Source organism: Pipistrellus kuhlii, unplaced genomic scaffold (genome assembly GCF_014108245.1).
Source record: "Pipistrellus kuhlii isolate mPipKuh1 unplaced genomic scaffold, mPipKuh1.p scaffold_m20_p_1, whole genome shotgun sequence".
NCBI classification, from domain to species: Eukaryota; Metazoa; Chordata; class Mammalia; order Chiroptera; family Vespertilionidae; genus Pipistrellus; species Pipistrellus kuhlii.
The window spans coordinates 149234046-149378224 of record NW_023425404.1 but is presented as its reverse complement, the minus strand read 5'-3'; the positions used below and the strand labels follow the sequence as shown (position 1 = coordinate 149378224).

The window sequence follows — 144179 nt, the reverse complement described above, 5'->3', positions numbered from 1 at the left end:
AAGTCCAGGAAGCGCATAGAACTCCAAACAAAAGGAATCCAAAGAGGACCACACCGAGACACATCATTATTAAAATTCCAAGAGCAAAAGACAAAGAGAGAATATTAAAAGAAGCAAGAGAAAAGCAGGTAGTTACCTATAAGGGAGCACCCATACGAATGTCAGCTGATTTCTCAACAGAAACCATGCAGGCCAGAAGGGAATGGCAAGAAATATTCAAGGTGATGAATAGTAAGAACCTACAGCCAAAGATAATCTACCCAGCAAAGCTATCACTCAGAATCGAAGGCCAGATAAAGAGCTTCACTAATAAAAAAAAAAAAGCTAAAGGAGTTCATCAACACCAAACCAGAATTTTATGAATTGCTGAAGGGGGTTCTTTCAGAAGAGAAAGTAAATAAAGATAAAAATTATGAACAACAAATACATGACTATCAACAAGCAAATCTAAAAACCAAGGAAATTAAAAAAAAATCTGATGAACAATATTAACTGTTGAATATAATAGAATCAGAGGTATGGAAGGGGAGTGAACTTACAAGTCTTGGGGAAAGGGGGAAAGGGAGATATGGGAAGAGACTGAACATAAACTGCACCTATGGATGAGGACAATGCGGGGTGGGGAAAGGGCAGAGGGTGGGGTGGGAACCTGGTGGAGGAGAGCAATGGGGGGGGGGGAAAGGAACATTTGTAATAATATGAACAATAAAAATTTATTTTAAAAAATTAAAAAAAATAAAGGTGGAGTGAAACTCATAAAGTTGCATGACTTCCTGGGCAGCTCAAAATTGCTGCTTTCCAGAGAGCAGCTACTGAATAAAAAAAAAAAAAAACCCAAAGAAGTCTTAGCAAATGCTTCTTCATTGCTGCTGTGTACTGTCTTGAATTTTATACACAAAGTAGTATCTGAAAGAGGACTGTTGCCCCTTCCTACTCCATTAGGGTGGACTATGAAGCTGAAAAGTGAGCATGTGGCCAAATCAAGGAAGGCTGTGCTAAGAAATTTGGGATTTGTATAGAAATAAAGAAAAGTTATGGAGGACTGTAAATAGTAAAATAAACTAATGGGATTTGCATTTGGGAAATATCATTCTTTTTTTAAAAATATATTTTATTTATTTTATACAGAGAGGAAGGGAGAGAGATAGAGAGTTAGAAACATCAATGAGAGAGAGTCATTGATCAGCTGCCTCTTGCACACCCCCCACTGGGAATATGCCCGCAACCAAGGTACATGCCCTTGACCGGAATCGAACCCGGGACCTTTTAGTCCCCAAGCCGATGCTCTATCCATTGAGCCAAACCGGTCCCGGCTGGGAAATACCATTCTAACTGCACTAGAGAAAATGGATTTGGTGCAGGGGATGGCAATGATCAAGACTAAAGGCAGATGAGAAAGCTTTCTGTGGTAATCTAAATAAGAATGAGGCACTAAGCTAAAGATTTAGTAGTAAAGAAGGAAAGGAGGGAGAGAACTTAAAAATATTTATGAGATGGACCTGATAGGATTTGGTTGCTGACAGAATGTATAAGAGTGAAGATTCTATCAACCGAAGGACTTGTATACATGCATATAAGTACAACCAATGGACACAAAACTCTGGGGAGGGAGGGCATGTAATAGAGGGGGGGAGGCAATGGTATATATATACACAGATAATAATTTAATAAAAAAAAAAGTATATATGCAGAAAAAAAAAAAAAAAAAGAAAGACAGCCAAACTTTGGAAAAAAAAAAAAAAAGAGTGAAGACTCAAGATTCTGGCTTGGCTGGCTGACAAATAGTGGCAGGAAATTCATACTGAAGAATGGGTGTGAAAGAAATGAGTTAGACTTGGACATGGTGAATCTGAGCTGCTCACAGGATATTCAAGTATCATCACCAGCTGGCAGATGATGATATTACTCAGAAGAGAGCCATCAGCTGGAAATACAGAGGGGGAGCTATCACCACACAGGAAGCACTTGAAGTCATGGGTGTTGGAGTGCACTCCAACAGCCAACCTCCCACAGCCGGCCAACCTCCTGCAGCCCAGATTGGCCCAATCACAGGTCAGGCCGAGGGACCCCACCCGTGCACTGGGCCTCTAGTTGATATTTGTCTTTCTATCACCAGTGCCTTATACTTAATATTTAAATATAATGAACCTCTTTAGTTTTTCCTTCTTATGGCATCTCATTCTAAGCATGTCCATTATATTCATTGATGTTACCATAGATTCATCTTAGGCTCTTCTCTAATTCCCTCTTCATACAGTTTCTGCTAATTCTCATCCACACCAGGGGAAGCTCCTGCATTGAGTGACTGCCCCCTGGTGGTCAATGAACATTATAGCAACTGGTTGATCGGTCCTTACAGTCGTTTGGTTGCTTAGGCATATATATACTGGAATATACTGCATTATTGGTAAGAGGATGATACTGAAGGTAGAGGCATCAACAGTTCTTGAGTGCTATGTGCTAAGCATTGCTGAATGCTTTACATGTGCTAACTCATAATCCTCACAACAATCCCATCAGGTCAGTACCATTACTATTCCCATTTTACAATGAAGAAACAGAGAGGTTGAGTCATCTGCTTATGCACACATAGCTAGTAAATGAAAGATAGTGACAGGGATGTCCTCATATATTACTTTCATTTATCTTAACAATTATCTTCATTCATCCATTCTTCCAACAAAAATGTATTCGCTTACCTTAGAAATCACAATCTAAGGCAGAAAGCTTACATATATTACTCTAAGCTACATCGTTTAGCTAGTAATAGAAATAAGTCTTTTATAGACCTCTGGGCAACAAATCAATTAGTAATCCATTTGAAAAAATACTTACTACTAGTGTAGAGGATTTTTGCTAGGGTCATTTCCAATACAGCCCCTCGGCTTCCTTCAGCAATCATGTGCAACTTGAGATTTTTTAAAAAAAGGGAGAAAAGTAAATCTGGATATAATGCCTATATAAAATATGCACATATTATATGAAATAAAGTAATCTTTGCTTTATAACTCTTAAGCATTTTAGATATAGCAACTAGAGTACATATGCATTAATTCACTGATATTTCAAGTTGATGAAGTTTGGGGGCAACATTTTGACACATCTGGAGTTCAAGAACTATTACAAAATTGAGTACACACATACGCCTACACATTCACTCTTCAAGAAACACTTGAAACAAAACTGAGTTTATCAAGCATGAAATGTTTTCATCTGTACTGTCTATATATTAAAACAAATTATTTATTCTAATACAGGTGCTAAGTGAATCCATATAATAACTGTTAGTATAATAAAAATGCTGATAAATTACAAAAGTAGTAACCCACCTCATCTACAACAACCAGACCCAGACTGCTAATTCTTCCAGTTTCAATCAAGGAGTTGACTAGACCATGTCCTTTTTCAATAGTGGCAATGTATAGTGATTTCTTTTCCCTTCTTTTAATTGGAGGAAATCTTCCTTTGCTTCCTGCATATTCTTCAACAAAGAAACCCAGTTCTATGCCAAAGTTTGACAAACCTGAAATCTAGAATATTAGTTAAAATAAACAAATGAAACAGATAAATAAGGACTTTAATTAGTAAGTGCTCATGGGGATTTAAAAAAATCTAAAATTGTGTTTGATACCAATCAATGGGAACAAGGTCACAGATAAGACATAAACACCTAAGAGAAATGTCACAATGAGTGCTCACTTTGGCAGCACTTGCATGAAAACTGGAACAATACAGAGAAGATTAGCATGGCCCCGTGCAAGGATGACATGCAAATTTGTGCAGTGCTCCATATTAAAAAACAACAACATCCCAATTAATGTTGGTATTTTCAAAATGAAGATAAGTTTTAAACTACATAATAAACGAGAAAATCAATTTCAGTTGTCTCCTCTGATGTTAAAAAATCAGAGTAACTTACTTTGATAAAATAATTGAAAGCAAGCTAAATATCAGAACATTTATAATAAATTTTAATTCACCAGTTTAATTTCAGAAAAGATTTTCAGTTTAGTACTCCATAGTGCTTTTAACATTCTAAAAATATTAATTTCTCATCATTAATAAAAATCTTTTTAGTCAATAAAAAGTTACTTAATGTTAAAATAGCATTAGCAAATACCACTTGTTTTTTAAAAAAATCACACCTTTTCTTGGACAATTGCCACATATGGTAGAATCATTAAAACATCTTTGCGCCGGCAAAGCAGTTCTTGTAGCATTAAAATCTCAGCCACGAGGGTTTTTCCACCACTAGTTGGCAAGGAATATATTAAATTTTTTCTTTCTTGCACAGAATTCAAGGTTAAGCAAGTATGTTGCCATTCTGTGGAATTAAAACAAAAGTATTATTTTCCTTGTCTCAATCTTGGAAAACTTTCTAAGAAAATATCACATCTGACATTTTGTAGCAATTTTCTTACAATAAATGTAACTATACATTAATGTTAAATGTCAAAAATCCCCAATGTGTGATGTGCACAGCCAGTGAGTCTAATTCTAATTCAGGCCTGGTCAGTCGGATGAGCATCTAGCTCTCCTACTCACCGGCTGCAAACTTAAGTCTAAGATCTCAGCATGGCAGGCAGTGTCTGCTGGACAAGAGGTATCATCTGGGACATCAGAGGACAGTACATGATTTGTGTGAATTCTAAGGCTTTCCTCCTTTTCTGCAAGGAGACTGTGTAAGTTTCCCTTTTTCACTCATCCAAACACCATCTTAGAGAAATAGGAGAAGGAAAAAAATGTATGAGGCTTTGTACAAACCAAGGACTATTTAGCTTTCATGGGAAGCTGAACTTGAAATGGCCTGAATGTCAGTTTAAACTGGTAGTTTAAGCTATAAAAGATGGATTAGTAATTGGCACATCTAATGTTTCCACCAAGTTAGCAAGGTAGCATTCATGAAAAGTGTCATGTCAGATTTAAAACATGGTGTGGAAACTAGTATAACTACTTTGTAGGATAATTTAACAATGTGGATCATCAGAAGTTTTCAGATGGTGCACAAGTGTTTTATCGCTAGAAAAATGGGAAAAGATATTCAAAACATTTCACGGTAGGGAGAAATGCAAATGATTAATAAATACATAAAAAGATATTTAACTGTTACCTACTGGATTTCGCAAAAATAAATAAAAGGGCTACTAATATAAAATCCAGCTGAGCAAAGTATATATGGTTTATGAAAGCATAAATTACTACAATATTTTTGGGGAAAGCAATTTAGCAGTATCAAAAATAAAATTGCATGTTGTTTTTGATCTATTGTAGTAGTATTACTAGTAATACTTCTAGAACTCTACACCCATAAAAATAAATAGGTATATAAAGATTATGTGCAGGGTTCTCATCATGGTATTGTTTATATATAACAAAAAAGAAAAGACATTGGGGGGCAAAGGTTGAATGAATTTTGCACAATTATATGATGTAATTCTTTGCATCTTGAAAATGAGGGAATAGATGGTTAAATTTAAAAATGATAAATAGAATATATTACAAAGGTATTAAAATAGTTATATATAAATGGCAATTACAGAAGACTTATTGTGCATTTTTGGTGATACTCAAATATTTGCAAATAACTGTACTTTTTTTAACTTTAAAATATTTCAGGAAAAAAGATTCACAATTTTTAAAAAGTCCTTAAATTGAATACTTAAAAATGGTTTTTTTTAAAGTCAGACTGGAATTACCCATTAGTTACCAATCTGCAGATGTTTGTGTGCGATAATACAACTTGACCATAGCTACATTTTATCCAACTCAGATTTTTAAAGTATAAAATGACCAAAATAACAAATATTTAGGAATATTCTTTATCTTCAAACATTATAAAAGTAAATTATAGCCCTGGCCCAGTGGCTCAGTTGGTTGGAGCTTGTTCCCTACACCAAAAGGTTGTGATCTGATTCCTAGTCAGAACCCAGATTGCAGGTTCCATCCCTGGTCAGGTGTCTTCAGGAGGCAACGGGTAAATATTTCTCTCTCCCCCTCTCTCTCAATTAAAAAATATATCCTCAGATGATATTTAAAATTTTAAAAAGTTTAAAATAAATTATACTTACTTCTCAATATTTATGCAAAAATACAACAAGCAAATAATTCCATAATAAAAAAGCAACCACTACACTATGGGATGTGCAAAAGTAGGTTGTTTTAAATGCACAAAACAGATTATTCTTGCATTATCATTTATAAATTATTGTATTACTAGAGGACTGGAGCACAAAAATGATGCAGTTGGGGGCTGGATGTCCCTCAGCCCGGCCTGTGCCCTCTGTCTGGGAGCCGTCGGGGGATGTCCAAATGGTGGCTTAGGCCCGCTCCCCATGTCAATTAGACATCCTTAGCGCTGCCATGGAGGCAGGAGAGGTTCCTGCCACCAACACCATTGCATTCAATAGCTGTGAGCCCGATTTCTGAGTGGCACGGCCCCTGTGGGAGTGCACTGACCACCAGAGGTCAGCTCCTGCATTGACTGTCTGCCTCCCTGGTGTTCAGTGCGCATCAAAGTGACCTGTCATTCCACTGTTCAGTCGGTTTGTATATTTGCTTTTATTATATAGGATTTGTATTGCAACTGTAAACATATATTTTGCCAGCCCCTGTATAAAGTCGAGGTTCTCTAGCTCAGTGGTTCTCAAACTTTAGGCACATCAGAATACCCAGGAGGGCTTATTAAAGCAGACTGACAGGCTTACCCCCAGAGGTTCTGATTCAGGAGGTCAATCTGGGTCCTGAATGTACATTTCAAGTTTATAGGTAATGCTGATGCTGAGGTCTAAGAACTCCACTTTGAGAATCACTGCTTTAGCACGCATAATTATTTTTTAAATTGGTCATTCATTAAGCTAAGTTTACAAGTAAGAAGATTTAAAAAGTTATTTACCAAAGTTCATACTTTAAAACTACTAATATAATTACTGATTATCATTATTAAAGTCTAATTTGGCATGTCCTTCATACAGAATATAACCTGTAAAACAATTACTTTTATTATCATCATCATCATCATCCCTTTTTAATAGATCAGAAACTAAGGCTCAGCATACTAAACTTGTTTAAGTGACAGGGCCGGAATAAATAGGCCAACAACACCCAGCAGTTAAGAACCTACCAGGATGTACCAGGTATAGTGCTAGTTATATAAGAAAAAGGTGAATTAGCCTAAACTGGTTTGGCTCAGTGGATAGAGCATAAGCCTGTGAACTGAAAGGTCCCGGGTTCGATTCTAGTCGACATGTACCTTGGTTGCGGGGTGTGTAAGAGGCAGCTGATAATTCTCTCATCTATGTTTCTAACTCTCTATCCCTCTCTCTTCCTCTCTATTAAAAAAATCAATAGAATGTGTTTTTTTAAAAAAAAAGAAAAATGTGAATTAGATAGAGCCCTGTGCTCAGGGTATTCATTCTGGTAGGAGATGCAGTTTAAACAAACGACAAGGTGCTAGGAGAAAAACAAAGGAAAGTTAATATACCCTTTAAGAGCAATACACACCATTAGCTCTTAACTACAAATCTCACAATTTAGGATTTATTATATTAGACTTTTTTCCTTGTAGTCCTATTTCTTGAATCTGTCTTCTTCCCGAGAAACCATGTTTTAATATTGTTCTTAAGGCACTAACATAGAAATTTCATAAATACTTATGTAGTGATTGGTTGATAGGCTAATCTTCCAGAATGGCAGCAACTATGCCTTCTTTGTCTAAAATAACACATATCTGAAAGATAGGCAAGAATCTAGGATTTTTTAAAAACATTACATGAGACATTAATATTCTTTGCACTAAAGTCTTTTCAGCCATCTTTAAAGATGTTTAGTTTTGCAGAAACTGGTTTGGCTAAGTGGATAGAGTGTTGGCCTGTGGACTGGAGGGTCCAGAGTTTGATTCTGGTCAAGGGCATGTACCTTGGTTGCAGGCACGTTCTCAGTGGAGGGGTGTGCGAGGGGCAGCTGATTGATGATTCTCTCTCATCAATGTTTCTATCCCTCTCTTCCTCTCTGTAAAAAATCAATAAAATAGATTTTTTAAAAAGATGTTTAGTTTTAATCAGTGGTATTACTACTACTACCTTTCACTCAAGCCATCTCAGTATTCAAAGAAATTCAAGCTTTGGTATAGAAGATTGAGCCAGCCAAGGAAGAACCAGCTAAGAAAAATGAGGAGCAGCTGGACAGTTAGAAAACCAAAACAAAACAGGAGTGGGATGTCAAGAAATCAAGAAAGAAGTATTTCAAAAAGGATCTGGTCAACTATCAGGCAAGCTACTAAGAAGTCAGTATTATTGGGTTTAGACAACTAATCATTATATCTTAAGTGAGCACAAAGAACTCAGAGTTGGATTGGGTTGGGAATTATTTGAGGCGAAGAAAGGGAGACAGCAAGGATAATAAGTTTGAGAAGTGTGACCACAAAGGGAAGGAAAGAAGAAAGAGGATCAGCAGCAGCACAATTGGGATAGGTTGAGAGGATTGACACTTTGATTTGTTTTTAAGATGCAATGTATGACCACGGAAGGATATCCTTTCTATTCATTTGCACTAATACTATGGTAATGGTGGCAAAATTTTTTTCATTCCAGCAAAATGCATTACCATATAATTTTTCAATTCCTTTTAACTGAACATAAAGGTCTCTCACTTTGCTGGGTAATGAATAAAAAGGACCAACATCATCTGATGATGACTCAATTGTTTTCTTAGCAACATTAATTTCTTCAGACAGGTGAGTCTCTTTGAGCTGTTTAGTCCTAGAAAATATTGGTATTTGGGCCTTTGCATTGACAGTCATGGCACTTTTTAGATGATCTTTAAGACTTTTTCTCCTATTCACATCTGAACTAGTTCTGTCTTTAGAAGAGAATTCATCATTTTGCTGGGGTTGCTCTATACTATTTTGGGGCAATTCTTCATTTATAGTTTTGTGAGAGGATGAGTTCCAATCCCGCTCTTTAGTAGACTGATTGCCGAATTCATTTGAAGAGTTCTGCAAATTTTCAAAGTATAAAACCTGTGAAGAAGGCAATTCATACAAAAGATCAGCTCCAGGTTTAATAGAGACATCTTCATGGCCACTCTGTTTTTTTGTGTGCTCATCTGTTTTTAATTCAGTAAAGCTGCCTATAGTAGTGATGCTGAGCTGGTTATTTCTGATGTTTTCTGAACAAAGATCTTCGGTGGCAAGGTCTGTATCATGCTTCCTATTTTCAGGAAGTTGCATATATTTTTGTTCCAGGTCATCAACTTGAGCTATAAGAGAATTTTCAGCAAAGCTATCATAGTCACCAAACATGTCCTCTTCACTATCATTATTCTGGAAAGAAAACAAAAATATTTATGGTCAGTTCTAGCTTTAATAAAAGTTCCAGCCTAGGGCTAAACCAAGTATCTAATGGTCACATACAGGTCACAGACTAAATGTAAATCACCCTGTGAAATATATATTATCATCCCATTTTACAGATTGTGACATGGAGGCCTAGAGGGTAAGCAACTTGCCTAACCTACACTCTTGGTGCATAATGATGCGGGGATCCTAATTCTTAAGCCAACATGAAATCCTTCAAGTAGTAGGTAGCAAGGCTGGTAGACATCTATTGGGATGTCATTTGACTGGAAGTCCTGATACTGCACTACCCTGCCCTCCCAGACTCTAATCAAGAGAGTGGCCTTTAACAAAATCATGCTTGTATTCCTGGACACCCCAAGACTGTCCCTAGAAATCTGGAATTGAGAGGGAGCGTCTGCACACTGACTTACAGTGGCCTACTGAACAGAAGAGGTGTCAATACAGTGTAGTGATTAAAAACAGAGGACTCGGAGCCAGAAGTGTCATTTCTTAACTTCTTGGGGCCTGACTTCAGCTGAAAATGTAACTAGCTTAAGAAAGTACCCAGCATATAATTCGTCTGCTCTTCATAATTGGTAGATTTTATTGGACCAGCAGAAGCAGCAGTAACTTTGAAGTCTAACTCTGCGTCTGTCAAGCCACTTATCTGCTGCGTGAACAACTTTTGTGTGTCCAGGGTCTGCGTTTCACATCTACATAAAAACGGGGATAAGGCAATACCTCACAAGTGAGAATTAACAATAACAGAACTGAGGTAAGCACAGGAAGACTAGTGGACAACTAGTCGATTGCTTGCACCTGACAAGGACGCTGCCAATATTTCAAAGTTCCCAATCCCATGCCTTCTGTAGCCGATCCCCCACTCCTCTCAGGGGGTGTGCGCAGCAGGAGACCTGGGCCCCTAAGGAGGGACACAGGTCGAGGAACTAGGGGGGAATCTGATGGGGCTGTACCTCGGCCGGCGGTACGCCCACAGCTTTCCGTCGAGGGCTTCCAGCTGCCATCTCCTCTTCCTCCTCCTCCTCCTCCTTCTGGTCATCGCTCGGCTTGAGCTCGTCCGCGGTGGGGGCGGCAAAAAGGATTTCTAGGCTCGGCCGGTTCCTTTTGCGGACAGACACCCGCCGGCGGATGCGGGAAGTGCCCTCATCCATGGCAGGGGCCGCGGGCTCCGCCCGAGGGACGTCCCCGGGGACCCAGTCGCCAAGCCCCGGAGGAGGGGTGAACGGAGGACAGAGCGGCAGTAGCGACAGAGGCCGAGGACACTCGCCTCTCCCTCCATCCACCTTTGGTAAAGACCACAGGTGAGTTACTCTCTGTCCGGAAGTGGAGGCACAAGCGTGGCAGCTCAACTTCCGGTTGTCCTATGGTAGGTGTCGCGGGCTGGCGGCGCGGCCCGTTTGGGCGCGTAAAGGTTCTGCGCAGACGCAGTGAACACCGGTCTCCGGCCCGGCGTTAGCTCGCGGAACCTTTGGCGCGAGTCCTCGGGCTACGCCGGGAGCGCCGGAAGGGACTCGTGCGGACTGCTTCGGAGGAGGAGGGGAAGAGAGGACCGCGGGACCATGGCTTCTGTGGTTGCTGTTTGCAGTGGGCCGGGGAGGAGAAAGGTTGTGAGCTTCCTAACGGCGGCTGTCAGCTGTCGAGCGGGTAAAGTCTCTCATCTTCTGCTTCGCGGTAGCGCTGCAGCCGCCGCCCCAGCCCTCGTTGGGTCTGTGCCGTTTTCCGGGCGATGGACGTTTCTCCTAAGTTAAGGTGACCAGACGTCCCGATTTTTAACAAGTTGCCCCGCGTCCCGCGGCGTTTTAAAAAAGTCCCGGTTTTTGAACAAAATCGGTACTTTTTTAAAACGCCGCGGGACACATTGTTAAAAATCGGGACGTCTGGCCACCTTTTCCTAAGTGGGAATCTGTAATGGCCCATGACTAGGATGTTAAAGTTGAAAGGGACGTGAGGTGCCTTCCAGTACACTTTATTTTATTTTTTTAACATACGAGGAGACTAATGGGTGATTATTAAAGAGACAGGGACTGCGATTATGCCTGAGACCTCGGGGTACACTTGGTAAGGAAGGGACATCTCCAGTCACCTGGCAGCAAATTCCAGATGTCTGAAGTCCCAACTCAGGGCGAAATTGTGAGAGGCCCTCGAATCTACAGTTTTTGTACTTGCATCTTTTATGTGCTTCTCTATCAATAAATTATATGTAAGGGGTCTGTTACACATTTTTCCTCTGTTGCTTCTTCCCCAAGTATTTGCATTAAAAATCTGTTTCTAACCGTGGGGTGAAGGGAAAACAAATATTGCAGAGAGCAGATGAGAGATTGTGTGGCTGGAGAAAGGGTATATATACCCTTTTTCCAAAGCCCTGGAAGGCACATCCATATTAAGTCTCACTCTGCTTCAAATCTAAAGGTTTTTGTCCAATCATTGTGAGTATAATGAGTAGAAAACCTACCTTTTAATTCAGGTGTCCCTTGATCTTATGTCCCTTGACTCATCTCGCCCCCATAAAGCAATATAAACTTAGCTCCTCAGCTAACAAAAAGAATTGGTTTGTTGCTGTTTCTGTTTACTTGCAGTGCTGTGGAGAAGTTGTTCACAGTATAAACAGGTAGCCAGCAATGAGGACCTGGTAAGAATTGTTTTCTTCCCTTTTTTAAGGCATTTGCAAATATGACCAAATTCTTATATTTTAGCTTTTCAAATAGAGTTCAACAGGGGGATAATACAATCAATAATCATTAGTCTGAGTTTGAGAATTATAATTCATTGATGAGTAGTCACTTGAGTTTGGAAGAGAATGCCTAGATTTCTAGAAAGAAGCATGGCTTCTGCCCTGGTTGATATGGCTCAGTTGGTTGGAGCATAGTCCTGTACACCAAAAGGTGGTGGGTTCGATTCCCCGCAGGGCACATACCCAGGTTGTGGTTTCTAGCCTCAGTCTGGGCACATGTGGGAGGAAACTGATGATCATCGATCATCTCTTTCTCCCTTCCTCTCTCTAAAAATCAATAAAATTAAAAAAAAAATTATAGCTTCTGTAATACCATATTTTTTCTTCCTAGATCTTAAATTTAAGTATATGTGCTTTGGGAATTTAAAAAGGTTGTTTGGGTGGATGGAATAATTGCATATAATCTAACAAAGGCATTATATACAAAGCTTGCTTACAGGTTGGCTCTCTTCCCCATTTCAAATTCGATTTTACAATTGTCCCATTATCAATTTTGGAGGGCGGTTGTCTTAATAAATGAGAGATCAAAATTAAAGTTTCATACGAGGATATTAAATGTAATTTCTTCTATTCTGTAGATGTATTTTTTATAGGATTTAAGTTCTAGGGTTAGACTTGGCAGTATAGGTTTTCTTCCTACTTGCAAAGATAATTTGATACTAATCAGACCATACAAAGCACATAGTACAGTGTAGGGAAGGAATATAGTCAGTCATTACATGTGAGCTGAATGTAAATTGGTTTAAGAACATTTGAGGACTTGGAAAAAACAAAGAACTCTAGTCCTCCTGAGCATCTATCGGAATCATTCGATTCATAAACTATCTCAAGAGAGTGAAGGAAATTACTAGAGCTCCTTTTTAGGTTATAAACCCCACCTAGACACTAATTAAAGCTATGGGTTTTCTCAGAAAAAGCACGCTTGCCCGGCTGATGTGGGTCAGTGGTTTGAGTGTGGACCTGTGAACCAGGAGATCACGGTTCAGGGCATGATCGGGTGGCAGTCTCCATCCCTAGTAGGGGAAGCAGCTATCAGTGATTCTCTACCATCATTAATGTATCTGTCCCTCCCTCCCTCTCTAAAATCAAGAATTTTAAAAAATCTACATATTTAAAAAACAAACAAAAAGGCACACAGTCCACTCATTTGAAATTTTACATACAACTACAGGAGTTTGGGGACTTTCAAGCCATTTCTAGATTAAGAATCTCTAGACTGGAGTTGCTTATACTCATGTAGGAGGGAGGCATTGTGACAGAAGAATTATAGTTAGTGAAGAAAGGAAATCCAAAGGCGGACACAAATTTATAAAGCAGTCTGGAGCCATAAAATGGTAGTCAAAGGACCTTATATTAGAGTAAGCTATGGGGCATTGTTTTTTTTAAAACAACAATAATGATAAAACATCTGATAAATATGGGGATGGATTTAGACATTACATATGACACCTATTGTGCTATTAGATTTTCTTAATTTAAATCTTAAGAATTTTTAGTCACTTGGGCAGAACATCTGAGGAGAGAATTACTAAGTACAGAATTAATTTTGTTTCTCCCATAAGCCTCTTTTTCTCCAAAGACTGTATTTTATCCTAGAATCCATGACTTAACTCCTCCTTAACCAAACTAAGCCAAAATAAAACATTTGTACAAACTATGGAAAAGCATACTGAAATCTTTATAATGGTGAATCCTTTTCAGAAGTACTTGTTTTTTCTTTTACAAGCCAACATGTTGTATTCCTCTTCACAGTAAGAAAGGCAGAACTAATTCTTTGGAGAGATTTAAATGTGGTAGCCTTAAGGTTTAGTTTTTTAGATTCAAAATTAATGCATTAAATTTCTTAAGATTCTTTTCCCTTTTTCCTAGCCTGTTCCAATAGAAAATCCTTATAAGGAGCCTCTTAAAAAGTGTGTCTTGTGTGGAAAACGTGTAGATTATAAGAATGTACAGGTGAGATGTTTGTACTTCACTATATTTGACTCTAGGGTTTTGCTTTTTTATTACTCCTAACTAAAGGAAATCAACTCAGTTTTATAACAGGCTTTATGGAGGGGCAACTGTTTTAGCAACATCATTATCCCAAATCTGGTTATATTTCTATGTATAAAGCATCTCTATTTTATTCTAATAATAGCTCACAATGGCAGTAATTCTCAGTTGATGGAGGTGAATAGTTTGGAAGAAGTTGATCTCTCTACCTCACCACCAAAATCACTGTTTCAAATACAACTTTATCTGTTTTATAGCTCTGAGCAAGTTAAGTGGCAAATCTGGGGTAGAGATTGATGTTGGAGTTAAGTATACTCACAATAATATAAAGTGATAGCTTCCTTTTATGGAGAAAAACCAAGAAAAATTTTAAATGTACATATTAGGAAAGGGGACATATGTAATACTTTCAACAATAAAGAATTATTAAAAAAAAAACAAAAAAAAAACAACAACTAGAGGTCCGGGGTATGAAATTCATGCAAGGGGGAGAGGGGTGTGGGGAGGTCCCCTCAGTTCAGCCTGGACCCTCTCCAATCCGGGACCCCTGGGGAGATGTCCCTGGGATTGGGCCCAAACTGGCAGTTGGACATCCCACTCACAATCTGGGACTACTGGCTCCTAACTGCTTACCTGCCTACCTGCCTGATTACCCCTAACTCCCCCCCCTTCTCCCCGACTGCCTGATCACCCCTAACCGCCTCTGCCTTCCAGCCGGGTCACCCCCAACTGCCCCCTCTCCTGGCCTGGTCACCCCTCACTGTCCCGCTCTGCTGGCCTGATTGCCCCTCACTGCCCCCCCTGCTGGCCTGATCGCCCCTGCCCCTCACTGCCCCCCCTGCTGGCCTGATCACCTCTCACTGATCCCCCCTGCAGGCCTGGTCGCCCCATGCAACTGCTGTTCAGTTGTTACTGTGAGGGTGTTGTGATCAATTTGCATATTACCCCTTTATTAGTATAGATAACAGTCATAACAATAAAAAAATAAAAATAAATACAACATGAGGATTATGCCCAAAACACTGCCTGGCACTTGGAAAGTGCTAAAGAATTTAAATTTATGAAACAAAATTATACAAATGGCCTGATGTACCTATATCTCTTAAAGACCTCAACATAGCCGAAACTGGTTTGGCTCAGTGGTACAGCATCGGTCTGCGGACTGAAAGGTCCCGGGTTCGATTCCGGTCAAGGGCATGTACGTTGGTTGCGGGCACATCCCTGGTGGGGGGTGTGCAGGAGGTGGCTATTCGATGTTTCTCTCTTTTTTTTTTTTTAATATATTTTATTGATTTTGTACAGAGAGGAAGGGAGAGAGATAGTTAGAAACATCGATGAGAGAGAGTCATCGATCAGCTGCCTCTTGCACACCCCCTACTGGGGATATGCCCGCAACCAAGGTACATGCCCTTGACCGGAATCGAACCCGGGACCCTTCAGTCCCCAAGCCGACGCTCTATCTATCCATTGAGCCAAACCGGTTTCGGCTCGATGTTTCTCTTATTGACGTTTCTGGCTCTCTATCTCTTTCCCTTCCTCTCTGTAAAAAATCAATAAAATATATTAAACACACACACACACACACAAAACCCAACAAACCTCAATATAGTCTGGTATTATGTTACAGTCTATCATGATAGGTGAAATATTTAGTATTTCATTGTACACAGGAGTAGTTTAGAAAAGGATCTGTATAAACAAGAAAACACCTTTAGCCCTAGCTGATGTGGTTCACTTGGTTGAGCATTATTCCATGCACCAAAGAGTACTGGTTTAATTCCCAGCTAGGGCACATGTTTGCTTGTATTCTTGATACCCAGTAGGAGGCATGCAGGAGCCATTCATGGGTGTTTCTCTCTCACATTGATATTTCTCTCTTCCTTTAAAATTAATAAAAAACATTTAAAAAAGAAAACAGGTTTAGCGATGAAACAATATGCTCATTAATTTGTTGTATAGACATTTTGAACAGACTCGGTAAGAGATGTTAACTTTAGTTATTTAAAAAGATTATCTGTCAATAGGAGACATAGTATTTTTCATATTTTATGAAGTTTGAGATTTATTAATAAACCTTTACATTACTTGAAGGTAACATGAGGTATGCTTTTTGAAATTTACACAATCAAGAATGAATAATACATGTACTAATATAAATTTTTTCTTCCTCTCCAAATAAAACTCTAACAGCTTTTGTCCCAGTTTATTTCTCCATTTACTGGATGCATTCATGGAAGGCACATAACAGGTATTTTGTTTTTTCTTATAGCAACTTACAAATCTTCTTTTGTTATTTAAGAGAACTGGCAAATGTTTATTTTCAAATAGTATATAAATCACTATTAGAAAGCTTAGTATTTAAGAAAGCTTTGTCCAAAAAGTACTATTTTATATGTCTTATACTAGAGGTAGCCATAACCTGACATGGAGAAAATTTGGGTTTAAAAAATTGGGTTGGTATTTTGGAGTATTCTATAATCGCTCCTAGATTATTATTTAAACAAAGGCCTATTTCTCATAGGCCAAATTGGATCTGTCATTTATTTTTGTAAATAGCTTAATTTACGTAATGTCTATGGCTGGCTGCTTTGTGTACTAAGAGTAGAGTTGAGGAGTTACAACAGAGACTGTACAGCCTGCAAAGTTTAAGATATTTACTGTCGGGTTCTTTACAGGTTTTCCCATCCTCCCTTGACTTAATTGTTATGCATTTTGAATATTGGTATTTTTTTTATGAATAAGCATTTTTTTTTTTTTTTAAACAGGTCTTTGTGGGAAGAAACAAAAAGAAATCACAAAAGCTATTAAGAGAGCACAAATAATGGGTAAGAGAATCTGAAAAATTATTTGGGCTTATCTATTTTGGCTGTTCTCTTTTGTGAAGAACTTAATTGTCTCTTTACAGGATTTATGCCAGTTACATACAAGGATCCTGCATACCTCAAAGACCCTAAAATTTGTAACATCAAATATCGGGAGTAAATTATATAAAGTTATTATCAATAAATTTATTCTAAAATAAATGGTTGTTGACTCAAACTATAAGATTTAATAACCTTTAGAAAATTAGTAGGCTAAAATAAATCTTATCAAACTCTTAAATGGAAATTTTATGAAGAAAAAGTGTTTCAGAAGTGAGGCGTTCCATACCAGTGAGTGTTCACTAAATAAAACCAGATTATTTGAAGTGTTAACACTCATTACATTTCCATACACATGAATAAAAATATTGGTACTATAACACTGTCATTTATATCTGGCCCACAAATAGCTTGTGCAATAAATAGACTGCTGAAAATGGGATATTAAATATAGAAGAGATGACTTGTATTTGGATTTTACTTTAGATTCAGATAATGTCTTGTAGGTGGCATTTTAGAAATATGGGTACAGAAAAGTGGAATGCTTGTATAATGTACAAATCCCTCATGACAGACTGTGGACATGAAATTGCTCAGGAGGGTTATCTAACTAGCAAATATAGGTATACTGGGCTAGGACAGTGGATCTTCTCTTTGTAGATACGTTTCATTGGATGGATAGTGGTGATGTCACAGGACCTAACATTTATTTCTGGGCTAGTCTATCCTGAAATTGGTAGTCTCCTTTAAATAAACTGATCCATAAGTGATATATTGTGTCGTTATTGCCAGAAGTTGGAGAGAAATTGGAATTTTTCCTATATTCTTTTTCCCCCCTTTTCACTAAATACGTTAAAAGTTGGGTCATCAAATTCAATTTTGGAAGTTCAGCTGTGTACTAATTAATGACCTGTGCAAACTTCTCTGGTGACAGTTCAGTAGTGTTGTGCAACAGTATAAGCTAAATACATTTTAGCAAATTGAACTTTCCATGAAGGCACATTTAAACTTTAGTCTGAGTAAATATGTAGGATCTTTGAAAAATCTCAAGCTGTTATCTAAAGAAGATATTTGCATGTATGTTGGCTATTTGTTGCCTCTACCATTCCTACGCTTGCCTGTGCAACCAGTTTTGTTCATATATTGGTTACATTTAGACATTGTCAATGTTCTGTATGCTCTAATGTTTGTGATTATTTTTAAATAGGCTTCAGACTGACAATCTGTTTCCTTCCTGCCCTCCACAACACCAAGGAGTTCTTATGTAACCAGTAAAACAATCCTAAAAGAAACTCATTATTTGCAAAATCATTCCTAGTATTATGTGGGCTTCCTAAGCACCCCATGATAACTCATGCATGTTAACACATGGATGAAAGATGATAATTTTTTATATTGGCTATGAATTTGCTCAATTAGGAAATAACATGGAAAAGCAATGGCCAAAGTGTGTGCTCAGCATTTCATACAGTGAGTGAAACATAAGGCTTCTTGAGATGTGTATACTTCATGGAAAATTCTCACAATTATGAAACAGACAAATATAAAAAAGCATAGCAAAAGCTCTCTTAGCCAGCCTCCACTTAACCAATTCATTAGATTAAATTGGGTTAAACTAAAAATTCTTCCTAAAAATCTTACTGAAGCCCATGACTCTCCTACCTGTTGAGTTCTACATTGCCAAGAGTCAGCTCTTTTGTCTTTATATCTGTAAGTTGATTTGTAATTGTAGTGATGGAAAATGAGCATTAAAAAGAAAGTTACTCCTGCAATAAAAACTAAGTAAATGCTTTGGAAGGTCAATAGAAATAGTTTCAAAAAATAGTTGTCAGCCGAAACCAGTTTGGCTCAGTGGTAGAGCGTTGGTCTGCGGACTGGAAGGTCCCAGGTTCGATTCCGGTCAAGGGCATGTACATTGGTTGCGGGCACATCCCCGGTCGGGGGTGTGCAAGAGGCAGCTGGTCAATGTTTCTCTCTCATGGACGTTTCTAGCTCTCTATCTCCCTCCCTTCCTCTCTGTAAAAAATCAATAAAATGTATTTAAAAAAAAAATAGTTGTCAAATTAGGTGTGGTTAGGTTTTTGGTTTTTTTTTTAATGTATTACTGCAAATAGCCAGGCACAGCTGATCAAAAATCTTTTGGCCTAAAAGGATCAAAATGTAGGAGACCTTGGATAGTCACCAGAATCCTTCATTTTCTCAATCTCCTCATCTGTTTCTAGGCTGCTTGTGGATGATTTTTCTTGGTTATCAGTTTCTGTTTTAGATGGCTGGCTTTGTATCTCCAACAGCCGTAACTTCTTGAATTGCCTTCTGTCATCTGTATCTAACGCTTTTCGCTTCATCTCTTGCCGTGCAATGCTAGCTGGACTAGCTTCAGAAATGTCAGTGTATTCTACCATTAAGGTCAGGTTGTCTACCACACTGACTTGGTGATTGGTATTACAGCTACTTTTAGAGAGATGCCTATTTTTCAAGGAGATAACACATGAGTGAAGAAATTCACAATCTGGAAAAAAGGTCCGTAAAGCTTGACAAAGAATAATGTTCTCCTGAGGGTCTTTTTGGACATTCTTCTCTCCTAAAACAAAATAAAATAACAGTTCAACATACAATAGTTATTCTACAAAACATATAGCTATCTATTTGTTAGTAAAGTTGAGTCAGAAATACTAACAATTTTGTCTAAACTAAGAAAAATGACTTGCATAATCCCAAACTCCAACTCATGCTATAATATTCTAAGAGAATATTATAATTAAATTATTTAATATCAAAAGTAGATTATATTTTTAATAGTACCATGTTCTTTGCTCAGTGGGATTTAAGAGTATTAATAAAACAATTATTTTTAATCTTAAGATGGGCAAAGTCATCAGTGCAGCTGGCTCATCCATAATTCAAATCAGAATTTTTTTTAGGCATAGAAAGAGGTGGTGTGCGAACTTTTTACTCACCGGCTGCTTGAATCTGTGCTTGTTTTCTTTTTTTAATTTCTTGTTTTAATCTGTTTACATCCTTTAGTAGTTTTTCTACTGCTTCCTCACTCTCTTCTACTTGTTTGCATACACTCTGCAAAATAAAATAATGCAAGGGTATGGATAAAATTCCCAGTCTGGTTTCATAAAAACCTTCATGGTACATAATATCAAGTATTATTTGCTTTTATAAAAACTTTAATTTTGCTATTTTTTGGAGGAACTCAACAATAAGCACTTGTATGGTACTTTATAGATAGCAAGTTTTACAGATGTATTAACTTCCCATTTATACACTAGCTTTATCCTAGTTATTTCTTGATAATGCACTGAAATAAAAAACAAAAATATTTAACTCACCTTGAAACGAAATATATTGCACTATTTTGAGAGGTGCATAATTACTGTAAACGTTTAATATTAAAGAAAAGTGATTGCATTTTGCTGTTATAAAAAAGTTTTCATACAGGAACTTCATAATTCCTATAAAAGAAACTACTTTTTTATTCTTAACTGTTGACACTATTACAGATGGCCCCCATTTTCCTCCTCTTTGTCCACCTCCACCCAGTCCTCTACCTCCCCAATAGTACAAAAAAAAAAAAAAAAAAAAGAGACAAGCCCCTGCCTTTCCCTCCCCTCTCTTCTTCCCCCACAGGCATGCATCTCCTAAATTCTAAGGGTTCCCATAAGACTTGCAAGTAGGAGAGCAATGGGCAGTAGCCTTTATTCCAAGCTAATCCCTTGAACCTGTTCCCAAGGTCCCCTTTTCTCAGACTCTCCAGTGAGCTGACAGTAGCCCTGCCTTGGCTCACTTCTTTCCCATAATAAACACACTCTCAAAAAAAAAAAAAAGGAAGAAAGAAAAGCAGACCAGCCTCATGTGTCCATCAGTTTGAAGTACTGATATTTTTTGATTCAGTGATTTTCATTTTGGAGATATATCTTAATAACAAAATATACATAGGATGATGATTCTTAGTATAATATCCAACCAAAAGTTTCTCTATTTTGTAAAATTTCTGTGGCTCAGTGGTTGAGTACTGACCTATGCACCAGGTTGTGGACTCATTTCCCAGTTCAGGGCATGTAAGATGCAGCCAATTAATGTTTCTCATCCATGTTTCTCCCTCAAATCAATATAAAAACCTATTTTAAAAAACTTAACTATTTTCCAATTACAGGGTAAAAGGTTATTATAGCCAGTTTTAGTAAATACTTTTAAAAAATTTAAAGTAACTATTTTCCAATTATAGGGTAAAATGTTGTTATAGTCAGTTTTAGTAGGTAACTTTTTTTTTTTTAAATCCTCACCAGAGGATATTTTTCCCCCATTGATTTTTAGAGAAAGTAGGAAAGAGGGAGGTGAAGGGGGAGAGAGAGAGAGAGAGAGAGAACTATTGATGTGAGAGATTCACATCAATTGGTTGTCTCGGGCTGGGGATTGTACCTGCAACCCTTTGGTCCTCAGGCCTGAGTCTAAGTGGCCAGGACTAGAGGATACTATTTTGTATATACTAAATGTCTGCACAGCCTATTTATAATAAACTTGTTCACCCTGCCATAAGTTCACCAATAGACCCTTTATCTCTTGAATAGAAGAGCTCGAAATGCAACTGTGAATTAGCTGTCTGGCCAGCCAGCCAGTGGATGAATAAACAGAAAGACCTGCAGATCCTATGAAGGAAACCTATGTGCAGACACAGAGGGAGAGAAAGTTGTGATGGCACTCTTAATTCCTGGTTCTAATTTCTTCCTGAAACTCAGCTGCTTTCTGCCTACAGTTCCTTTAATACACCTCTTTACATTCTGTATTTTATCCCAAGTTGGTACTTTTAACATAAGAGTTCCAATGTACTACTCTCTGAAATACTCTGCCATTAAAAAAAAAAGAATATGTAGCAACATGAAAAATGTTTACTATATCGAATAAATAAAAATCGTGATACACATCGATTCACCTCTATCCCTACCAACTATATAAAAGTATGTATACATTAGGGAAAAACTGCAGAATATGGCAGTGAAAACAGTTATTTTTCAGTGGTGGTATTCTAAAAGTATATTTTCTAAAATTTCTATACTATCATTATTCATATTAGTATAAAATGTATTAACGTCATTTCTCATGTGCTCTGTTGATGAGTATAGCAATCACTGAAGTATTATATACTACTATAACCTCATCTGGAGGAGGCATAGTTGACTAGAAGACTAGCTGCCATGCTTTTGGACCCACTACTGTGTGCTTAGGCCAGGCTTTCTGTAGGCTGCTCATAGTGACTGAGCACGTTGTGGGTATTATGTCCCATTCCTATAGGACAGCTTTACCTGGCTGAAACTTTTCTGGTCCTGCAGTCTAAATAAAGTTCTTATCCAATTTCCTTTCTCTGTCTTCTTTTTCAGAAGCACCTTCCCCTTCTCATGCCCAATAAATCTATCTAATCCTATCCTGATGTTTATTTCTCAAAGGATAGAACTAAATACAATGCTATACTGTCTTGTTCTCAAATATTTGCTTTTGTTTTTATCCTATAAAAGGATTATATATCCTTACCTATTGTCATGCGATAAACTCTGACTAATGAAATGTAAGTGGGAGAGACAAGCCATCTCTGAGTAGTTTTAAGAACTGCGTGAATTTCCACTAGCCTTCTTGCTCTTTTCCTTTGTCATGAGAAGAGCATATCCCACGTAAGGGCTGCTCCTTCCATCTGGATCCTAGAATGAAGATACTTAGAACAGGAGCCAAGACATAATGTGAGACTACATTTTTGTGTTTATAGGCTGCTACTAAGATTGAGGTCTTTGTTACTGAAGCTAAATGAAACTAAAATTTAATGTCAATTTTTCCGTAAAAATAATTCAATGATCAGTTAGATATCAACTCTAACGTGGTCTCTAAGTGTTGGACAAATTATGTTACCTTTAATTCCTCTTGTAAAGAAGCATACATTTCATTTATTTTGTGTACTTCCTTTAAAGATCCATCTTCTTTAAAAAATTTAGGGCTGTAAAACATTACCATTTCATCAGGCAAATATATAAAACTCAATGATATGATGAAAACTTATTTGTAGTTGAGCTATGGAAAATCACAATCATATTTTACTGATTTTATAGAATCATTGATTGAAAGAGGCAACATTATTTTACATATCAAGAAGAAAAAAAATGCTAAGGCATGGTTTGTAAAACATCCCAATTTGAGGTAAATTTAAAACTGTATATCTTTGAATCAATGAAATGAGGTATTTATATAAGACAATGGTAAGCACTGTGGGAACACAAAAATAAATAAAATCTAGTGCCTTTTCTCAAAGTCTATTCACTAGGAAGTATCCTGTAATACCATTGCTATTTCTGACAATCATTTCTTTAACAATCACAAAAAAGTTATAACTTAGTAGCTGGTAGTATGCGTGAATCTTGGCTAGAGCCTCATTTTTTGTATTTATTATGCAGTCTAATTTCATGCCTTTAAATGATGCCTTAGAAAATTTATTATTTTAAGGCTAGCTACTTAGTTTTAGAAAATTCATTAAAATATGGAACAACTTCCCTCTATGTAAATGGGCAAGTGCTAGAAGGAAATATGGGAAAAGTAAAAAGTCTAGTTTATTTGAGTGATATGGTTATTAGTCAATTTTCCTTTATTTTTATTCTTCATTTGTATAATAATTAATTTCAGTAAATGAATAGGAATAATTTTAGTGGGGAAGCAATTGAGGAATCTCACCTGTGTGTTTTTACTGCTCGGCTAAATCCAGTGGATGTACAGGAACCTGATACAGTTTTATAACCTAGTTGTTCAGACATGCCCAGGTTGGCCACCACTAAGGGTATCCTATGAAACAGTCTGAGGAAATAAAATTTAAAAATATAAACCTAGAATAAAGTCAAAGATTAGCATCTACTTATTAGTATAGATTACCTTTCCCCTATAAGATAAAAAAAATCCTATTCCTTATTTCTTATCCAAGATAGAACCTACTGATGAGAAAAACGGCTTTTAAAGGTTGTGAATTGCCAAAACCGGTTTGGCTCAGTGGATAGGGTGTCGGCCTGTGGACTAAAAGGTCCCAGGTTCGATTCCAGTCAAGGGCATATACCTTGGTTTGGGCATATCCCCAGTAGGGGGTGTGCAAGAGGCAGCTGATCGATGATTCTCTCTCATTGATGTTTCTAACTCTCTGTCCCTCTCTCTCCTTCTATGTGAAAAAAACAATAAAAATATATTTTAAAAAAACTTGTAAATTGCCCTAATCAGTTTAGGTAAATGGTTAGAGCATTGGCCCATGGACTGAAGTGTACAGGTTTGATTCCAGTCAAGGGCATTTGCCCAGGTTGTGGGATCGATCGCCAGTAGAGGATGTGCAGGAGGCAGCCAATCAATGATTCTCTCTCATCATTGATGTTTCTATCTCCCTTTCCCTCTGTGAAATCAATAAAAATATATATTTTAAAATAATTAGAACATAATAAAAAACAACGCAAAAATATCCTTAGGTGAGTATTTTTAAAAAAGTTGTGATGTATACACAGTATAAGATAATTACATAAAAAAAACTTTTATGGCTATTTTAACTGATTAGCACATCCAATATAATAAAAGGCCAATATGGAAATTGACCAAATGGAGGAACGACCAGCGGCTGCTATGATCACCAGGGGACAGACGCTCAATGCTTGCAGAGGGAGCACCGCTCAGCCAGAAGCCAGGCTCACGGCTGATGAACACAGGGGCGGTGGCAAGAGCCTCCTCCGCCTCCACAGCAGTGCTAAGGATGTCCTACTGCCGGGGAGCAGGCCAAAGCCATCAGTCAGACATCCCCCGAGGGCTCCCGGACTGCGAGAGGGTGCAGGCTGGGCCCTTCCCTCCCCTCCACCCCCCAGTGTACAAATTTCATGCACTGGGCCTCTAGTATAAATATAAGGCTTAATTGTTGAGATTTAGCCTATCTTCCATGAATAATAAAATTAACCTTAGTTGGTACTCTTTAACTTAAAATTCTTATATTCCATGAAAATGTTTATACAACCTTTGGGGATCTGTTAAATCATTTTGGTAGATCATCAAGAACTACCTCGCTTCCTTGCAGAGGTTGAGAAAAGCTGCTCAAGTATCTAGATGTAAGTTCTACATTATATCCTTTAGCAACCAATATCTAAAGTACACATTTTTTCCATCTTACGTTAAATAATAGAAAACCTCACTGACAAGAAATATAAGTCAACGTTCCGTACTGGGCTTCTCATTTCTTTATCTGACATTCATTTTCCCATCTATTAAGAACAGATGGTAAGACAGACTTCAGAGCAATATTATGACAATCTAAAGTAACAATGTATGAAAATACTTGGTAAGCTACAAAAAGTGCTATAAAAATATTGAGTGTATTTTTCTATTAGCTGAAGACAGCCAATGACTGGCCAATATTTACCCTTTCTGTGGTTTATACAAGGCATGCTCCAGCCGATGAGTAGAACAGCTTTCTGTTATTATACTTGGTGTTAATAGCAGAAAAACAAGTTCCTGGCTTGAAAGATGCTGCTGTAAATTTTTGTGAAGTAGTCTTTCTCTGAATGTCATGATCTGGTCTGAATGGCGTCGGAATTTATACCAACCCACCACATCCTGAAAGGAAATACAGAAAAAACACACACCTTAATCATTATAATTATTGTGTCTTATCATAATTAAGCAATACAACTGACAGCCTTAAAAAATGGCTTTCTCGCCCTGGCCGGCTTGGCTCGGGATAAAACATCAGCCTGTAGACTGAAGGGTCCCAGGTTCAGTTCTCCCCAGGAGCACAAGCCTGGGTTGCAGGCTTGATCCCCAGTAGGGGGTGTTCAGGGGGCAGCTGATCAATGATTCTCATCATTGATGTTTTTATCTCTCCTCTCTTCCTCTCTGAAATCAATAAAAGATTTTTTTTAAATGGCTTTCTTAATATTTAGCAAGACTTGGGGCATATGTAAACAAAACATACACTTAAATATAAACTTTTATACTTTGTAAAGTATGTAAACTGTCTTGCAGTTAAATTAGTTTATATTCAGTTTCAGGACAATTTTATTCAATATAGATTAGGGGGAAAAAGATTAACTTCTTTTATGGCATTTGCTCTTCTAAAATCTTAATCTTTAGCTCGGCCGTGCCACTGGTGGGAGACCCAGGCCGGTACCAGGCGCTGCCCATCTCTACCTGGGAAGACTGTCCACTTCCTATTAGTGCTTCACTGCCGGGGAGTGGGGGTGGGGGGTTCTGGTACTGGGGGTGGCCCAGGCATAACTGGCCACCTCCCTGGCTGGCAACCCCAGCAACCAGCCTCCTGAACCCCCAGGGAGCGGGGATCCAGGCAGTAGGAGGTTGTTTCTCACCACCACCCAGACCCTGCAACCTCAGGAAAGCAGCTGTGTGAGGACCTTCAGGCCATGCAGGCTGCCCTTGACTCCACAGTCTGCCACACGCCCCTCAACAACCCTGGCTTTTCCCGAAAGGGCAGTGCTCTCACCAGTGTGGCCTCCAGGCTCTAAGGACAGGGCTCTTTGGGTGGGCTGGGAGGTGCTGAAAGGGGTGGACGGGGTGGTGGTGGTGCAGAATATTGGGATAGAAGGCATGCTAGCTGCTGGAGAGGAAATACAATGGATGGCACTAAAGCCAGGCTGAGGGAAGGTGGAATTTAGATCCAGCATTGGTCTGTCAAAGGGAAAGGTGATTTGAAAGGTCTGGGGCCTGGATGCCAAGTGGGAATGCTGATCTGTCTTTCCACCCCAGCTGAGCCAGCACATGAAACTGAAGCTACAATTCACTGCTAGTGTGTCTCACCCTCCATCAGGCCCAGCCCCTCTCTTGAAAGAACAGTCCCAGGAGCCTACCGTGTTTCCCCGAAAATAAGACATCCTCCGAAAATAAGACCTACTTACAAGTTTCCTTCTGAGTGAAATATAAGGCATCCCCTGAAAATGAGGCCCCTCCCTAGGCTCTGTCTCAGAATGCTATTGCTAAACATGAGAGATTTGGTCCACTGATTCTGAAAGAAATGGAGTCACAAGAAATTCACCAGGAAATTCAAGAATTGGATTATTATGATGATGTTCTAGAATATGATAACATGATTGTCATTGAATAAATGAGTAAATTCTTGATACTGTAGGATTCACAGTTTGTCTGGTTAGTGTTGACAACTACTGTACTACTGTACCGTATGCAGGTAATAAATTTCCTTTATTTTCATTTAACAATAAATGTGTACCATATTCTTCTTAATGGAAAAATAAGACATCCCCTGAAAATAAGACCTAGCACATCTTTGGGAGCAAAAATTAATATAAGACACTGTCTTATTTTCAGGGAAACAGGGTAGCTGTCCGGGACTTGGTGGAGGCACCAGGCTAGGCTGGGCCACTCTCAGTCCTCCCACAACAGCCTTCCCACAGCCACCTCATGAGGAATGGAACCAAGGGAGGGAAGCCACTGGACTCAGTAGAAGCCAGAATTAAGAGAGGGAGCAGGAAATGGTCCTAAGGTCTAACTAGAGCTCATATCCTCTGCCTTCCTTCAGGTCTGGCAGTGTGATGGAGGGTAGGGCCATCACAGCCCCTGTGGCCTCCACAGTTAGGTGCCCACTCTACCAACCCCTGGAAAAGGCTGTGCTCTCTCTGAACAAGATTTCCAAATGCGAGTGCAAAGTTCTGGTGGTGGAGCCCATAAAGTAGCACCTTGCAGGCTCTCTTACACGCCCAGAAATAGAATGCCCCTGGAGGGGGTCCTTATTCCAGGCTGTGCCTCCCTAGGGATGCCTCCCATTGTAGGTGAGGAGGCCATAGCCTGTCTGTGTCTGCAGATGAGGGAAATGCTGTGAAATGGGTGGGTATGACTGCAGCACTAAACCAACAGTATTCCCCTGACTTCCTGTGGGGGAGATGGGCCGTTTCCCTGCCTTGTTCCCTGGTTCTAAGTTTACAAAGTGGTTTCTCATTCCTATTAAGTTGTCTTTCCTGCCTCTGTCATTCCCCTGCCACCACCACCTACCCTCCTCAAGGCTGAGATTAGAGGGTGGGGATGATAGAGACCCAGACAATGACCCTCCTGTCTCAGAGGTGAGGGGCCATAGGTGGTGGCCTCCTCCTGCCCTCATTGTTTACGTTTGTAGCCTGAAGCACTTTAAGTTGTGTGAGTTTTGTTTTTGTTTTTTGTCTGTCTCTAACTTATTCTCCAATTGCTGCTTCCAACTGAAAACTATTAAATGCCTGTTCAGGAGGGAAAAATAAAATCTTAATCTTTAGTCAAAATTTAAACTAAGATAATGTCAATGAAAACAAGTTGATTTCCTATATGGATGCTTGGTTTGTTAAGTAAGTTGAGCCCTGGGTGGTTTGTCTTAGTGGATAGAGCATTGACCTGCAGACTGAAGGGTCCCAGATTCGATCCCAGTCAAGGTCACAGCACGGGTTGCAGGCTTGATTCCCAGTAGGGGGTGTGCAGGAGGCAGCTGATCAATGGTTTTCTCTCAAAATTGATGTTTCTTAACTCTTTTTCCCTCTTCCTCTCTGAAATCAATAAAAATATATATTTAAAATAAATAGGTAAGTTGAACCCAGTAGCTTTTAAAACAAATTTATATGGTAATGATATCACCTATCCCAGAGAATTGGTTTCAAGATTGAATAAGATCATGTAAAAGGGTCTTATGAACTGTAACATGCTAAAGAAATGTTAAGTGTTACTAAACCTTTTTTTCTTAAACTCCAAAATTAATTTAATTTTTGCTGGAAATACAGTAATTGTAAAAAAAGAGAAACAACCACTTCGCTTAGAGATCTGTCTGTGACCATTTCAGCAACTAAGTTTTATATTTGTTCATTTAAGTTGAGGAAATTAAATTACTTATTTTTTAAAAAAAATATTTTTATTGATTTCAGAGAAGAAGGGAGAGAGAAAGAGAGAAACATCAATGATGAGAACCACTAATCGGCTGCCTCCTGTACACACCCCACTGGGGATTAAGCTGGAAACCCAGGCTTGTGCACCCCTCAGGAACTGAACCATGACCTCCTGGTTCATAGGTTGATGCTCAACCTCTGAGCCACTCAACTAAAACATTTTTACAGGAACATTTTAAAAATATAATTGGAAGCCCAAGCATTACAAACAACGGATTTTTTTAAAAGAAACTTCTCTTAGTAAATTTACTTTTATTCTGAACTCAGAGATCAAAAACGTTTTTTTTTTTTTTTAAATATGTATTTCTTTATTTCAAGGAGAAAGGGAGGAGAGAGAGAAACATAAATGATGAGAATCGATGATCAGCTGCCTCCTGCATGTCCCCCACAGGGGATTGAGCCCGCATCCCACTGAACCTGGGATCCTCACTTTGCAGGCCAACGCTCTAGCCACTGAGCCAAACCGGCTAGGGCAGAGATAAAAAAAAAGTTTTAAGAGGAAAATAGTACCCAGAAAAAAAATTTGTATTTTTGAAAAAATATCTATTTTGATCAACAAATTTTAACTGAATACCAGGTATGCTGTGGAGGGAGGAATCAAATTAGGTGCTGTATAGGAAATCATCCCTGCACTGTAGAAACAAGTAACTGCAGTTAGGTAAAAAGAGTAATGGATTAAGTTCCTGAATAAATGATACTGGGAAGGGGTATGGTGGAAAGGCAGAAGAGGAAGAGGTCAATGTTCATTGGACTAGTCAAGGGAAGGATGAAAACAAGATTAATTCTTTTAATGACTAGTTTTGCTGTTAGAGCAGCTCCTTTAAATTTCTGACAAGAACAAGCCTTCCCTCACCTGCTTTAGGACATCATGATGACACATGGTGGTGAAAAGTTCTGTCAAAGTGTTACATGCTTTTAGGAACTGAAAATAATACTTACAATATAAAAGACAAGGTAAGTCAGGGAATACCTTTTTGATACTTGATAGTATTTTCTTTAGTGCTTGCTCATTTAATTCACCAGAAGAATTGTAGAAACTGTGAAAACCAAAATTAAAAGCATTTCAAATAAGCTAAAAATATGAATGATTTTATTAGCACCTTTAATTTTAGTTAGTCCTAAACTACCCAACCCAAATCCACATATAGCTACCTGCTTGTCAGATGAAGTTCTAAAATAAATAGTAGAGAATGTTCTCAAAGTATCAGACTTTGAGTGGTAGAAGTATGAGGTCCATAAGCAATGAAAAAGGAAAAGGGGTGGAGAAACCTCAAGAGATAACTTTGAGCATCATATTTTCTTTCTTTAAAATATATTTTATTGATTTTTTTACAGAAAGAAAGGGAGAGAGCTAGAAACATTGATCAGCTGCCTCCTGCACGCCCCTCACTGGGATGTGCCCGTAACCAAGGTACGTGCCCTTGACCAGAATCGAACCCAGGACCCTTCAGTCCGCAGACCGACACTCTATCCACTGAGTCAAACCAGTTTCGGCCATCATATTTTCTTAAAACAAAACACTCTTCATTAAACACAGGTATTTGTGAATTCATACAGCCAGTTCAAAATTAATTCATAATTTACTTATTAAAACTTAAAAGATAAATATTAATACATACAAAATATGTAAAATGAGTATTAGAGCACAATAATGAAAAGATCATTTAGTATTTAAAAAATTTTATGTATCATTATTGTGTTCCAGTTGTTCATGCCAAAGGCAATATTTGCATTAAATTAAGAAAAGTGTTTCAGGAGGGTTTTTTTTTTTGTGTGTGTGTGTGTGTGTGTGTTTTTTAATGGGGTGTTTGGGAGAGCCCAGAATAGGTACTGCTTTAGTTTAGTGGTCTTTGTTCTGTAGCTGGAAAGCCAAAGATGCAGGGAGAATTAAAAGATAACTCTAAAAGATTCTAAAGCGTTTACTTCCAGCCTTCTTTCCCTTCCAATAACAAGGAATGGCACGTAATATTTTCCTCCTGTTAATATCTGAGATAAATCATATATTTTTTTTATGATGGTGCACTGTTATACAAAGTCCTTTATAAATAATAGTCACTGTAATAAGTTTAATGGTAATTCTAATCTGTATACTAAAAATTAAGTTACATAGAACCAAAATTATATCCTAATGGACAATATATTTTTTTCTTTTTAAATTATAAAAGCTTACATTAAAAGTTTTTAATGGAGCCCTAGCCAGTTTAACTCAGTGGATAGAACATCGGCCTGCAGACTGAAGGGCCCCAGGTTCAATTCCAGACAGGGGCAGGTACCTCAGTAGCAGGCTCCTCCCTGGCCTGGGCCCTGGTGCCTGTGCAGAAGGCAACCAATCAATGTGTTTCTCTCACATGGATATTTCTGTATTTCCCTCTCTCTTCATTCTCTCTAAAAATCAGTGGGGCCCTAGCTGGTTTGGCTCAGTAGATAGAGCGTTGGCCTGTGGACTGAAGGGTCCCGGGTTCAATTCCAGCCAAGAGCACATGCCCGGGTTGTGGGCTCAGTCCCCAGTAGGGGGGTGTACAGGAGGCAGCCAATCAATGATTCTTATCATTGATGTTTCTATTTCTCTCTCATTCTCCCTTCCTCTCTGAGGTCAATGAAAATATATATTTTTAAAATATCAGTAGGAAAATATCCGCAGGTGAGGATTTTAAAAAAAAGCTTTTACTGGAAAAATAGACAGTGTTCCATCTACCAAAGGGCAGGTCCAGAGAAATACTTTTCATGAGTCTCTACCAAGAATCCCTTAGTCATTCAACAAATATTTTTGCAGCTTTATACTAAGCTGCCCTAATCGGTTTGTCTCAGCGGAGAGTGTCGGCCTGTGGACTAAAGGGTCCCAGGTTTGATTCTGGCCAAGGACACATGCCTGGGTTGTGGGCTCAATCCCCAGTAGGGGTGTGCAAGAAGCAGCTGATCAATGATTCTCTCTCATCATTGATGTTTCCATCTCCTCTCCCTTCCTCTCTGAAATCAATAAAGAAATATATTAAAAAAAAATTATACTAAGCCTTTATTTCTATCATCCCTTACCATAAATCTTTATCATCTTACAACCAAAATGCTCCATTGCAACTCATTTTATTTATTTATTTATTTTTATTTTTTAATATATATTTTATTGATTTTTTTATAGAGAGGAAGGGAGAGGGATAGAAACCTAGAAGCATCGATGGGAGAGAATCATCGATCAGCTGTCTCTTGCACCCCCCCTACCGGGGATGTGCCCGCAACCAAGGTACATGCCCTTGACTGGAATCGAACTTGGGACCCTTCAGTCCGCAGGCTGATGTTCTATCCACTGAGCCAAACCAGTTTCAGCTCCACTGCAACTCTTACACAATCACTAAGTGTGACTGTAAGATAATAATGTTGATTACTTATATACAGTTTATATAAATCATAAAGCTATTTCATTAAAACTATACCATGTTATAGTTATAACTGTTTGCTTTATGAACATTTATTTGTGTACTTTTCCATATGTATGTAACAATACCTCAGTAAAAAGTACTTAATAATACCACAGCTTATATTAAGAGCTAACAATACTACTTCTATATATAGGACTAAGAGCACAAGTTTTCACCCTAGAAAAGCAAAAGGAAGCAGGATAAAGAAACTAACTGGTTAACTGACAAAATATAACATTAAAAATATGATACATGAAGAAACTATGATAAACTAGAATAAAAGGGTAGGAAAAAAGGCTGCTGTTGATTTATGAAAATGTATCACTGAGTTTATAATAATGCAATGAGCTGAGTGGATGTGAGAAGGAAAAGCAATCCTCAAAGTAAACTGGTGCCTGGGAGAGGCAGTAGAGATCAGCTAACACAGCATATAAATACAAAGAATGAGATATTAGGGTTGAGCCGAAGCTGGTTTGGCTCAGTGGTAGAGCGTCGGTCTGCGGACTGAAAGGTCCCAGGTTTGATTCCGGTCTAGGGCATGTACATTGGTTGTGGGCACATCCCTGGTAGGGGGTGTGCAAGAGGCAGCTGGTCAATGTTTCTCTCTCATCGATGTTTCTACCTCTCTATGTCTCTCCCTTCCTCTCTGTAAAAAATCAATAAAATACATTTAAAAAAAAGAAAGAAAAAAAAAGAGAGAAATATTAGGGTTGAAATGAACAAGTAAATTTTCATGTATTAAAAAACAAGTCTTGCCGAAGCCGGTTTGGCTCAGTGGATAGAGCCTCAGCCTGCGGACTGAAGGTCCCAGGTTCGATTCCGGTCAAGGGCATGTACGTTGGTTGTGGGCACATCCCCGGCAGGGGGTGTGCAAGAGGCAGCTGGTCAATGTTTCTCTCTCATCGACATTTCTAGCTCTCTATCTCTCTCCCTTCCTCTCTGTAAGAAATCAATAAAATATTATAAATAAATAAATAAATAAATAAATAAAAAACAAGTCTTTTCATTTTAAACAGCAGCATCATATATAACAAAGATACTCTGCTAATTTTAAGAATTACTTCACTTGCAGAGTAATTTTCACAGTGGATCATTTACTTGTTCTTGCTTACTTACCTAAAAAGCTGATAACATGGAATATATTTCTGAATGTCTGGAAAAAAAAGAATTTTTAATTACGATTACATTCATTGTTATTTGAATAACATAATGTTGAATACCTCATGCCAGGAAATACTTTACCATTATTTCATTTAAACCTCAGAACAAACCTATGAGACAGATGTTATTCTTTCCATTTTAAAGCTGAGGGAACAGGCAGAGAGATTAAGTGACTCTCCCAAGCCAGGGCCAACATTCAAAGAGCTTCAAGCCTAACCAGTGTGGTATATTCCTGCTATGTATGTTACTAACAACAACACAAAAGACAAATTCAAAACTGCAATTTTTCCTTTGAATTCTAAAATGGGTTATACTGTAATTTTATGGAATTGATAAAAACAGCTGCTAATGGGATAACCTTGTGTTATTACAAGTAGTTATCTCACAAAGGATTTGTTAATGTTAACTATCAAGAAAAAAAATCCAAACATCTTTTTCTTTATGGGGCATGGGACTATGCTCTAACCAACTGAGCCATCCATACCGGCCAGGACAAAACCTCTTTTAAGAGGCTAGTTTTATTTCTTGTCAATAGAAATCAATCTAAATAGGAAAAGTGATCATCCTCTTTAAACATTTTTCTTCTAGCAAATGTATGCTACCCTCAGATAAATCTCTGCCTGCAAAAACACCGAACAGATAGTCTTTATAAATGGTAACAGCCCAACATTCTCGGGTGCAGGTAACAAAGTATAAAATGAAAACTTCATTAACCAAAGCAATATAGAAATTTGTAGATCTTGGATTTTATCTGTTATCATGTTTTTTAAAGTAATCTAACATTTTAAAATGATTTGAGCAAATACTTAAGCATTTCTGTAGCACTTGCCTGACATCTTAAAGCTGAGTACTATCCCTGGCACAATGGCTCAGTAAATGGTTGCTTATTTAAACTCCTCAAAGTGTGTGATACTTTGGTCAGCATGCCAATTAGAAGAAAAAGGCCCCCCAAAAGGTCAGTACATAAACCCTCAATCTCATTTGTAATTAAGAAATGCAAATTAAAATTATTATTATTATTTTTTACTTATCATATTGGCAAAGATTCAAAGACCTGATAATAGCTAGTGGTGGCAAGATTATGGGGACACAGGTACTTTTACATATTGAGGAGTCTAGAATGACATGACTTTTCCAAAAGGCAATGGTCTACCTCTAGGAATTTTTTTTAATATATATTTTATTGATTTTTTACAGAGAGGAAGAGAGAGGGATAGAGAGTTAGAAACACCGATGAGAGAGAAACATCGATCAGCTGCCTCCTGCACACCCCCTACTGGGGATATGCCCACAACCAAGGTACATGCCCTTGACCGAAATCGAACCTGGGACCTTTCAGTCCAAAGGCCGACGCTCTATCCACTGAGCCAAACCAGTTTTGGCTATCTCTAGAAATTTGACTTTCAGATATATTCAAAGGCACAAAGACATATGCACAATAAAATGTCTACTATTTTATTACAAATAGAAAGTTATCCATAGCTGTTTAAATAAGTTATGGTAGATCCACATAATGGGACTCTGAAGCCACAGAAAGAATGACAAATATACACAATGACATTCTTCTGTACTAATAACATCTTGGAGATATTTATCCATGTATAGATGATCCCATTTGTTTAAATGAAACATATACATATGAAACCAATCGTGGTAGTCACAGAGGAAACTAATGAGAGTGAATTTAAATTGACTTTACGTATTTACATATATACACTATAATTATACACATATGTAAATTTACATATATATACTTCCATTTTAAAAAATATTTTTTAGCCAGCACCGGTTTGGCTCAGTGGATAGAGCGTCGGCCTGCGGACTGAAAGGTCCCGGGTTCGATTCCGGTCAAGGGCATGTACCTTGGTTGCGGGCACATCCTGGTGGGGGGTGTGCAAGAGGCAGCTGGTCGATGATTCTCTCTCATCAACGTTTCTAACTCTCTATCCCTCTCTCTTCCTCTCTGTGAAAAATCAATAAAATAAAAAAACAAAAAAACAAAACAAAACAAAAAACTAGGGAAAAAAAATAAAAAAAAAATAAAAATAAAAAATATTTTTTATTGATTTTTTTTTACAGAGAGGAAGAGAAGAGGGATAGAAAGTTAGAAACAACAATGAGAGAGAAACATTGATCAGCTGCTTCTTATACACCCCCTACTGGGAATGTGCCCGCAACCAAGGTACATGCCCTTGACCGGAATCGAACCTGGGATCCTTGAGTCCGCAGGCCGATGCTCTATCCATTGAGCCAAATCGGTTAGGGCTGTACTTCCATTTTTAACCTTTTAAAGTGGCAAACAAAAAATAACATGAATAATCCTATACAATAATAGAGGAATATGCAAATTGTCCATTACTCTGTAACATCACGACCGATTGCAGGAGGCTGCCTGCGGGTGTGCAGCGGGGCATTGCTCCTCAGATGGTGTGCAGGAGGTGGCTGATAAATGATGTTTCTTTCTCATCAATGTTTCTATCACTCTCCCTTCCCCTCTCTCTCTCAAATCAATGAGAACATATTAAAAAAATATTTATTTTAAAGAGAAATAAAAACAATATGCTCTTTTAAAATCTGCTTTTAAATTTTTTTGTTTCTTTAAATCAATTTAAAAGTAATTTATACTGATCCCTTTTTAGCATAAACCATAAAAAATAGGAGACAAAGAAGTAAGTTACTCACCTATTGTATAAATAACTTCAACATCATCCATTTGGGAATCAGTAATGCTATTCTTGGCTTCTCCTTTCACCTCCCCAAGAAGAAAACCTTCCTATGGATACAAATTAGAAAAAAAAATATACTGACAGTATTACCATTCAGTCACTTAACTAACCAATCTCTCAAGTATTTAACAATGTTATACAGTAGTATGTGCTTCCAGCTTGAGGCGCACAGAAAACAAAGACCAGATGCACTCCAAGTTTAGTTGGGAAACATGAACAGTTAAGTAAAAATGAGTAGAGATTGTAAGTGCCATTATAATTTTAGCATATTTGGGAGAATAAAAGGTTTGAAGCCAGAAATGAGCACACAAAGCATGAGGAATGAGGAGCATAGCAGCCTGCCTGGGAGCTGAAGGCTCCCATTTGTAAGGAAATCATAGATAGGAATTAACCCCAATAAAGGAACATCCTAAATTACTAGCCGAGGACTCTGAACTGATAGCACATACTTCTGGGAGCCAGTGAAGGCTTCTGAGCTTCTGAAATGACACAGTGATCAATGCTTTTAGATTAAAAATCATACAAAACATTAAAGATTTGTAATTCAATATCAGAGTCTGCTTTCTGAAAAAAGAAAAGAAATAGCCCAGCCAGTGTGGCTCAGTGGTTGAGCGTTGACCTATGAATCAGGTCAGGGTTCAATTCCCGGTCAAGGCACATGCCCAGGGTTTGGGCTCAATCCCCAGTGTGGGGTATGCAGGAGGCAGCAGATCAGTGATTCTCTCTCATCATTGATATTTCTATCTCTTTCTCTCCCTTCCTCTCTAAGATCAATAAAAATATATATATTTTTTAAAAAAGAAATAAAAAATATAAGGTGAACTGAAAACCCTGATTCTTTAAGAACTATATACATTCCTGCTAAAACAGTGGTGATTTATTTGAGTTTTGGAGAATTCAGTTATTTTTCTTGGCACATTTAAAGACCCATATGCTTGAGCAACAATGGAGATTTTGTCGTCTTTATAGTTAAAGATACCCCTTCCTCCCCATTTCATTAAAGAAGAGCACAAAAGGAATGTTTCCACAATGTGAGGGTTTACTGGACAAAAAGGGGACCAACCAAACCAGAACTCTACACTACACTCTAGTACTCTAGACAAATCCTGGGAAAGGGAGTTATCTGGAAAATCACCCTTTAGCCCAGTGGTTAGAGGTTGAGTGTATGCCCAGGCACCAAGAGGTCACAGGTTTGATTCTTGGTCAGGGCACATGCCCAGGTTTCCGGCTCCATCCCCAGCAGGGAGCGTGCGGGAGGCAGCCAATCCACGTTTCTCTCCCTCCCTCTCCCTTCCCCTCTCTCTACATATCAATACAAACATATTAAAAAAAGAAAATCACCGTTTAAAGACTGAAGGAAAAATATCTAAGAAACAAGGGCCTACCATTACGATACTTTCCAAGGGCTAAGTATGCTACAGAGGACTTAAGGACCCATTCTGTTTATATTTACACTAAGACATTCCAAAATAACTTCCACAGCTACATACATTCAAAACAGTCACATTTGTCTTTTCTAGGTGTTAATCAAGGTTACTTAAGAAATGACTAGAGTTTGTTCAGTATGGCATTTTCTAAACTAATAGCAAGTTATTAAGCACTTTACTTTCTGTGCTCAAAGTTTTACAGTGCTTAATTTCATAAAAATAAGTTTATTAAAATAGACACTGTATTTTTAAAAAACCGACTTCATTGCTTCACCCAGACGTTTTTAACCTAGGCAGCTGGTATGAAATAAGCATTTAAATATCTAATATTTGAGCATAAATATTTAAATCATAACTGAAAGCATCAGAGAAGGAACTAGTTGAGGCCTTACAACTTTAATAAATTTAATACTAATGCCAAAGTCGGATATCCGATACCCAATTAAGCTTTTTCATCCGCTTAGATTGCCCCCAAAATGGCCACTGGATGAGCCCCTCCATCCCTTCCTTCCCCGCCCGCCCATGTCACAAGCTCGGCGGTCTGAGGAGACGGTGGGCAAAGCGGGGAGAAGGGCGCGGCCCCGGCCACCGGACCGGCTCCTCTCCCGCAGCCGCGGGGCCGGGGAAGGGGCGGTGGAGAGACACGGGGCGTGCGGGTCCCCGGACTCGGGGCTCAGCAGAGGGCGGGCTCCTCCCGGGAAAGACCTCGCGGGCGGAGGCGCCTCCGGGCGGCCCAGCAGCGGGAGGAGGAGGCAGAGCCCGAGGGCTGCGGCCGGCGCTGCGGCCCCGGGAGCTCGCGGGCGGCGGCGGGGAGGGCGCCCGGCCTCTTCCGAGGCTACGCCGGACCCCGCCCCGCCCCGCCCCGCCCCTCAGCTCACCGAGTCCGAGTCCGTGTTGAGGTGCTGGAAGGACAGCGCGCCGAGCACGAAGCCCGACAGCACCGCCGAGGTACTCTCGCCCTCCATGCCTGGGCCGCCACAGCGGTGAACCCTGGGCGGGGCGGGGCGGGGCGGAGCGCGCCGGGCCCGATCCCTCCCTTGGAGGCTGCACAGCCGTAAAGCGGAGCCGGGGGCGGGGCCTTGTCGGGCTAGGGGCGGGGCGGGGCGGGGGGGCGGGGCCATTTTCGGACTAGGGGCGGGGCCTGGCGAGGAGCCCCGCTGGGAGAAGGGGCGGGGCCATGCCGGGATAGGAGCGGGGTCTACCTGGGGGGCGGGGCCCGCACTGTGCTCAAGCCGCGGCGCTCTCCGCTGGGGAGCCTGCTGGGGAGCTGGGGAGCGGGCTGGGGAGGCGCGGGCGCCCTCTGTTGGGGAGGGCGCAGCAAGGCGACTGTGGTTGGTGGGACCTGCCTCTCTCTCTCCCCCCCACCTTCACGCTGGTCCTTCCCTGGCTTTTCTGAGGCCTCTACGTGTCCTGTGGGGCATCTCTGGGGAGGGTACAGGATGTGTTTTGGTGGCCAGTTGCTCCTGAAGAACCCGTGGCATAAAAGTGCAAAACTATCAAAAATGAACACTGCTGACAGAATGGAGGCATGGCTTAGTGGCATTGTAATATCACAATAGATAATGCCGCGTTTATGGCTTTCAAACTGCAGGATGCTGCCCCTTTACCAATGAAACTACTGAATACCAATACAAGATCCAGGGATTGTCTCTTCTATATAGAACTTTCCAGCGATTATTCGTCCGTAAGATGGGATGGGGGGTGGGAGCGGGAGAGGAGTTGGGTTTCTTTGACAGGTATAGAGTCTCAACCAGCAGACTGAAGGGTCCTAGGTTCGATTCAGGTCAAGGGAACGTACCTTGCTTGTGGGCACATCAGTGGCGGGTGTGCAGGAGGCAGCTGATTGATGTTTCTCTCTCATCGATGTTTCTAACTCTCTATCCCTCTCCCTTCCTCTCTGTAAAAAAATCAATAAAATATATATATTTTTAAAAAGACTAACAAAAGTGCCAGGGTTCTGTGGCTGGGAACCTAAAACCTAATGCACAGGAGTGGGAAAAATGGTCAGGGAATGAAGAGAACTTTCTGAGATTCCTTAACAGAGGAGCCTCATGCATTATGGCACCAACATCTCTTGGTAAAAAGCCCTAATATGGGCTACAATTAAAAAATTGAGTGAATATAGAAATGTATAAGATTATCGATTATAATAACAGTAATAATCTTGTTACTGGTCATAAGATTAAGGTGAAAGTTTGAATGACAGGCCTGATGTGAAGAGGCGTGTCTTTATTATCTGAATGCTTTATGGGAATAGATATTATATCTGACTTGGAAACACTTCCCCTACCTAATATCATAAAACCAAAACCAGTCAAAAATTTTAAATTTATATCATCCAATTGTCGTATAGTAAAGCTGTTGTAATATACAATTCCATAAAAATGAATGCCTTGAAAAAATGAAATAGCATTAAGTGGAATCTCTGCCAATGTTATGGGTCACAAATTTTCTCTTAGATAATTTCAATTGATGTCATTGGTACTGCTTTACTCATGAAGCTGAGACATGTTTGTACTCCTATGAATTATCTCAATATATATTTTCCCATTTTTCTATTGCTCTTTATATCTTATTGATTTAACTGTTAAATTAATATGTATTAAAAGAATTATCTTTTGGCCTGTCAAATACTGAAAGTGTTTTTTTTCTTGGATGGTTTTTAACTTTGTGTTTAAGGTAATTATTTTTAATGCAGAAGCTTTAAAACCTTGTGTTTTAACTTTTATTCATGCCCTTAATCTTTCTGTCCAATGTATCATATTTAAGAAGACTTTCCTGTCTTATGACATTATTCTTCAATAGGAAGTAATTACTAATTAAGATCAGTGGACTAGGGGAAGATAGAACAAGGTAAAGAGGGGATAAATTGTGATGGAAGGAAACTTGACTGGGGTGGTAAACACAAAATATAGTATTTAGATGATGCACTATAGAATTGTATATCTGAAATGTATAATTTTATTAACCTAATAAATTCAATAAAAGTGAATAAATAAACAAGAACAAAAAGTTAAAAAAAAGGACCAGTGGACTAATGCCATTGGCTGAATGGAATCATAACCAACAGAGATCAATTATTAAAAGCCTGAACACTAGACCCATACAAACAATAGAATTGTTTTAAGAAGACTTTAAAAATGATAATTTGTTCCTTTCTTCACTAAAAGAAACTAGGTGGGTTCAAAGAATGATGTAAATATAACCTGACATAGGACTAAGGTGGAAAGGGCTGATACTGATTTATTCTGAGGCAATCTATCCTATCTAATAAAAGAGTGATATGCAAATTGACCATACCTCTGCTATACCCGCAAGCCGTGCCCACCACCCAATCAGGAGAGAGTATGCAAATTAAGCCAACCAAGATGGCTACAGCCTGGAGCGAGCAGGAGGCATAGGTTTCCCTGGCAATGGAGGAAGCCAAGCTTTCTGCCCACCCTGGTCTGCCCTGGCCTCTGCTCAAGCTACAAAGTTTCAATTGTAGAAGAAAAATCCCAGATACCAAGGCCTCTGCTTGGATCACTGGGGGGTGTGGTCAGCCTGCAAACCACCACAAGCCCCTTGCCCAGGCCACTCCACACCTTAAGGAAACCCGCACCCTGATCCAGGACACCCTTCACGACAAACCAGCTGGCTCCCACCCATACACCAGGCCTCTATCCTATGTAATGAAAGAGTAATGTGCAAATTGACCATCACTCCAACTCACAAGATGGCTGCCCCCATGTTGTCAAAGATCCTGCCCCTGCCCCCATGTGGACACAAGATGGCTGCCACAAGATGGCCAGCAGGGGAGGGCAGTTGGGGGAGACCAGGCCTGCAGGGAAGGGGAGTTGGGTAGGACCCAGGCCTGCAGGGGAGAGCAGTTGGGGGGGACCAGGCCTGCAGGGGAGGGTAGTTAGGGGAAAGCAGGCTGGCAGGGAAGCAGTTAGGCATCAATCAGTTTGGTAGGGAGGGGTTAGGGGGTGATCAGGCTGGCAGGCAGAAGCTGTTAGGGGCAATCAGGAAGGCAGGCAGGTGAGCAGTTGGGAGCCAGCAGTCCTGGATTGTGAGAGGGATGTCCAACTGCCTGTTTAGGCCCGATCTTTCTTCTTAGAAAATTTCAAGTATATGATACAGTATTATTAACTGTAGGATCCATGTTGTATATTAGATCTCCAGAACCTATTTATCTTGTATAACTCTAAGTTTATAACTTTTGACCAACATCTCCCCATTTTTTCTACTCCCCAACCACTGTCAATCACCATTCTATTCTGCTTCTTTGAGTTCAACTATTTAGATTATGCAGTATTTGTCTTTTTGAGCCTGACTTATTTTACTTACCATAATGTCCTTCAGTTTCATCCATGTTGTCACAAATGGCAGGATTTCCTTCTTTTTAAAGGCTAAATAATATTCCATTGTGTGTGTTTGTGTAGGTCACAATTTTGAAATTTATTTTTCAATTACAGTTTACATTCAATATTATTCTGTACTAGTTTCAGATATACAACAGTGATTAGGAAATCATGTACTTTATGTAGAGTCTCATTTTTTATTGATTTCAGAGGGACAGAAACATCAATGATGAGAGAGAATCATTGATTGGCTGCCTTCCACATGCTCCCTTCCCCCCCCCCCCCCCCCACTGGGGACTGAGCCCACAACCTGGGCATATGCCCTTGACGAGAATCGAACCCGGGACTCCTCAGATGGCAGGCCAACGCTCTATGCACTGAGTCAAACCAGACAGGGCAGAGTCTCAAGTTTTTAAATCCTTTTACCCTTTTATGGGACACTTAGGTTATTTCCATACCTTGACTAATGTGAATGATACAGCAATGAATTGTTAATCCTTCCTGACTCCCAGCACTATACCTTTCCCAGTAAGCCAGAAAGAATGAAGAGGTGATTGAGAGAGAAGCAGCCTTATCCATAGGAAATATATGAAGCCCTGGGAAATCCTCTGAAATGCTAGGAAGGCTGGTCAGAACTTAGGTCCACTAAAGGAGCTAAGACTTCAAGTGCAGCCGAAACCAGTTTGGCTCAGTGGATAGAGCGTTGGCCTGCGGACTGAAAGGTCCTGGGTTCGATTCTGGTCAAGGGCATGTACCTTGGTTGCGGGCACATTCCCAGTGGGGGGTGTGCAAGAGGCAGCTGATCGGTGATTCTCTCTCATCGATGTTTCTAACTCTCTATCTCTCTTTCTTCCTCTCTGTAAAAAAATCAATAGTATATATATATATATATATATATATATATATATATATATATATATATGGACTTAGTGCAATCCCTGGGGAGTGCAAGTGTGGAGGAATCAGGCTTTGTAGGAACCTACACTATTTATTATAAATAGTGTTAAGAACCTACACTAATTAGTTAATGATGTTACTATAATACATTAGTAACATTATTGATTTTAATTCATCATTTACTTTCAGACTTTAACTTATAACTTAAATAGAAGTCAGAATGTATCAGAGATAAACAAAGCCAGACATTAAAGCAGTGAAAACAGTCTCCACCCATCTCCCTCATTTTACTGATGCAGAATCTGAAGTCCAAAGGAATAAGTTAACCCAGCTGTTCCATAGCTGTGCTATATCACAGTTGAGCTGTTTGCACTGATAAGGTTTTGTTCTTCACCATATCCCAAATTGGGGATTCCTGTTGGCATTGAGTTGGCACAATGCCCATCGGTTGACACCTATATCCCTTGAGCACCTTTAAAACGTTGCTTCCTGGGCTTCAGGACAGAGTAATGAACAAGAATCACCAACGATGAAGCCCAGGCATTGCTTTTACTTTCTTTTCTTTCTTTCTTTCTTCCTTCCTTCCTTCCTTCCTTCCTTCCTTCCTTCCTTCCTTCCTTCCTTCCTTCCTTCCTTCCTTCCTTTCTTTCTTTCTTTCTTTCTTTCTTCTTTCTTTCTTTCTTTCTTTCTTTCTTTCTTTCTTTCTTTCTTTCTTTCTTTCTTTCTTTCTTTCTTTCTTCTTCTTTCTTTCTTTCTATCCTCACCTGAAGATATGTTTAGAGAGAGGAAGGAGAAGAGAGAGAAACATGATGTGAGAAAAACATTGATTGGTTGCCTCCCCTATGCTTCCCTACTGGGGCTAGTACCCTCAATCTAGGTATGTTTGCTGATCAGGAATCAAAACCCCAACCTTTTGGTGTATGTAAGGATGCTCCAACCAACTGAGCACACCGGCCAGGGCAGGCATTGCTTTTTTTCATAAAAGTGGTTCCTGATAGTCTTCCGGTTTGTAAACCACTGCTTTACAGGAGATTGTAAGATAAGTGCTCTTATTATCCAAATTTTAGAAATGAGGAAACTGAAGTTACCTCCTAGGGTGGGCTCCTACCCTAGTAGGATTGGTGTTCTTATCAAAGAGTTCCAGGTAAAGAGACATAAGCACACAGAAAGAAGGCTGTGTGAAGGTGAAGGCAGGGATGGGGCGTTCTGTCTGCAAGCCATGGAACGCAGACCGCAGGCAAAGCACCATAAGCTGGGAAAGAGGCCCAGAACAGGTTTTCTCACAGCCCTCAGAAGGATCAGCCCCGCCCTGCTGTATTTGGATTTCCGCTTTCCAGGACTGTGAGGCGATGAATTGGTGTTGCTTGCCAGTGGTCACCAACCGGTGGTCTGTAAGTTCCGAAAGGTTGGCGACCGCTGTTCTAGCAGCCAGTCATTTAATTCTTTTTTACACCTCCAAGATTTATCGTAATATCTACATACATAGTATTCCCTCTTTTGCTTATTGAATGAATAGACTTTTTTAGATTATTTTTTAAAAGTCATTATACAGAGTATAGAGTAAGACCAGAATTTGGAAATAACATCTTTTGAGAATGAAAATAATGTATATATTTATTTCTTTACTCATTTTTTTCTTGATAATTTATTCTCACTCCCCCCCCCCCCCCCCCCAACCTGATTTAAGGGATGAATTAAACTGCATAATGAGTCATTTTTCTGGGGGAAAAAAGATTTTTCTTTTTAAAAGACTAGTAAATGTACCAAAGAAATGTGAGGAACACCCATAAAAGTGACTAGAGTAAGTTTCACAGAAGAATGATCAGAATATGACTAATATGAAAGAAACCTGTGACCTCACTGATGATGGAGAAACCTGTTTAAAGCAGGAAGGCAGGATTCCAGGTGGAATCAAGAAGAGAGAGAAACCAGAGAGGCTGGCTTGGATGGATACCATCTAACACCAGGAGGGGCCAGGTGGTGGTCAGCCACACAGAAGTCACCTGCTCCCGGTTTCTCCTGGCCCTGCATGAAAGAACCCTGGATATTAATACAGCTCTTCCGTCCTTCCTTCCTTCCTTCCTTCCTTCCTTCCTTCCTTCCTTCCTTCCTTCCTTCCTTCCTTCCTTCCTTTCTCTTATTGTCTAAAGTTTTATGTAAGTTTCCTTTTCCCCCAATTGACCCCTCCCCCACCCCAATCATTCCCACCCTGGGCAAGCCCCTACCGCCCCTGTGACTGTGTCCATTGGTTATGCTAATATGCATGCATACAAGTCCTTTGGTTGCTCTCTAACCACCCCCCCCCCCCGCCATTTGTCTCTGGATCTATTATTGTTTATTAAATTATGTTGATCATTATATCCCACATAAGAGAGAGATCATGTGATATTTATATTTCTCCAACTGGCTTATTTCGCTTAGTATAATGCTCTAAATAAGATGTTACAAATGGTAAGAGTTCCTTTTTTTATTTTTTTATTTTTATAGTGGCTTAGTATTCCATTGTGTAGATGTGCCATAGTTTTTCACTCCACTCCTCTGCTGATGGGCACTTAGGCTGTTTCCAAATCTTAGCTATGGTAAATTGTGCTGCTGTGAACATAGGGGTGCATATATCCTTTCTGGTTGGTGTCCTTGGTTTCTTGGGATATATTCCTAGAAGTGGGATCACTGGGTAAAATGGGAGTTCCATTTTTAATTTTTTGAGGAAACTCCATACTGTCTTCCACAGTGACTACACCAGTCTGCATTGCCACCAGCAGTGCTCTAGGGTTCCTTTTTCTCTACATCCTCACCAGCACTTGTTTGTTGATTTGTTGATGATAGCCATTCTGACAGGTATGAGATGGTACCGCATTGTTTTTTTTATTTGCATCTCTTGGATGATTAGTGACTTTTAGCATGTTTTCATATGTCTCTAGACCTTCTGTATGTCCTCTTTTGAAATGTGTCTATTTAGATCCTTTGCCCATTTTTTTTTGATTAGATAGATTATCTTTCTTTTGTTAAGTTGTATGAGTTCTCTGTAAATTTTGGAGATTAAACCCTAATCGGAAATATTATTGGTAAATATGTTCTCGCATGCAGTGGGCTTTCTTGTTGTTTTATTGATGGTGTCTTTTGCTGTGCAGAAGCTTTTTATTGTGATGTAGTACCGTTTGTTTATTTTCTCCCTAGTCTCCATTGCCCCCTAGAAGCTGTGTCTGTAAAGATATTGCAATGACATATTTCTGCTATTTTGCTGCCTATGGAGCCTTGTAGGATTTTTATGGTTTCCCATTTTACATTTAAGTTCTTTAGTCATTTTGAGTTTTTGTACATGGTGTAAGTTGTTGGTCTAGTTTCATTTTTTCTATATATCAGACCAAATTTTCCAGCACCATTTATTGAAGAGATTGGCTTGACTCCATTGTATGTTGTCAAATCTTCATTGAGCATAATGGCTTGGGTTGATTTCTGGATTCTTTGTTCAGTTATATTGATCTATATGTCTGTTCTTGTGCCAGTATCAGACAGTTTTGAGAACAATGGCTTGGTAATGTAGCTTGATATCTGGTATTGTGATATCTCCAACTTTGTTCTTCTTTCTCAGGATTGCTGTGGCTATTTGGGGATATTTTTGTATTCCAGATGAATTTTTGAAGTTTGTTCTAGATCTTTGAAATATGCTGTTGGTATTTTAATGGGGATTGCATTGAATTTGTAGATTGCTTTGGGTAGTATGGACATTTTAATGATATTGATTCTACCAATCTATGAACATAGTATGTTCTTCCATTTGTTTATGTCTTCCTCTATCTCCTTTTTCAATGTCCTATAGTTTTCTGAATACAGGTCTTTTACATCCTTAGTTAAATTAATTCCTAGATATCTTATTTTTTTTGACTTGGGTAAATGGGATTTTTTTTTTTTCCATTTCTCTTTCTGTGAGTTCATTGTGGTGTATACTCTCATTTCTTTTGATTGAGACTTTGGCCTTCCATCCTTTTGACACAGTGAAGGAGGAAGCACTATATTTTGAAGATTTTCTGGCCAATAGCAAATAAAATATATACAGTATTACACAAGGCACTTAGCATTCTGATTTATAGCTCAGTCTCCTGTAAATTTGATTAGTATGAACTGGCAACAAAAGCTTGACCAAGTCAGGTTTTAAAATCTTAATGCCAAGGGCCATTTTAGCTATCTTAAATGGAGATGATCACACTAAGGAAATGGTGGGTTCTGCCCCATTTTAAAATATTATCTCACCCTCTCTAACCCCATAAGAATTTTACAGGAGGGATTTATCTCATCAGGGTAGCTCATTCCTAGACAATCTTGCAGAATCTCTGCATGACTTTGGCTTTGGGAGTGCTGTGGAGACTGGTCACAGTATATTCCAGGAGGGAGTCACAGGGAAAATGTCCCCTCTTCCCCCAAGACACACTTTTGGAAAGGCAGGTCAATAGGAACATCTAAGAGGCTGAGACTTCAGTCAACAGTAAGCAAGTTGATGTTCTCCTTAATTCATTCAATGCACATGTGTCGGTGAACTGTTTGGTTTGTAAGGTCTTTAGTGATAGACTCAGGTTGGATGTTCCTGGTTCCAAAGAACATTTCCTCTAGTATTAAATTCATCATATTCAAAACCACATCACCACCTTCCTGGGATGCTCAACCCAGAGAATTCTCAGATCTTGAAGAAGATGTTTATATACCCTAACTTAAGAAATATTGAATTTAAAGAGTGTATGATCACTACTTACTCACAGAGGACTTAGGGACCCTTGAAATATGTCTGTGTCCCTCATTGTTCCAGGGACTCCACTTTGAGAAGCACTGGGGGGAAGACTCCCTTCACTTGATTGTTTACTCATGGACATGGTTGGTTACCAGTTTTCTTTGCATTTATGTTGAGGTCCTGCCTCAAATGTTAGTCTTCTATTGAGAACAATATCTGGTGGATTTAAATGTTAGTAAAACAAAAAAGTTATCATTTGTTAAAAAAAAATAGTGGAAATAACTGAAGCATAGAAATGACGCTGGGAAGTGCTTGACACCATTATCTACTTTAAGCTTTGCTCAACTAAGCTCTAGTTTGATAAAGGAAGTGTATTTCTCCAGGACTCCAGGGAGGAGATACCAGGAAAGGACAAATAAGAGTAATGGGTGAAGCAACATAAATAATAGAAATGTGTTATAACAGTCATCATGGTATTGAAGAGATTGTATTTTTAACAGAGGCCAGAGTACACTGAAGCTACTGATTAGTCACCAAGTAGTTTTCTTTTTAATTGTTGTTGTCAGCTAGTTGCTCTCTGCTCAAAACGCAGAAGTGAACTTTAGCACCATATATTACAGGGTGGAGACAGCAATCCATTAATAAAAGGCAACACTCATGATTTAAAAAAAGTTTTTAACTTCTGAACATGCAGAAGGAAAGACTCCAAGACTAAACCTGGGATACATTGGACTGTTCTCTCTTTTTATTTTTTTGTTTGTGGTTAATCCTCACTTGAGGATCTGTTTCCATTGCTTTTAGATAGAGTGGAAGGGAGGGAGAGAGGAAGGGAGAGAAAGACACACACACACACACACACACACACACACACAGAAAGAGAGAGAGAGAGAGAGAGAGAGAAAGAGAGAGAGAGAGAGAGAGAGAGAGAGAGAGAGAGAGAGAGAGAGAGAGAAACATCAATGTGAAAGATACACATTGATTGTCCTTGACCAGGAATCTAACCTGAGATCCTTCAGTGGGAAGGCCGCTGCTCTAACCACTGAGAACACTGTCCAGGTGAAAAAGTTTTGATAAGTACTTAAGTACAAAGTACATGTCATTTTCCTCTCAACTCTAGTCTACTATAAGAAATACACCAATGATGACAAAATACCTCGAGAGGAATGGAGAGAATGTAATACTGGAAAGATTATGTCTTATGGGAATGTGAACTCAGTGTTGTCTGATTATAGGAGAACCCAGAAATCCTAATTTTAGTTTGACTTTTTTAATATGTGGGCAACCTATTAAAATTTTCTAAAAAACATTGTATGGATCCTTGTAAAGGTCCTCTCATTTCTGACTACTGATTTACTTATAATCAATGAATAAATAGGTTGGGAAGAGGACAGCCTTTCTGGTTAGAGACTCCCTTTCCCTGCGTATACCTTCTTTGAAGATGCATTTTTGCCCTTTTGGGACAATCTGTTCAATTCAGCAAGTGTGCATTGAATATATCAGCGTTTTTCAACCGCTGTTCCGTGGCACAGATGTTGCCTGGTGTGCCGTAGGTGCAGACAAGACAAGAATTTTATAATTTTTCACTGTTTTGTTTACTTAATATTTCATAATAAAGTAATTATAAAATACTTCTTTTGTGTTTATTTGATTCTTATTCAAGAGAATTACTTTATATATAGTCAATATAGGCACAGAGTTAAATTTTTTAACATTTTCTAATGGTGGTGTGCCTCGTGATTTTTTTCATGAAACAAGTGTGCCTTTGCCCAAAAAAGGTTGAAAAACACTGGAATATATCACTATATTAGGTGAGGTAGAAGAAGGTAAAGGGGAGATAAATGGTGATGAAAGGAGACCTAACTTGAGGTGGTGAACACACAATATAATATACAGATGATGTATTATAGAAGTGTATACCTGAAATCTATATAAATTTATTAACCAACTAGAGGCCTGATGCATGAATTCATGCATGGGTGGGGTCCCTCAGCTTGACCTGCGGAACAGGGCCAATGGGGGCGAGCCAGTTGGGGAGGGACAGCGGGAGGACCCCAGCAGCAAGCTAACCTACCAGTAAAAGCATCTGCCCCCTAGTGGTCAGTGAGCATCATAACGACTGGTCGAGCGATTGATATTTAGCATATTACACTTTTATTACATAGGATGTTATCCCAATAAATTCAATTTTTTAATAAAAGACCATATCACTAGAGCATAACAGTTTTCTCTGAGGTAAAAAATGTTCACCATTAGTTCTCACTACTACTTTTGGACACTTGCTAGTGTAGGTTCACATGTCAGGTCCTTTGACAGATTGCAGGTTCTGTCACATATTGGATCCAAGAATTAGGATCTAAGTCTATCCATAAAGAAAAACTTGGGTGTGTCAAAGTCATTTTTAAAAAGTTCTCTAGGAACTTCCCATCATGGAGACCAATAGGCTACCGCTCACCGTGTCGGTTTTCCCATCAGTGTTGGAATAGATTCATTGCTTTTGGACTGAGCATGGATGATGTAGTTGCTTGACTTGAAAAGGTAAGCAGTTTAAAAATATGCACTCTAGCTTTAAATATATCACACTCAGCAGGGGAAATATTCACACCATAAGAGACCTTCTCCCTTCCCCTAAGAACTGAGATGTCTCAAGGAAATGCTGATTTATGTTTCCCATCTCAAAATTCTACACAAGTAGAATGGCCAGCATTTCATTTATGCTCTTTTAATTTTCTAATCATGTAATTTCATTCACATAAGTCAAATGAGGCATGAGGTATGAGGCAATCTACTATAAATAATGTGCCTCCATTCCCAATTGTTTTTTTGTTGGATACTTTTATGCACACCTTTTTTATATAGGTCAGTAGTTTTCAAAGTATAGCTCAGAGACTCCTGCTGAAACCGGTTTGGCTCAGTGGATAGAGCATCGGCCTGTGGATTGAAAGGTCCTGGGTTCAATTCCAGTCAAGGGCATGTACCTTGGTTGTGGGCACATCCCCAATATGGGTGGTGCAAGAGGCAGCTGATTGATGATTATCTCTCATCAATGTTTCTAACTCTCTATCCCTCTCTCTTCCTCTCTGTAAAAAAAAAATCAATAAAATATACCTAAAAAATAAAAAATAAATATTTCCCATTCTTCTGCTTCTCTTGTGTAACCTTGACTGAGATTTTGCTAGTGGAAGTGGTTATAGGGGACCAGAATCTAAAGCACATGTGTCAAACACAAGGCCCGCGGGCCAAATCCGTCCCGCCAGGCCTTGCAATGTGGCCCGCACCGCGCTGTCATCACTGCACTCCGCTGCGTTTCCATCACAATGACAGTTTATGACTGTTCAGTAAACCATTCGGCCCGCGATTTAGGCTGGATTTTAGATTTTGGCCCCTTCTCTGATTGAGTTCGACACCCCTAATCTAAAGGATGAGTTTTCTGGAGTTGGCGTTCTAATCTGATTAGATTTAAAGGCACTAATGACTATTGTCAGTGGTAAGGAAGGCACTGGTAGTCCATGTCATGATATGGTAAGAGAGGACCATCATGTAGGCCTTCCCTGAGCTTGTGAGGTCAGCATGTGGCCCCTTTCATCCACAGTCTCATCCTGTGATTGGCTGAATTACAACACAAAAGTGAGGGCATGGATTGGGAACAAGATCCTGAACATTGATATGGGAACATTTGGGAAGATCTGGATGATCTGAGAGCCTTGAACCCCTGAATTCTGCTGAACCCTCTTTGTCAGTAGAAGCAGCTTTCTACCTCTGCCTGAAGAATCTGCAGGGACTCACTCTATAAGACACTGCTGATTCTCATCAGGACCTGCCTCTACCACTATTTGCTTTTAAATTAGTAATTAAATTTAAGTCCCAGCAGACTTCGAAGGGTCAGGTACAGAGTGTGACTTATGAGGAGGTGTACTATGCTACAGAGGAACTGCATGATTTTTCCAAGTTCTCCAGGCAGAAATCTGGGGGATTATGCATGGGAATGGATATTAAGGGTGTGACAGCATGGCAGAAAGAATATAAAATTGGACAAGAGTGAGGATCCAAGATGGCTGCGCCCAGGTGAACACCTAGCCGCAGCAGCACACAACAATTTCAATAAAATACAACTAAAATATAAAACGGACATTGCCCAGAACTACAGGAAGGTTGACTGACTGGAAATTCTACAGCGAGAAGCAAGGAGAAAACCAGAAGGAGGCGCGGGGGAGCTGGAAAAGCCCAAGGTACGGAGACGAGGTGTGCGGAGAGGATGGAGCCAGAGAGGAGGGAGAGGCGGAGTGCCTGGTGGGCGTTCCCTAGCGCAGTGTTTTTCAACCTGTTTTGGGCAAAGGCACACTTGTTTCATGAAAAAAATCACGAGGCACACCACCATTAGAAAATGTTAAAAAATTTAACTCTGTGCCTATATTGACTATATATAAAGTAATTCTCTTGAATAGGAATCAAATAAACACAAAGAAAGTATTTTATAATTACTTTATTATGAGATATTAAGTAAACAAAATAGTGAAAAATTATAAAATTCTTGTCTTGTCTGCACCTACGGCACACCAGGCAACATCTCTGCCGCGGAACAGCGGTTGAAAAACACTGCCCTAGCGGAAAGGAGATAAAACTTTGACTGTGCTGGGCCCCCAACTGCTCTGAACCCCAGTTCTAGGCCAGACCCCGGGGACTCAGGCTCAGCCACAGAGAGCCGGGCTGTAAGGCGGAACCCCAGGGAAGTGGCGAAAGGAGGTCCCAGCAGCGTGCACACTGCCCGCAGAGAAGGGACGGTCGGCTGTGCCGTGGGATTGCCCTGATGGGAAGGAGACTGGGGCTCCAGACTGCTCCGAACGCCACCTCCAATTCCACTTCCAACTGAACTGAACCCCAATACCGGGCTCATTGGGGGAGAGCATAGACTGTTTGGCAGCAGGCGAAAATCGAGGGCACCTTTCTCTCAGAGGCGCCGGCAGCAGCCAGCACTGAAGGACCCGCATAGGGCGGGGCTGATGGAAGCCAAAGCTGCAGGCTCCACCCTGAAACCCCGTCCCATCTGTAACTGCGAAATGAGACAACAAAATAGATCACAAACGAAAGAAATGGAGGACAAAAAGCGTCTGGATATAGAGTTCAAATCTACGCTTATAAGGTTTTTCAAGAATTTCCTAGAAAAGATGGATAAGACCTATGAGGATATGAAAAGAGATCAACTAGAATTAATAAGGAGTCATCAAGAAATGATAAGAGATCAACAAGAAATAAAGAACACATTGTCTGAAATCAAAAATATTTTACAGAGTCCTAAAAACAGAAGGGAAGATCGCAAGTATCAAGTCAAAGATTTGGAACATAAAGAGCCAGAAGACACTCCTCCACAGAAGCAAGAAGACAAGAGAATCCAGAAAGTTGAAGATAATGTAAGAAACCTCTGGGACAACTTCAAGCGAACCAACATCAGAATTATGGGGGTCTCAGAAGATGAGAGAGAGCAAAATCCCAAAAACATACTGAAAGAAATAGTGACAGAAAACTTCCCCCACCTGGTGAAAGAATTAGACTTACAAGTCCAGGAAGCACACAGAACTCCAAACAAAAGGAATCCAAAGAAGACCACACCGAGACACATCATTATTAAAATTCCAAGAGCAAAAGACAAAGAGAGAATATTAAAAGAAGCAAGAGCAAAGAAGGTAGTTACCTATAAAGGAGCACCTATACGATTGTCAGCTGATTTCTCAACAGAAACCATGCAGGCCAGAAGGGAATGGCAAGAAATATTCAAAGTGATGAATAGTAAGAACCTACAGCCAAAGATAATCTATCCAGCAAAGCTATCACTCAGAATCGAAGGTCAGATAAAGAGCTTTACTAATAAAAAAAAGCTAAAGGAGTTCATCACCACCAAACCAGAATTATATGAATTGCTGAAGGGGGTTCTTTCAGAAGAGAAAGTAAACAAAGATAAAAATTATGAACAACAAATACGTAACTATCAACAAGTGAATCTAAAAACCAAGGAAATTAAAAAAAAATCTGATGAACAATAGTAACTGTTGAATATAATAGAATCAGAGGTATGGAAGGGGAGTGAACTGACGATTCTTGGGGAAAAGGGGAGAGGGGGGCGTGGGAAGAGACTGAACATAAACTGTGCACTTATGGATGAGGACAATGGGGAGTGGGGAAAGGGCAGAGGGCGGGGTGGGAACCTGGTGGAGGAGAGCAATGGTGGGGGGGAAAAAGGAACATTTGTAATAATATGAACAATAAAAATATTAAAAAAAAAGAATATAAAATTGGATCAGGTAAAACGTACTGAGTGGATCTGTTGTAGGTAATGGGAATGGCACCGTGTATTAGATTGTGGGGCCAGACCAAACCTGGGTTCAGCAACCTCAGTGCTTGGGTTCTGTCTAGGAAAGAATTCAGACTCAAGACCCAAATTGTAGGAGAACATTTATTTTGTAAATTACAGAGATAGAAGAAGTAATTCCAAAACAAGTTATGGAGGTAATGAAAGGGCTTTTGGAGCCTCAGAGTGAGGAGGCTAATGGTAACATGCCTGGGGCAGGTAGGCTGGGGTGAGGGGAGGGAAAGGAAAAGGAAAAGGCGCAGGTATGTTGGGAGTGAGGAGAGGAGAAAGCACACTTGGTTCTCTGTCCTGAGGATTTTCTCAATAGAATCTTCAGCAGGTTTCCAGGGTGTCCTTTCAGGGTTGTGCTCTCCACTGACTGATTGGCAGTACCAGGGCAGGGGGTCATCATTCAATGCAGCGGTCCTGAGGTCAGCTGGTTTTGCTGTTTATCGGCCTGGAGCTGAAATACAACTGAGGTATAGATCTTATCTCTAGACAGGAAAAGTCAGGGGTCCAAACCGCATGACTAGAGAAATGCTAGGGGAGGAAAAGTAACCCTGGGGGTGAGGCCCCACCCTACAGTTGATTGTCCGTTGCTAGGCACCTGGGGCTTTTCCACTCTGGTGACTTTCTGTACTTGGCCAATCATCCTTGCTCCTTTCATGCCTGTCTAACTGCCTATCACAGACCCACTGAAAAGAAATTCTGGATTTAGTGTCTGAAACATGGATCCAACAGTGGTCTACACTAAATTAAGTTGAAATGCTAGAACTACCTTGACGTCCAATAGAGGAAAGTAGACAAAGGTGTAGGGAGATTGAAATGTTACAGTGGAATATATATCATGTAAGACCTGCTCATTCATCCTGGGAAGGTCCAAAGACACATACCTTTTACCTCAATTGTGAGAAATAAATTTGTGAGTTGAGCCCCGGTGTTCCTGAAGAGCTAGCTCTATGGCTGTTCTTTGTAGGTCAGTATTTAAGGTGGCAACTGCTACCAATGAACTGAGATCCCTACTTGCAAAGAAAATCACGGGCCTCACGGAAGGCAGGGGAAAAGTGGCAGCACTTAATTGCCAAAGACAAGGTGAGCATGATGACTGTAATGGGCAGCGGAGCCAAAGTAGTAATCACAATAGCCTGACTCGAGGAAAACCTGGGGCTTTGTCTAGCTCAGTGGTCCGCAAACTCATTAGTAAACAGAGCCAAGTATCAACAGTACAAGAATTGAAATTTCTTTTGAGAGCCAAATTTTTTAATCTAAAACTATACAGGTAGGTACATTGTTATTAATTTAATTAGGGTACTCCTAAGCTGGCCTTTGCTAAAAAACATGGTACTTTGTGGAAGAGCCACACTCAAGGGGCCAAAGAGCTGCATGTAGCTCGAGAGCCACAGTTTGCCGACCATGGGTCTAGGTGATCAAAAGAAATAGGTGGGCAATCTACTAAATTCTCGCTTGTATTCTATAGAAGTGGAAGACGTCTAGGTTTGGTCAACAGAAGTCTAACTTGAATTACAAAAAATGGTCACAGTTTCTCAGTTAATTTCCAAACTCGAGAGCCAGTTTACAGACTAAGAACCACTTGAAAGAAGCGAATACTGGGTCCTCTTTAGGGCTGCAGGACATTTATACTGTTGATCTGTCTCCCAGTGTTTCTCAAAGCGACTGTTCTCATAGGAAAGCAAAGTGGGGTGGGGTGGTGGTGGGAATCATCTCTGGGATTGGATAAAAAGTGAAAGGAATGGAGATACGCTTCTTTTACAAAGGTGAGACTAGAATAGTTAACAGCTAACAATAACAATGAAGGGTTCAGTGGTCTCTTGGTCTGGTGTAGTGACTGTGCCCAGAGGGGTCTATAAAAAGAAATTACTCTGACATTTCAAAGGTTTGCTATAGTACTGGAAAACAGACGATAGATAGGCTCAGTTAAAGTAAAGATTGAGCCCTAGCTAGTTTGGCTCAGTAGTTAGAACCTCAGCCTGAGGACTGAAAGGTCCCGGATTTGATCCCAGTCAAGGGCACATGCCTGGGTTGCAGGCTCAGTTCCCAACAGGGTATATAGGAGGCAATCAATCAATGATTCTCTCTCATCATTGATGTTCCCATCTCTCTCTCCCTCTCTTTTCCTCTCTGAAATAAATAAAATACATATATTAAAAAATAATAAAAAATAAAAATTGACTTTTGTCAAGGAAGACTCCTCACCATGACTTGTTTTTATTTAAAATTTTTATTTTTCCATGTTTTTTTTTAAAATTGATTTTTAGATAGAGAGGAAGGAAGAGGGAGAGGGAGATAGAAACATCAATGAGAGAGACACATCCTTTGGCTGCCTCCTGCATGCCCCCTACTTGGAGGTAAAACCCACAACCAGGGCACGTGCCCTGACCTGGAATTGAACCATGACCTCCTGGTCCTTGGGACGATGCTCAATCCACTGAGCAACACCAGCTGGGCATCATGACTTGGTTTTAGTTAAGAAGTTTTAATTTCAGACCATCCATAAAAATGGTGGGACGGTAATAATGTGGAATTTGGAGTCTTAGATTGACTCCAGCACAGACACACAAATGTGAGCAATTCATTTAGTTATTCTGTGTTTCAGCTTTCTCATCAGTAAATGGATTCTTTTTAGGGTCAAATGTGATTGTGTTTTAAACTGCTTTGTGAATGACAAAGCTCTGTGCTGAGAGCAGATGGCAGCCTGGTACAAGTGCAAAAGCTCTCTGTCTTTTTCTCGGCTGAAACACAGGACAGCCAAGATGAGTTCACTTTTGCAGTGATGAGGGAGGGAGAAGGAAGAGAAGAAATGGTGGAAGCCCCTCTGCTTCCTTTTCAATCATTTCACCTCTCTCCTCTCCTGCTCTCCTTTCACTTACTGTATTGGTTTCCTAGGGTGTCTTACAAATGACCACAAACTTGGTGATTAAAACTACAGACATTTATTCTCTCACTCCTGAAGCCCAGTCTGAAATTGTTACAGGGAAACCCCTAGTTGGGTTCAGGCAGCCTGTCGCTGTGTCCAATAATGAAGGCAGGGTTGAATCATTTTGGGCGTTTATTGAGAAAGCTAGCCTACCAAGAAGACAGTGTGCTTACAAGCATTAAATCCCATCGCAGAGGACAGGAATATATAGGGGAAGGGGCTAAGGTGAGGCTGGGAAGGAATGCAGCTATGTGCAGGCCTTGGGGGTATTGTAATTAGTCATCAGGCAATGAGATAATGTTTTGACTCCTGGTGGGTAGGTCTGGCCAGGCTTTTCAGTTCTGCTTGCTGGACTCACAGCTGAGTCACCTCCTCAATCGCTTCGCACAGGCCTTGAAAAGGAAACTTTAAGAAAAGTCTTATTATTACTTTTCAGATTAATTCAGGTGCTCCATCTATTAGGTTATAGGTCACCCCTATCAAAATCAAGGTGTCTGCTGAGTCATGCTCCCTCCAAGGGCCCCAAGGTTCCTGGGCTTGGGCTTGCATAACTCTACTCACTGCCTCAGTCTTCACATGGCCATCTGTCTATGTCTTTTCCTCCCTTCTCTTTAAAGACACCAACTTAGATTTAAGGCCCTCCCTAATCCAGGATAATGAGTGTTTTAAAAAATATATATTTTATTGATTTTTTTACAGAGAGGAAGAGAGAGGGATAGAGAGTTAAAAACATCAATGAGAGAGAATCATCAATCAGCTGCCTCCTGCACACCCCCTACTGGGGATGTGCCTGCAACCAAGGTACATGCCCTTGACTGGAATCGAACCTGGGACCTTTCAGTCCGCGGAGGCAACGCTCTATCCACTGAGCCAAACCGGTTTTGGCTGAGGTTTTTTATCTTCAATATGTTAGCTAATCGAAGTTTAGAAGCCCAATGCTTCAACAGGCCACAACTCAAAACATCAAGAGTTTGGAGTAAGGAGAGAATTATTGATTGAGAAGGTGCCAACAGAGAGCGTGGGGGATCTAATGGTGCCTCAAATCCACCTTGCTCACTGGACTAGGTAAAGAAACTTGAAGGAGTTGGAGGGAACAGGCACACAGAAGTGCTGGTAGGGCAAGTTTTTAATCGGCGGATCTTGGAACTTGGCCATTTCTGGTAAGGGGCCGGATCTTTCTGGACAATAGACCCTTGGCTTCTGAAAAGGTTCCGATGCATAAGTTATGTGCTGGTCCCTTGGCTCTATACTGTATGTATTTGTGTGTATGTGTGCGTGCGCACTTTGGTTTTGAAAGATTCTGGCAATTGTTTTGTCCTTGTTTTTGTAAACTGGCAGACTACGTTTAATTTTGAGAAACCAAGTGCTTGGAAATCTTCATTCACAACTTGTTTTTTTATGACCAAGTTATCATTTTTCCCCCTTCTCAGTGGGAAAGGAGGTTTATGATGCCTAACTGGCAGGAGGTGCAGAGGACAAACATTTGCATTCTTGGCGATTTGACTTCTCTCCTCCTTGGCCTCCTCCCTTCTGCTTCCCACTTCCTCCACGCCCTGGGCAACTTTCTCTGCAGTGTTTGCTATCCACAGTTTCCATTCAGTGTGCTGGCCTTCCTAGGTTTTCCAGATTGAAATAACACCGGAAAGAGACCTGCATGAGATTTTGGTCCCATTCAGTGATGGTCTGGGAAATCTGGGCAGCCGGATTTTTTTTATCTACTGCATTCCCAACATCCGGATTTTCATGTTCCGTCTTAAAACCAGATCTTGTCTATGAGAAGCACGAACGCCAGTGAAGTAAATACCCATAGGCTTTTGCCAAGTAAATACCCACAGGCTTTTGGCCGTCCTCGTTCTCATCAAGGCAGCAGTGCGGGGATAATATCCAGGCGGCGCTGTCAGCTAGGTGAAGGCCTGCAGCTCCCTGCGCGCTCTGAGTGTTGCGTGAACAGTAAGGGAATCTGTGGTTGGATTCCTACTCCAGGCAGAGAGCAAGCCTCAGCTGAAAAATTTCTGAGCCATGGAGACAGCAGCTGAGTGGTGGAGGCGACTCCCGGAGAGAGTTCTCACCCAACCCTGCAAAGCTCAGCCCGGGAGGGGCCGGAGGGGAAGGTGTGGGAGACCCGGGAGCGGGTTAAACGGCAGCAGCTCGCAGGGCTCGGACCCTTTCGCTCTCCCCGAGAGTCCTCGCAAGAAGGTGCTGTGCGCCCCCACACACAAGACCTTCTCCAGCACCCCGGGCACGTGGTAGTTCGCTTGGGGGTGGTGGAGGAAACGCTAACACTCTGTAGACGAAAATCCTGCTCCTCCAGGGATTCTGGCTGGGAGCGCCGGGGGAGGCGGGGCCCGGGGACGAAACGAGGACTCTCCGGAGGTTGCGCCGCTCCCGGGAGGCTGCCCGTCCAGCCCGGGCGCTCCGGGTTGGGTGGCGCAGGAGGTGGGGCCGGGGCGGCGCGCAGAAATAGGGCTTCGGGCGGCGGAGCGCCGCCAGCCACCAGCGCCGTCCGCTGCCCCGAGCCCGTTCCCACGGAGGCCGGTGTGGTGCAGTGCGGGCGCTCCCGGGATCCCTACCTCCCAAGGGCTTCGGTGAGTCACCCTCGCTGAGTTGTCGCGATCGCAACCCACGGGAAACCAGGCACCGGGTGGGGCGAAAAAGATCTTCCCAACCAGCTCCGCGGGGTCACCCCAGCTCGCCGCTCCCGGCTCCGGCTGCGGCTCTGGCGGCTCCCACGCCGGTCCGGGTCTGCAGCGGAGCAAGAGTTAAGCGGCCGCCGCAGGAGGAGCCCCGGAAAGAAGGAAGGAAATTGCCGAGGTTCTGAAAGTTTTTCCTTCCTCTCTTGTCCCCCCTGCAGAGGTGAGCGCCGGGAGGCGGCCGCGCTGATCCTCCCGGGCCGGGCTGCGCGCCTCTGGAGGCTCCGGGAGCTGCCGCCCGGGGCCGGGGACCGCCGCCGCCGCGCTCCGACCTCCGCCGGGACCCCCTCCCGAGAGGGTGAGAGGAGCCATGGACGGCACCGAGCTGGTTGCGAAGATCTTCTTCACCTGGCTGTCGCTGGTGTTCGGCCTCATCCTCCTGCCCTCGGCCTTCGGGATGTCTCTGGGCATCTCCGAGATGTACATGAAGATCCTGGTGAAAACTTTAGAGGTGAGTGTCCCCGAGCCTCGGGGGGTCTTCAGGGGGAGTCTGAGGATGGGGACCGAGGGTAAAGCCCAGTTTAGGGGGGGGGGGGGTCAGAGCAGTTCTGAAGGTCAGTGGTCAGTCCGCAGGGTGTGCGTTTCGGTTTATCCTCCGCGGTAGCGCCAAGACAGTTTTCTGCAGAGCTGGGGAGATCGGGGCTGGGACCCCTGGACCACTCTTATTGTTCCTCTTATTGGAGGCAGAATGACCCCACTCAGGACTCCGTTATTTTTATTTTTACTGATAGATGAACAGTGCAGCCGCCTTGTATAGCGTTGGCTTTCTTTCTACCCGTCACGCAGTGCCGCTGTCACTTCACTCTCCCAAGTTTTTACAGCCCCGGGTTTCAGAGGTCCTTTGCTATGTAAGGCATCAGGTTTATGCCCAAGATAAGAAACCAATTGCTCCATGGTAGAAAAAAAAATCTGATTATATTGTAATGAAGTCATGGAAATTTTATCTGATTGATGGCACTTGAAATGTCATTAAACATGTGTCTTTGACCTCTGTTCTCCCTACACTCCTCTTTGCAAATTCTGCAAAGAAAGGTATTTGGTGCAGGTGGGCCAAAAAGGTATCTGATGCGGTGGGGAAGGACTGCAGCTACGTCTTATACACGGCTTTGTAAAATTACAAGGGCGCTCCTCCTCCTCACTGTCTCAGCATCTGCTCCCCAAAGCCTTGGAAGAGAGGGGAGACTTATCCCCCTTTTATGCAGATGAGGAATTTGAGACCAGTTCAGTAGTTGGAATGAAGTGGTCATAACTAAGGAGAGGATGTGTCTGCCTAGTGCCGTGGTCGGCAAACTGCAGCTCCCGAGCCACATGCGGCTCTTTGGCCCCTTGAGTGTGGCTCTTCCACAAAATACCATGGCCTGAGCAAGTTTATTTTTGAAGTGGCGTTAGAAGAAGTTTAAGTTTAAAAATTTGGCTATCCAAAGAAATTTCATTTGTTGTACTGTTGATATTTGGCTCTGTTGACTAATGAGTTTGCCGACCATTGGCCTAGTGGTTAGGAGTACAGCCTTTGGGTACAGATTCGCTTAGACATGATACCAAACTCCCAGCTCTGCTTCTTAATGCCAGGCTTTCCGGAAGCCTCATTTTTCTAATCTCTCAACAGGGGAACAATAATGCTGACTTCCATAGGCTTGTTTAAGTATGTTAAAATATGTCAAACATCTCAGAAGGGTGCTGAGACATGTTAGGTGCTATCTAAGTGTTTGCTGTTATTCAAAGAATAATAATATTATTTGGGGTCTAACATCCTCATTTCTCTAACTTCTAATGTGGGTTCTCATTTTTATGCTCATATTTCCTGTCTCAGGATGTCTCATCTATCTGTCTATCTATCTATCTATCTATCTATCTATCTATCTATCATCTATCTAGATCTATCTATCATCTCTATCTATCTATCAATCATATCTATCTATCTATCTATCTATCTATCCATCTATCTATCTATCTATTTAATCTATCTATCTTTCTATCTATCTATTTATCTATCTATCTATCTATCTATCTATCTATCTATCTATCATACATTTAATCTTTTAATTGCCTCTGGCTATCAGTTGCCTTCTACATGGGCCCTGACCCTGATAGAACCAGGGTATGTGCCCTGACCAGGAATCAAAGCCACTACCTTTGGTGTATGGGACGACATTCCAACCAACCACGCCACACCGGCCAAGGCTTTCTTACTGACTTCACACTCTGAACGTGGTCACACCAAACTGTGAATGTCTTCCCTGCCTCCTACTATTTGACTTCTGCAGGATATTCTCCTTATAGCACAGGATGCTCTTCAGCTAGTGTTCATTCTTTCTCAGAACTCTGAAATGATTGAACTGTTCTTCCAAACAGCAATGTCTGTTGGGATTTATACCTAAGTAAGGATGGAGTGAGGGTAAATCGCACAAATGGGTTTCCAGGTGCTGACTCCTGTGCTTCTTGCTTCAGTTATTCAACATACAGCTAAAGATATGTCCTGGAGAGAGAACAGCAATTGCTGTCAGCCTGGCAAATAACTACTATATTTTGAAGAAATATCACCGGTCCAGGATCTGGCCTTCAGTTTGGTAGCACCTTAAGTTTTCATTTTTGTCCGTCTAGAGTTGAAGAGACTTTCAGAAACGTACTCGGTTAATCACACTATCAAGAACAATTTTTGAATTGTTGTGGGAGATACATCACTTGGCTTGGAAACCAGATAGAGGTGGCATAAGGAGCTATCCTCTTTGCCAAGACTAAGTTATTAGGTCAGAGAGATGCTTGGCATATATAAGGATGGGAATTCATTTTGTGAGCCAACTCTAACTTGTTGATTGTAGTTGCCTGGAGTGTCTGTGTTTGGAAGCAGCTGGCCACATCAGGGAAGAGTTGGGATCCCACAGTGGTATCAGCACAGGAGGTGAAAGTGGCAACCCAGGGCTTTCCATCCTTCCACTAGAGCAGCAGTAGTTGTTTCAAAGACATTTCTGTTAGGTGGGGATTAGCATAGGGCAGTGGTTGGCAAACCGCAACTCCAGAGTCACATGCGGCACTTTGGTCCCTTGAGTGTAGCTCTTCCACAAAATACCACAGCCTGGGCGAGTCTATTTTGAAGAAGTAGAGTTAGAAGAAGTTTAAGTTTAAAACATTTGGCTCTCAAAAGAAATTTCAATCATTGTATTGTTGATATTTGGCTCTGTTGACTAACAAGTTTGCCGACCATTGGTAGGGCATTACTTTTTCTGACTAGAGGAATAGTTCCCTTAAAAATTGTACTGGTTGTTTAGTATTAGAACATCCCTGTTTGTGTTCAGTATTAGAATATCTTAAGTTCTGGACAAATACCTTGCTTTTTTGTAGATTCCATTCAAGGTCCAGCCTTTCCTGTTACTCATTATCCTTAGTATTGTTTGCAGCTGGTTTGGTTGTTTCTTTTGAATTCCAGTCCCAAGAACATTCTATGGGCTCTTTGATTGAAAGTTGAAAAATCTCAAGTTTACCAGGTTACAACTTACATACTATTTAAAAGGTCATTTAGTTTTGTACATTCTGTACTTACTTTTCTAAGTTTTATTGACAATGGATGGCTTTTTCATGACCGTAAACTCAAATTCTGGAATTTTAAATGTGTGTGGGGTGCCTTCTGAATAGCTGATTGTAGTAATTGCTATTTGTCAAGTAACTGACCCAGCTCTTCTCTAGCTCCTTCTTAGCTGCTTATCATTTCAGGTGATATTTTTTTTTTTTATTGAGCACCTACTGCATGCTGCCTTGTGCATTGCTGAATATCTCTATACTAGTGGCCCGGGGTATGGATTTGTGCACACTGAAAGGAAATTAATTAGAACTGCAGCTTGGCAGTAAACCAGATTTGGGGCTGACAATGCCCCAGCAACAACATAACCCACTGCTGAAGGTGGAATCGCTCAGGCCCCGGGAGGAATCGGGCTCCCTTCTCTCTGGTTCTAGGGTGCGTCACTGGAGAACTATGGCTGCCAAGTCACAGCAGCTCAGCAGTTCCTGTGTTGAGTGACTGTCCCCTAGTGGTCAGTGAGTGGCATATGTACTAGCCGGTTGGCTGGCTGGATGGTCACTTAGGCTTTTATATAATAGATGTGGGCATAAGCTCCTGATATGGCAAGCCACTTGAGGACAAGGCTTGAATTCTTAGTGATTCTCTAAACTAGTGATTTTCAAGAGCTACATAATAATTTCTCAGGAATGTTACATTATATTGGGAAAATTGTTCTAGGAATGTAAGCTATGAAAAGTAAAATTTTAAGTGAGAGAATGGTGTGTAGAGATCCATCTGGTTGGTGGGATGTATGTACCTGAATCTCTAGAAAGTGTGTGTGAAGTTTTCATGTTTATCAGAGAGGAGCATGGATTAAAGGTTGAAAAATGCTGTCAATCATAAAAGTTAATTGTAAGGTTAATGGTGGAGGTGAAAGGGCTAAACGGTTGCAATTCATTGGCGTAAGATTAGTGCAAAATAAAGAATGGGAAGAGAATAAAGGATTAATGGAGAAGAAGAAGGTAGGGGAATGCTATTAAATTTTCACCTCAACTTTATTTATTTAATTGAGGCCTGATGCATGAAATTTGTGCAAGAGTAGGTCTTCCCCCCAGCTGCCGGCACTGGCTTCCTTCCAGCACCTGGGACCTGGGCTTCCCTCGTAGCCCCAGCTTCATCCAGAAGTTGATCTGGAAGGAGATCTAGTCTGATTAGCATATTATGCTTTTATTATTATAGATTTAAAAAAATTATTTGCTTGATTCTTTACTTTTTTATTCCCCCCCTCAGTTTTTGAGGAATAAAATGGAAGCATGAACAAGTTTTTTCAAATTTCTGGCCTTGCCCAACTGGTTTGGCTCAGTGGATAATGCGTCAGTTTGCGGACTGAAAGATCACAGGCTCCATTCCAGTCAAGGGCATGTACCTTGGTTGCTGGCAAATCCCTAGCAGGATGCAGCTGGTCGATGTTTCTCTCTCATTGATGTTTCTAGCTCTCTATCCCTCTCCCTTTTTCTCTGTAAAAAATCAATAAAATATATTTTTTAAAAAAATTTCTGGCCTTGTAACCTTGGACAGGTTACTTAACCATCTCGACCTTAGTTTCTACTTGTGTGTACAAAAATATGCCTCCAAGAGTTATTGTGCAGATTCAATGAGGAGAAGTGAATAAAAGCACTTGATGCATAGTAGGTGCTCAATTCTTGGAGTCTGAATTAAAAAACTCTTTGGTCTTTTTTTTGTTTTCTTCCATGTGGCTAAAATTTAACCTACCTTCAGATCTTTGATAGGTTAGCATATGTACTCAGAGCAGACAATCCCTGCCTTTTGTTTTAATTTTTATTCTTTCCCTTTACCCTCTTTTCTGTCCACCAATTAAGCTTCCATAATTTTAAAAGGCATGTGGTAATCATTGGATAGATTATCTATTTCTTTATTTTCTTGTTTATTTCTTTATTGTTAATATTACAGATGTTCTCCACCCCCTCCCCCTTCCACACACACACACACACACACACACACACACACACACACACTTTTGCCCCCTTCCATCCAGTCCCTGCCCCACCCAGGCCTACACTATACTATTGTCTTTGTCCATTGGCTATGCATATATACGTATATGTTCTTTGTTTAATCTCTTCCCATCACCCCTTCCCTCTGAGATCTGACAGTCTGTCCCATGCATCAGTGCCTCTGGACCTATTTTGTTTATGTTTATATTGTTCATTAGATTCCACATATAAGTAGTATTTTCCTTTCTCTGTCAGGCTTATTTCACTTAGCATAATAACATCCAGGTCCTTGCTGTCAAAGGGTAAGAGATTCTTCATCTTTAAAAAAAAATATATTTTATTGATTTTTTTTTTACAGAGAGGAAGGGAGAGAAATAGAGTTAGAAACATCGATGATGGAGAAACATTGATCAGCCACCTTCTGCACACCTCCTACTGGGGATGTGCCCACAACCAATGTACATGCATGCCCTTGACAGGAATCGAACCTGGGTCCTTTTAGTCCACAGGCCGACGCTCTATTCGCTGAGCCAAACCAGTTAGGGCGATTCTTCCTTTTTATAGCCATGTAGTATTCCATTGTATGAATGTACCACAGCTTTTTTATGCACTCATCTACTAATGGGCACTTGGGCTGTTTCCAGATCTCAGCTATTGTAAATAATACTGCTATGAACACAGGGATGCATATATTCTTTATGATTGGTGTTTCAGGTAGGGATTCTTAGGCTCTATTTCCAGAAGTGGGATTACTAGTATTGTATCAAATTGCAGCCCCATTTTTAATTTAAAAAAAAAAATATATTTTATTGATTTTGTACAGAGAGGAAGGGAGAGAGATAGAGAGTTAGAAACATCGATGAGAGAGAGTCATCGATCAGCTGCCTCTTGCACACCCCCTACCGGGGATATGCCCGCAACCAAGGTACATGCCCTTGACCAGAATCGAACCCGGACCCTTCAGTCCCCAAGCCGACGCTCTATCCACTGAGCCAAACCGGTCTCGGCGCCAAACCGGTCTCGGCCCATTTTTAATTTTTAAAGAAAACTCTATAATGTTTTCCACAGTGGCTGCACCAATCTATATTCCCACCAGCAGTGTACTAGGGTTCCCTTTTCTCCACTTCTCACCAGCACTTGTCATTTGTTGATGTAGCTATTATGACAAGTATGAGGTGATTGGATTGTTTGTCTTGCTGGTGTTGAGTTGTATACATTCTTTATATATTTTGGAAATTAAACCCCTTAGCAGATGTATCATTGGCTAATATGTTTTCCCTTGCAGTGGGTTACCTTTTCATTGTTTTGATGTGTTTTTTTTTTTTGCTGTGCAGAAACTTTTTAGTTTAATGTAGTCCCACTTGTTTATTTTTTCCTTTGTTTCTGTTGCCGTAGGAGATGTATCTGAAAATTCTGCTACATGAGATGTCTGAGATTTTGTGCTTAGTTTTCTTTTAGGATTTTTTATGGTTTTGCAACTTTAAGTCTTTTATTCATTTTGAGTTTATTCTTGTGTATGGCGTAACTTGGTGGTCTAGTTTCATTTTTTTTTTTTTTTTGCATATACCTGTCCAATTTTCCCAACACCATTTATTGAAGAGACTGTCTTGACTCTATTGTACGCTGTCTCCTTTGTCGATTATTAATTGAGAGTAATGGCTTTGGTTGATTTCTGGGGTCTCTGTTCTGTTCCATTGATCCATATGTCTGTTCCTGAGCCAGTACTAGGCTGTTTTGATTACAGTGTCCATGTAGTATAGTTTGATATCTGGTATTGTGATCCACCAACTTTGTTCTTCTTTTTTTAAGACTTCTGAGGCTACTCAAGGTCTTATTTAGTTACATATAAAGTTTTGGAACATTTGTTCTAGATGTGTGAAATATGCATTTGGTGTTTTAATAGGGATTGCGTTGAATCTGTAGATTGCTTTGGGTTGTATGAACATTTTAATTATATTAATTTTTCCAACCCATAGTTTTTTTTTCAAAGAAAATATTTTATTCGAATTCCTAAAACAAATTTGAGATGTTATATTGGTTTTTAATTGAAGAAAAAGGCCTACTTAAAAAAATGGAAACAAGGTTTTCATTTGATAGAAGCTAAAATAGGTGTATAAGTTCTAATCAAAGATCTAATCAAACTTTCAAGTTTTTAAAAGTCTACCAGGTCAAACCCTTAGGCGCCTTTAGTGCTTTTGCTTTGCTTTTCCCCTTTTCTTTTTCTTACTTTGCCTTCAGCCTTTTTCTTTGCCTCTGGTTCATCCATATGGGGCACTGTCCATGTTGTTCTAGAAAACTTTTAATGTCAGTCTCCATTTTCATGAACATGGAATATTATTCCATTTGTTTATGTCTTCCTCTATTTTTTTAAATTAATATCTTATAGTTTTCTGAATACAGGTCTTTTTCCTCCTTGGTTCAGTTTATTCCTAGGTATTTTTTTTTTATTTTTATTGCAATAGTAAATGGGATTTTTTTAAAAAAATTCTCTTTCGGAGAGTTCTTTATTAGTGTTTAGAAATGCCATCAATTTCTGGATATTAATTTTGTATCCTATTACTTTGTTAAATCTAACAGTGTTTGAGTGGAGTCTTTTTCTTCTTTTTACTACCTGATTGGGAATTGAACCTGCCACCCTTTGGTGTATGGGGTGATGCTCCAACCAACTGAACCACATGGCCAGGGTTTTGGTAGAGTGTTTAGAGTTTTCTATGTACAATATCATGCCATCTTCAAATAATAAGTTTAACCTCTTCCTTTCCAAATCGAATGCCTTTTATTTCTTCTTCTTGTTTGATTGCTGTGACTAGCACTTCCAATACTATATTGAATAAGAGTGTCTTGTTCCTGATCTTAAGGGAAGCACTTTTAGTTTTTGCCCATTGAGTATAATTGGCTCTAGGTTTGTCATATTTGGCCTTTTTTATGTTGAGGTATGATCCCTCTATTCCGATTTTACTGAGAGTTTTTATCAAAAAAGGGTGCTGGATTTTGTCAAATGCTTTTTCTGCATCTATTGATTTGATTATGTGATATTTATCCTTCATTTTGCTTACGTGATGTATCATGTTAATTGATTTGTGAATATTGTACCAGCTTTGCATCCCTGGAAAGGTAGGTTATTTTCTTCAACCTTTATAACAATGCTTGGTAATTGTCCCAGGTTTAGAGAAGATGATAATGAGGCCCCAAGAGGTTAAAGTATTTTGTCTGACATGGTGACAGCCTGGAAGTGGCAGAACTGCGATTCATGTGCTTGTATGTCTGACTGAAGAGCAGGCACATTTTCACATTCACTGGAGAAGAAGCCCAAGGAAGAAAATGGTTTTCCAGTATAAATTACCTGTTACATTAAATAACTTCTCTCACCTTAAAGTTTGCTAGACTTCAACACCATAATTGCATTTGGTATTACCATTGGTGTTACCATTTCAGGAGATGTTATGTGCTCTGAATCTTGTCTGGTGACAGAATATGGAGTTCTTTGTAGCAAATCATCCTATTTAAGCAATGCCTCTGTGTTAGTTTGCTAGGGTTACCATAGCAAAGTACCATAGACTGGGTGACTTAAACAACAGAAATTTATTTCTTCGTAGTTATGAAGGCTGGAAGTCCAAGATCAAGGTATTATTTTCTCCTGAGGTCTGTCGCCTTGTCTTGCAGATGACTGACTTTTGCTGTGTCCTCATAAAGCCCTTCTGTGTGTGTGCATCTCTGGTATCTCCTTGTTTGGCTAAATTTTCTCATCTCATAAGGACAGTTGGCAGGTTGTATTAGTGTCCACCCTAAAGACCTCACTTTAACATAATCACCTTTTAAAGGATCATATCTCTAAATACAGTTACATTATGATGTAACGGGGGTTAGAGCTTTAACATGAATTTTTTTTTGGGGGGGGGAAGACAAGTTAGTCCATAACAACCACAAAATATCAGTATTTTTCCATCAGATGAGCATGAAATAATTGTCCTAGTTGAAGATAATTACTATTTATATAAACTATAAAATCAAATGCCTACCATAAAAGAAAACTGAGCTCCAAGACTAATCATGATTGATTATTTACATTTTATTTTAATCATATTTGTGGTCTACTTACAATGATAATAGGTACAAAGCTTTAAATTGAAAAACTGTAGAGCCCTGGCCAGATAACTCAGTTGGTTAGAGTGTCATTCTGATGTGCTAAGACTGTGGGTTTGATCCCTGGTCAGGGCACATGCAAGAATCAATCAATGGCCCTAACTGGTTTGGCTCTGTGGATAGAGCGTTGGCCTGTGGACTGAAAGATCGCAGGTTCAATTCCCGTCAAGGGCATGTACCTTGGTTGCGGGCACATCCCCAGTAGGAAGTGTGCAGGTGGCAGCTGATCAATGTTACTCTCTCATCGATGTTTCTAACTCTCTATCTCTTTCCTTTCCTCTCTGTAAAAATTCAATTAAATACATTAAAAAAAAAAAAGAATCAACCAATGAATGCATAAATAAGTAGAACAACAAATTGATGTTCTCCCCCCCCCCCAAACTCAATAAGTAAAAAATAAAAAAAATAAAAACAGTAATAAACCTTTACCTCTATTGAGAAAACATGGGAGGTCTAGAGTTTTAAGTTTTCAAGGAAGAGAAAAAGATGTAACCAGATTAAGACTGAGTCTTATTATAATTTGTGATTTGACATTTGAAGCCTGGAAGATTAGCCTCTATTTATAGGATGTTCTCTAAGCACAAATGGCATGTTCCTACTTGGCTCTTTGGAATGTTGTGCAAGGGTCCTGACATAGATCATGCCTTACTCTTCGACCTTCATGTACATATTTTAGGTTATTTATTTTTTATCAGTTATTTTCTTATTTATTTGAAATTTATTTTCATCTCTGAATTATCCCTCTGAGCTTATCAATAATTGAGATATATATCTTGACATATTTAATAATTTATTTTGTTTTTTTTTTGTTCCTCGAGGGTGCTAATTATAATTATTACAATGTATTTTACCTCTCCCTATTCAGCTCCCCCCTTCCCACCCCAAATCAGTCAATTTAGCCAGTGTTAACTACTGGAATTGTAGTAATCTAAATAATATTTTAATGGCACCTTTCTAAACTAGAAAAAAATAACAATTGGAATTTTCTGGAATGCTGTCAACAAGGTTAACTTGTAGTTTATTTTTTTAATAGCACATTAAAAAAAACAATTTTTATTAATTATAGAGAGAGGAGGGGAAAGATAGAAACATCAATCGACTGGGGACTGAACCCGCAGCCTGGCTATGTGTCCTGACCCTGACCAGGAATCGAACTCACCACCTTTTGGTGCACAGGATGCTGCTCCAGTCAACTGAACCACACTGGCCAGGGCCAACTTGTAGTTTTTGAACTATGATGTTAATGGTAGATAATATTGAAAATACATTAAAAATGTGTAAAGTAGAAAATAGCAAGTCACATCTTGCTATGTTTCTTTACACTCCTATGTACATTCAAAGCAAAATGGGAGTTGATTTTTCCCATTCTTAACTTCTTTCAAACCCCTGGTCACTCATAATTATAACATTTTTCCTATGTATCTTAAAACACAAGTGACCATCTGGGCATATGATTTCTTTAGTTACCGACTTCACTGATTGCTTTCCAGCTTCCCAAGTCTCACTCTGTCTTCCTTTTCAAGCTTATCATTGATGCAGGCAATTAGGCTTGAGTGCATCTGAGCCTTGAATGCCTAATTTACTGTGAAAATAATAGCTATAGTTTGGGCCCTGAGTTTTTTATTTTTATTTATTTATTTATTTATTTATTTATTATTTTTTTTAATTTTAATTTTATTTTATTTTCCCCCCTCCCTCCCTCCCACCCATCCCTCCCTCCCCAGAGCTTTATGTCCATTGGTTGTACTTATATGCATGTATACGGGCCCTGAGTTTTTACATTTGTTAATTTCATCTAATTCTCATAGTAAACCCTATGGAATAGGAACTATTATCTTTAACTTTCCATATGAGGAGACTGAGGCCTAGAGGGACTAAGTAACTTGAACACAGGTAGTCTTTTTTAAAAATTAAATATGTTTTTATTTATTTTTTTTTTTAGAGAGAGAGGAAGGGAGAGGGAGAAAGAGAGGGAATGAGAGAGAGAGAGAGAGAGAGAGAGAGAGAGAGAGAGAGAGAGAGAGAAACTTTGATGTGAGAGAGAAACATTGATCAGTTGTCTCCTGTACCCACCCAGGGATCAAACCTGAAACCTGGGCAGGTGCCTTGACTGGGAATTTAACTGGTGACTTTTTGGTTACCAGATGATGCTCAACCAATTGAGCTACACTGGCCAGGGAAAACCCTGGTAGTCTTAAGGACATAACCTTTGCTCTTGCTCAACATGCTTCACCAACTTTTCAAGGAGTAATTTGTTGTGGTACCAGATTGTGTGTGAGTGATTTAAATGGAGTAAACGTGATCTATTCCTCCTATCATTAAGGCATTATCAGAATAGAAGAGTACACCTGGGACTTGGAATAGTGCTACATCAGGTTCCCTGGGGGATCTCTTTAATTCAAGTAACACTAGGGCTTACTGTTTAATTTCACTTCTGAATAAGCATGATTACGTATGCTATACTGTGTCTATGGAACAGTTTAAATTAATGCTTCTTGTTTTTAAACAGTGGGCCACGTTACGAATTGAAAAAGGAATCCAAAAGGAGTCAGTTCTTAAAAACTCAGCTTCTGTTGGTGAGTCTTTTCATTTTCATGTTTAAAATATCCAAAATATGATATAAAATGTCCTATTTACATCTACTCAATTTGAACTTGTAATATGCATAGAGTAGTGCATTCTGTAGGATTGTTCATAATTCTTTTCAAAATAGTAGCTGCTTGAGTGTTGAATGAGTTGTTACTGCAAAGGAGGTAATGTTTGCTAGTTTACCTGTGTATTTGTAAAGGCATGCATTTAAAGGTGGTTGTTCATGGTTTTAAAGATGTAGTCAATGGCTTTAAAAAAAAAAAAGGTAATTGGACTAAACTGGGAATTAAACCTATTTTTGAGGTTTTATTAAAACAACTAGAGGCCCGTTTCAAAAAGATTCGTGCAATAGGCCTTCCTTCCCCTGTCTGCCTGCACTGGTTTTCCTCCAGCACCAGAACCCAAGCCTTCACTCTGGCTTCTACCTTTCGTCTTCCCCCCAGCCAGCCTGAGTCTGCGCTCTGGCCAGAGCCTTCAGTCTTCTCTGTTCCTGCCAGAGTGCTGCTCCTATAGCTCCCTCTGTCTCTGCCTCCCCCCCCCCCCCCCGCCCCCCCCCCCTGCCCCCCATGTTCCACCCTGCCTGGCCGCTCTGAGCCTGAGTATGCAAATTAATCCAACACCTTTGTTGGTTAATTTACATACTTTTGATTGGCTGGTGGGTGTCATGAAGGTATGGCCAATTTGCATATTTCTCTTTTATTAGTGTAGATTCTAATATGTGGCTTTCAAAGTATTCTGTTCCTCAGAATACTCTTTCCTGATAAAAGCCAATTGACGATACATGGAATACAACAACAACTTTCCCGTGAAATCACCACATACCACACCTGCCTTTTGGAGAGTAGTGTTGCACAGTAACAAAGGCTCAGAAAAGGCCTGCAGCAATGAAACTTTAATGTTAGTTAGAAGTGAATTAACAAGTCAACAGATTTAACCAGTCTCTGCTTCTGTTGGTGTGCTTAGCTTTTATCCCCAAGTAAACTTTTTAAAAAAAATTTAAGAATTATTTAAGGCAGCACGTTCATAGGGGAGTAGAATTCTATGGGAGTACGGGCTATAACATTAGTAAGAAATGAATCACTAGAGTTAATACAAGATTAAGTCTTTATGCATTTAAAAAAATAATTGTTGAAAGAATTTTGTGCCCATCCAATTTGGGATTAAAAAAGGTCAAACAGTTAAACACTTTACTAGAAGTTTATCTTCTGGAGGTTTGTCTAAGAGGAGTTGTAGAAATTTTATTAAAAAAATAACTTATTTGAATGAAAACATCTGTCTATTTTTGTATAATTTATTGTTATGTTCAAATGAGTGAAGCGACTAGTAGAGTTTTGTGGTGTCTAGTTAGGTACCAGAGTACTATTACTGAAAATGTTTATACTAAGATTGGATATCCTCTTTGTGGTGCCAGATTTCTTTCTCCCAGATAGAGTAGATCTACTAATCTTTTTGTTTTTCTGGGTTGGGTACATTTTTTCATGTGTGTCTTTATGTTTTAAGGAGAGGATATACTTTATTGCTGGTTTTCTGTTGTGTTTGGTGAGAATTTGGGCTTTCATTGATCTTGGGTGTCCATTTATGGGGCCCTATGTATTGAAGTGGTGGCAGTGGTGGTTCATATCTTGGGTTATGAATTTAAAAGGGCACAAGGTGTTTCAATTTGGCAGGTTAAGAGGCTCAAAAAGTCACTTGGTGAGGGTGGCCAGTAGCCTTGGTTTAGTTTTTTTAGCCTATCTGAAAGTGAATACTTCCACATGTTGGATTTTTTGTTGTTATGCATCTGTCTTTTCTATTTTCATCTTTATCTTTCCCAAGGTACCTTCAGGAAAGAGTGGAAGTGGTAGTGAAAGAGTGGCAGGTGTTCAGTATTTGCTACCCACAAGTGAGATCCTTCTAGGATTATTTGGGGATCCAAAGGTGATTGAGGCATGGTTTCTGTGGGGAGACAGGCATCCAACAGGCCACTGTATAAATGCTAACATAGGTGCATCAGCAAAGGACAATGTGAGGTCTGACTTAGGCTCTGACATGTGCAGCTTTCATCTCTGTTAATCCCACAACTGTTCGTGGTATGCAGCTTTGTTCCCATCCTGACTTACGTCCTGCTTAGGTAGTTCTGTTCCAGGGTGTGTACTCTGTTGATGCATCCTGGTGTTTGGAGTCAGCCTGATTATTTCAATCCTAGATGACTGGCGGAGGGTGATGAAACACACAGCACTGGCTTGGCTGGTGCAATCTTCTGCCTTCCGAGCATCATGTCTCTGTACTGTAGCCAGCAACCGCACAAGCCTGAGAAGAGCTGGTTAAAGTTTAGGCCAGCGTCACAGGCAGGCCAAGGCTCTCTCCCAGGAGGGAGGGAGCAATTTTGAGGTGTCTATCTAAATGATACTGGGCCGATGATAGCTTTGTAGAGCTGAGAAGAAGAGATGAACTAAATAGGGGAATAGTTATATTTATTTTCTGCACCAACAAATTCCTTTGGCTGCTCTTTTACTTGGTGGAACACATTTTTGGAAACACTTAAAGTCTCCCTCCCCTTGCATTATATTTTCTCTGTGCTTTTATTGAATAAACCAACTGAAAAGTGAACCCAAGGAAATGTTATCTGTGTGATTAAATAATTCTCTTCTGTCTTTAGCCATATTCTATTGTGTCTTCTATTACAATGTTATTAAGCTTCAGATATGATGGTAAGTAAGATCCCTTTAAGAAGCTCTATTATTTCACCTTCCTCTTCTAGGTTTAGGACTTTTCCTAATTGTTGATTCAATGATGAAGTTCAATGTTTTTATTCCCTTCAAGTAACATTCAGCTCTAGTAGAAAATATAGTTTTATCCTCTATCCTAATTTTTGTTCTCGGAGAGCTGATGTGCTAGAAGGCTAACATGAGAGAAAGTTCCTTTGCTTCCTTGCATCAGCTGAGCTTTCACAACTTCAGCCAAAACACAAATGCATCTCTTCAGACCCTGAGACATGGACTGACAGAGCTTTTGGCAACTTTTATTCTACTCTGTTGTGAACAGTACCAGGAGCCATTTGACTATGAATAGCCACCAGCCTCACTCTTTGGGTACCTGACTGATTTTCAGGACTTATGCTACCAAACTTGAAACAGTTAGTAATTTTGATTATACTTGTGGTGTAGGTGGTGGGAATGGCACTGGGTGTTAGATCCATGGGGTCAGACCAGCCCTGAATTCAGCAACCTCGGTACTTGGTTTCTGGCCAGGAAAGAATTCAGAGCCAAGATCCAAACTATAAGAGAACATTTATTTATAAATCACAGGTGTAGAAAAAGTAGTTCCTAGAAGTGGGCTTAGGAAACAAGTTATAAGAGGTAAAAGGAAGAGTTCTTGGAGCCTGGGAGGGAGGAAGCTAATGGTAAAGTGCTTGTGGGGAGGGGAAAGGAAAAAGGAAAAGAAAGGGCTTGGATGGGCTCACAAGGAGGGAGAGTACACTGGGTCCTCTGTCCTAAATGTTTTAAGGGTGGAGATTTTCATGGAGGACCCTGGGGGAGATCTTAATATTCACCAGCTTTCCAGGTGTGTCCTTTCTGGGTCTGGGTCTCCACTGATTGTTTGGTGCCAGGGCAGCGGGTCATTATTCAATGTAGCTGGTCCTGAGGTCAGCTGTGGCTGGTTTTGTTGCTCTTTTGGGCATGGGGCTGAAATACAACTGAGGCCTAGATGTTATTTTATTTTATTTTATTTTATTTTATTATTATTATTTTTTTAATGTTATGGGATTTTATTTTATTTTATTTTAAAAAATAAATCTTTAATGTTCAGATTATTACAATTGTTCCTCCCCCCCCCCCCATAGCTTCCCTCTACCCAGTTCCCACCCCACCCTTTGCCCTTTCCCACCCCCCACTGTTCTCATCCATAGGTGTACGATTTTTGTCCAGTCTCTACCCGTACCCCCATAAATCTTCCCCCCTTACAAGACCAGGAAGCACAGTTAGTTACCTACAAGGGAGCACCTATACGATTGTCAGCTGATTTCTCAACAGAAACTATGCAGGCCAGAGGATTGTCAGTCCACTCCCTTTCTATGCCCCTGATTCTATATTCACCAGTTTATTCTGTTCATTAGATTTTTTAGTCACTTGATTTTTAGATTCACTTGTTGATAGATATGTATTTGTTGTTCATAATTTTTACCTTTACTTTTTTCTTCTTCTTCCTCAAAGAATACCTTTCAGCATTTCCTATAATACTGGTTTGGTGGTGATGAACTCCTTTAGCTTTTTCTTATCTGTGAAGCTCTATAACTGACCTTCAATTCTGAATGATAGCTTTGCTGGGCAGAGTCATCTTGGTTGTAGGTCCTTGCTATTCATCACTTTGAATATTTCTTGTTACTCCTATCTGGCCTGTATAGTTTCAATTGAGAAATCAGCTGACATTCCTATGGGTGCTTCCTTGTAGGTAATTAGCTGTTTTTCTCTTGCTGCTTTTAATATTCTCTCTTAGTCTTTGCATTTTGTCTTGGCATTTTAATTATGATATGTCTTGGTGTGGTCCTCTTTGGATTCCTTTTGTTTAGGGTTCTCTGCGCTTCCTGGACTTGTAAATCTATTTCTTTCACCAGGTGGGGGAAATTTTCTGTCATTATTTCTTCAAATAGATTTTCAGTATCTTGCTCTCTCTCTTCATCTGGCACCCCCATATTTCTGATGTTGGTACACATGAAGTTGTTTCACCTGCTGCCAGACAGTCCAGGTTCTCCCCGAATGAGTCTGAGTCTGAGTCCTCAGAGTTTCTCCCGGAACTGGAATTCAGAGCAGTTAGGAGCTTTTGTCTCCCTCCTCATTGAGAAAGCCAGCCGTGTACTCAGTTGCTAGCTCTCTCCCCACGCACGACTCCATACCTCTGCCTTTCGGAGCTCCTGTGAGTCTCAGTGTGCTTTTTTCTTTCCTTCTAGTTGTAGAATTTCCACTCAGCCAGTCTTCCTGTGGTTCTGGATAATGTCCATTTTGTCTTTTAGTTGTAGCTTTGAAATTGTTGTGCAAAGCAGCAGTTTAGGTGTTTACCTATGCCCCCGTCTTGATTTCTCCCATCTACTCCCCTAGATGTTATTTCTAAGGAAAGGTCAGGCCTGGGGTCCAAACCTCATGACCAGCTATATGCTAGGGGAAGAAAAGTCATCCTTGGTTGTCCCACCTTAAAACCCTATAATTGTCCTTTGCTAGGCACCTGGGGCACTTTTCCTTCTTTACCTGGCCCATCATCCTTGCTCTGCTCCTGACTGTCTAGCTGCATACCATACTTGTAATGAATGTAATTAATTATGTCCTTTTCATGATCAAGATTAATTCCACTATAATTACATTATAGTACTAGGACATTTTGAATGCTCACCAATCAAAAGTCAACAGTCAGGAATCAAAGGCCTCTCTTTGCCCTTGCCTAGGGGTGTATGAGTCACAAACAATACAAATAAATGGGAATTGTGGCTTAGTCATTTTGGCAGTGTTCTCTGGAATGTGTTGCTGGTCTGACTCAGTGCTGTGGGCAGTGAGAAATGCATGCCGCCTCCTCAGGTCCTCCACTGTACTGTACTCCAGCAGGCACTGCACTCTAAAGATTTTGGATTATGTGACCTACTATTAATTAAGCCCCTATGCTAAATTTCTGTTCTGTATCTGTTGTCCCCAAGTCCCTGCTTTCCCCACACCCAAACACAAACAAAGGAGAAAATGTTATAGTAAAACTCTTGAAGTTATACCTATTCAGAGAGAAAACAAGGTGCTTAACATTTCCCTCTGCAGTAATTTTATTTTTGGAATTCTTTCTATGAGACTTGACTCACAATATTGATACCTGTATAACATTGGTTACACTGACATTAATCAAATCTTTTGAATTCACACAAAATGTGGGATAATAGTTTGTGACAGACATTTGAGGAATACAATTTTTCTATACTCATTTTAATCTTGGGCAGACCATTTAAAAACTTTTTATTAATTTTAGAGAAGAAGGAAGAGGAATAGAGATAAAAACATTAATGGTGAGAGAGAATCATTGATCAACTGCCCTCTACTGGGGATCAAGCCTTGAAAAAACAGTGTTATCTCCCTTTTACAATATTGAAACTTGTCTAGCTACCTCAGAGAGACAAATAATCTGGTTATGAGATGGAAAGGTTAGAGGCTGAGATTTTCTTTTTCATGGCCAATTGTCTAATCCTGCTTTTACTGGTCTGTCTCTCTTAGTAATTCTTATGCCTAATGACAGCCATGATGATGAAAACAATTTTCAAACATACACCAAAACAGAATAGTATAATGAACTCCAAAGTTGTCAAGATTTTGCCACATTGGATTCATCTATCACTTCTTATTTTATGCTGAAAGATTCAATGCAGACATAAGATTTCTTGTCTTTCAATGGATATTTTTAAAAAGGATTTAAAAAATAACAACAATGCTATTATCCCTTTAACAAACTGAATGGTTTTATAATATAATCTAATACACAGCCCATATATAAATTTTCCTAAAAGTTTCAAAGTGGCTTTGTTTGAATCAAGATTCAGTCACGGTCCACAAATATGTTTGTTTGTTTATTTATTGACACTGTTTTATTGGACATATGGAGTATAGTTTTTGTTCTCAGAATAAAAATTCTTAATAGAAAGTAGATGATTCTGGAAAAATTTATAAGCATACCATACCTTTTTATCCTTACATCTTAATATAACTCTGTAGAAGACAAAGATTTGATTATTTTGCTTGTTTGTTTGAAAGCTACAAGATTAGTCATCTATATTTCTAAGTACAATATCATGAAAACTTAGTTCAGGCACTTTGAAGAACAATTTGGCAATTTGTAGCAAAGTTGAAGACCTATTACATTATAATCCCACAATTCCATTTCTTTTAAGATAGTGATTTTCAGTGATTTTAAAACATGCACTGACTTATTTTTCCCTTAGATTGTCAAATAAAAAACTTACAACAGTCAACACAGTAATAGCTGTCTGGTGTGAATGAATCAAAATTATACCTACGTTTAAAAATTAGATCGGCAAAAACATCTATTTTTTGGTGTGCTGCAGAATTTTAGTAATTAGTGTTTATGTATGCAATGAGATGAAAGAGGATGAGAATTGCTATTCTAAGATATTGAACCTACCTAAATTATTAGCATATAGCAGATATGTTACAAGTGTATCCAGTGTAAGTGTGGGATAACCCAGTTACTCAACTGTAGGAATATTAATATGTAAGCTGGTTTATTTATATTCTACAGCTCTCAAAATTAATTAACTTGGTTCACATGAGAATAGAGTAAACAAATCTTAAACAGTGTTGAGAGAAAAGAAGATATATAGTATAATACATTTATTTAACATCTAGTACCAAAAATAGACACTATATATTTATGTGGATATATATAGATAAGTATAAAATATGTGAAAATGATATATAGTACTATATAGTGGTTATCTTAAAAAAATTTTTTCTTATTGACTTCAGAGAGGAAGGGAGAGGGGGAGAGTTAGAAACAGCAATGATGAGAAAATCATTGGTTGACTGTCTCTTGCATGCCCCACATTGGGGAACGAGCCCACAACCCAAGATTGGAACCATGACACCCTGGTTCATAGGCCAATGCTCAACGATTGAGTCACAGAGGCTGACCATTGTGGTTATCTTTTAGGAGAGAGAAGAAAAGGGTTGGGGGGGGGGGGCGTGTAGAGGGGTCACAGGTAGACTTTAACTGTGTATAATATTTTTTTCTTTAAAAAATATCTGAAGCAAATACAATAATGGGTATCTTTGTTGAGCTCATTTTTTGTTAACCTTCTATTTTAAACATAAAAATTAAAAAAAAAAGGACTGGATAATCATTCAGCTAGAGTCTTTAGTTTGATGAATGAGACTAGTTTTAGTATATGTGCTGCTGAAGCGAGCACTGAATGAGACTAGTTTTATATGAACAGAAAATAGGTTTCTGTCTTGGAGATGTGATTGATGGTTACTTGCTCCAAAACACATCTCTATTCAGCTTGACCAATGCCTAGAATTTAAATTTAAACCTATGGAACAAGGGAGTTGTTAATCGAAATATATTATTACTTCTTCGAGCTGGTTTCTCAACCTCAGCATTACTGACATTTTGCACTGAGTAATTCTTTGTCATGGGGAGCAGTCCTATGCATTGTAAGATGTTTAACAGTATTCCAGTCTCCTACCTATTAGATGACAGTAGCATACCACTAATGTGACAACCATTATCTCTGCAATGCCAAATGTCCTCAATGCCAAAAGTCCCCTGGTTTGGGGGAGGGGGAGAAAAATCCTCCACTCTCCTCTCCCTTTTGTCCTTCAGCCTTTTGTGAATCAGTTCTTTTGGAGAATAATGCATTCATTGGTTGGCATCCATTTCATTAAAACAATTTATTTTAGTTTTCTAACAAATATGCTCTTGAAAGAGTGATTTCTGGGTTGGAGAAATGTGGAATGCAAGATAAGCAAGTGAATAGCAGGGTTAGTGTAGAAGCCTGGATGGTGGGAGAGGAGGTACCTTCTATAAGGCAAGATAGAGGTGAGACAATGGCGTCTTCCTTCAAATTTCACCTCACAATCCAACAAAATATACTGTTCTGGAGGGACATTTACTTTAAAGTGGTTTTAGAGACCTGCATTTACCTATGTGCTCTGACTTCTGAAAGCAGATGACTTAGCATTTAATTCTGGCCAACAACCAGTAAGCAAGATGGAGTGTTTCTGGCAGGAAAGGAGAAGGTAGGTCAGATCAGGCGAATGGTCTTAACTGTTGTGAAGTGATGGGTGGGAAGTGAATGATTTAAGCCCCAAATCACAGAAAAGAAGGTTCCTCCTCTAAGAAGCCCATTAGGAAGTTTAGTTTCTATTATTTTTCAGATTGTTTTTCTTTTATTGTGGGTAGTAACAAAGTGGATGATATGCCCAGTGCCCTATCCCTATTTTCTGTGAAATTAGTTTTTTTTTTTTTAAACATTATTAATATAAGCAGCTCTTTACTTTTTCTATCCCCAGCACTATCTAGCTAATGGAGATCTTGTGGTTTAGGTCTTAGTCCAAAGCACTGAGCAGTTTAGAAGAGTACCTGAATCTCAGAATTGTTGAGGTTTGAAAAAAACTAAGTGAGAACTAAGACTCAAGGATTAGATGACAGGATGGTCAACTCAAGAATACACCCCCCTAATTGTTTAGAATTCTATTTACTGTTGGGAGGATGATGATATCTCATCAGGTACCCATCAAATTAAAAATGTAGCTTGTTTTTTAAAAGAAATTTATATTTATTTATGTATTTATGTATTTATTTTATTTCAGAGAGGGGATGGAAGAGGGAAAGAGAGATAGAAACAACAATGATGAGAGAATCATTGATTAGCTGCTTCTTGTACACCCCTACTGGGAATCGAGCCCTGACCAGAGAATTGAACCATGACCTCCAGGTTCATGGGTCAGCACTCAACTGCTGAGCCACATGGGCTCAACCTGCTTGTTATTTTAGAAGTTTCCTCAAACCAACCTTCCCACCAACACAACCCTCTGGCCACTCTGCTCCCTAGAGAAAATACCAATCAAAGCTCCAAAACTTCTTTATTTTGCTTCTACCTATAAACAAAAACCTATCAATAGTAACAGTCATCCTCACCCATTTGTTAAACACTGGCACCACCATTTTATTGATAGGGAAACTGCAGGTGAAGAAGGTGAAGGTAACTAGCTTCAGGTCATCTTGCTAGTTAAAGGCAGCCTGAAAAGGAATCCCAATTTGCTTTTTTTACTCAAAATTCCATGGCTTCCCTAGTCTCCCCATCTCACCCCTTTAAGACATGCCTTCCTTACAGCTCCTCTGGTCAATGTTTTATAATTCTCTCTTTGAGGGTTGAGGCCCCTCTTCCACAAATGAACTGTCTCTGTTGAGTGTTGGCTTTGTTGCATACTAGGAAACACATAGCATTTCAATCTCAAATCATCAACAAAATATTTGAAGAAATGAATCTAGTAAGATCATTTAACATTATAATAAAATATACAAAAATGTCAAATTATAAGGTTAACATCTTAGTTAAAGTGATGGCTCATTTGATGATGGAGTTAAATGGATGTTTCTGTGCTGTGTGATTTTTGTTTAATCAAGTTGGTTAATGTCCAAATCAACAATATTAATGCAGGCTTTTGGTCAAGACATGGGTCAACAGTATATTGAATGGGGTTTTAAAATGTTACTTATTAAAATGAAACTTTGCCTGTTATTCTAAATGCCTGTTGGTTTCTCTGAAATGTTGACTGACAACTGATTACAGTGTCCACACTTTTACCCTACTTATGGTTCAAAGTAAGTAAATTTTGAACCACAAGTGGTCAATTCCATTATTAGTATTTATATATCTTGGATTAAAACCTTCCCATTTTATAATCAGCATTGATTATTTTATAAGTTTCTGGGGATCTACTTGGAATAGATTTAATAAGGGAGGAGATTTGAAAAAGGAGGTAGATTTTCTTATCTGCTTTCTCAAGAATAAAAGTATATCTCCAGTACTTCTAGCTTAGTATTTTTAGTCTGGATAACTGAAAGAGACATTAATAGAAAATTACTCAGGATAAAAAAAAGGGGCACATATTTATATTATAGATGTATAAACCATATAGAAAATAGGAAACTAGAAGGAATCTTTATTTCAGTAAAGCTTTTGATTTTATTCTAATCTCAAATCCATTCTACATGTTACCCCTTCCATGGCCTTGGCAGACATCACTAGTTGATGAAGTCTTTGTCACTGAACTGATATGTGGCTTTCAAAGTTCTGCTGAACAGTCCTGCAGATAGCTGTTCACTTCAAACTGATTTGGAGTTTGTCCTCCTTGACAAAACCTTGTCGCCACCTCTGACCTGGAGAATAGGGAGGGTTCTCATGCTTTGTACCAGAGGATCACTTACTGAAAGGAAGGGAACCTGTTGAGTAATTGGGTTTTGGCATAGATTTGGTTTTATTGTTTGAGATTGTATTGATGACATTGATGTAATTGAAAGTACAGTATAGTTAATTAAATGCTTTGAAATGAGTCAGGGTTTTAAACAACCTAAGAAATAGGTATAGAATTTAAAGTAATCTTGATGGTTTTGATAAGTGAGCCATGAGAGAGAGAGAGAGAGAGAGAGAGAGAGAGAGAGAGAGAGAGAGAGAGAGAGAGAGAAGACAGTCATGATCTTTTACCCAAGGAAGATGCTCTGAAATGGGATAGAAGAGCCAGGCTTGTGTGCCAATCTCAGACAGTGTGGTGGAAGCTCTGCTCTGTACTCCCTGCACTAACTTTTCTGTCAGGGCTTGGTTTCCCTGCTTCTCTTCCTCAAAGCTCTGTTTTCCCCAAAGCTGAGATGTCCAGAGAAGATCTTACATTCCCTGAAGTCCTATTCAGTTTCCTGAAGGTTCCTCAGGAACAGAACCAGTAGATCCCACATGTCTCCTGTAACTTCTGGGAGACGCCTGGTGAGCAAGGGGAAAGAATGGAATGTGGCCTGCTTTTCTGTCAGAGCCTTTGCCCTGTCTGGCCTCAGCGTTTTTTTTTTTTTTGTTTTTTTTTGGGGGGGTTGATCGGCCCTGCCTCTGTGCTTCTCCGGTGCCAAGTGCTGGGCAGCCGCCCCTGCTCCCTTCACCTGGGAAACAAGATTGGAACCTGTGGCCGGAGGATGCCGGAACACCACAGACAAACTTGGTGGGTGGGATAATTTGACACTTTCCTTTGAATATCTGGGAAAACGTACCCCATGTGGAGAATAGAAACTTAGAGAAAGATTTGCTCCATGTCTTTTAAAAAAGTTGAAGTACTGAGGACAATTATGTGATACCATAATCAATAAAAAAAAAAGTTGAAGTATTTTGGAGACAGTGCATATGCTTAGTGAATAATACCTTTCTTCAAGTTAGAAAACAGCGGTTTCGGGCAGTTGTGTCCCCTTTGCAACGAGTGGCATTCTCTTGGTTTAAGCAGAGGGGAAGCTGATAATTAATTCCAGAGACCATCTCTCTGGCCATGTGTGATAGACAACATCTAACTGCTTGGCAGACTATGTAAAGTACTTAAAGTCATTGCATATGGTCTTTCATTTCCCCAAACACAGTAAGTTTTTTGTTTAAGCTGGATTCTGTTAGTGTATCATGCATACATGTGCCTTCCTCTTCCTGCTTCTGCAATGATGGCACAGCGGTTCTCAAGTAAATGAACATCCTCATTTTCAATGACTCATATGTTCAAACGAAGTTTACCCGCCAGTCAGTGGGTAACCCACATGACGCCTCCGAAACGATATCAAGTGTGTGATGCCTCAGGCATTGTGAAACTCCAGAGTGTGACAGTGTCTAGCCTCTGCTCCTGCATTCAAGACTGCCCATCAATGAAGCATTTGTGTAAGGGTATGTACGCAAAAGAGAGTACAGGCGTTCTGTAATCAACAAAAAGAACTAACATCGCTCTACCCCCTTATTTTCCTTTGAACAAAGGAGGGGGAGGGCATTGCCCCATAGGAGAGCCATCCATTGTGCCCTTTAGTACAAACCTGATCTAATTTTAGCAACTTACAATTTCGTAAGTTTGATGTAACTTGGTCTTTTTTTTTTTTTTTTTTTTGTGTGTGTGTGTGTGTGTGTGTGTGTGTGCTTGTACTCTGTTAAGACAACCCTTTCATCGTATAATACATGGAATTGGTGGTTCATAGTCTCAAGGAAAAAAACAACACCACCAACACTAGGAAACCATGGAGTTCTGCTGATGAGAAAAATTTTGAATGGTTTTTAAGAAAAGGGGTAGCATGTGGAAGAAAACAAAGCAAAAGCAGGAGGGCAGAAGTGCCTAGAAGACATTAGGGACCCAAGAACTGATTTAGGGTGGCTGGAGCCAGAATGAGGGAAGCCAAGTGGAGGTGGAAGGAGTTAAGCTTGGATATTTAGTCTGAAGTCAGATTCTAAAAGGCCTTGAATGCCATGCTAAGACATTACTTCTTAAGATGAAGGGATCTCAGAGTTTTGGGAAGACACATCTGGTAGCTTTGTGGAAGTGGGATTAGACAGACAGGAGCTGGGAGAAGTGGAGTAAGGAGAGATGGTAGATAGGAAGCCATTCTGGAAGGCAGTGGACCTTGAACCAGAGCAGTGGGGTTGGTGGAGAAGTGAAGTGAGTAGGCAGCCACTTAAAAATGTGAATCTTGGAGAAGTCGGGACAATAGATGCACATTTGGGAGTTATTCACAAAGTGTGAAAGTTGAAATGGTGGGTTTAGTGAACTTCCAGAGAGTGAAAGATATTCACTAAGGCTAGAAAAAGACATCATAGAAAGGGGGCAAAAAGAGATAAACCAGACAAAGATCAATAAGAGCAGAGGGAATGGAAACTAAGAAGAGAAAGTTCTAACTTAATATTTACTTTCTCCTTATTTCTCCGCCTACTGACATTCCTTTGTGCTATATTTTATCCCAAGAATAATAGATGTTGACTATCAACTCCTTTTCAGAAATAAAACATAGACTGCCTTATCTGTAAACTGCTTTTCCAATAAACATATGACTAGAGATTATTAGGATCTTCTAAAGCTAATCCAGAAATAAAGTATTTTGGGGTAAGATTTGAAATGTAAGGGAATCACTGGTAATGTGGAATGTGGTCATAATGCAGTTTTACCTTGTTTCATCTTTATAATTCTGAGGACATACTGAGTCATTACATTGTGATTCTGGGAGAACTAGCAAATGAATATACAAAGGAAATGTGTGTGCAATGTTGTGTAAACATATTAATTTTTTAAAGAATAGTTTATTGAATTTTTTAAAGAGAGAGGAAGGATGATCGAGAGAGAGAAACATTGGCTGCTTCCTGCATGCTTCCTGCATGCCCCTACTGTGCACAGGATGTTGCCCAACCAGTTGAGCCACACTGGACAGGACTAAAAAATATATTTATTTTTTGCCAACAAATGCATTTATTTATTTATTTATTTTTTTATTGTTTTATTTTTTAAATGTTTTTATTGATTTTTAGAAAGAGAGGAAAGGAGAGGGATAAAGAGATAGAAACATCGGTGAGAGAGAAGCATCATTGGCTGCCTCCTGCATGTCCCCCCACTGGGGATTGAGCCCTAAACCTGGGAATATGCCCTGACCAGGAATCAAACCACTGACCTCGTGGTTCATGGGTTGCTATTCAACCACTGAGCCATACTAGCTGGAGTAAGTAATGCATTTAAATGATTCAACAGTTATAGCAATTTAAAAACAGGCTTTACTCTACCTGGTTTGGCTCAGTGAACAGAGAGCATTGGCCTGCAGACTGAAGGGTCCTGGGTTAGATTCTGGTCAAGGGCACATAACCAGGTTTCAGGCTCGATCCCCAGTGTGGGGTGTTCAGGAGGCAACTGATCAATGATTCTCTCTCATCATTGATGTTTCTATTTCTTTCTCCCTTCCCCTCTGAAATCAATACAAATATATGAAAAAATATATAAAAACATATGCTTTGAGCCTTACATGGTGAGGCTCAGTAGCTGGAGTGTTGGCCCTCGCACTGAAGGGTCTTGGGTTTGATTCCCAGTCAAAGGCATGTACCTGGGTTATGGGTTGGCTTTCCACTCCTGGTTGGGGAATATGAAGGAGGCAACCAGTCTCTCTCTCTCCCCCCACCACCCTTCTTTCCCCCTCCCTTTCACTCTCTGAAAAAGCAATGAAAAGAATGGTAATGAAAAGAAAGTGAGGGAAGGAAAAAAAAAAAAAAAAAACAAAAAAACACAACAGAACCCTAACCCCCCCCCAAAAGGGCTTGATAGTGTAGTTCCATCCGTGGTCTACCTCTAGCATCAGTACTAGTGGGTCTTTCTTTGTTTCGGCTCGGGCGGTTCTGCTGCTTTCTTTCTTTTTTCTTTGTCTCTTCTTTCTTCTTTCTTCTGGCCTTCTTTTCCGTCCTTCCTCCTTCCTTCCTTCCCTCTTCTTCGTCTTCTGATTTCTTTCTTTCTTCTGGTTCTTTTTTCTTTCGTTCGTTCTTTCTTTCTTTCTTTCTTTCTTTCTCTCTCTCCTCTATATTCTCTCTTTCGCTCTCGTCGCCTCCCCGCTCTCCTCTCTCTCTCTCTCTCTCTCTCTCTCTCTCTCTCTCTCTCTCTCTCTCTCTCTCTCCTCTCTCTCTCTTTCTTTCTTTTTTAAAAAGATTTTTTACAGAGAGGAAAAGAGAGGAATAGAGAGTTAGAAACATCGATGAGAGAAAATCATCGACCAGCTGCCTCCTGCACATCTGCTACCGGGGATGTGCCTGCAACCAATGTACATGGCCTTGACCAGAATCGAATTTGGGACCTTTCAATCTGCTTTATCTACTGAGCAAACCGGATTCGGCCATGCTAGTTTCTTATAGATCTTCCTAGTGTTTCTTTATTACAAACATGCTATTATGATGCAAATATTTTTTATTTTCTAGACTTTCTAACATCAGAGATGATGTATACTAAATATTATTCTAAGCCTTGTGTTTTTCACTTATATCTTATTATCCTTTCCAAATTATTACTTAAAAAGTTTCTTCATTTTTAACAGCTAATAAGCAATTCCATTATATGAATGTGAATGGTTATTTTTACCTGTAGATCTTGACCTTTTGCTCTTAAAAAAAAAGCTGCAATATATATACCTATAACATGAACCTGGGGTTGATTGATATTGCCAAATTGCCCTTCATGGATGGATATACTATTTGCACTTCCATTAGGAGTGTATGTAAGTTCCCACAGCTTCACTAAAGGTGTAAATATATATCAAACTTTTGGATTTGTGCCAGACTGAGGTGAAAAGTTGAAACTCAGTTTAGTCTTAATTTGTGTTTCTCTTAAAAGAAGTGGGATTTTGTACACATTTCATGTTTAAGTGCCATTTGTATTCCCCCCCGGAATGGAATTATCTACTTATGTCTTTTGAGCATTTTTTTCTATATTAAATTAGCTTTTGTTTGTACTGAGATACAAATACTTTTTTTTTCAATTTGTGATTATATTTTTCCTTTTGTTTACCATATTTGTTATTATGCAGATAACTTTCATTTTTTATGTTGTTAAATCAGTCAATACAGTATTTTCTTTTTATAGCTTTTGGGTTTGAATTTTTTTAGTATCAAGATTTCTCCTTTGGCCAAGTTTTAAGAGAATTCTCCAATGTTTTCTTTGATTACTTTTATGGTTTTATTTTATTTTAGTGTATATATCCAGCTATCCAGTTACCGTAACACTCTATTAAAATGTCCATATCCACCACCCTTATTTGTGATGCATCTTTAATAACCTCCTGAATCCCAGTATATGTTTGAATCTATTTCTGAACTTTCTATCCTGTTCTGTGTATTTACTTGTCTTCTCATGCACTGGTTTCTTATTTTAATTATTGATGTTTTAATACATTGTTTTCATTCTGGTAGGGATAGTTGTTCTTGCTGCTTTTCCTTTGCAGACTATTCCTGTTTATTCTTGCTTGATTATTTTTCTATGTGACCTTCAGTTTGTTTATGATCTTGAGGAAATAGAACTATTTATTTTTATTAGAGTTGTATTAAATTTATTAAAATTTATAAATTTATTAAGGAAGGTTTGACATCACCTATGTTGAGTCTTCCTCTCCAAGGACATTCTATCTTTTTGTTTGTTTAAGCATTCTTTCTTATTCTCCAGAGATGTCTCAGAGTTTTTCTTATACAGGTTTTGTACATTTCCTCTTAAGGTTATATTTCTGGTTGTTATTATAAATGGAGTGTCTTCTTCCATCATCTTATCTAACTGATGGTTGTTCATATATTGGAAAGTATTTGATTTGGTAAGGTAGAAGGATATACAAGTAAGAATTCTCATACTGTATGAAGATTTTCAGATAGGCTTAGCTCTTTTTTTTTCCAGGTACACACTTATTTTATTTCACATCGTGATAGTGACTACTTCTGATTCAACTTTGTCTGCATTTTATTTATTTTCTAGTTAGTACTGCATTCCTCTCACTTATCTAATTGTGTTGGCTGCTACATTGTTGAGTGACTGGTGCTAGTTGTTGTTCCTGTTGGGTACAAACTGTAGTGCCTTCAGTATCTTCCCAGTTAGCATCAAGTTTGCTTTGCTCTAGCTCTCCATCTTATGTTAAATAATTGTTGATTCTTGTTTTGTTATTTTAAACTAAGAATGAATATTGATTTTTTTATGCATTTTCAGCATCTTGGGTGGTGAATATATATTTTCCTTTTAGGGATATTATGACAAATAACTTAATATTTGAGTTATCTTTGCATTTATGGACTAAACATTGCCTCATGGTGCTGGAAACCATCTGCCAAAATTGGAATTAGGATTTTTCCAGTTGATCCTTTTACTTGCAATTAGCCTATTACCTAGCTACCTACTTTCCTCCCTCCTTCCATTTCTTCCTTCCTTCTCAGATTTAAAGATTTGGTAGAATTCCTTGTAAAACGGCCTCAATTTGGTGCTATTGGGAGTGGGTAAAATTCTTGTTTACTCCTTACAGCATTATTTCATTTGTGCAAACATATCTTTTCAGAGCATTCATCTCTTGGTATCAGTATTGGTAAAGTTATTTTAGTAGAAGGTGATTTCCCCAAATTTTTATTAAACTTATTTGTGTAGAACTTTGTGCATACTTATTTCTTATAAATTTTATAATTTCTTATTTATGTTATTTCTTTTTTGTAAATTTTTACTATATGTGGGCTTTCTTCCCACCCTTATTTTTTCTTAATTGAATTAAATAATCTCTCAGTATCCCTTTCTAGGAACCCCCTAAGATATCAAAATCCTCAGATGTTTAAGTCCCTTACATAAAATGGTGTAATTTTTGCACATCCTCCTATATACTTTAAATCATTTCTAAATTACTTATAAGACTGAATACAATGTAAATGAAATGTAAGTAGTTGTTGTATTGCTTAGGGAATAATGGCAAGGAAAAAGTCTGGACATGTTCAGTACAAGAACTATTGTAGGACTAACTACATAATACACGTCAATGCAATGTAACATTCCCAACCTCTTTCCCCCCAAAATACTTTTGATTTGAGGTTGGTGAAATCTGTAGATGAGGAACCCACTGATATGGAGGGTTGACTGTTGTGGGGTAGATAGGTGTTTGAAGTAAACTTTACCCCTTTTCTTGTAAAAAAAAAAAAAAAAGTTGAGTGTAACTCTTAAAATGTGCCAACTGGGGAAACGTTGCTGGTGGGGTAGGGAGCAGGAGTAGTTTCGTAACTCCAGTGCTTCTTTAGAAACTAGGCAGATGATTGAGTAGCTCTTAGGGAAACCAGGAGAGATGCTAAGTTAGCATTTACTTTGAGCACATTTTGTATGACAGTTCATGATCATCGTGCTGATTTCGTCCCCTTTTCTTTTTATGGGTCTGTTATACAGTATATAAAAATCTAGTTTTCTAAAGCAGTTTTTGCCACTACAGGGACACTCACGAAATGTTTATGTAGTGAGTTTTAAAATTCTGCTTTGTATTCACATTTTTTTTTTGTTTGTTTTCATCCTCTCCAATTCCTCTACTTCCAAGAATAGAAAAACTTCAAACTTTAAAACAACAAATACTCGACTTAACCATCAGCAACCCCTCTTACTTGTACATTGCTAATTTGGCCATCAAATAGAGTGTTATTAATAATCGGTGAAATTAAGCAGAAAGGCGTTAATGGTGTCTGTGAACTCCCAGTGTTCTAATACTTATTGGTAATAACTTGGTTCTCTCATCCTAAGTATGTAGAGGTGGGGTTTTCTTGGCTCTTGTGCAGTGTGACTACATGCTTCTTCATGGGCCGCATGTCTCATTACTGTGTTTGATTGCCCTCAAGAGTGTGTTTTTTAGCATTTAAGTGAGGGAAAGTCACCAAAAGGGCAGTCTTTCTTGCTAGCACCCATGCATGAGTGAAGGGAAAGACCTTAAGCCCCTTGAAGTAAATCCTTTCACAGCAACATCCTTCAGTCTAGTTGCTGATTGGCTGTTTGTCCTAAGGAGTGGAGAAGGCACTAGGGGTAAACAAGTCTTGACTTCCTGCCAGCTCAGCCCAGGGACCAGCCTGTCTATCTCTGTGGGGCAAATCCAGGTTTTGTGGGAGCCTGAAGCATATACAGTTTGGAGGCACTCTTTAAGTAAAAGAATAATAAAGAAAAAAAAAAAGAATAAACAAAATTGGTGCCGGATTTTGGGAGAAGCTATGCAGTCGAGGAGGACAAAAAGGACACAAAAATTATAATTTCATAGAAACCATATTAGCTTTGTGGTCAGTGTATTTTTGGCTCAGACTCCTTGAACTCAAACCTAGAGCCATGGTGAGGATGTAATATGGTTCCTCAGCTTTTGGGTCCAAAAGAGATAGAGGCAATTTTCTACAAACCTTGGCTGATATAAGGCCAGCTTAATGAAGATAAATTAATGGTGTTAGAATATATCTGAACAGCAATAACAACAAAGCATCAAGGTGATTATCCTTTCTAAACCTTGACTAACCTGCAGATGCATGAAGAAACTGCGTATACTTTGGAGAGGATTTGAAAAGTAAGATCCTGAAGGGACATCTGTGTGCTAAGGTTATAGAGTCATAATTGGACAGAACAGCCTCCTTGGACAACTCAAATTAGGCTGAAATACAGAACTGGGGGAGCAGTAAGTGAACCACTGCCCAGGGGCTGTTTTTTTTGTTGGGTTTATCATGAAAAGTCCCAGAAATCAGATGTGTTCCAGGCTGTAAAAGATTCCTGTCCCACATTATGTGAAGTGGCATTAGTCAGAGAGAGAAAGACAGGTATTATATGATCTCATCATATGTGGAATCTAAAAAATGCTGAGCTCATAGAGACAGAGAACAGATTGGTGGTTGCCAGAGGCAGGGGTGGGAAAATAGGTGAAAGTGATCAAAAGGTACAAACTTCCAGTCAGAAGGTTTAATAAATCCTGGGATGTAATGTACAGCATGGTGATGACAGTTAACATTTGTTTTGTATATTTAGAAGTTGCTGAATGAGTAGATCTTAAAAGTTCTTTTTTTTTAAAAAAAAATTTCTTTATTGATTTCAGAGAGGAAGGGAGAGGGAGAGAGAAATAGAAATATCAATGATGAGACAGAATCATTGTTAGGCTGCCTCCTGCATACCCCCTACTGGGAACCAAGCCCGAAACCCTGGCATGTGCCCTTAGGCCGGAATCGAACCCAGGACCCTTCAGTCTGCAGGCTGACGCTCTATCCACTGAGCCAAGCCAGCTAGGGCTAGAAGTTCCTAACACAAGAAAATATTGTAACTATGTGAGGTGATGGATGTTAACGAAACTTACTGTGGTAATCATTGGGTAATATATATGTATAGCCAATCATGTTGTACACCTAAAGCTAATATAGTGTTATATGGCTGTTATATCTCAATAAAACTGGGGGGAAAAAAGAGATTCCTGCCCCAGTTTAAATATATATATATATATATATATATATATATATATATATATATATATATATATATATAGAAAGTGACTTGAGGTCCTGCAGGGAGTCACTCCAGGCGATGCCGAAGAAGTCCAGTATGAGCTTGAGGGAGCACAGGGGGTGCAGCGCCAGCTGCTCCTTGTACACTGGCAGGCACTTGTCCCTGCCCAGCTCCATGCACCGTGTGTACATCACCTCCATGGCCTTCCTCCGCTTGGTGAGGCAGTCGAGGTAGCTGCTGAGGTTGAAGCCCGCGATGGCGACCTTGTGAGTAATAATGGATGCAAGGAGGCGCTACCGTCCAGCACCATCGGCAGGAACTCGGAGTTGGGGAGGAGGCTCGACAGGTAGACGGAAGACTTGAGTGTGAAGGGGTCCTTGTTGCAGAGCATGCCGGCCGGCTGGCCGTGCTGGGCGATCGCCTCCAGGATGAAGGCCTGCGTGGCGGCGTCCAGCATCTCTTCTGTCACGCCTGCCTCGTCCAGCCGCAGCTTCTCCTGGAGAGACCTGGACCAGGCCTGGTACGTGGCCAGCACGCCGGGGATGATGCTGGTCTCCTCCTCGCAGGAGCGCACCTCGGGTTGGGCGTCCAGCATGGTGCGCATCAGCATGGTGCCACTGTGCTGCTGCCGCCCACGAAGATGAGGGGCCTTGCCCTAGCGGTACTCCACGTGCTCCGTGCCCACCATCACCAGTTCTTCCTGCTTGGGCCAGTGGCTCCGCGGGCCCTTCAGCACCGCCCTGCACGGCAGCACCTGCTGCCTCAGGCGAGGACCAGGGACAGGGTCAGGGTGCAGCCTGCTGCCAGCAGCGCCCTCCGCACCAATGGGCACACGCTGGGCCTGCGGTGCGGGGCCTGCTTTAGCGACAGGTCAGCCAGAGGCCAGCCGGGCTCACATCGGGCAGAGGCACAACCAGTGACCCACTGCTGGGTCAGCTGACCTGGCCTGGGGAGAGCCCCGTTATAACTTCTTGTCTGATTTCTGTCACGATCATTTGGCCTTTTCTATCTTTGAAATTCACACAAATGGACTCATACAATATGTGCTCTTCTGTATTTGTTTCCTCACTCAGTATGTTTGTGAGATTTCTCTGTTGTTGAATAGATCAATAGACTTAAAGCACTTGCTCTGGAGTATTCCTTTTACAGATACATCTTAATTTGTCTATCCATTATTACATTGATTGACATTTGAGCTATTTTCAGTTTTTAGCTGTTATGAGTAAAGCTGCTGTGACCATTGTCGAACAGGTTCTTGTGAACCTATTTACTTGCTTTCCTGGGGTACATCCCTTGAAGTGGAATTGCCAGGTCATAGGCTAAGCAAGTGCATGTTTAACTTTATTAGACACTGCGAAATGGTATTCCAAATTGGTGACATGCTCTCAGAGCAACGCATGTGAGTTCCATCCAGTCTCTCTATAGCCTCTTCAACACTTGGGTGTTTTGGGCCTTTTTATTTTATTAATTTATTTATTTAAAATATTTTAAATCGCCCGAAACCAGTTTGGTTCAGTGAATAGAGCGTTGGCCTGTGGACCGAAAGGTCCTGGCTTCGATTCTGGTCAAGGGCATGTACCTTTGTTGTGGGCACATCCCCAGTAGGAGGTGTGCAGGAGGCAGCTGATCGATGTCTCTCTCTCTCATCGATGTTTCTAAGTCTCTATCCCTCTCTCTTCCTCTCTGTAAAAAAATAATAAAATATATTTTAAAAAATATTTTAAAATTGATTTTTAGAGAGAGAGAGAGAGAAAAAAAAAAACCACATATCACTGTGAAAGAGAAACATCATTGGCTGCTTCATGCATGTTCCCTACTGGGGTAAAGCTTGCAACTTGGGCATGTGCACATATGGGGAATCCAGCCTGCATCCTTTTGGTGCATGGGACCACACACACTGGCCAGGGGCCACTCACATTGGCCAGGGGGCCACGCACATTGGCCACACACATGGCCAGGACTGCATAAAGACCTTTTGACCTTTAATTACATCTAAGTGTTTGCTTAAATATGGGTCTTGTCTCTCTGGAATTTGGCATGGAATGTTTCTATTCTTTAATCTCAGCAGCACTGGTCCACCTCCTGCCCAACCCCTAACCACATAAAGTTAATCTTTTTAACTACTTTACCTTTCTCTTCTTTCATCAGGCCAATCACATTTATGAATCAGAAAGGAAATTAGGGCCTGGGAGGGAAGTATGTAGCTTGGCTTCCTTGCCCAGGACCAGACCCCCTCAGTAGAGCTCCTCATACCAGAAAAAGGACTTCACTGCCAAATAGGAGGTTCTGGGACAGGTAAACTCTTCCCTGACCAATTGCTTAATAATTGGGTAGAGGTATGTGAACTTTTTTTTTAAAGAAGAGGAAATAGTAAATCATTGAACTAGGATTCACAAATAGTGTCTACTTCAATTCTTTTTTTAAAAAAATCTTTTTAAAAAATATATTTTATTGATTTTTTACAGAGAGGAAAGGAGAGAGATAGAGAGCTAGAAACATCGATGAGAGAGAATCATCGACCAGCTGCCTCTTGCACACCCCCCACTGGGGATGTGCCCGCAATCAATGTATTGATACATGCCTTTCACCGGAATTGAACCTGGGACCCTTCAGTCCGCAGACCGATGCTCTATCCACTGAGTCAAACCGGTTTCGGCTACTTCAATTCTTTTTTTAAAAATTGTAGCAAGACCACATAATATGAGATCTACCTTCTTAACAAAATTTTAAGTACTGCAGTACAGTGGGCAATGTTATATAGCAGATCTCAGTAAGTCTTTTTGAAAAATTGAAGCATAACATAAAATAGATCGGCAAGAATGTAAAATTATAAATGTACAGTTGGATGAATTTCACAAGGTACTCATGTACCTCTCATCGAGATCAAGAAATAGAATAGATCAATACCCCAGAAAGTTTCCCCAGTGCTCTCTCTAAATCACTGCAGGATGAGGAAGTTTATATTTGTTCCAAATTAGGTTTAATTTAAGTATTCGTTATTGAAACAGTGATAGAGGAGATTTCTGGTTCATGGTATGACTACTATGTAATTTCCTATGTTTTGGGGTTAGTTAGGCATATGAGTGGATGGACTTCTAGCTCAAAAAGATGAAGTCAAATAATTTCCATGAGAGAGAGTGTTTTGAATTCTGAGCCTCTGACTTTTGGAATATGGCCCATTGGTAAGTTAAGGGTCAACTTCTTTATATAAACCTATCATATACCCTTCAGGTCTGATTTCCCTCCCCCCCAGTTGCTAACCTAGAAAGCATGAATAACTGGAGGTTGGAAAACTAGCATGATTTATAAATGGGCAGTTATTCTAAGAGTACACTCAGCTAATTTAGAGTTAATTATACTTGATGATTTTAACTTCGGCCTCCATCTCTTCTAAAAGGCCTTTCATAGCTGGTATTATTTATGTACCAGTGGCTTGCTAAAGGCACAGGGACACAGGGCAGCTTGTGCAATTAATCTCTTGCATTACATAGAGGTAGTTGTTCTAATTTTATGTCCATCGAAGCATGGACTTCTGCCAAAGCATTTGGTATAAGGACAAAGTTCAAATGTTTATAGCTTTACTTTTTTAAAGCTGACTGTGTAACAAAAAGAAATATTTCCTAGAATCAGGATTTTACCAATTTAAGAACTATGGATTGTTCTGGGTTAATTGAATCAGGGTTAATTTCTTAATAATAATTGAGTTTCCTGCCCTAGCTGATTTGGCTCAGTGGATAGAGCGTGGGCCTGTGGACTAAAGGGTCCTGGGTGCAATTCCAGTCAAGGGCACATGCCTAGGTTATGGGCTCGATCCCCAATAGTGGGTATTCGGGAGGCAGCTGATCAATGATTCTCTCCCATTATTAATGTTTCTCTCTCCCTCTCCTTTCCTCTCTGAAATCAATAGAAATATAAAAATTGTATAGACATAATTACATATCAGATTTAATTATCAGACAAAATTTTGATATTGGCTTTTACTATCATTTAGGAAACTCAATTATTATTTTTTTAAAATGTATTTTTATTTATTTCAGAGAGGAAGGGAGAGGGGAAGAGAGATAGAAACATCAACAATGAGAGAGAATCATTGATTGGTTGCCTCCTGTATGCCCCCACCAGGGATGGAACCCAAAACCTGGGCATGCATACTGACTGGGAATTGAGCTGTGACCTCCTGGTTCATAGGTCAACTATCAACCACTGGCTGGGGCTATGCCTATATTTTGAAGACTGTCAGTTCACTTCTGAATATTTCTTGATGCCAAAAGAAATACTTCCTCTCTTTCTAATCTTTTTTTGATGCCTAATACATGGTGAGTGCCCACTCTATGTTGATTGAATCGAATACTTTTTTTTCCCCTATCATATCAGAATTTTACTTAGCATGAACTGAATCAGTCATTCTGACTTTCAATAGTCAATATATATCAGGAAGGAGGTAAAATATATTCAGTAGTGCTTCTTTTAAAATCTATTTTTATAATTTTCAGATATTTGTGTGCCTTATTAGAGAACTCCTGCCCTAACTGGTTTGGCTCAATGGATAGATCATTGGCCTGGATTTGATTCCAGTCAAGGGCATGCACCTTGGTTGTAGGCTGGATTCCTAGTGAGGGTTGTGCAGGAGGTAGCTGATCAATGTTTCTCTCTCATCAATGTTTTTAATTCTCTATCCTTCTTCCTTCCTCTCTGTAAAACTTAATAAAATATATTAAAAACCACCACCACCACCAACAACAAATACTCCTAAGCTGGTACATGCTCTCTTACAGTAGAGATCTTCATTTAGGAACAACTGTCAGTTCCATGTAACTTTTCCCCCCCAATAATACATGTATCTAACACTTAATTTAATAAATAGAAATAGTCAAATTCTTCTGAGTATCCCTCCCTGATTTAATTACCTCACTAACCTCTAAAACTACTACTCTACTTTTGGTATTTATTATTTTTATGCATATTGTCATATTTTCCCTATACATGTGTGTATCCTTAAACAAGACATGATATTTATTGTTTTGCATTATTCAAACTCTATAAAAGTGCTCCCTATCATATTATATATCATCCTGAGTTGTTTGTTCATTCTGATGTTTACAAATTATCTAAATTGGTAACTGTTCTAGTTCATTTCTTTTGATTCCTATGTAGCATGCAATGTATGTATCCATCTTTAATATGAACTGCACTTATTTATTTATTTGATTGAGATATAATTGACATATTACATGTTAGTTTCAGGTGTATAACAATAATTCAATATTTGTACCTATTGCTGTATGTCCATCTATCTAATGGACCTTTGGCTTGATTCTCGATTTTGCTGTTGCAAATAATGTAGCAAAATGTTCTTACAGATGTCTACTTGTGCACAGTTTTGCAAGAATCTCTCCAGAGTATAAGGGAGAAAAATGTTCCTTAAGGTGAAATCATCAATAGATGTTAATTACCACTGGGAGGAAGTTTGAGGAGTAGGCTATTTCTATAGTCTCAAAGTATCTTCCTTTTCTTGACAGTTATTGATAATAAATATATACTTATTAATAAAAAAGAAAAAAACAGTTAACTTTACAATGGAAAAACTTGGTAAGCACCAATTACCTTAAACCAAGTGACCAAAAGTTAAACATCTCCATTATGGGACTAACTATAAAGTGCTTCCCATGTACTGCAGTGAGAAGAATGTAACATGACTTACATAGTGTTTCTGCCAAAAGTGTACACAGCTGTATCTAATCATGAAGAGACACTAGAATCAGGCGTCTTCAAACTACGGCCCGCGGGCCACATGTGGCCCGCAGAGGAGTCTGATCCGGCCCGCCAGCTTTTTTGGGCAGTGAGCGCAGCCGAGGTGTTACAGTAGGAATTAGTAGTTCATATAGTCCGGCCCTCCAGCTCTCTGAGGGACCGTGATCTGGCCCCCACTTTAAAAAGTTTGAGGACGCCTGCAGGATCAACCGAAGCTAAGAGGCATTCTACAAAATGTGGCTGGTACTCATAAAACAAGGAAAGGCTGATGAAGCTTTTCACATTAAAGGAGACTGAGGAGAAATGACCTGTAAATATAATGTATGGCCCTGAATTGAATCCTGGATCAGCAATTAAAACAGTCCTATGAGTGATATTACTGGGATAATTGTAAAAACTTGAATAAGGGCTATAGCACAGATACTACTAGCATTGCAGTAATGTTAATTACTGACATTTTCCTGATTTCGATAAGTATTCTGTGGTTAAACAAGTGAAACTCCGTGTTCAAAGGAAATCTGTGCTGAACTGTGGTGGAATGCCTGCGACTCACTCTCAAATGGTTCAGGAAAAAGTGTTTTTTATACTTACAGAGATAGAACAATAAGGCTAATGTGTCAAAATGTCAGCAATTAGAAATGCTGGGTAAAGTGAACTGTTTTTGCAACTTTTCTGATATTTTAAATTATTAAACAAAAATCTTCCTGGGAGTGTAATTGCTGGGTTTTAGGCTATGAATATCTTTAAATTTACCAGATGGTGCTAAGTCATTTCCCAGTGTGGTTGTACTAATTACATTCCCATTGATATTATTCAATTAAATTTTTTTTTTTAAATCAATCCTTATGGGCATGGAATTGTGGTTTTAGTTTGCAGTTCTCTAATCATAATGAATTTGAACATTTTTGAAATATTTAGTCATTAAAGCTTACTCTTTTTGTGATTTACTTGCCATATTCTTAGCTAAAATTTTTACTGGGTTCTTTGACTTTTCCTTTTTAATTTTTTTTTGTATGTCTTAACATATTTTGGAAATCAATCCATTGCCAATTAGATGCATTACAGTTACCCACCCACATACTTTTGAAAGAGGCTTAATGAAAATATAAAATTGAGTTATATTTTATTTGAGTTACACAGAATAAAGTAGGTCAGGGGACAGAGAAAATATTGTACATCACGGCTAGGGACTAGGGACCTGGCTTCGGATCTCTCCTGGCTCAGCTAAATAACATGAGCCACCTTGAACTTGCCTTCTTATCTCTAGCCCCTCTGGAAAAGGTTATTTTTAGAAGGGCTGTCCACTGTCTCTAGTGTGTTTCATCCAAGGATTTGCTGAATAACCTGTTCTTTCTTCGTCCTCTAGACTTAAAAAAAACTCAATATATTGCTAAATAATGAAGTTCTTGCACTGCTAAATTTGTGCCAATAGTTGGAATTGAGTAACCTGGTTTGTACTGCAGTGCCTAAGAGTAAGAGGGCAGTTCAGTAGTGACACTATCTTGGGACATTTTCTGATACTAATTTTCAGAGATGGTGGAGAAAGGTTAAATCACTTAAGAGTTAACTGCTGAAAAAGATAGTCTAATAATCATTCAAAACTTGGTTTATTATGCTAATTCTTAAGACAAAGAATTACATGTGGGCAAAAACAAATAAACTAAAACCACCCCATAAACTCAAAAGTAAAGTAAAAAAACTAGAGATCTCCCCCACCCCCATTTTATAGAGGAGGACACCAAGTTAGGTGATTTATCTATCAATCACAGTCATAGAGCTGGTTGTTGTCCTAAACAGCACTTGACTTTGGATGTCAGGTCTTCATTACTTTTTACTCTAGTGCATTATGCTGCTGTTCCTTTAAAAAACCCAATACATTCCTAGGAGTGGGATTACTGGGTCAAATGGGAAGCTAGAAACATCAATCAGAAAGAATATATACACCCCTATGTTCATAGCAGCACAATTTACAATAGCTAGGATTTGGAAACAGCCTAGGTGCCCATCAGCAGATGATTGGATCCAAAAACTATGGCACATTTACACAATGGAATATTATGCAGCCATAAAAAAGAAAAAAATTCTCATCGTTTGCAGCAACCTGGATGGAATTGGAGAACATCATGCTGAGTGAAACAAGCCAGTCAATGAAAGAGAGACACCACATGACCTCACTTATTTATGGATGATAAAGAACATTATAAACTGAAGAACCAAAAGATAGATATAGAGACAGTAAAGCAACAAGCAGACTGTCAAATTACAGCGGGGAAGTTGGGGAGATCTGGGGGAGATAAGAGATCACCTGAAGGACTTGTATACATGCATATAAGTACAACCAATGGACACAAAACTCTGGGGAAGGAGGGTATGTATGGGAGGGGGGGCATTCGTATATGTACAAAAATTATAATTTAATAAAAAAATATATTAAAAAAATGTCTTGGTGAAAAATAAATAAATAAACAAACAAAATCCAATACATTACAGCTCCCACTACATACAAGTTCTCCAGAGGATAGGTAATATAGTACTCTTCACTTTCCTCATTGATTTCCTAGGGAATGGAAAGTGAGAAAAATCAAAGGAGGTCTTTTTCAGGGAATTTAACACTTTAATTTTCACCCCCCCCCCAAAAAAAAAAAATACTTTTCTGATGTAGGAAATACATTTCTTTCTTTGTGACACACTTCAGAGAGACAAATAGATAGTTATGTCACTGTGTACATAGCTACTCTTTATTCTTCAAAGACGTCCTCTTCAATTTTTTTTTTTTTAGTAGTTAGAACTGAGTAATAGTAGTCATTTTTCAATTCACAAGTTTCTGCTACTTGAAAAACTTTTGAATTATTTTCCTGATGGAAAGTGCAATCTATACATATTAAAGGCTAATATGCAAAGTGTTCCCTCGAGAGTTGGACTGGGAGACCGGGAGTTCGATCACTTGCTATGACATGCACTGACCACCAGGGGGTGGTGCAGAATGAGGGAAGGCTCCAGCCAGCAGCTGGCAGCTGGGGAAAGGGAGGCCCTGGTTGGCAGCTGGAAGGCCCTGATTGGCCCTGATTGCTGGCCAGGCTTAGGGATCCTACCCATGCATGAATTTCATACAGTATAAAGAGGAAAACTCCAATCTTATTGTCCAAAGATAACTACTTAATGTCCTTCTTAACATTTTTTCAATGTGTATATGTTTCGTAGAGATCTTGCCTTTTTGTCACTTAATGTTAGCACATTTATTAATGGATGCATTCTAGCTCATCGTCTGGATCGATTATAATGGAAAATGCTCTGGCCTACCATTCTGATTATATTTTATGGCAGATTCTTAGAATTGGAATTATTGAATTATCAGCAAAACTATTTTTTTAGTCTCTTCTTGTCAAACAGATTTTGACGAAGTTGCTACCAGTTCCATACTCAATACAAATTGAGTATGAGAGTACCTGTATTATTTTGATCTTTGAAATTTATCACTAAAAATGTTGCTGATTTAATAATATAAATAGGCCAGTCTAAGTCACCTTTCTTTGATTACTATAAGTTTTTACATATTTATTAACTATGTTGTTTCTGTAAATTCAGTTCATGAACTTTGCTTACTTTTCTGTAGCAACCTGTGATTTTATTATAAAATAATTTTCACATATTAAAAACATCAACTGTTGCCTTTAAATACCTTTTACCATTTTGCTTTGATTTTTGCTTCATGGTTTTTTTTTATCAGGGGAGAACAGAAGTCTTTATTTTTTTAGTCTAGATCTATACATGGGGCGAGTTTGCTTCTGTGAGTTCTTTCACGAATGGTGTGAGGGGAGGAAATGAAAGCAAGAAAGCTACTGAGGACCAAGATTCCTCTTTGTAAATTGAAATCCTTGGGTAGAGGCCATTTCATGTAGACTCGATGATTTCACCTCTTCTCCCACTGCAGTTGCTTGTCTTGTATATATGAAATCTGCCATATTATCTGTTAAATTTATTTGTCTTGTGCACAGTTGGCCCTTTGGCCATGTTTTTAATATGTCCTATGGCATTTCCTTATGTCCTGATGCTTTCTTTTAAGGTATTATCCAAAGAGATAAGTCACCCATGGAAAAAGGTCTGCGAGGAAGGGACTTTGAGCTGTCTGACGCGTTTTATTTCTCCAAGAAGGGATTGGAAGCCATTGTGGAAGATGAAGTGACCCAGAGGTTCTCCTCAGAGGAGCTAGTGTCATGGAATCTCCTCACAAGGACCAATATAAATTTCCAGTACATCAGTCTGCGGCTCACCATGGTGTGGGTGCTGGGCGTCATAATACGCTACTGTGTCCTATTACCTCTAAGGTAGGTCTCCTGCCCAGGGGTTTGATGGTATAATTAGTTCAGCTTTCTTTTAAGTCATGTATGTAATGGCCACATGTGAGTATATGGTATCAGTCTCACTCCTTCCCACTTAAGAAAACACCATCAAATGTGACCTCCTTAGGAATGTGTTAAGTATCTATTCTCCTTTCACATCTCCTCCTCTTCCCCACCCCCCAAAAAATTAGGATGTGTATTCAGAATCTAATATATAGCCTGAATCCATGTTACACTTTCAGTCATAGATAATTTGACGATTAGAAAAGGGAAATGAGAAAAAAAAAAGAGAGAGATTTTACAGTTTCACGCTCACTGTGTGTCAAACAAACTCTGTCTCTGCTGGTCTGTAGTGGTTCATAGCTGCCTTTGAGAGGAAACATTCTTGAGAGTGGTTACCACATGGAAGAGAGCCATTCAGAAGAGAGAATATGTTCCATCCACATCTATTTATTATCACTCACTTTTCTTATTAAAAGTTCCACTTCTGGCCAAATCCGGTTTGGCTCAGTGGATAGAGCATCAGCCTGCGGACTGAAGGGTCCTGGGTTTGGTTCCGGTTAAGGGCATGTACCTTGGTTGTGGGCACATCCCCAGTAGGGGACGTGCAGGAGGCAACTGATTGATGACTCTCTATTATTGATCTTTCTAACTCTCTATCTCTCTCCCTTCCTCTCTGTAAACAAAACAAAACAAAACAAAACAAAAAGTTCCACTTCTGGGTCTCTTTCTGGTTCTAAGTTTGAGTGCCACCTGATGAGGAGGTACTGACTGGAACCATAGTGTGGAACTAGAGTAGAAGAGGTAACTGGGCATTGGGGTGAAGTGCAGGTGACTAAGGTTTGTTTAGTATGATGGTGCAGGTAGTGTGCATGTGTATCCGTCATACATTGCTGTTTATTGGCTTGCTTCATTTCCCTTGGGCATGGCCTTGGCATCCTCTCAATAGAGCTTTCCAAGCAGTCGTTACCAGCCAACAAAAATTGGCACATAATGAAACCTCTTTACCATCCCTAGGGTGGTCTATACTTGCCTCATTCAGATTTATTACAAGGGAAAAGATTAAGTGTAAGCAAAGGCACATTTCTAAGAAACTCGTTCTGCTTTTTCTGTGCTCATTCTGCCAGTTATTGGGGGCATGTTATGTCTTTTGGGAATCATTTCAGCTCTAATAACAAAGTGAAATTCAGGGTTTTACACACACACATCTGTTCTTATTTTAAATTCTCATCTGAAGACATGCTAAGGAAAGGGATGGAGGGAGGGAGGGAAGGAGGGAAGGAGGGAGGGAGGGAGGGAGGGAGGGAGGGAGGGAGAGAGAGAGAGAGAGAGAGAGAGAGAGAGAGAGAGAGAGAGAGAGAGAGAGAGAGAGAGAGAAACATTGCTTGGTTGTCTTTTGTATGTATCCCAATCAGGAATTAAACTCAGGTATGTGCCCTTGCAATGTTTTGGTACACAGGATGACACTCAACCAACTGAGACACTCCACACTTGAGCTGGGTTTCACATACACTTTTGCTTGAACCTTAAGCCAGTATAGCGTTCATATACTTGGGGATGTCCAAGGCTACCTATTTGGCATGCTATGGAAGGCAATAATTGAGCTTTTATTTATTGGAAGTTTCTAGTTTATTATAATTAGAGCTTCCATTTATTGTTTTTATTCTTAAAAAGAAATGAAACCTCAGTGAAGTTGATTATACAGATAAGCTCTTCCATCTTCACTTGGTCCATTGGTCAGGCACCATATCCCAGGCAGCCATTGAGAATGGGAGGATTTCGCAACAGTCTTGAGATTCCCTTATTTGTTGGTTAGCTTTCACCTGCTTGGGCGTCCAGCAAATAGTATTATGATTTTACTATCTAGTTTAAATTAAAGTAATGCTCACAAAATAGATAAGTGACATAAAATATTCTTTTTAAAGATATATATATTTTATTGATTTTTTACAGGGAGGAAGGGAGAGGGATAGACAGTTAGAAACATCGATGAGAGAGAAACATCGATCAGCTGCCTCCTGCACACCCCCTACTGGGGATGTGCCTGCAACCAAGGTACATACCATTGACCGGAATTGAACCTGGGACCTTTCAGTCCGAAGGATGACGCTCAATCCACTGAGCCAAACCGGTTCTGGCCATAAAAGATTCATACAAAGAAACCAGGCTTAAGATAATCCTGTAATGTAAACATCCAAGAACAAGAAGAAATGACAGAATTAAGATTCCCATTCTTATTACATACTCTTCACTATGAAAGAATTGCTTTAAAATTGGTGTTTAAAAGAAGGAATTGCTATAAAGTAAGCATTAAAAACAACAACCAGATTGTGCTAAAAATGATTGTTGGTGTTTGTACAACCCTGTGAATATGCTAAAAACAATTGGATTGTACATTTTAGATGGGTGGATGTTATGATATGTGAATTGTAGCTCCATAAAGCTCTTAACAAAATCTCATAAACAGATTGTGGCTGAAAACTTTGTGTCATCTAAGAGAATCCTCCTGTTTGCTCTCTTAAACAGGAAAATAGAATTCTCTGGCTTGTTAGTCTAGCAGACAAAAACCTTCAATGGTTTGGAACACAATTGTTGAAAAGTCACCCCTTCTGATTTAATGTGTAGGAACAAATGATTCTCATTAGAGCAAGGTGGCAAAACATTTTAAAACTTTTGCATAATTGATTAAAATAGATATTTAGTTATCATCAGTGACTGATATGAAAATATGGCAACTAAAGGAAACTTAATTTGACCTTCTAATTGCTGTGTCAAAAAGTGTTAAACCACCCTAGCCAGTTTGAGTGGATAGAGCTCAGCCTGTGGACTGAAGTATCCCAGGTTTGATTCTTGGTCAAGGGTGAGTTATATTGGTTGCAGGCTCATCCTAGGGGCTTGTATGTGTGGCAACCAATCAATGTATCTTGGTGTTTTTCTGTCTATCTCTTTCCCTCCTTTCCATGCTCTTTATTTATTTTTATTTATTTTAAATATATTTTTATTGATTTCAGAGAGGAAGGGAAAGGGAGAGAGAGAGATGGAAACATCAATAATGAGAGAGACTCATTGATTGGCTGCCTCTTGCATACCTCACACTAGGGATCAAGTCAGCAACCCAGGCATTTGACCTGACTGAAAATCAAACAGTGACATTCTGTTTCATAGGTCAACGCTCAACCACTGAGCCACGATGGCTGGGCTCCACTTTCTTTAAAAATCAATGGAAAAATATCCTTTTGTGAAGATGAATAGCAACAACCACAACAAAAAGTGTTAAACCAAGACTTTAATACCCTTGTGAGGTGTTTATGAGGAAACCGATTCATTCTGAAAGATTATAAAACTCAACTTTTTCTTTTTGAGTAATTTTATTTAATTTCTAAAATGACGTTATTTTTGAAGTTATTGAAATATATATTAAAAGCACTTTTCAGAAGTGAGAAAGCATCTGTGTGGAGATTTAAAATATTGTCAGTCATCTTGTTCCCTAACTTTCACGTTCTCTTGAACTGTCCAAAGGAACAGCCACTAGGTTTGCATTGAGGGGTATATAATTGGAGTTCTTATTATGAATGAGCCTGTAAGTATAACTTATTGCCATCTGTTATAAATTTTAAATACCTTTAGGAAAATTTTGAATTGTATCCTTTTGCTCACCTGTCATTAAAAAATCCAGGAAAACCAAGTGATTTTCAGACCTTTGCAAGATATTTTCTTTCACAACCTATTCACACCATACCAAAGTACCCTGGACAAAACATGATGACTACTTTCAACCTGAAATGACTCCTTTATACAACATAAAACTATTTTGTATAGAAGTCACTATGAATTTAAAATAATTCAGAGTAATTTAAAAATTAAAATAATAAAGTAGATGGTCAAGACTTTTAGTTTGTTCCCTTCACTAGCCCACTTGACACTCTGTTGCTTGTGTAGATCGAACTTGAGGTTTTGTGAATCGATTTCCAGGCCTTCTCTGAGTATTGTAGATGATATACATGCCTGCTGTTATTTCAAAAATGTCATCGTTTTCCATACATTGTTTGAAACTTTGCTCTTTTTTGCTCTCAAAATGTACCAAGGACTGTTCTTCCATGTCAGAATCTATAGATTTATCCAGTTTTTATGTCTGCACCATAACCCATAGCATGGATGCTCCACAACTTATCCACAATTTTATTGTTTGTGAACTTTCAGGTTATTTTCCATTACCCCTACCATTCAACTAAACCTTTGCATCCCTTTTTCTGTTTCAGGGTTACCTTGGCTTTCCTTGGAATCAGCTTTTTGGTTATTGGAACTACAATGGTTGGGCAGCTTCCAGACAGCAGGTGACGTTTCCTTTCACCATAAATAGGATTGTCCTCTTCTTAGCTATGTCCGCAAAGAGAATATTTGTTGAATTCCTATGTACAGTATCAGATTTAAGGCCTCAACACACTTGTTAAAATTCTGCTTACTTCATTTTCTTGATTTGATTTTTAAACGCACTTTCACATCAGTCCCAAGAAATTGTATTTTCAAAGGGGAAAGAAAGAGAAGAAAGAAAATGACTGAGGAATGTAAGGAAAGTGAGAGTCTTCTAATATTGTCAGCCTCAGAAGGCTGAGACCAAAGAAGCTTCAGCTTATCTTGATGAGAAACTTATGGGGAACATTGAGTCAGGAGGGGGCTATTTTCCTTTAGCGTTTTGTCCTAAGGGCCTCAGTGAGACTATGAGTGTTGAACTGTGCATGTATTTCAGAGCACAGGCTGCTGCTGTGAAGGAGCACATTGAAGCTCTTATTGTGTTTTTTCCTTTCCTTCAGCTTTAAAAACTGGCTAAGTGAGCTGGTTCACCTGACCTGCTGCCGGATCTGTGTGCGCGCCCTCTCAGGGACCATTCATTATCACAACAGGTGAGTGTCTGCTGGCTTCAGGCCTGGCTTTCTCTAGGCCAGGTCAGTGCGTGATGGACAGGTGAAATGAGATGACTTCCTGTGTGTTCATCCCACCTATTAGAGTGGCAGAGACATAACCGCACACAAAACTCTTTAAAAAAGCAGTCCGTGTGCGGAAGAGACATTCCAATAATCATGTAATGACATTCACAGGGCAGGCCTATCCTTCTCGAGGTCTTCCCTCTGAGAGGCGCTGTTATCCTGTCTGACATGTGAAGAAAAGGGGGCTCTGGGTTTGGTTGTCTGGGGCTGCACAGTAAGTGGCAGTCAGATTTTGAGTGAGGTCTGTCTGACTTAAACAGTGGTGAAGGTGACAGGCCTTTAATGTGGTTGAAGGAAGGACCAGACTTGGAATCTGGAGGCCTAGTCTGTGTTCTCAGCCTTGCCCCTTCTAAAATTCCATAACTGAGCCTTAACATGGACCCCAGCATTCTGCTTCCCTTACCCTTAGTTGTAGAGGATAACGGTAGCTAAGTGAAGTTATAAGCTAAATAAGAGGTATTTTGATTGCTAACTTAACTCAACTCAACTTCTCTTAACTTTATTTTTTTCTTACCTTTAACAAGTTTAAAACTTTTAAAAGTTTTAAAAGTTCTAGGACAAGCCTCTAATATTTTAGTGACTGTATCCTTCCATTTCACTTGTGAAAGGGAAGCATCTTAACTGTTTGGCTTCCCCATGTGCTACCACCATAAAAGGTCCCTTCAATTTCTAAAATTATGTGATTTTGTAATTGGGCTGTGAGTTCTGGGGTGAGGAGTAAGAGAAAATGCTTTGGAAGAAATGTGAGCAGAGGAGATACCTTCCACAGGAAAGGTGCTTTAATTACATAGAGAGGAATTCATAACTTCTTATAGAATTGCTTCTCATTTAAAGGAAAATATGCTAAAGTTGTTATGCATTTGGTTCCCTTTCTTCTCTGTATAGAACCAAAGAAAATTGCTTTGCTTCATTAGTGTCCAGTACTGGTTGAACTCTAAGACAGAGGTCAGCAAACTAAGCAATGGGCCCGTAGGCCAAATGTGTCCTACCATCTGTTTTCTGTAAATAAAGTTTTAGTGGCACACTGCCGTGCTCTTTCATTTACAGCTTAGCTGTGTTTGTGCCAAAACAGCAGAGTCCTATAGTTTTGACAGAGATTGCCTGGCTTGCAAAGCTTTAAGTATTTACTCTCTGGCCTGCGATAAGAAAAGTTTGCCAACTTCTGTTTTAGGGGGATAGAAGGTAGAAAGGAACCAATAGGAATTTTACTCTGTGGATCACTGTGAAGGCTCTAAAAGTGATGCTATGGAGATGGAAATAACAGGAAAATGCTTTTGATAAAATAAATGAAACTTACCACAAAATTTACTAACATTATAGAATCTTTGTAATTCAGTCTAATATTTTAAAATGATATTTTCATCATAAAAGGAAAATCTGGTCATTACAAAAAAAAATAACATAAAAATATATCAAGGGAAAGTCAGGGGTTCCTTTTCCTATACTCTTGTTTCACCACTGTAAATTAGATAGACCCCCAGAGATAACCTGGTTAAGGTGGGCCCATATACTACGAACTTTATTTTATTAATGGACTTAAAAAAAAATGAATAGATGTTCTGCTAATAGTGGCCATATTTCAAGGTTTAGTATTTACCATTGTTTATGATTGCAGGGAGCACAGACCCCAGAAGGGAGGCATTTGTGTTGCCAACCACACCTCCCCAATAGATGTTTTGATCTTAACAACGGATGGATGCTATGCTATGGTAAGAGCAGCTTATTGGTATTTCAAGTAGTTCCATGTTTCGTGGCTTGCTCAAATTTTAAATTTATTTGGGCACAAATCAGAAAGTTTCATATTATATAGAAAGTGACTGGGTTCTACTACTGTAGCTTATGTTATGTACATTATTTACATGAACATATAGTGTAAGAAAAAGAAAAAAATATTATATTTAAGGCAATAAAAATTTAACTTACTGAAATGCAGACACATTAAGATTGATAGACTATCAGATTCCATCTTGCTTCTAAAATCCCTGCTATGTTTAATAACACTTTCAGAGATTAAAGTCTTCTTCCTTAGATCTGTGAAAATCCCCTACCAGCCATGTTAGTTCTGCCTTCCTTCAGGGAGTCATATGCAATTTAAAACAAACAAGCAAACAAATAAACAAACAAACAATCCCTTTAATAAAGATTAAACAAGAAAGGCAAATATTTATACCACATTGTCTTTTTCAGTTCTTGTCTGTAGCCCTAAAATACAAAAGACAACCCTACACAAACCCCATAACCCAGCCTTGGGGAGTCCTCTTTTCATATCCCTTGGTGGTGGTGGCTTGGGCTTCAGGAAGAGCACATGGATTTTTTTTTTTACTTCTCAGCTCCAGTGATTGACAGTCATGGTTGATGTGCTTTTCTGGGGAGGCATTTGAAGAAAGCCACTATTCATTGTCTGCTGTAGATAGGAGAGTGGGAGTTTGGCACATGTGTGGTATTTGACTGAACACAGGTTATACAATCACTGAGGGGGTTTTGAAGGCCTTTGTGAAAGCTCCTCACTTGCTACTAGGTATTTTAATCTGTCTAAAATAGGATTTCAGATATATGTAACACATTGCTAAATTTCTCTAAGTCATTGGGTTCTCTGAATCTAAGGAGCATTAACCAACTTTCTGCAAAGACTTTTGGGAATTAGTACTTCTTAACCTTTTTTTATGTTAGGAATCAGTTAATAGCTATGTAACTTCTTAAGGAAAATAAACAAATCACAACAACAACATACCTGTGCATCATACAAACATAATTCTGTGTCTAATTTCAAGATGCCTGTGATCTCCAGAAAGCCCTTCAAGGAGCCTCCAGTTAACAACCCTTGATAGACGTGCTCCCCCCACCCCCCCACCCCCGTCAGCATAGTAGTTCTGGGAGTCTGTAATAATTCCTTGCATTTATACGGATAGGCACTTTCACATCTATTATATTTGACCTTCCCTGTAATTCAGTGAAGTGAGAGTTGACATTTTGTTATAGATAAGAAAGCAGAGGTTCAGGCATTTTAACCAACTTACCAAATCATGGTTTTGTGTTTCTGAGACCATAGTCATTCAGTGTCCTTGTCAACAAGTGTTGAGCATAGCTCATTTGTGACTGAAGGCCTCAGAATTTTGTTGGCATTTTCTGTGCTTTTTGGTCATGTATAGTTGCAATCACAATATTAGTCAAGATTTAGAAAAGCATAGTACTTATGAACTTTCTAATGTGTTGAGTGATAGTAAAGCCATTTGGGTTTCAATCAGAGGCGGGGGGGGGGGGGGGATGGGGGGTGGTGGGAATGGAGGGAGGAAACTACTGCTACCTTCCAGAGGTCATATTTGGTTTCTTTAAGCTAAACACAAACTATATATTTGAAGAATGTTCAAGATCCCATCTCAGTGGCTTTTCAAAGGTTTTTTTTCCCTCCTAAGGAAAGATCTCTACTTTTTTTTAAAATTTAGAAATATTTTCCAACTTAAATAGAAGTTGAAATAATAAAAATGTTACATGCAACATCCATGTGTTCTTTATCCACATTTATGTTTTGGTAATATTTGGCCCATTTGCTTTATTATTTGCATTCTTATACATTGGCTTTCTTTATAAAAATGCATGTAAAGTATTTATATTTTAATATATTTATATTTAAAATTCCTGTTATTTTAAAAATTGATATAATAATATTAGATATATGAGTTTATACAAATTTATCCAATTTGTAGGGTTCTTCCTTGCATTCCCCAATCCATGTTTTATCTTCCTTTTTTCACTGTGAATGTTCTGTTTCCCAAAAATATCAACTCATTTTCTCAATTCTATAATACATCCAAAATTGTTTCAGAATTGCTTCACCTGTTTTACTACGAGAAACAAATGTAAAAATAATTCAGGGTATTTTGCAGTTCTCGGTACCCCATCCAAGATGAGGGTGTGTGGTCAAATACTGTCTTTATAAATTTATTGGATTTCCATGTGCCCTTCCCCTCCACCTTGCTTCAGCATTGTTCTTTTGTTCATTTAAAACACACAGCTGGGTTCATTTGCTCTCAGTTTGCTAGCCCCATCCTTGTTGATTTAATTTTTGAATATGTAAGACATTAATATGTTTCCAAATGTCAAAACATTTTTGTTTAAACCATTCTTTCCATTCTACCCCATTCTTTCCTACCCTAGTAAGATTCCAATTTCATTATTTTTGGTGATTCTTTATTTTTGTAGAAGTAAACAAATAGATATTCATATTTCCCCTTCTGCCTCATACAAAATGTGTTATACTATATTGGCTCTTTGCAGCTTGCTTTTTTCCCATTTAACAGTGTCTCCTGGAAATCATTTATCAGTCGTAGAGTTCAACCTTGTTCTTGTCACAGATGCATAGTAGTACTTCATCAGGTTTCTGGGGAGGCATTTGAAGGAAGCCACTTAAACCTTGTGCACATATCTTTTCATTTTGTTGGAGTGAAATGATCTATCTTCAGGATAAGTTTATAGAAGTAGAATTATTGAGTTGGAGGATAAATTTATATGCTGTTTTGATAAGGTATTGTGAAATTTCCTTCCATGGGTGTTATTGTCTCCTCCATCCCAAGCAATGTATGAGAGTACCATTTCCCATAGCCTTGGTTTAGAGTACATTGTCAAGCATTGGTTCTTTTTCAATCTGGTAGGTGAGGAATGGTGTTTCAGTGTAGTTTTAATTTGAATTTCTCTTATCTTGACTACTCTACTTTTTAAACCTAAAGTATAGTTATTATATCAACATAGCTTAAAATTCAAAGGTGCCACTAAAGAACACCTTTTGTTTATATTTGGCCATTCATGTCCTTTGTATAGGCTAATAACTTTATTTTTTTATTTTATTTTATTTTTTTAAAATATATTTTATTGATTTTATACAGAGAGGAAGGGAGAGAGAGTCATCGATCAGCTGCCTCTTGCACCCCCCCCACTGGGGATATGCCCGCAACCAAGGTACATGCCCTTGACCAGAATTGAACCCGGGACCTTTCAGTTCTCAAGCCGACGCTCTATCTATTGAGCCAAACTGGTCCCGGCAGGCTAATAACTTTAGTCAGTAGAAGAAGATTGATCTTTTCTACTGGGGAATAGGAACTTACTCCTACTTAAACACACACACACACACACACACACACACACACACACACACGTGCGCGCGAGAGAGAGTGCGAGCTTTCTTTGAATAACTGCCTTTACATTTATATTTTTTCTCTTTCTGATGTTATTTCTAGGTTGGCCAGGTTCATGGTGGATTGATGGGAATTATTCAGAGAGCTATGGTTAAGGCTTGCCCACATGTTTGGTTTGAACGCTCAGAAATGAGGGATCGACACCTGGTTATTAAGAGGTAAGCAGCCGAGACCGGTTTGGCTCAGTGGATAGAGCGTCGGCTTGGGGACTGAAAGGTCCCGGGTTCGATTCCGGTCAAGGGCATGTACCTTGGTTGCGGGCACATCCCCAGTAGGGGGTGTGCAAGAGGCGGCTGATCGATGACTCTCTCTCATCGATGTTTCTGACTCTCTCTCTCCCTTCCCCTCTGTACAAAATCAATAAAATATATTAAAAAAAAAAAAAAGAGGTAAGCAGTGATATTACTCACCACTCATTGGCATAGCATAAAATCTGATAAATCTTGGCCTTCATGCCCAAGAGGGCAGAACAGTGCTAAGATGAAAGCTAAAACATGGAGCTCTATTTATGGTAGGTTTTTTCTGGTTACATCTCCTGTCTTAGCTAGATGTTTAAAAGTTCTAATTCTGCAGGAATTTAGAGGGGCATATGATGAGATTAGAAATCCCATCAGTTTATGTTGTGGTGATTTAGTCCAATTACTGAATTTTCAAAGTTAAATAATTTGTAACTGGCGAATTAATAGATTACATCAATCAATTAATAGGTTGATGTTTGCTAGAAGACTGTTACCACTTAAATCTACCTGGAGACAGACAGAGCTAATCTCTTTATGGAACAGGCTACGTCCCTCTGGGACTTGGGGTAGAGATGAGCTACCAGAAACCTTTTTTGGGAAACACTTTTTTGCGTGAGGCATTTAACTGAAGGCACTCTGGTCATTGCTTCTATAAGCATGAAGGTGAGCCATCTCTTAAGGATAGAATGAAAAGAACTTATTGAAATCTGTTAGGATAACCACCCTCTAGGTGGGGATAGCAATGGGAGGTTATCTGGCAGTGGGCCACTCTGGCAGCGGTAATCTCCCTATCTCAGCCTTACTAGCTTCTGAGGAGCCAGGCTGGCTACAGGAGGACAGAACCTAAGCCTGGAAGACTTTATTACAGTGCATATTTCCCAGGAAAGTTTAGCTGACCCATTTAAGGAATGTTTTACACTTCATGGCCATAGGTAGACCGGTCTAGCAATCAATATCCCCATTTTTCAGATGGAGTAATAACGGTATAGAAGAAAGGGCATAAAGCTCGTGACAGGGACTCCAGAGCTCCTGTTATGTCTGCCCAACATCTGTTTTTAAAGAGTGGACAGAAGACACTGCCAGTCACTCACGTTGAGATGAGAGAAATTGAATTAGTGCAGCTATCTTTACACTTTTTTTTTTTTTTTTTTTTTTTTAGAAAGGGACCCACTTGAGTTTATTTTCTTGACTTATATCTTGTTTCTTTTCTCCTTATTGCTTTTCCATATATTTGTGATAGTAGAGTATAGAGAATATCAAAGAGGATTTCCATCTCTCTCTGTTTATAGATAGAATTTTGATCTTTTATTTTTCTTCACAGACTACGAGAACACATCGCTGATAAGAAAAAATTACCCATATTAATCTTTCCTGAAGGTAAGAGAAAGACTGCCGACCAAGTTATAGTTGATAATAAGCACCAAAAATGTATGAGGATTTGGATTGTTCTGGAATTGGCATTTTTTGCCTACATCTGCTGTCCTATGGGCACGGATGGCTTTCTCTGAACTAGTAATTCCCTGCTTTCTTTTGAGATTTGCTGGAAGTCATACCTTTTTCATCTTAAAAGTTATTTCTGGGGAATGAACTTAGGAAGGTATTGTCTATAACTTTTCCAAGGTCCTGTGTTGAAATTATTACCTGTTGTGAAGAAGTTGTATCTCTAAAATATTCAATAATAAAGAAAAAATTTCTTATGAGACCTGCTTGGAACTATCAAATTACTATTTAAGCAGGAATCAGTTTGCAAAATGGTAGTAAAATGTCTGCAATTTTGATATGATTTGAGTAATTTAAATTATTTTATATAAAAGTAATTCCTTTTAACAACCCTCCCTTCCCCATTTTCCTGCAGGAACTTGCATCAACAATACTTCAGTCATGATGTTTAAAAAGGGAAGCTTTGAAATTGGAGGAACCATATATCCAGTTGCAATTAAGGTAAAACGGATTCCCCTCTTGCCTTCAGAAAAGGGCACTTAGTTACTGATAATTAAAAATTGGTAATAATAAGGAGCAGTTGTATTTGCTTTACTCAGATTCACCAGCTGTTTACATTTTGCCCCATTTGCTTGATCATCTCTCCCTGTGGATATGGATAGGATATGTACCAGGCCAAAACCTCAATACTGAGCACATAGTCAGTGATGAGCAAAACAGATATTGTCCCTATTTTCACCCATCTTCCAGTTAAGTGGGGCGACAGACATTTAAGGGTCATGTACCTGGCATACGTCATCAGTCTGGCTCAAATAAACTCTTAAAATAAAAAAGAGTCAATCAGCCTCTTGTTGCAGTGCTCCAGGCTGTGGTAAGAGGAGTTTGCTGGACTGGTTTACTTCCTTGATCATTCCTGTCAAGCAAAGAAACTTCTCTCTTTTTTTGAATCTTATAGAGGTTAGGTCTGCCACCTTGAAAGCATTGACTTGGGTAAGAGAAGCCAGCACTCGATGCATAACTGTGATGTGTTTTCTTTTCTTTCTCTCAGTATAACCCTCAGTTTGGTGATGCCTTTTGGAATAGTAGTAAATACAACATGGTGAGCTACCTGCTTCGAATGATGACCAGCTGGGCCATCGTCTGTGATGTGTGGTACTTGCCTCCCATGACGAGAGAGGTAGGCCATAGAAAACAATAGCTGGTCTTTGGGGTTTTAATTAGATAAAAATGAGAAAACCTTTACCTGAAAACGTGGATGTTTTCCTTTTCTCACATCAGCTAGATTTGGACTGCCTCTTTGCTTTCTCAGGAAAATGAGTCATTTAAAAAAAAAAAGTAGTTCTTTTGGCTTTGGCGGGTGTGGCTCAGTTGGTTAGGCATCATCTGTGCTCCAAAAGATTGCGGGCTAGATTCCGGTCAGGGCACATGCTCAGGTTGCTGGCTTGATTCCCAGTAATGGGTGTGCAGGAGGCAGCAGATTAATGTTTTTCTTTCTTTCTCCCCACTCCCCTCTTTCTCCCTTCCTCTTTTTCTAAAAATTGATAAAATGTAAATATATGTATATAAATAAATTGCAAAAGTCTTCAAATCAGGCCATTTTATATTCAGAGACTGTTTTCCATAATAATTAAAAAAATATATATATCTATATATACTTTATTGATTTTTTACAGAGAGGAAGGGAGAGGGACAGAGAGTTAGAAACAGTGATGAGAGAGAAACATTGATCAGCTGCCTCCTGCACACCTCCTAATGGGGCTGTGCCTGCAACCAAGGTACATGCCCGTGATTGGAATTGAACCTGAGACCTCTGCAGGCCGACACTCTATCCACTGAGCCAACCAGTAAGGGCTCCTTAATAATTTTTATAATTGCTGTTAGTTTATTGGGCCTACAGGTATTATGGAATGGTGTATCTTGGATAAGACTAATAGAGAGCATAATAAATGTACACCTGGTTAAAAAAGTGAAACAACACAGCACTGCATTTTCTTAATAAAATGAATGATAGTTGCTGTGATTGAGACTCCAACATATTTGAGCTAAAATGTGAGTCATATTTTAAAATAAATCTAAATTATTTTGAGACATTTTAAGGCACGGTTTGAAAACTGTGTACCCAGGATATACTTTGTAATTTTTTTCCCCCCAGGAAGGAGAAGATGCAGTCCAGTTTGCTAATAGGGTTAAGTCTGCTATTGCGAGACAAGGAGGATTGACTGAGCTTCCCTGGTAAGAAATTTTTCAGAAGTACTACCACTTTTTAAAAAAATTAAAAACACTTCAATAATGTTATTTATTATGAGAGTTAGCTGGAGGTTTAGCTGACAGTGACAGGGGTTCATACGATGTAATGGTGGCTTAAATAAGATAGAAGTTTCTCCCTTCCCTTCCCGCTCATGCTGTTACTCTACCATCCTCAATGCACTTGTACTTTATGGTTGCCCAGCTCTGCTCAGTGTGTTCAGCAGATGGCTAGCAGGGAGGAACTAAAGCTAGAAGGACAGGACACATCCATGTCCTTAGAGCACAGACTAGAAGTTGGACATGCCACTAATTATGCTAATTAACAATCCACTAATTTCTACAGTGAAAACTCATTATGCTGATTGATAAAGCTTGGAAGGTTGGAAGGTTGATGGGAGATCAAGATAGCTGAAGCCTTATCTGGCTTCTGATTAAATGCCTGGCTGACCACCCCAGGGTATGAGGTGTTTTTTATTTTTGTTGTTGTTATTGTTGTTTTTTTTTCTCTTTAATGTTTCATTGATTTTAGGGAGTGGGAGAGAGAGATAGAAGCATCAATGATAAGAGATACACATCCACAGCTGCCTCCTGCATGCCCGCACTGGGGTTGGAGCCTGAAACCCAGGCATGTGTCCCAGCCAGGAATCAAACTGTGACCTCCTGGTTCATGACTGGAAGCTCAACCATGGAGCCTCACCAGCTGGGCCAGAGTTTGATTTCTTAATTCAAGGCAACTGACTGGCCCTAGGGCTAAGATGGGTTAAGACTAACATTTATATTACGCCATCTAAGTGGGAATAAATGAAACGTCATGAAGGGACAGGCTTCCCAATGCCCTAGTTTACAATGATTTAATTTACAAATGCCCCAGGGGTTCATTTCATTGTATAACGAACTGGCTTCCTTGTTCATTGTTTTCTGAACTTTGTTCCTTTCCTCTTACCTGACATCCCAGCCCTACTCCTGCCCCGAAGCCATTAGGAAAAGCTTAGAGCCTTGGCTCACTAGCCTCAGGAAGGAAAGAAAGCAACAAGCTTTTTGAGACAAAAACAGCCAAGGGAAGTCAGCCCCGGGACAGACTCCCATCAAATTGGCTTAAATGAAATCTGTTGGAAATGATGCTCAGAATTTTTCAATTTTCTTTTATCAGGCTATAGCAATTTTATAATAAAGGGTTATTTTAATTACCTAGCCTCTTCTTTGAAAAGAAAATAGACTCACTACATTTCCTGATGTATTTGTCATCTACCTATTAGGCCTAAATTAGCATATCTGGATCAATTTTCTCCTAGATTAAATGAAAACTTAGTTATAGCATCTTAAACTGGCTATTAAATATGGCTGCTGCCTGCCTTAAGAACCAACATCTACTGTCATTGCAAAGGGGAACTGGGCACAACTTCGAAGTCTATAGGGGTCACAAGTCATAGCTGGGTGCTTAGGGCAGTGTGAGGTTTACTGCATGCTTGGGAAGGAGAATTACATAAAAATAATGTCAGTATGCTCAAGGGCAAACGTTGCTAACTTCATATTTTGCCATTTTTGGCTTGGACCTCGGGACAGAAGGAATGGCCTTTCTTGGGTCTCCCCCTCCCTTCTTCAGTTTCTACCATTCAGAGTTCACGTAAATGCAATGGTTCGAGGCAGTTCATTTGGATAAAAGAGGCTTTTGTTGGCCATTTTGGGGACTTAAAGACACTTTATAACTTTTTTCCATGGAAATATATTTTTTTTTTTATAGCTGATCCCTGGAGGATTTGTGGCCCTCGTGTATTCTTAAGTTGAGGATTTACTGGGGTACTGGCTTAGGTTTGACTCTAGAGGCTAGAGTATTGCAGTGGGCTCAGACAGGCGTCTGCTTGTAGGTCAGGTTCTGTCTTCATGGCATTAAGTTCACTGGCTAACCTGTGATTTATTCATCATTATCAGGGAGCACTTGGTAAGCATTTGTGCTTAACTGGGTTAAAGTTAAACAGGCACAGTATAAAGTAAGCAAGTTTTCAGTTGATGCCTTCCCAGGAGTTGAAATGAAAAACATTTGATTAGGAGGGAGAGTGGCCCCTGATACTCCAGTCTCCTCCCAACTCCTACAGTTTGTTGTTCCTCGTGCTCTCCAAAGAAGGAAAGGCACGCACAGAGTCCTTATAACCCGGGCACGTCTGCGTTTTCACCACCCTGGAGAGAGTTCAAAGATTCACAGGCTCTGAGCTAAGGAATGCTGCTTACGTAGGCACTACCTACCAATTGAATGCAACTTACTATTATTTTGTTTTATTATGAGTCTATTTTGGAATACAGAACATTTTACATGCTTCAAATATAGTGCTGTGAATGAAAATACAACTCTGTAGACTAGGGGTGTCGAACTCAATCAGAGAAGGGGCCAAAATCTAAAATCCAGCCTAAATCGCGGGCCGAATGGTTTACTGAACAGTCATAAACTGTCATTGTGATGGAAACGCAGCGGAGTGCAGTGATGACAGCGCGGTGCGGGCCACATTGCAAGGCCTGGCGGGACGGATTTGGCCCGAGGGCCTTGTGTTTGACACATGTGCTGTAGACATAGGCTTAGATTTGAGTAATGATTTACCTTTAAGAAATTTACTTTGAACATATTTAGTACCCTGACCATTTTTTATGTGTATATTTTAAACTAGAGGCCTGATGCACGAAATTCGTGCAAGAGCAGGCCTTCTTCCCCCTCGCCCCCCCTGCCGGCACGGGCTTTCCTCTAGGACCCGGGACCCCGGCTTCCCTCACAGCCCCGGCTTTGTCTGGAAGGACATCCTAATTAATAGATAGGATATCCTATCTAATTAGGATATTACACTTTTATCATTATAGATTGTCTATATGTTTTTTTAGTAAGACAGGGGCCAATTAGATGAGAACAACAACAATATTTTGATTTCCTTGGGAGAAAAGATAGGTCAACAATTCTAGTTTTAATATAGAATCTACCTATTGAGTTCAACAGCCCCAAAGAAGAAACTGAGTGGAAACATTAAAAAAAACAAGAAAAGAATATATATATATATATATATATATATATATATATATATGTATATATTATTGATTTTTTACAGAGAGGAAGGGAGAGAGCTAGAGAGCTAGAAACGTTGATGAGAGAGAAACATCGACCAGCCATCTCTTGCACACCCCCCACCGGGGGTGTGCCCACAACCAACGTACATGCCCTTGACCAGAATCAAACCCGGGACCTTTCAGTCTGCAGAGCGATGCTCTACCACTGAGCCAAACCGGCTTCGGCTGAGTGGAGACATTTTAACCACACCTCAGAGCGATTGTCCCTTTCTCGCAGGGACATCTCTGGTCAGTGGTAAAGCAGAGACTAGAATCTGGGTCATTCTGCTTCCAAAACTGTGTTCTTTGTCCCATTGCTGACCAGCTGCATACGCGTCAAGGCAAACCATGCAGCATGTTTTAATAGGTAACCTTTTTTACATCATTGCTAGGCGTATCTTTATTTGTTTGCCTTTCTATTCCCAGGGATGGTGGGCTGAAGAGAGAAAAAGTGAAGGACACTTACAAGGAAGAGCAGCAGAAGACCTACAGCAAGATGATTGTTGGCAATGGATCTCTCAGCACTGATTCAGACTGATTGCCATTCTGGAGATAAACCTTGGCTTCCCAGACTAGCTCTTAGAATGGAGCATGCTTGTGTGCATGTTCGTGCGTGCGCATGCGTGAGTGTGTGTGTGTGTGTGTGTGTGTGTGTGTGAGTGTGTGTGTGTTGGGGGGGCATTGTTTTGTTTTATTGTTTGTTTTTTATTGTAAATCTTTTCTACTGAATGATTGTCTCTACCTTTTTATGCCAGAGGCAGAGCCCTTTGGTGTCTTTTTGTTGTTTTTGTTAGTCTCCTGAATTGTAAGGTAGTTGACTGAGTTTAAACAGATTCTGCCTTCTGTAAGATGATTATGCCATTGAATGAAATACTTCTACAGGGAAAAAGTACTTCAAAAACACTTTTGGAACTCTTTGTGTTTGGAGTCACTGATATGATCATTCTCAAAAAACACCCTAAACTCTTTTTTCCTGATTCGCTTTCTCATGCCATTTTTCCCCTCTTCCTTCAGCCTCTTAAGTAGTGGGGTGAGGTCACCGTCATGGTTATGTTCTCCTGAAAAGAATGGAGGACTGTATTTAGGAGAAAGGACAACTCCATGGCCATCTGACCTGCAAGCCGAAAGACAATGTTAATATTTTTTACTAGTGTGTTAGGAGAGAAATACCATTGGTGAACTTTACCAAAGAGAAGTGAGTCCAAGTTACTGTGTGAGTGTGTTATATGTAGGCATGTTGCCAATAAATACATTTAGCCAGCAACTGGTGATAACGTTTTTAGTTTTCCTGGTTTGTATGCTAAAGATCTGCAGCTAGTACTTCTTCCATCTACTATAACCGAACACATTTCAAATAGGAGGAGCCTTTTACAGTAACAACAAAAATCACATTTAGCGTCTTCAGCAGGAGTATGAATGAGTGATGTGTGTGGCACTGCCCCTCTCCCTCCACCGCTTTATAGTTTGTTTCAGAATTTTTCCAGTTTCTTAAACAGAAAAATAAGTGGCAAAATGATCTTTTGGAAACTGAGCCTTAAATTTTGTAAAGGGGGAAAATAAGTGTTTTTTTGACGCACAGCATAAGCAATGTTCGATAGCAATATAATGCCATGTTAAACTCGGGGAGTATTATATCTCTCCTGGTCACATGTATAGAATGTGAAACTATCTTATGGTGAATATAAATAAATTCTATATTTCTAAGTGTGTTTTGTATTTTTTTCCCCTCACCTCTATCATCTTTTGGTTCTGAGTAAGTTAGATTTTTTTTTTTTCTCTTACAAACGATTGTTTTTCATTCAGACATAGTTAGATTTCATTGGACTGGGATATCTGGGAAATGAGAGCATGAGCTGCTGGTTTTTTATTGTTTTCTTCTTTTTGTTTGGCCTGACTATCTAACTCTGACATAACAGATGTCAGTTATTTCACTGGTGAACTCGGAACTATCTCTTAATTGACTATAGGTTGGCCTGGCACAGCATTATCAGTATAGATTCTTATATAGTTACATGGATTTGATCCCAAAGGAAAATTTGCAAACAGGCTACCTTCCTGGTTACTCTGTTATTTTCATTCCCCCAACTCTCATCTTTTTCTTTCTTCTTGCTTTAAGTTTTGCCCCCAAAAAATTACCCAGGGTGATCTTGACTGAACATCAGCAAATCCATACACACACACACACACACACACACACACACTAGAGGAGAGGCCCAGTACACAAAATTCATGCATGGGGTGGGGGGGTGTCCCTTAGCCTGGCCTGTGCCTTTCGCAATGCGAGATCCCTCAGGTAGAGTCCCTAGGCCTGCCTGGCATTCAGGACCTATCAGTGCTTTCCTTCCCCCTGCTGCTACCACTGCTTTCCATCTGTGTGGTGTTGTCTCCCGCCCCCCCCAAACCCCCCCAGCCCCGCCAATAGTCGCCTCCCTCTGTGAGCAACAGGTGTGGGGTGCGATCACTTGGCTGGCCTGGGCCTTCCTCTGCAGGGCGATTGCTGGCCAGCCCTGTACAACTGCTATAGTGTTGCTGGCCGGTGGCCTGGGCTTCCCTCTGCATGGTGATAGATTGTGGGGGATCTCTGATCGATCACCCAGGAGAGGGAGGCCTTGGCCCATCTGGCCGGGCTCCATGATCGATTGCTATGCAGAGGGTGGCCTGGGCATCCTGCGGGGCAATTGTGGTGTGATGGCGCCCCCCCCCTCCCCCGCTACCTCCCCCTATCCCCCGACCAATTGCATTACACCTGCCTTGGCTGGTCTGGCACCAGTGTATGTCATAGCGTGGTCGTCTAGAAGGTCATCCGGAAGTTTGTTCTGCTGTTTAGTCAATTTGCATATTATACCATATACACTGAGTGGCCAGATTATTATGATCTCTGAACACATAATAATCTGGCCACTCAGTGTATATCCTATATAATAAAAGGCTAATATGCAAATTGTCCTCTCGACCAGGAGTTCAACCAGCAGGTAGGCCAGCCAACTGTGTCCCCTCCCACTGGCCAGGCTGGATGGACCCCACTCATGCACGAATTCATGCACTGGACCTCTAATATATACACTGAGTGGCCAGATTATTATGTATTCAGAGGTCATAATAATCTGGCCACTCAGTGTATATATATATTAATATATGGTAACCCATTGTCTTATTTTTTTCTCAGAAAGAAGAGTTCCTTTTTTCTTTTTTTCTTCAAGAGAGCTTCAATGGGTAATGGCAAAGCACCAAGTTGAATATGCTTTGGCAAATCTGTTTTGTTTGGACACTCATAAAACATATCTTTCCAAGAGCACTGTGAAACCAATATGCTATTGTTTATTCACTGGAAAACCTTATGCTATCTCAATCAGAACTCCCCCCCACCCCCAAATATATTTTTATTGATCTCAGAGAGAAAGGGAAAGGGAGAGAGAGACAGAAACATCAATAATGAGAGAGAATCATTGATCGGCTGCCTCCTGCACACCCCACACTGGGGATTGAGCCTGCAACCCAGACATGTGACCTAACAGGGAATTGAACCATGACTTCCTGGTTCATAGGTTGATGCTCAACCACTAAGCCAGCCAGCTAGCTTAATCAGAACTTTTGTATGTCTTTGCTTACATAGCTAGTTTTCAAGTTGTTTGAGGAATTGCTATGTTACTGAAAACATGTTTTCAGTAAATAAATACTGTTTAGATTTAGCTTATGCTCCTTTAGCAATCTTTTTTTTTTTCATTTGCCTTTCCTTATATTATTTCTACCCACTTTAGAAATATTGTTTCTAGAGTTTAGTATTTCTGTGTCATCTGTAACAGTAAAGGGATATCAAGGGTAGGCAGGATTAGGTAGGAAAAATCCCATTAGATAAGACCTTTCATCTAACCCTTTGCACAGATTCATTTATTGGAATCTCAATTCTTTGTCCTGGTTCTGTTTACAGACACTGGTTTTAGGAATTCCCAGGGCTTATGAAATGTCCTGGCACATTCTGAGATCAGATGAGCAGCCATGTATGAAACAGTAAATATACTCAGAGCACAGGGAAACAGTCCTGGATCACAGTCTGGTGCAAAGAACAATTCTGAGGAAAGTTTTCCTGTATAAGCAGACTTGCCACAGCATACCCAACTTGGTAATTTGCCATTATACCTCCAGTGCACATGTACTTTGGTCATTCTGTTGATATCTTTTTTTTCCTTTTTATTGAATTGATTGCGGTGACACTGGTTAACAATTACACAGGTTTCAGGTGCACAATTCTACAACACATAACATGTAACTGTATTGTGTGTTCACCACCCCAAGTGAAGTCCCTGTCCATCACCATTAATCCTCCCTAATCCCTCTCCATTTTCCCCAAACCTCCCTCCCCCTGGCAATCACCAACTGTGGTCTGTGTCCATGAGTTTTTTTCTTTGCTTCTCAACCCCTCCACTGTCCCCTGTCCAGCCTTTTGTCCCCATTTCTTTGCTCTTCTAGACTTCTTTCTAGATAATCTTTAGTCTTACCATTTCATTAATTCTCTCTTTAATTCAGTTGAATCTGCTGCTTCATCTCTTCAGTGAGTTTTTAATTTCAATTTTAAAAAATATATTTTATTGATTTTTCACAGAGAGGAATGGAGAGGGAAAGACAGTTAGAAACATCGATGAGAGAGAAACATCAGTCAACTGCTTCCTGCACACCCTCCACTGGGGATGTGCCTGCAACTAAGGTACATGCCCTTGACTGGAATCGAACCTGGGACCTTTCAGTCCACAGGCTGACGCTCTATCCACAGAGCCAAACAGGTCAGGGTTAATTTCAATTTTTATGTTGCTCATTTATATGAGTTATATCTGATTCTTTTTCAGATGTGCTTACCCTTAAATAAGTTTGAAGCATCTTAGGAATATTGATTTTGTCTTTTCCCCACCTATATTAAAATCTCACACCTTTTCCGGGTCTGTTTTTCCCCCCTGTGGCTTATCATTGATGGAGTTTTATTTCTTTGTGTGTTTAGAGAATTTTCATAATCCTTCATCCAAAGAACTTTATCTTCATTTGGGCCAATCACAGATTGCTGATTCCTGCCCTCTGCCTGTTTTTGTAAACAAAACTATGTTGGAAGACAGCCACATGCCTTTGTTAGCACATGGTCTGTTTGGTTTTGCACCACCACAGCAGAGCTGAGTAGTTGTAGCAGCGACTGGATGCCCTCAAAGTCTAAATTATTTACTCTGACCTTTCACCTGAAATAGTTTGCTTACCTCTGGTCACGGGCACTATCAATCTGGGACAACTTCAAACTACCTTGTTGGCTTGAGGTTTATTGAGGCATGCAAATAGTGAGACTTTAGCTTGTAAAGCCCAGTGAAGGCCATCTTGTGGTTTTGAATTCTCTGCCTAATGTTTTTGAAATTCATCTACATTGCTGTGATTATAAGTAGTTTGTTCCTTCTGACTGCCTAGTGGTTTTAAATCCTTAGGGGGAAGTGTTTTGTTTCTTTTCCCCTTTTCACTTAGCACTAGGGTTTTAAGGTTTGACACAGACAATTTACTTGGCTGGTATTTGGGAGTGGGAGATGATTTTTCTTTCTTCTAAAAGGATGTTGCCCTTTGAGATCCCACCTTCAATAGAAGTCTCTAGTTAGACTTCCCACCTTGGTCCAGCCTTCAACTTTATCTATTGTACTTTGAGGTTCTGGAAACTGCTGCTCAAGTGGAGTTCAGCCAGTGCCCTCATGGTGAAGGCCTCAGAGCTGGCTTCGCTGCCCTGCTTATCTATCCAGGATAACCTAGCCTCCCTCAGTCTTTGGTCTGAATAGTCATAACATTCTTGCTAGTAAATGGAAGCATTCTAACATCATCAGCATTATTTATTATTATTATTATTATTATTATTATTATATAAAAAGAGGATGAGTACATGTTGGTAGAAATAAAAATTTTAGAAAGCGACAACTCTAACTTTAGAAAACTTTTCTCTGAACCATTTTAATGTAAAGAGCAAAAACTGCTTTAGAATCATCTCTCTATACTAATAAAAGGGTAATATGTTAATTAGACCTGATGTCTTCTGGATGTCCATCCTAACAAAGCTGGGCCAAGGCGCCTATGGCTACAGCCAGCCCTAGAGAAGCTGCCGCAGTCTTGGGAGAATCCGCCTGCAGTCCAGGGTGCCTGCTGATGGCCCTGGCCAAGCCGCCGGGGGTCCCATGTCCCTACTGCTAGCCAGAGGGAAGGAAGCCTGGGTCCTAGGTGTGGGGGCTGAGGCAGAGAGGGTTAAGGGCAACCAGGCTAGCAGGAGAGCAGTTAGGGGTGATCAGGGGAGCAGCTAGGGGTGATCAGGCCAGCTGGGGAGCAGTTAGGGGTGATCAGGTTGGCAGGCAAAGGGGTTAGGAACAATCAGTCAGTCAGGCAGGCAGGCAGGTGAGTGGTTAGGAGCCAGCGGTCTCAGATTGTAAGAGGGATGTCCAACTGCCAGTTTAGGCCCTGTCGAATCGGGCCTAAATCGGCAGTTGAACATCCCTGGAGGGATCCCAGATTGGACTGGGTACAGGCTGGGCTGAGGGACCCCCCTGCTGGAGGGATCCCAGATTGGACTGGGTACAGGCTGGGCTGAGAGACCCCCCTGCATAAATTTTGTGCACTGGACCTGTAGCATATATATATATATATATATATATATATATATATATATATATATATATATAATCTATATATAAAAGCCTAAGGTGTTAAGTGTCCAACCATCTGACCCATCGTTATGATGTACACTGACTGGACACTATGGCAGGCACTCAATGTAGAAGCTGCTGTGATGTGCACAGAGAAATGGCACCATGGATCTGGCACCCACAAAGCAACTCTCGGCTTCCACCAAGTGGGACACAGGCCCTGCCACCTCCCCAGAGTGACAGCCCACTAAATTGCAGCCGATGCTGTTGAGACCCTATGGTGCAAAATGTGGCCCAAAGTCCAGCCCAGCCCAGAAACACAACTTGCTTTATAGCCAGGTGCAAACATTTATACTTTAACCAAATATGTCTGTGAGTGTTTTCCGTGCCTCATTTAATTTGATCCTCACAGAAGTCCTGGAGTAGGTAGATAGAAAACTGGGTGGAATCCTGCTTTCTTTTCATTAGCCAGAAAATGGAGATTTAGAAAGCTTAGAAACTTGATCCAACTGAAAAGAAGTAAGAAATGGTGGACCCTGAAAATGACTTCAGGTTTTCTTACTGTGCAGAATATAGTCAAACACTGCTGCAATTAAATATTTTACCCTTTGTTCTCCCTGTGTGATCTATAATAATAATCTGTTTCATGTTGATATTTACTGCTGTGTTGCTAACAATTACCTGAAAGAGAAGTTGGGGTGCTTCACTGGGCTGGAAAAAGTTTAGCTACATCAGAAAGCAGGTCTAATTAAGCAAGCTTATTCTACAATATATATAAAAAAGGGTAAGTTGACTTGCACATGTGTGATACATATAAAGCTCTCGCAGCCGCCAATCGCACATGTGTGTTTCCATTTGTCATTGTTGATTGTGAATTTGGTTGGCACTTCTATTATAGAGAAAGGGCAAATAGCTACATTAAAATATTTCTTCTAGTTAATTTCCTTTCAATGTGCATGAATCCATGCACTACTAGTAACTTAATATGCAAACTAAATACCCTGCTGAAGATTTTTTTTTTTAAGTGATACAGGAAGATAGCAACTGAAGCAGGGAAAACTATGAAATTCTTAGAATTGGTGGAGAATGCAATAACCTAATAAAAGGAGGGCAGCTAAAAGCAGGTATTTGCATTGTAGGTGAGTGACAAGTCCTCCGACTGCCCATGTATCAACCTGGGCTGAGGTCCCATTAAGGCTTTAGATGGTGTTCCCTAGGGTCAAAAATCCCTGTGATGATTGGGTGCCTCTTGCAGCTGTAGGAAGAATATAGCAATTCTGATTACTTGATAGCCTCTTGGTCTGTTTGTGGATAAGATGCCCAGGATAGCTCTGAAAATAGAATATGTATGCTCTATCTTGATGAACTAAAGTATTTCAGATCCCTTTGAGTTTTAAGTTATAATTAGGGAGTGAGGTGCCTGGAAGAGTGGGACCAAAGAGTCAGTCTCTTCTCAAGGTGAAATACAATACATATTTTTTAAAAAAAGGGAATTTAATTTTTTTAGAAGCTTTGAAAAGTGTTTTCTTTTCAAAGAACTAATTAAGACATATCCTTAAAAAACCAAGAGGGAATCTCAGATTAGAGTTGGATATGTTTTCAGATTACCGTTTTTCTAGCTTTATAAAGCAAATATATCCATTTGGTGCCTGCTATGTGCCAATTACTTCTCTTAGTCCCAGAACAAAGTAGCTGGGCTTGTGGAAACCCTTTGGAGCAGGTGGGGGGGGGGAAATAAATCAAGAAACATGTTTGGACAGAATCATCACAAGGGATTCAGAATGGCCTTTATTTGTTTTTATTTCTTATAAAGCTTGGGATAGTAAATACCTAAGCCTTCTTTAGGAAGAGTTTACAGAAAAGCATATTTCTCTTACAGCTAGCATCCATGGAATCAAGCCCTGTGACAGGGAGAAGGGAGCAGTCTAAGCTCCCATGGAATGCACACCTGACAATGCTTATTGCTAAGTTGAAGGAACACTTGACCTTGGTTAGGCCTGTTTATTATAGCAACCACCTTTTTGATACAAGCAGCCCTGACATCTGGTTGTTGCTAAATCAGGCCCAAGTGAAAGAGTTCCAAATCTCCTAACTAGAAAAAGTGACCAGCGCTGGTTGGTTGTAAGGCAGGTTCTGAAAAGCCAGAATTGTGCTCAGGATAGGGCCGAGGAACACCCTGTCCTCTCTGGCAGGCTCTGCAGTCGTTTGATTAACCAATGGAGAATCTATTCAACCGATTTTCCCCAGACATTTAACACATATTTTATGAAATGCATGAGGTGATTCAGGCTTTCTTAGTTCTGAAGTACTAGGCTGCCCAAGACAGGAATCTGACCCGCAGGAGCTTAGAATCTGGAAGTGGAGATAAACACCACTAACCACAAGAGGAAGTGGCGAGGCCTTTTTCTGGCCCAGGATCAAAGTGCTGTGGGAGTCTGGACAAGTGACTAATGCTAGGCATGGAAGAGTGTATGGAAAGGAGGACATCTGAGTGAGCTGTGGAGGACAAGTAAGTGCTCTCTGGTGAAATTAGGGAAAAAGCAGGTGAATGAATTCCTTGTACTTGCACAGGCACCCACCCTCCCCAAGAAAACAACGAATACCCCAACAGGAGAGGGTTGTTTATTATCAGAACTATTTGCTTCTGAAATTCCCCTGTTCTTCTTTTCAGAGCCATTTACTCTTTCTCCACCATTACTACCTGAGCCCAAGCCATCATCTCTCACATGGGCTACCATAAGAATCTTCCTACTATTCTGCCTGCCTCTGCTCATGTGATTATTTTAAATCAGAATCGAATCATGTCACTTCCACCTTCAAAATTCTCCAGTGGCATCCCATCGCTCTGTGAATCAAATCCAAAGTCCTCACCTCGATGCCCAAGGCCTTGCTAAGATTTGGCCACTGGTCACCCCTTCAGGCTAATTTCTGTCATTCTTCCCTTCTGCAACCACCCCAAAAACTCTGGCCATTTTGTTCTGTTTTTGAAACCAACAAGAATATTCCTGCCGAAACCGTTTTGACTCAGTGGATAGAGCATTGGCCTGAGGGCTGAAGGGTCCCAGGTTCGATTCCGGTCAAGGGCATGTACCTTGGTTGCGGGCACAAAAAAAAAAAAAAAAAAAAAAAAAAAAGAATATTTCTGCTGCAGGGCCTTGACACTTTTTACTTAAGCTTAGAAAAATCTAGATATTTGTGAGACTCCCTTTCTGTTTTATTTGTTGGGTCAAATATCCCCTCTTTTGAAACTTTTCCTGGCCACCTTATCTAATAGAGCAGTCCCTGTCACTCCCTATTCCCCTTGCCTTTTTTATTTTTTTTTTCATTTCTTATTTCCAAACATTATATACTTGTTTGTTTTTATGCACTCCCCATTACACTGTAAATTTGAAGAATATTTGCCAAATGAGTGGGTGAATTTTTGACCATTCCTCCATCCTTTCTTGATGTTCATGACTTTGACAATTTTGAAAATAACAGGTCATTATTTAGGAACATGTCCTTTAATTTGGATGGCCTTGACTTTTTTTTATGATTAGATCTTGGTTATGCAGTTTGATCAGGAATAAGAAATGATACACTGTGATCCTTTCATTGCATCCTAACCTGTGGCACATTCTTTTGATTTCTCTCATTACTGAGGATCTTCAGTTTGGGTATTTAACGTGGTATATCAGTTGCTATCTTAGGGATGCTATGACAATATCCCACTGACTAGGTTGCTTAAACTACACAACTTTATCCTCTCACAGCACTGGAAGCTAGAGACCAAATTAAAGGTGTTGGCAGAGTTAGTTTCTTCTGAGGCCTCTCTCTTCAGTTCACGGGTGGCCATCTTCTGTATCCTCATAGCCTGGTCCCTGTTCTCTGTGTTCCAAACTCTTCTTATGAGGACACCAGCCATAATGAGTTAGAGCCCACCCATACAATGTCATTTTACCTTAATCCAAGTGGAGACCAGACCCACCACACCTTTACTTTGAATTTCACACTTACATTTCACACAGGTAAGTACAGCTGGCCCTTCTTAGTACTCGTGGGTTTCCCATCTACAGACTCAACCAACCCTGGGTCAAAAATACACTGGGTTGGGGGTTAGTTGAATCCACAGATGCAGAACCCATGGATATGAATGGTTAACTAAAGGACTTGAGCATGCTTGAATTTTGGTATCCGTGGGGGTCCTTGAGAGAATCTCTTACCGATACTGAGAGATGACTGTATACATATTTAAAATATAGTCTTTTAATAACCAGATCACTTTCCTGGATGAGTTTTAATAAAAAAAATATTTAACTGTTTTAGGTCAATATTTTTAAGTTTCCTTTTAAAAACTGAGGCCTGATATTACTATGCAACAAACTAAAGTCTGATATCACTATGATGCAATGGGTAAATGTTATCTTTTCTCATTCCCACATTTTTTCCTTTTATTGCCACGTTCTAGTATTGGACAAGTGACTTCTGCCACATACTGGCCAGTCAGAGGACTTCTGGTCTAAGGGTGGACACATGACCTAAGAGTGTCAAGCAATCATTTTGAAGAAACAATAGAGTCACAGAGAGATAATTTCTTTTTTTCTTTTTTTTTCTGAGACTGCACATAGAAAAAACATAATCAAAGTCCCTTCTGAGAATGAAGTGAGAACAGAGGAAAGCAGAGAGAAAAATAGAGATCCATATTATGATATAGTTTAGATTTAGTGTGTTTTAAAAAAAAATTATTGATTTGAGAGACAGAGAAAGAGATGAGGGAGAGTGGGGGAAGAAACATAGATAAGTGTTCCACTTATTTATACATTCGTTGGTTAATTCTTGCCTGTGCCCTGACCCGGGGATTGAACTGGAAACCTTAGTGGATGATGCTCTAGCCAACAGAGATTTCCCCTCCCTCAATTGTAACACCTAATTTTAATGGTTTACGCACAACATATCTACAGCAGACCTTATTGATTGCTGATAGAATTTAAATATTTTCCACAGAGTAGGTTTTTTTTTTCTGGACAGTATCAACCATTAAATTTAATTAATATTAACGTAATTAAACCTGAGTCTAGCTGAGACAGGTAATTGTGCCCAGGAGCTTCTGGTAGCTTCCTGCCTGGTACAGAACTCCTGACTGAGGCAGAGACAATGGGGCCTGCAGAGACACAAATCTTTCCGTAGCCATAGAGCTCAAAATCTCTGGTCAGTGCCAGGACAGACAGCCAGGCAGTCTGGGGTAGGGCAAGTTATGGCAAACTCATGGGAAGTAGAGGAAGATTTTCCCAAAGTCTCCATCCCCCGTTTTGGAATGAGATGGAGAAAAAAAAAGCATTTGAAGCCCTGAATATCTTTCACTGTTAATCTATACTTGATTCTACCTTCTGCAGTCTGAAGTACCCATATTCAAGGCTAAACACACAGATTTGTCTCGAGTGGTAAATTTCAACATAGAAGACACCATTCATTCTCACAGCTGAATATAAAAGAGAGAGTTTAACAGACTCTCAGAGGGGAAGTAGAGGTTCCACAGTGCTGTAGCTCCATTTTTCGGAGGAGCAGGAGAAAGCAGGTAGCAGTGTATTGCTTCTGTAAACACTTAATGTTTTGGGAGAGGATGCTGCTTTCTAGAAAAATAACTCTCAGAATTTCAGAATGGGTAAAATCACGGCAGCCTTCCATGAAACAGTGCAAGCGGTAACCCACTCCCTAACTGTATCGAAGAAAACATTAGTCTGTGTTAAAGAAAACATTTTGGTTGTTTTTTTTTTTTATCTTGTTTTCTCTCGATCTTCTCTTCTATTAATAGTGCTGCTCCTTCAGCACTGGACTGGCTTTGGTTGCTTGTGCTCAGTTGATTTTTGTTTTGCTATTTTTAACATGTTCTTGCGGTACTTTTGGATCAGGATCATGTGTCTTGGCAGCATAAGTCATTCAGCTAACAAAGGCATAGCAGTCACTGAAGTGATGATCAAATCAGAATTTTCATTAAGTGTTCAGTTTTTAAAAAGCATTTTTAAGTGGACATGTGAGTTCTTATGTGATTTGCTTTGTAGCAAGAACCATTTATTTCCTAGGTCTCACCAAATAATTGCTTACATCATTAGAAGAAAATTCACAGACATAAGCCAAAGTCTGAGATCAAGAGTTCAACTTCATCTTCTATTAAGAAAGTAAATGTCATATTAGCAGGTTTTTTTTTTTTTTTTTAATAATGGGAAATTGCTATGTGGACACAGGGTTCAAATTTATTCTTTCTCTCTCTTCTTCCTCCCTGCCCTCATCACTGTTTAAGCTAATAAATTATTTTTTAAAAAATTCTTTATTGTTTAAAGTATTACATATGTCTCCTTACCCTCCATTGTCTACTCTTCTTAATAATTTCTAATTCAGGAGATTTTGTTCTGCTATTGTCATATTTATGGATGAAATTAAGCAAGTGGATCTTCTGGCATCAGTTAAAATATTCTGCAGACCAATCACCTGTTCTATAGCCCAACTTTCTGAACAAAGACTATAGGGGCATTCATTCATTTGTTCATTAAGCTGTCACTGAAATAGAAACTTTTGTTACTTCATGGAGGAGGCAACAATAAGATGGTTCTTGACAGAAGAATAGGATTTAGGTGGACAAGAAGAGTAAAGAAACATCAGAAGCAAGGGGATGCAACAATAATAGAAATTACCCATTAAATTTACATTGTACTTTACAGCTTATAGAGTGCATTCATATCCACTATTTCATTTGTTCCTCATATAACAACCGAGTATGTTATATGCAAATACTATCCCTATTTTACAGGTAAGAACTATGGGATCCATAGCTGGACAAATGATTAAATGGAGGAAACACTGATTTATGGTTAGGAGATCTGAGTTTGAGTTTCTTATTGTGATAGACAAATGTTAGAGGTGATATATCTATCTTTATTGTTCAGATTATTACAATTGTTCCTCTCCCCCCCCCCTCCATCCAGTTCCCACCTCACCATCTGCCCTTATTTATCCCACCACTGTCCTCATCCATAGGACTCCTAATCCTCCACACCTCTTCTCCCCCCCCGAGAATTGTCAGTCCAGTTCCTTTCTGTGCCCCTGATTCTATTATATTTACCAGTTTATTCTGTTCATCAGATTTCTTTATTCACTTGATTTTTAGATTCACTTGTTGATATGTATTTGTTGTTCATAATTTTTATCTTTACTTTTTTCTTCCTCTTCTTAAAGAATACCATTCAGCATTTCCTATAATACTGGTTTGGTTTAGCTTTTTCTTTAGCTTTTTCTTATCTGTGAAGCTCTTTATCTGACCTTCAATTCTGAATGATAACTTTGCTGGGTAGAGTCATCTTGGTTGTAGGTCCTTGCTATTCATCACTTTGAATATTTCTTGCCACTCCCATATGGCCTGAATAGTTTCTATTGAGAAATCAGCTGACAATCCTATGGGTGCTCTCTTGTAGGTAACTCACTGTTTTTCTTTTGCTGCTTTTAAGATTCTCTCTTTGTCGTTTGCATTTTATCTTGATATTTTAATTATGATGTGTTTTGGTATGGTCCTGTTTAGATTCCTTTTGTTTGGGGTTCTGTGCACTTCCTGGACTTATAAGTTGATTTCTTTCACTAGGTGGGGGAAGTTTTCTGTCACTATTTCTTCAAATAGGTTTTCAATATCTTGCTCTCTCTCTTCTTCTGGTATCCCCATAATTCGGATGTTGGTATACCTGAACTTGTCCCAGAGGCTCCTTACGCTATTTTTATATTTTTGAATTATTTTTTTTCTTTTTTCTTTCCTGGTTGGGTATTTTTTGCTCCATTGTACTCCAAATCTTTGACTTAATTCTTTTTTTTTTTTAAAAAAATATATATTTTATTGATTTTTTTACAGGGAGGAAGAGAGAGGGATAGAGAGTTAGAAACATCGATGAGACAGAATCATTGATCCGCTGCCTCTTGCACACCCCCTACTGGGGATGTGCCCACAACCAAGGTACATGCCCTTGACCGGAATCGAACCCGGGACCTTTCAGTCTGCAGGCCGATGCTTTATCCATTGAGCCAAATCGGTTTTGGCCTTTGACTTAATTCTTGTGATCCTCTTGTCTGCTGTTGGATCTCTGTATATTATTATTATTATTTTAAAAAATATATTTTATTGATTTTTTACAGAAAGGAAGAGACGCTCTATCCACTGAGCCAAACTGGTTTCGGCTATATATTATTTTTATTTCAGTCAGTGTATGCTTAATTTCTACTTGGTCTTTTTCCACATTCTCGAGGGTCTCACTAAATTTATCAGCCTTTTCTTAAAAATTCTTGAAAAACATTATAACCGTGGTTTTGAACTCTATATTCAGTCATTTGCCTTTCTCCATTTCTTTCATTTGTGATCTATTTCTTTATCTACACATTTTGGCTGATTCCCTGAGTTGATAGAGTGGCTTTGTGTGCTAGGTGTCCTATAGGGTTCAGTGGCCCAGCTTCCCCAATTACTTGAGGTGGACACTCTTGGAGCACCCCTTTGTGGGCTGTGTGCACATTCTTGTTGTAGTTAAGCCTTGACTGTTGTTGGTATCACAGAGAGGAATTGACCTTCAGGCCAATTGGCTGTGAGGATCAGTTTTGTCTATGATGGGAGAACTTCTGTGCTGGAGACACCCTTATGAGGCAAGACTTGCTTTAGTGGGGCTTTGGTGCTCACTGAGTCTGACCCCTGAGTGTGTCCCTTATGGATCTGAGAAATTGTTATCTGGATGGTCCTACTCTGACTCCTGGGTAGACTGGCTCTTGGATCTCTAAGGGTGTGCTAATTTAACCTCTGCCAAGGCCACCCAGCAGGAGCTACAGAGAAATCTGCAGGTTTCTCTTCTTTGTTTGGGTTTTGGAGATGCCCAGATGAGGTCCAGCTTTGAAGCAATCCAAGTTATTGTGGGGCCTTGAGCCTTCTTTTGGATGTTCTGGTTCTCTCTGACTCAGCTGCAGTTTGTTAGGTAAGTTTAGATTTCAAAGGACCAGGCCATTCATATGCAAAAGCCTCTGGGCACAGCTTGGATGGAGTAGAGTCTCAGAGCGGAGCAAACAGCAATGACTTATTATCAGCCCTGCCCTAAGAGGCCCCCGGGTCTCAGTGTCCTTTAGTAATCACTGCAAGCACCTCTGAGAGAAAGCTACCCTCGAGTTCTGCCTGCTGCCAGACCGTCCAGTTTCTCCCCATATGAGTCTGGGTCCCCAGAGTCTCACCCAGAACTGGAGTTCGGAGCAGTCAGGAGTTTGTGTCTCCCTGCCGTGTACTCAGTTACCAGCCCTCTTCGCACGCGCACCTCCATACCTCTGCTCTTTACTTCTGCACCTCCTCTGAGTCTATGTGCTTTTCTCGTCCCTTCTAGTTGTAGAATTTACACTTAGCCTTCCTGTGCTTCTGGATGATGTCTGATTTGTCTTTTAGTTGTAGTTTTGAAGTTGTTGTGCGAGGTGGCAAGTTCAGGTGTTTACCTATGCTGCCATCTTGGTTTTCCCTTGGCATTTATATTTTTGTGTATGTGCACCTGTGACTTGCTTATAACCAGTAGAATGTAGCAAAGATTATATTACATTGTATATTCATGCTCTTACTAGCTTTGTTGGCTTTGAGTAAGGAAGCTTTCATGAACCCTACAGCTGCAAGGAACCAAATGCTGCCATAAGACATGTGAGTGGTAAAGTGAATCTTTTCTTCACTAACCCTTCAGATTAGACCTCATCTCAGTCAGCACCTCAACTGCAGCCTTGTATGACTCTGAAGCAGGGACCAGCTAACCCATGTCCAGACCCCTGACCCAGATTAACTGTGAGAAAACAAATGTGTGTTGCTTTAAGAGTTTGTGTAGTATGTTATAGGAAAATAGATAACTAATACACTTATCTACTAGTTGTGCACTATTGAGTTAATTACGAAACCACTCTGTTGTGGCAGAGATAATTAATTGTTTATCACAGAGTTATGCTCCATCTTCACATAATAATATTATCACTGAGAAGTGGCTGGCCAGCTAGGGGCTGCATTTCCTAGTGCTCCCCTGCATCTAGGTGAAGCCGTTAACTTGTTCTCATCAATGAGATCTAAATGGAAGTAACCTAAGTCATTGACAGGATGAGGTTGCTAAGAAATGGGTGTGTTTTCTCCATTCCCTTTTTGCCTGTCTGCCAGGTGAAGGCAAAAGGCACTAAGATCCTAGGGCCTGGTGGAACCACGGGCAGAAGGAGCCTGGGTTCTTTAATCTCCTCATGCAGCAAAGCTCTTAATGCAGGAATACCTGCATTATTATTGGGGATTATTATTGTGTTAAGCCCCTGACTTTTGGGCTTACTTATTGTAGCTCTACTTTTCCCTTAATATAGTATTCATATTCTTATCTACTAGAGGCCCTGTGCAGGATTCATGCACTGGTGGCATCACTTGGCCTGGCCTGCAGGGATTGGGCTGAAACTGGCTCTCTGACATCCTCTGAGGGATCCCAGATTGCAAGAGGGTGGTTCTCGGGTGATGCACCCTGGAATCGGACCCCCTCATCTCTGGTTATGGGTGTATCGCAGCTCAGCAGTTTCTGCATTGAGCATTTGCCCCCTGGTGGTCAGTGTGCATTATAGGTACTGGCCAGTTGGCCAGTTGGCCAGTCACTTAGGCTTTTATATCTATACTAGAGGCCCCCCCCCCCCCCCCCCCCCCACCCCCCCCTCAGTCTAGCCTGCACCCTCTCCAATCCAGGACATCCCTCTCACAATCCGGGACCACTGGTTCCTAACTGCTCACCTGCCTGCCTGCATGATCACCCCTAACTGCCCCACCCCTGCTGGCCTGGCCATCCCAAGCAACCTGTTTGGCCATCCATTTGGTTGCAATGGTCACTTTATATATTTAGATATATAAAAGCCAAGTGACAGGAATGACAGAATGACTGGAATGACTGGAACGACCAGAATGACTTATGGCTATGATGTGCACTGTGATGGCCAACTGGCCTAATCAGGGCCCCAATTGGCTCCCCAACCTCCTGCAGTCCATTCCCCTGCCCCGCCAACCACCTGTGGCCCCTCCCCCGGTCAGCCTCCCACTTTGGGCCTCCCAAACTGGGGTGGGGCTGGCTGGCCAATCACCTGCAGCCCTCTCCCTGGCCAGCCCAGCCCCTGGTCAGCTCCTCCGACCCCATCTGGCTGCCTGTGGCCCCAGTGCACTGGGCCTCTAGTATATAGATAATATGGGAATAAAGTTGTTGTGATTGAATGAAATAATCCATTTGAAACACTTATTAAATTGTAAAATATTATACTAACATAAGATGTAAATTTTTTTTCCCTCAAAAACCCTAAGATACAAATAGGAAAGAAATTATTTCCTCATTTATTGTTCTAGTCTCTGGGTAAGGAAAGAAATCAGTCAGAGGTCTCTACCCTGTCCTCTGGGTCACCTCCAGCCTCTAGTCTCCCCTCAGGTCAGGGCCAGGGGTGTCTCTGATTCTCCAGCATGGGGGGTTGTGGGGGACAGCAGGTTCTGAGGGAGGCCGGGTGGACTGCAGGTGCTGGGGGGCAGGGACTCCTCTGGGCATCTGTGGCCCGGGTTGAGGAGGGGCCTCTGGGTGTTCCCAGATCACAGGGCTGCAGGGACCCTCACCTCCAGCCCCAAATGCGGCCCAACCCACCTTTTTAACTTTTATTTTTTGATACATTTATTTATTTATTTATTATTATTATTACTAAAAATATATTTTTACTGATTTCAGAGAGGAAGGGAGAGGGAAGAGAGACAGAAACATCAACGATGATCAGCTGCCTCCTGCACGCCCCCACTGGGAATTGAGCCTGCAACCCAGGCATGTGCCTTTGACTGGAATCGAACCAGGGACCCTTTAGTTTGCAGGATGATGCTCTATTCACTGAGCCAAACCAGTTAGGGCAATACTTTTTATTTTAAAGTAATTACAGAATCAAAAGGTGTGTGTGTGTGTATGTGTGTGTGTGTGTATGTGTGTGTGTGTGTGTGTGTGTGTGTGTGTGTGTGTGTTTGTGTTTATCCTCACCCAATGATATTTTTTCCATTGATTTTAGAGAGAGTGGAAGAGAGAGGGAAATAAAGAGAGAAGCACATCAATTGGTTGCCTCCTGTATGCACCCTGACCAGGGCCAGGGAGGAGCCTGCGACCGAGATAGGTGCCCCTGACTGGAAAATGAACCCAGGACCCTTCAATTGGCAAGCTGACGCTCTAGTCTGAACTAAACCGGCTAAGGTGGCAAATGTATTTCTTTAAATGTGAGTAGATAGATGAAGGCAGTAATTTCATGGCTGTCCCTGTGAAGTTGAATGCAATGTATTTCTCTGCAGAAGCTGTATATTTGGTCGTCAGTACATTGAGAAGAAACACAGCTACACCTTACATATGTTTTAGTTAAATTAAGAGGTTGATGCATATTTATTTTGAGGTGATTGTTGAAATGCCTTCCTCATGTGTAATGGAGTGTTCTCCCTTTGGCAATGCTGCAGACAGTTCATTTAGCTATATATGTTGTCAGTGAAATTCCCCACATGCTTCCATGGAACATTTGTCTTCTCCAGATGGCCTGTGTAAAGGCCAGTTGTTCTTCCAAATAAATCTATAGTTATAACAAATGTGTTATCTCCCTAGAGCAGATGAGAGTTCCTTCTTGGAAGAGGAATTGTCTTCTATCCAAAAGGGGAAAGTGGGCACTAAAACTGTTCTAAGACTGAAACTTGGTAGGATCTGAGTTTAAGGAAATTAGTAGGTTAGATATGTTGCTTTTTCTCCTCTCCATCCCCTCCAAATGTGTGTGGCCTTACTTCCCTCCATAAAAAAACCCCAGAGCTGATCTGTGGGGCATGAAGCAGATTTAGGCCGCTCTCCTGGATTTGGGGGTCGCAGCCGCTGTGGCCAGTCAGTCACAGGGCATCCAGCAGCTGCTGCAGACTGAGAAGCGGGCTGCCTAGAAGGAGTCTGAGACCCACAAGCGAAAGAACCGGAAGCTGAAGCAGGCCAAAGAAGAGGCTCCCGCTGACACTGAACAGTACCGCCTGCAGAGGGAGGAGTTCAAGGCTAAGGAAGCTGTGGGTCTGAGATCCCAAGGCAGTTGCAGCACTGAAATGGAGAAGGAAACCCAGGAGAAGATGATCAACTTCCAGACCTACTTCTGGCAGAGCAGGGATGAAGTCCTGGGCAACCTCTTGGCATTTGTCTGTAATATCCGGCCAGAAATCCATGAAAACTACCACATAAATGGATGGGGGAGAAGAAGCACCTGTTCTATGGGTTGGCATTTTATATGCCTCCATGCAATATGAAGCTTTTGCAAAGCTTGAGATATAATCTCATGAAAAGGCACTAAATTATTTCTGTATTCTATATAGTAGGCCCTTTTGTTTTTTGGAAAACAGCAAGTCTAGTTTCTTTTTACAAATTTAGAGTAGAGTTTATCCAAAGATTTCATCTTTTTACCTCATATTTCTTAGAAAGCTAATGAGCATATGTTGTCTGTTTTTCTATGCCTTTTAACTCAAGCAACATATAAATATACATCACAATAAAAAATAATAAAAAAAGAACCTCAAATATAAAAGTTCCCTTAAAAAGAGTCTGCATATTTCTAACCTCTTGCCTTAAAGCTTCCCCCCCCCCCAGTAATCCCTTACTTTCTCTGTTAAATATGCAAAGTTATTATTATTACTTTTGATACACTTTTATTGATTTCAGAAAGGAAGGGAGAAGAAGAGAGAGAGATGGAAACATCAATGATGAGAGAGAATCATTGATCAGCAGCTTCCTGCATGCTCCCTATTGGGGATGGAGCCTGCAACCTAGGCTTGTGCCTTAACTGGGAATTGAACCTGTGACCTCCTGTTTCATAGGTCGACACTCAACCATTGAGTCACACCAGCCAGGCAAAATAGTTATTAGTCAATATCCTATATAATAAAAGCCTACTATGCTAAGTGTCTGGTCATCCGGTTGGTGTTCAACCAATTGAAGCATAATATGCTAATGATATGGTAAGGCTGCTCTACCGCTTGCTATGATGTGAACTTACCACCAGGGGGCAGATGCTCTGACTGGTAGGTTAACTTGCTGCTGGGTCTGGCCGATCAGGACTGAGTGAGATGGCTGGACATGTCCTGTATCCCTCCCGTAGCCCCTCCCTGGCTGGCAACCTCCCATGTCTCTTCCCTGCCTCGATCGTGCACCAGTGGGTCCCTCAGCCTGGCCTGTGTCCTTTCACAATCAGGGACCCCTCAGAGGATGTTGGAGAGCTGGTTTTGGCCCAATCCTGCCAGCCAAGGGACCCCACTGGTGCATGAATTCATGCACTGGGCTTTTAGTTTAACACATAAAAGAAAATGAATGTCCACACCACATTTGTAAGTTAAAAAGCATACTAATAAACTGAGCACCCATAATACCACTGATCAACTTAAGAACCAGGACATGGCCAGTGCTATTGTATTAATTTGTGGTTCCTTGCTTTTCCCATCCTTCTAGTCCCACTATAAACCACTCTTGTGTCTTCCTTAAATTTTCATGAACTGATTATAATAATTTCTATAAAAGTTTGAAAACCTTTGTGGGAGAATACTCAATGTGACTTCTGATGGGTACTTGCAGTAATTCTCAACCTTTAGCAGAGGGCTTTCAAGTCTATAATTTTCTAAATTCCCAATAGTCATCTGAGCTAATCAGAATGGGCATTTTTTAATTTTTTATTTTTGTGTATGGGGAACAGAGGCCAACCCAGGGCTCCCAATTAACAAGAAGATAGCAGAGTTAAGGTTAAAACCAGAGTCTTCAGACCCTAAAACTAAATCCTATAATCTTTGCTCTAAGCTCATTGCCTAATAGTGAGTTGATGCCATTGAGTAGATTTCAAAGGAGAAATCCTTGTTCCTAACCTGACAGAAACATCACTGTAGACCATAGCAGTAACTCACAGTATCAGACCCAGCAACTCAGGACCGTATTGTATCTTGTTTGTCATGTATTCTAAACTCTCAGCATGGTGTCTGACATACAGTAGGTCCTGGTTAACAGTCTGGGCTCGGCGTCATGGGATTGAAAACTGGCCCTCCATTTATTAGCTCTTTGACATTAAGCAGGTAAATTCACCTCGGTAAGCCCAAATTACTCCTTTGTAAAATTAGCCTAATTATAATTGTTCTCAGGGGTGTTGGAGGAGTATATGAGACAATAAATATGTCCCATTGTAGAAATGACAGTGCTTGGCATAGAGCAAGTATTGAGTAAATATGAATTAAAAGTAAAAAGAGAGTGTCAGGCCTGACTGGTGTGGCTCAGTGGTTGAGTGTCAGCCTATGAACCAGGAGGTCATGGTTTGAATTCCGGTCAGGAGACATGTCCGGATTGTGGGTTTGACCCACAATAGAGGGTGTGCAGGAGGCAGCCAATCAATAATCCTCTCTCATCATTGATGCTTCTCTCTCTCTCTCCCCCTGTCTTTTCCTCTCTCTAAAAAACAAAACAAAACAAAACAAAACACACACAACCCCCCCCCCCCCACACACACACAAAAAAAAATCAATAAAAATCTTTTTAAAAAAGATAGTCAGCTCCTGTGTTTTTAGGGGACCTGTTTAATTCCCTAATTTCTTTTTCCCAAAGCGTCAGTGCTTCATCTTTGTAGTGAGGGGACTAGACAAAGATGAATTATGCAGGTCTTTCTGGCACTGACCTTCAGTGCTGCTAGATTTAGTTTCCAAGACTTCTGCTGGCCCAGTTTAACTCATTATTTGACTTTAGAAAACCAAGTCCAAATGCCTTTATTGTCTATTTCCAAGTCTTCACATAACACACAGACTAGTTCCCAGTTTCCAGTGGTCTGCCTACACCTGACCTCCTGCTTGCTCCTAGTCTGACTGGTTACTCTGACCTGCACAGGAGATATAAATAGCCCACACTCCCTACTCTTGCTCCCTAACACCTATACCAGTATACTAGTCTCAGCCTCTGTGAGAGAATGTAACAAAATTTCTTAAACTCTCACAATGTCTTTTGGCCTGTCTCTTGTCGGTGTGGACCTAACAGGTACATGGCATATTTCAGTACCCAATGAAATCTGTATTAGATTGAGAGGCTTTAATGCACATCTGGACATAATCTATTTCCTTTTCTTCCTCCTCAACTTGCCAGTATCTGAAGCATCCTCCATGGATGGGTTCTTGGTGGGCCTGTCAACCAAGGTGCCCATCTCTGGATAAGGGTTAGTCACATGACCCCCTCTAGGCCAATCAGATATTCTCTTTGAAATTGGATTCTGGAGTGAAGTGTCCACAAGGACCGAACACGGACTGGACTGGTTCACTTTGAGGCATTTTGAAGACAATCTTCTATTTCCTGCTACCCAGCTCTTCAAAGCTGCTCTGTTTCCTCCTTGTGTACTAATTCTACACTTTTTCTTTTGATTCTACAAATTATAGTGCCCTTCTAATACATTGCTTTCTAGTGTACATCAGCCAGATTTAGTTTTTGTTGCCTAAAACTAAATATCTCAGACAGAAAAAAGTAAAAATAAGTGTCTCTAATAGGTACAGTGACAGTACCGACCTCTCAGTGTTCCCTTTGTTGTGGGCAGTCTTCATATTTTATGTAAATACTTTTGTTCATATGTCAATTTGTGAAGAAAAAATCCTTATAGCTGGGAGACAAGCTATAGCCAGGTCAAACAATTAATAAAAGTGTGGGAAATCTTACTGACATCACCTGAAAACAGTGAGTACAAGGAGAGAAAAGGCAGGAAAGAAAGGTTGATTATTAATTGGTCAAGAGTCCTATGTAAGTTTGGGGACCAGGTTAAGTGTGTTCCATCTGTGGCTAAGGGAGTTTAAGGAGAACTTCAGCTGGAATAGGAATAGATCCTGAAACTTCCTAGCCTCTCCTATAGATAAAAGAAAGCACATGCTGGAAATGGGTTGGACACCAGTAATTAGTACAGATCCCAAGTTTTCTGAGAAAGGCTTTTCTCCTTATTTGGATTGGGTTGGACTCTGGGACTGTTCTGTGTACCTGCCATTGCTTATCAGGATATAAATCATATTCTGATAAACAACTGCATCTGGTTTATAGCAACTCTCTGTATTCAGGAAATTGACTTAGAATTGTTACACTCATTTTAAAAAATTCATTTAATAGGTATTTATTGAGTGTTAGTCAATCTTATAGGTGCTAAGTACATAATGGTAGAAATTTATGGTTCCTCCCTCATGAAGATAGTAACTATAGATAGAGGGAGGAAATATTAAGCAAATAGCTAAATAGAAATGTATAATTACAAATTGTGCCAAGTGTTAAAAAGGAAAATGACAAGCTTTGATCATGGTGTTGTTTTACTAACAAAGGAGGATCAATGAGGAAGGACTTTTCCCCATAAAGATGGCTCACAAAGTTTTATTCTGGTTATAGAATCATATTTTATTCAAGAGACTTTGTCCTTTCATTTTCATAAACTGTTATTAAAATGTAATTCAAAGATAGAATCTGTAAGATGCATTTGTGTTGACCTATGCATTGAAGGTTGTAACTGAAAACCAAAGGCAAGCCTTAAAAAGTCTTCCTGGGCCAATTGCTAGACACTAAATCTGGTTTAAAGACAGGGATATTAACTTGTGACTCTAAGAGGAACACAAAGAAAACAATTTAAAAATAATATAAAGTTGTGTTTGGCCATGAAGAAAAGGCCAATAACCATGCTAATATCATGGCTGTAGAATAAGGTTTGGTGATCTCAGCAGTCATGCAGCCTGTTGATAAGACTAAGTGCTTTGAACACTTTGCAGACAGAGCTGTTATCCTGAAATGATCAAACCTCACTCGCCTTTTAACATTTGTGCATCATTTTAGTGACTTGATTTCCCTGAGACCATTCAGTATAAGATGCTCTTCGAGGCACAGTGTTACATCAGAACGCAAACAGAATCACCAGAATGGAATGATTTTGCAAACTAGGCATGAATGAAACATTA

The 144179-nt window shown here is 39.9% G+C and overlaps 4 protein-coding genes, 1 non-coding gene and 1 pseudogene across 15 annotated transcripts in view; 4 read left to right on the top strand and 2 right to left on the bottom strand.

The window, feature by feature from the left end:
- Positions 1 to 10729, bottom strand: part of HELQ (helicase, POLQ like) — a 41102-nt gene extending 30373 nt beyond the window's left edge. For 3 of the 5 annotated variants that reach the window (XM_036411924.2, XM_036411949.2, XM_036411956.2), the window contains exons 1-5: positions 10309 to 10729; positions 8602 to 9319; positions 4146 to 4324; positions 3330 to 3530; positions 2836 to 2956 (exon numbers count right to left, since the gene is read on the bottom strand). In XM_036411924.2, the coding sequence (XP_036267817.1) occupies positions 2836 to 2956; positions 3330 to 3530; positions 4146 to 4324; positions 8602 to 9319; positions 10309 to 10506 (1417 nt within the window). In that variant the 5' untranslated portion in view covers positions 10507 to 10729. Of the gene's footprint in view, positions 1 to 2835; positions 2957 to 3329; positions 3531 to 4145; positions 4325 to 8601; positions 9320 to 10308 lie in introns of those variants that run through there. The other 2 variants (XM_036411939.2, XM_036411985.2) reach the window with 2 other exon arrangements.
- Positions 3692 to 3797, top strand: LOC118709978. The gene has a single exon (XR_004985224.1). It is a non-coding gene; the product is annotated as a U6 spliceosomal RNA (small nuclear RNA).
- An 80-nt stretch (positions 10730 to 10809) lies between the features above and the next one.
- On the top strand, positions 10810 to 17091 carry MRPS18C (mitochondrial ribosomal protein S18C). Its single transcript, XM_036412467.2, has 6 exons — positions 10810 to 10999; positions 11932 to 11984; positions 13956 to 14039; positions 16269 to 16326; positions 16844 to 16903; positions 16984 to 17091. Exons 1-6 carry the CDS (start codon positions 10915 to 10917, stop codon positions 17058 to 17060), a joined length of 417 nt encoding a protein of 138 aa, XP_036268360.1. The 5' UTR covers positions 10810 to 10914; the 3' UTR covers positions 17061 to 17091.
- Positions 17092 to 19007: 1916 nt separating this feature from the next.
- ABRAXAS1 (abraxas 1, BRCA1 A complex subunit) lies at positions 19008 to 38651 on the bottom strand. Of its 7 annotated transcripts, none has more exons than XM_036412198.1 (9): positions 38475 to 38651; positions 36126 to 36216; positions 33399 to 33435; positions 29840 to 29906; positions 25362 to 25555; positions 23657 to 23776; positions 22844 to 22928; positions 19897 to 20011; positions 19008 to 19520 (listed from the first exon to the last, which is right to left on the bottom strand). In XM_036412198.1, exons 1-9 carry the CDS (start codon positions 38559 to 38561, stop codon positions 19093 to 19095), a joined length of 1224 nt encoding a protein of 407 aa, XP_036268091.1. In that variant the 5' UTR covers positions 38562 to 38651; the 3' UTR covers positions 19008 to 19092. The 7 variants fall into 7 exon arrangements, with proteins under 7 accessions (XP_036268091.1, XP_036268109.1, XP_036268099.1 ...); XM_036412216.2 differs by having other exon boundaries at positions 36126 to 36212; positions 38475 to 38587; XM_036412206.1 differs by lacking the exon at positions 23657 to 23776.
- A 21075-nt stretch (positions 38652 to 59726) lies between these two features.
- Positions 59727 to 121244, top strand: GPAT3 (glycerol-3-phosphate acyltransferase 3). Its single transcript, XM_036412141.2, has 13 exons — positions 59727 to 59975; positions 71685 to 71751; positions 102080 to 102341; positions 106616 to 106690; positions 107168 to 107257; positions 108957 to 109050; positions 112573 to 112688; positions 114091 to 114146; positions 114625 to 114710; positions 115258 to 115386; positions 116362 to 116441; positions 119967 to 120127; positions 120166 to 121244. Exons 1-12 carry the CDS (start codon positions 59835 to 59837, stop codon positions 120076 to 120078), a joined length of 1308 nt encoding a protein of 435 aa, XP_036268034.1. The 5' UTR covers positions 59727 to 59834; the 3' UTR covers positions 120079 to 120127; positions 120166 to 121244.
- Positions 121245 to 130115: 8871 nt separating this feature from the next.
- LOC118722699 lies at positions 130116 to 139731 on the top strand (annotated as a pseudogene).
- The last annotated feature ends 4448 nt before the right edge of the window (positions 139732 to 144179 follow it).

Excerpts from the sequence above, each read along its gene's own strand:
- GPAT3 (XM_036412141.2), top strand. The coding sequence starts at position 59,835 with ATGGACGGCACCGAGCTGGTTGCGAAGATCTTCTTCACCTGGCTGTCG. Across the intron at positions 109,051-112,572 it reads CGGATGGATGCTATGCTATG|GTTGGCCAGGTTCATGGTGG; the intron begins GTAAGAGCAGCT and ends TGTTATTTCTAG. Across the intron at positions 116,442-119,966 it reads GGATTGACTGAGCTTCCCTG|GGATGGTGGGCTGAAGAGAG; the intron begins GTAAGAAATTTT and ends TTCTATTCCCAG.
- ABRAXAS1 (XM_036412198.1), bottom strand. The coding sequence starts at position 38,561 with ATGGAGGGCGAGAGTACCTCGGCGGTGCTGTCGGGCTTCGTGCTCGGC. Across the intron at positions 25,556-29,839 it reads TACTATCAAGTATCAAAAAG|GATGTGGTGGGTTGGTATAA; the intron begins GTATTCCCTGAC and ends ATTTCCTTTCAG. Across the intron at positions 22,929-23,656 it reads CGAGCAGTAAAAACACACAG|CCCTAAATTTTTTAAAGAAG; the intron begins GTGAGATTCCTC and ends AATGTTTTACAG.
- MRPS18C (XM_036412467.2), top strand. The coding sequence starts at position 10,915 with ATGGCTTCTGTGGTTGCTGTTTGCAGTGGGCCGGGGAGGAGAAAGGTT. Across the intron at positions 11,000-11,931 it reads GGCTGTCAGCTGTCGAGCGG|TGCTGTGGAGAAGTTGTTCA; the intron begins GTAAAGTCTCTC and ends GTTTACTTGCAG. Across the intron at positions 14,040-16,268 it reads TAGATTATAAGAATGTACAG|CTTTTGTCCCAGTTTATTTC; the intron begins GTGAGATGTTTG and ends AAACTCTAACAG.